This window comes from Gorilla gorilla, chromosome 2, assembly GCF_029281585.2.
Source record: "Gorilla gorilla gorilla isolate KB3781 chromosome 2, NHGRI_mGorGor1-v2.1_pri, whole genome shotgun sequence".
Classification (NCBI taxonomy): Eukaryota; Metazoa; Chordata; class Mammalia; order Primates; family Hominidae; genus Gorilla; species Gorilla gorilla.
This window is the reverse complement of record NC_086017.1, coordinates 54,113,485-54,235,380: the sequence shown is the minus strand read 5'-3', so window position 1 is coordinate 54,235,380 and position 121,896 is coordinate 54,113,485. Positions and strand designations below refer to the sequence as shown.

Genomic DNA, 121,896 nt, shown 5'->3' with positions numbered 1-121,896 from the left:
CGCAACTTATTACTCACCTTATTCACACTTTTTAAAATCTAAATAATTTTAAATTATGGTTTAAAGTATCAAAGATGAGGATTACCACCTTGGAGAATGTGATACAGATTGTGAATATGACTTCAGAAGAGTTTTAACTTCCTAAATTGGTTTGGAAGGAAGAATCCTTGTTTAGATAATTAAGTTTTGGGTATATTTGTGTCTTATCTAGTGTAATGCACATAGATTTTCAAAACTCATCTAGTATTCTAAGATACACTAAAGGAAAACTATTCAGAGGGTAATTTAAACTTTTTGGTATAATTCAGAAAGTATTCTGAATTTTTGTGTTCATTTTCAATATTGTTTTATTATTCTCGATTACAGATGTAGTACAGCTTTAGAGACTGGACTGAGTACACACTAAACCTATTTCATACCCCTAAATGTTTTCCTGAAAACTCCAGTTACCTGCTTGCATATTTTCCCTATTATGTCTCCCTCTTACTAAATGCTGCACAGTATTCAGTTTTGGATTTCAGAATAAAGTGGGATTTACCATGCTTAGTTTCTTTTAAAGTCAAAAAGTAATCTGAAAAGTCACTTTTCTGTGTGAATAAAATCAATGAAAATTACATATCAATAAAAATTTAGTGCTTTAAAACTATTAACTTGCTGTAAGTCAATAAAATCAAAGAGCTGAATATAGTGAAAACTGTCTATTTTTATTGCCTTTTATTTTCAACAATGATTACTTGAACTAAAAAAAAAAAAAGAGCAGACTTTATTAGCTAATGGTTACTGAAAAGCCAAACCTTTCCAGCCCACTTCATATTCTCTTTTAACCATTTCAGGGCAGAACAATGTTCCAAACTATAAACCTGTTCCTTATTAACATTGACAGTCATGTGTTTAACGAAAAGCTTTGGATCTGATATACGAGCAGCCATAATTAACCTTTCTACTGCAGCTTGATAATCATCACTGCTCCGAGACTGGTTGTCTTCACACCTATAAAATGAACACCTCATAAAGTCAGAAACTCTTAAAAAAGCTATATAGTTTCTTCAAAAGATAGTCATTTACATTTACTGGTACTAAGCTATGATAGTCTTCTCACCATGTTCTTCTAAAAGTGGCTTTCAAACTTTTTTGATCATGACCCACAGTAAGAAAGGCATTTTGGCCAGGCATAGTGGTATAACCCCAGCGCTTTGGAGGCTCAGGTTGGGGGGATTGCTTGAGGCCAGGAGCTCAAGATCAGCCTGAGCAACACAGTGAGACCTTCATCTCTACAAAAAATTTAAAAACTAGCTGGGTATGGTGATGTGCACCTGTAGTCCCAGCTGCTCAGGAGGCTGAGGTGGGAGGAGGCCTTGAGCCCAGGAAGTTGAGGCTGCAGTGAGCTATGATTGCACCACTGCACTCTAGCCTGAGTGATAGAGCAAGACTCTGTCCCAAAAAAAAGACATATTATGGCCCAGTATATACCTTCATACATAAAAAATAAATTTGACAAAACAAGACTTATACCCTGATGACAAAAACCCTGATTTTAAAAATAATACTGGTTGTAACACCCTAAATTGATTTCACCACACAAATAGTCTGCAACCCAGTTTGAAAAATACTGATTTAGAACACATCTAATTACATAAATCTTTGTATTTGGAAAATGAATAACTACAATTATTCATGAGAATGCATAAAATACTAAATGTAATCCAGTTTAGAATTAACATTCACATGTTAAGTTTTACTTTGATATTGACTATTTTTACTTATAAGCAAATACTTAATATGTAGCTAATATTTGGTAACAAGTTGTATAGCTATAGGGGCTTTATTATATTTCTGGTTATTTTCTTCAATACTGATTTAAGATGCTTCCTTAAGTGCCAGAATTAATTTTTCCAATAATTTTTCTACCAGCGCCATCTGCAATCAATTGTGACTGCATTGACCTGCATAAAATTCACACCTTATGTCAGTTTTTTCCTCTGGGGTAGGGAATGGGAACTATTTAAAATAGAGGTGTGGCTGTTACATTAAGTATCACCTTTTTCTTTGTGTTCACTGCTTCCTACTCTTGGTATCTACCGGGCCCAGCAGCAAGTTCTGAGTAGGAGCCTATCTGCATTAACATCACAGTGTGGTCTAGAGTGACAGGAGTGAGGACTTGCACTTGAAACAGGAACCAGTGGTCAGAGAGAGGAAAGACTGGTCAGGTACCTTCTAGTACATTCTAGCTTTGAAAGAGGTGCCCGGGAATCTGGTAGGTGGTGCAGATGCCAACTATGTGCAGTCTTAAAAAGTCTAAAGATGAATAAAATTCTGTCTCATAGAGAGAGGTAAATGTAACAAGGCAGGGCTTAGCATGATAATGACAATAGAGAAAATATATTGGTTTGGACAAAATCAAAGATTTAGGTATGTCACTAGTTATGCACTATGGTTACAAATACCTTCCAAATTCAATAAGTAAATAAAGAAGTTGCATGTGTGTGGGGAATAGAAAGCTATGAGAAAACCATGACCTCATTAGGATGATGGGGAGCCTAGATGCCTTATCCACCATAGTGCACAGTGGTAAATAAGGAAGCCCTCTGAAAAAAGGAACTATAAGAAAAAAGGTGAATTTTAGTGGGGTTTTTTGAAGGTGGAACTAAAATAATTTACTTCCTAATTCTCCTCCCCTTAAGTGTGGACTGGATCAAAAGACTCATCTACAAAAAAGGAGAACAGAAGTGACAGTATGTAACTTTGGATAGTAGGCTGTTGGACAACTCTCCATGGGTCTCTTGAGTTTGTGAAGTTTTGCAAGAGTCACTGCCTACCCTTTGTTCTAAATTACAAGGATTATATAGTGAACAACCTTGAAAGATAAAGATAGTTTCTTCTTCTGGAGCAAAGGGCATGTTTGCTCACAGTCTTAGATGATGGAGACAGTACCTCCCTGCAAAGCAAAGGGCAGGCATGCTTGTTATTCATAAAATATTTGGGTTTCCTAAGCTGGGTACTCCTCTCCTGTTACAGAACTCATGGCATATGTAGGTATCCATGTAGGCCCATCTATGGGACTTAGGAGCAAGAGGAAATGATGCAAATACGTAGATAATCATGCTGTTTGGTGTACCACAAATAATAAAGTCCTCTGTCTCCAACACAGGAGTCTTGTGTCTTATGCTACCATCTATGAAACTGTGGCAGGTTAGCTTGTAGCTTGCAATAGGGTAAAATCTCAGACTCTTCACAGTTCTTGCTTGATATAGGTCACAAAAGACCCTGCAGCTTCCTCCTTGCTTTTTCTTTCTTGGATCACTCATTCTGGGAGAAATTAGCTGTCAGTCACGTCATGAAGACACTTAACCAACCTATGGAGAGGCCCATGTGGTGAAATGAGGCTTCCACCCAACAGGTATTTGAGTGAGCCATCTAGGAAAAGGATCCTCTAGCTCCAGCAAGCTATCACGTAGGTGACTAAAGTTTCTGACAACATCTTGACTCCAACTATGTGGAAAAACTCTGAGTCACATGAAAATTCCCAAGCCAGGACCATCCAGCTAAACCTCTCTGAAATTTCTGACCCACAGATATTAAGATACTATTTGCTGTTTTAAGCCATTAGGTCCAGGGATAATTTATTCTATAGCAACAGATAACTAATGTAATATTCAACCAGAGGATGTGGTTTGTCACACCAGTAAACTGAAGCAAAATTCTTGTCAAGAAGCTCTAAAACAGGATTCCCAGGAGATCCTTATATTGCAAGTTTCCTGGATAAAGCTGACAAGAAATCGTATGGCATATCACGATTTAGGCACACCATCTACTGTATGCCTAAATTCTAGGATTCTAAACAAAATTACGTGAAAGGGTGTCACTCTGGTACAGTACCTACTTTATAATATTTATGCATATATAGCATTATAAAATATAGAAACTAGGCTGATGGCTTTATTTTCAATGGTATTCTTGGCTGAACCTAATAAATGATCACGTATTTCCCTTTTAGACCCTAGTCCTTTGATCTTTTGAGTTGACTAGAGATAAAGATTTTTATAGGTACTGATCTCTAAACACAAGAAAGGTTGGTACCTAAAGAGGATCCATCTCTTTGAACATCTAACTATATCTCTGAAGTTGCTAAAGTGTTTACCGAATGCTACTAACTTGTTTGGTTTTAAGCCTCAAACAGGTCTAATCCTTTCTTAGTTTAAATGATATCAGAGTTTGCAATATACACACATAAAGTACATATATATACATAAATATATATGTATGTATAAAAACACATAAAACATTTACATCCTAGGGTGGGTGTGGGGAGTCATGATCTACATTCAGAATGCAGTTAAAGTTATGTCAACCAACCTTTTCAAAACTATCTGCAGTATCTGTGTAGAAGTTCCAGGACTCTGAATACTACTAGCATTAGATACCATGAAGATTTCAATAGCTAAGAGCATTTCAATCTCAGATAAATAAGATGGAATTAGAAGAAGTTTTCGGTATAAATTTCCTTCCAATGGTGGGTAGCAACCCAAGGAAAGAGCACCTGAAAAATCAAATAATAGGTCAAACTTTACTAAAACCCAATAGGTAAAAACCTAGATTTCTGAAATACCTACAGGTGATAATTACTTACACAGAATAAGTCTTCACATTAGAAGTAGATTAACAAATTACATGATAGCTTATCCTAGTATATTTGGCATTATTCTTTGTAAAGTGCTTTTGAAACATTAAATAAAAAGTGAGAAGGGCTGGGTGTGGTGACTCACGCCTGTAATCCCAGCACTTTGGGAGGCTGAGGCGGGTGGATCTCTTGAGGTCAGTAGTTTGAGACCAGCCTGGCCAACATGGTGAAACCCCATCCCTACTAAAATACAAAAATTAGTTGGGTGTGGTGGCAGGCGCCTGTCGTCCCAGCAACTCGGGAGGCTGAGTCAGGAGAATCACTTGAACCTGGGAGGCAGAGGCTGCAGTGAGCCGAGATTGTGCCACTGTACTCCAGCCTAGGCGACAGTGTGAGACTCCATCTCAACAAAAACAAAAACAAACAAAAAAAGTGAGAAACATTAAAAAAAAAAACACTCTGAAAAATGACTTTTGGGCCTTATCATGGCAAATGACATTTATTTCAAGCCACAGTAAACACAAGACAATTTCAGAATAACTATTTTTGAGCACAGTTGTTTATAGTACCATTATAGTTTATGCAATATTTACTGTTGCTACTAAATGTCTGGCATTGTGCTAAGTACTAGGCATAAAATACATTTCCATCCTGTAGGTGATCTGTGTGTTGTAGCTACATTCACCAATTCATGTTTTTAAAACTTCACTTTTCAAGAGAAGAGATTTAACTTTTAAATTGTTTAGGTGCTTATTAGGAGGGATATATAGGGAAATACCTATAAAACTTCTAGAACATCCAAACTATATATAGGCAAATTTATATTATTACATTTTACTGAAACCAACTTAAATATGTATGTAAATTTTGCTTAGAATATTTTGTTTTGTTAGGATGAGTTTCTTCAAGAAATCTTTCTAATATGGGTAATGGCTAATCTTTGAAGACCTGCTATGTGCCATGTACATGTGCTAACAAACACATGGGTTTTACCTCATTTTAACTTGACAAAATGCTACCTTTGAAATTAGGTACAATTACTCCCATGTTATAGACAAGGGGCTTTTGGTAAGCACTCAGGCTCTCTAAGCTTGCATGGGGTGCCCACTTTCTGGCTCCAGATTTTGGATTCCTAACCACTAGGTATTCCCACCTCCCTAGGTCACTGCCAGGAGCAACAAACTGTTAACTCATTAACTTTACTAGTTTTTGGTAGGTATAATTTACATGCATTCTTATTTAACTTTTCTTACCAGAATTAAAAAGCAGAAAATAACAAATTAACTAGAAATCTACTAATATGATTTTTTTTTTCACTCAAAATGAAACGTGAGAAGAAAAATACTCACATTTGATTTTGGGGAGAAAGTAATGGAAAGATACACTAATAACATCTCTCTCTTGACTTCTCAGTTCTGAGAGAAAAGCAGTATTTTTAGGACAAGGGAGAACAAATCAGGAGTGTGAGAAAGGAAACTCTGCTGTCCCTGGACAACCTCCTCCTGATTAGTCTGGCATGAAAGCAAGGGAAAGCCATCAAGAAAGTAACAGAAAACTCACAGGATGGACAAAATATTTGTAATTCATATATCTGACAAGGGATTTGTATCCAGAGTGTATATAAATGCATATGTACATGTGTATGTATGTATGAATACTCTTGCAACCAAAAAAACCCAATCCAAAAAAAGGGCAAAAGATTTAATAGACATTCTCAAAAGAAAATATACGAATGACCAATAACTGTATGAAAAGGTCCTCAACATCATTAGTTATTAGGGATATGATATGAAAACCAAAACTGTAATGATACATTACTTAACACCCACTAGGAGGAAAGCTAAAATAAAAAACACAGTAACAAGTGTTGGTGAAGATATAAAGAAACAGGAAATCCCGTACATGGCTGGTGGGAATATAAATATAAAATGATGCAGCTTCTTCAGGAAACAGTTTGGCAGTTTGGCAAAAAGCTAAATATAGATTTACTGTATGAGTCAACAATTCTCCCAAGAGAAATGAATGCATATATACACATAAAAACTTATGTGAATATTCAAAGTAGCACTATTCACAATAGCCAAAAAGTGAAAACAACTCAAGTGTCCATCAACCAATGAATAAACAAATTCCATTTTATAGAATATTGTTTAGCAATAAAAAGGAACAAAGTATTGATACATGCTACAACACTGAAATTTGAAAACACTAGGCTAAGTATAAGAAGCCAGTCATGGCTGGGTGCAGTGGCTCACGCATGTAATTGCAGCATTTTGGGAGGCCGAGGTGGATGGATGACCTGAGGCTGGGAGTTCAAGACCAGCCTGGCTAACATGGTGAAACCCCATCTCTACTAAAAATACAAAATTAGCTGGGCATGGTGATATGCGCCTGTAATCCCAGCTACTCAGGAGGCTGAGGCAGGAGAATCACTTGAACCTGGGAGGCGGAGGTTGCAGTGAGCCGAGATTGCGCCACTGTACTCCAGCCTAGGTGACAGAGGGAGACTCCGTCTCCAAGAAAAAAAAAAAAAAGCCACTCACTAAAACACATGTATTGAATGATTCCATTTATGTGATCTGTCTAGAATGGGCAAATTCATGGAGACAGAGAATAAATTAGTTGTTGCCTAGGACTAGGGTGGAAGAGGAGACAACCAGGGAATGGAGAATAAATGCTAATGTGTACAAGGTTTCTTTTTCTGGAGGTGTTGAAGATGTTCTAAACTTAAATGGTGGTGATGGCTGCATGACTCTGTGACTATACCAAAAATGAATGTATTATATACTTTAAGTGAATTAATTTCATGATATGTGAAATTATCTCAATAAAGCCATAAAAATATTAAAACAAAAAAAGTTTAAAAAAAGTCAAAACAAAGGCACTGGCACCAAGTCTTAACAGTGCCTTGAAGAAAGTCAGCCTTAAGTCCCAAATAAAGTACTACTAGACACGATTATATACCATTGAAAGGCTCTTCTTGCAAGGGTTAAGCTATGTCTGAAAATAAATCCAAAAGGAGTTCCAATATAATTTTAATGTCAATGTTGTTAGAAAATGAGATGTTTTGAAGACTGATCAGTGGCTATAAATTACTCATTTGGCTGTAAATTACTCATTTTTATTCATGGTTTTATAATTCAAGTACATTCCTTAAAAAACAAAAATACTCTTTACCCCGTACCCTCACTTGCATAAGTCTCAGAAGTTACACTGCATATGAAATAAGGAACACGTGATTAGATAAAAGGAAAAGTTCCAATAACAAAGGCACTGTATTGTACACAGGCATTAATTGCTTTAACACACTGCTAAAAAAATCTTTAAAAGTAATTCTTACTAGGGCTGAATAGATTTGGAGGAATGAGGAGTGACTGCTAATGGATATGAGGTTTCTTTCTGGTATGAATAAAATATTCTAAAGTTGATTATGGTGATGGCTACACAACTCTGTAGATATAGTAAAACCACTGACTTGTATACTTTAAATGGGTGACTTGTATGGCATTTGAATTATACTTCTATAAAGTTGTTAAAAATTTTTAAAGTAAATGATTAAGTCTAGATGCTTTAATATAAAATTTTATTTCCAACTAAAAAATAGAAATATTTATAAAAATCTCATTTAAATGTCTGAGCTTATATTTGTTCCTGTGGCATATAAACACCTTTTGATGGCATCTCCCTCCAGTTGCACAGTTATATGAAATTATTCCCATTAACTCCAATTCTAGAAACTAAAATCACACACACACATATATGTGTGTGTGTATGGTTTCTAGAAGTCTGAAGGTAAATAGTATAAAGAGTTGAAACATAACCACACAATTGAAATTAGGTGTTATGAACAAACAATTCTATCTTTCCTCTAAATTTCTGATCACCCTTTTTAAGAAAACTCAGCTTTCAAAACTTCTTTTGATTACAACCTACAAGAAACACATTTTGCATAATGACCCAGTATACATACGTGCATACATGCAACTGAAATGAAAATTTTATCAAATAATTAAACTTACTACCTGTAATGTACCCTAGTATTTTCTTTCCCATTTTGTTGGGGAAAAAAAGTTACCACCTGCTACACTGATCACAGCTGGCCACCTGAAAAACACTTCCAGCTCAGGTAGTAGTGGCTAGGATATTTGACACATTTGGTACAGGGTGACACAGAGTAGGCACTCAAATATTTGTTATATACATGATAGTGGTAGAAATGGTAGTTGAAGACAAATTACTGCATGAAGGCAGAAAAAACAATTCTTTTCTAGATCTAGAACGTACATGGAATTACTTTCTAATTAAAATACCTGCGAGGTGGCTTGGACTAGAGAAAGCACTAGTTTTCCAGGTTTATTTGTTAGAGAACAACAGCTGTAAGTAGATTAACAAAGTTCTATTACTAAAAGCCATGTGAAAAACATATACTATGTTGCATTGTTATGACAGCCTTTATGCTTCTGATGTGACCTGCTATTGAATATTTTTAGTTATAACAATTAAGGATATAGCAGAGATAAATAAAAACAGATCTTCTTTAAACTTCATTCTACCCACTTGTTTTACGCTTGTATTATTTATAAGATATGCCAAACTGGTTCTATCCTGTCATTTGTTGCCTTTGCTCGCCCTCTAGCGGACAGGCTACTGTGCAAGAAATAAAGATTGGAAATTGCAAACACTGGAAATAAGGAAAGCAACTGGAAACAGAAGAGAAACAATAGGTTTCAAAAGAGAGCACAGATCTGTTGAGACCACTACATTTGAATATGTATTACTGCTCTTTTAATACATATAAATATCTAATCTTATATATTATAAATTCTGGGTTAGAGAATACAATTATAAACCAATATATTAAAACATTTTAAATGTAACTTACTTTTGTAGTGGGCTCTGGCTTTGAGCCATAAACAACTCCTTCCTAAAGAAGTAATTAATCTTCTGAGAAAGGAAAAATCAATAGGGATGCTCTTTGAAATCATGAATTCTGCCACAGAGGATGACATACCAAGACTACTGCTTTCTATACAGGAACCTAGAAGCTTATTAAAAAGAAGGCTATATTGTGAGACTTCCACAGTTTCTGGAATAAAAAAAATGATATAATAAAATTCATTTATCTTAAAGTGTCTCAAACCTCCATCTCATACTCCTTTTTCTTTCTCCTCCCCTTCACCCTTTCTTACCCATTATAGGACTCACAGTCACTAAAATGCAATCATTTTATATATTCTCTTTATTTTTCTTCTCCTTTTTTGAGACAGGGTCTCACTCTGTCAGCCAGGCTGGAGTGCAGTGGCATGATCTTGGCTCACTGCAACCTTCACCTCCTGGGCTCAAGTCAACCTCTCGCCTCAGCCTCCTAAGTAGCTTGGACTACAGGTCCACCAGGCCTGACTAATTTTTATGTTTTTTTGCAGAGGCAGGGTTTCACCATGTTGCCCAGACTAGTTTCGAATTCCTGGGCTCATCTATGGCCATACCACCCTGAACACGCCCATATCGTCTGATCTCAAATTCCTGGGCTCAAGTGAACTGCCTGCCTCAGCCTCCCAAAGTGCTGGGATTACAGGCATGAGCCACCGCGCCCAACCTATCTTACATATTCTCTAAGTCAGAAACGAAAAAGCATTTGACAAAAGAAAAACCATTAACTTCCTTTGCAATAGAGAAGATAAAAAGAAGCTTGACAAAAATTTCAGAGGATGCATTAAGACCTCTGTATTTGATTCCCACATGTAACTGTGTATCTGTAGTGTCTTGAATAATTTCTCAATTCTGTTTGTATTATATCTACAGTTCAGACCTTAGCCTTATATATCCCTTGACTAAAAACAAATCATCCCCTAATAAATATTTAATGCCAAATTTAAAACAATCCTTTAATGGGTTTTCTATTCCTTCAGTTATTCTTAGAAGAAAGAGAAGTCATCTTAGAGACTTCTCTTTTATTCCCTATATTCAGTCAGTTGGGTCTGTGAGCTAGACTGTAGTTCTTTACTGCTTTAGAATCTTTTAGTTATCCAGGCCTTATCAGGAAATTAATCTCTCTACTTTTAGTCTTTTCCTAAACACTACTGCCAGAGGAACTTTCCTGAAACACCAATTTCATTATATCACTCCCTAGACCCAAAACTCTAGTGATCCCTTTTTATACACAGAGAAGAAAATTCCTTTAGCCTGACATTTAGGGTCTTCCAAAATCTGGCACAACTATCTGTCCAATCTCCCTATTACTACTTTGTTTCATTACCAACTAATTGTATATTAAAAGATTGCTAGATAGCAGCCATTGGGCCAGGAATACCAAGGTAAAGAAAATAGTACCATCTTGATTGAGCTCACTTTGTATAAGGAGAAACAGATAAGAATGCTCATTACAATACAGGAGCACAGTGGAATTAAGTGGAAAAATGAAAATTTATAGATAGTATGATGAAAGTACTGAGGGGAGGCCCTCAGGTTAACGTTTTCGTCATCCTCTGAACCTATCACATAGCTCATTCTTGACCCAAAGCTTTTGCTCATGGACACCCAACATTCAAGAGTACTGACTACCATTTCCCACATTGGTGTTTGAACTTGGCATCTGTTTCACTTCCTCCATTTCTTTCAAGTTTACCTGTGTTCCTAGGTAACGTAAACTAAGTTCTGTATCTATTCAGTGATAAGAGAAAAAGCTTGCTCAGGGCATTTAAACATATTGTTTGCTGATGACTTGACAGAAGTAGGGAAAAGGGAATGATAAAAATGCTTGTCTTAGGAACTGCTGACAAACAACCCAAAGATAAGCATCTCAGATTTTTTTAAACCATCAGGAAAGTATATTCAATTTGCAGATAACACATTTTACAGAAAACTACTTCATTAAAAAATATGCTGGAATATAAAACTCAATCAAAACAGGTGGATAACTGTTTCTTATTAACAGTTAAACACCAGATGGGCAAGAGATAATTAAGATAGACTTTTAAAAAACATACCTTGGGAATTTTGAAAACCTGGTAGATTCTGCAAAACTTCAAATGTCTGTCTATAAAGGCTCTTGGCTAAGATTTCATGTGCAATTGTACAGAGTAAATTATGTCGATTAAGCACATCCAGTCTATCACAAGGCCACAGAGGCGTATTGATTATCCACTCTGACTCTTCCAAAAAGAAAAAAATATGAATAGTTTATACCATGAAAATGACACTTAACAGTATAATCACAACTAATGTTTCAATACATCTTTTGAAGAAACAGGCAAAACTTAAATATATGTACTCAGAGAAGATAACCACGGCTCAAATTTATTAGAAATAACTTATATAGTGATGATCATCATCTGAAGAAGATGCAAACAAATGGCCACTTTGTTATATTTATTTTTAATTAATTCTTCATCTAAGTGTACTAGTCAATTACTAATTTTAAATGTTTATTTTTATATAAAAAAGTTCAGATTATCACAAATATTTGCTTTAACATAAAATATTACTTATGTGGACAAGTTTAACAATTTCACAATAAATAATTTAATTAGTTTTTGGTATTACTGGGGAATAGCTTTTCTTTTCTTTTCTTTTCTTTTTTTTTTTTTTTGAGATGGAGTCTCACTCTGTCACCCAGGCTGGAGTGCAGTGCAGTGGCGCAATCTTGGCTCACTGCAACCTCTGCCTCCCGGGTTCAAGCGATTCCCCTGCCTCAGCCTCCTGAGTAGCTGGGACTACAGGCGCGTGCCACCACACCTGGCTAAATTTTTTGTATGTTAAGTAGAGATGGAGTTTCGCTGTGTCAGCCAGGACGGTCTCGATCTCTTGACCTCGTGATTGGCCCACCTTGGCCTCCCAAAGTGCTGGGATTACAGGCATGAGCCACCGCGCCCGGCCAGCGAATAGCTTTTCTTAACAATTTCTGTCTATTTTAAAAACAATTTCTATTATGAAATCGTTGTTGTATACAGAAGAATAATATATGTTATAAAAGCATAACAATAAAATTAACTCCTATGTACCCATCACACTCACCTACGACCCTCAAACCAACAGACCTCAGACCCTCTTTAAAAAAAGAGAATATTACCTATAATGCTGAAGTTCCTTAATTTCTGCTCTGATTTTCACATTGAGAAAAACAATGGGAGACTGTAGTACAGAACACTGAGGTACTAAAATGTTAGAAATGTCAATATTTTATCATTTACCTAATTTACTCAATCATTATACACATAGTGAAACATTACTATATGTAACATTCAAATCATATTTTGGTGCTCTTTTTCAACTGAACTAAATGTAGAAGTAATCCTTTTATTTTGTGGCCTTCCTAGCACAGTGAATATAAAAAGTATTGAAGAAAAAGTTGATAATTCAAATATATCATGACAAAAGAAAGCTTTTAGTATCCAGTATAAAGCTTTAAAAAGGAGCTTTTCAATTACTAGAGACCATGTGATTGACTGATTGGCCTAACAGAGTTATACTATGTGTTAGGAATGTTCTAAGTGCTTTAAGAATATTAACTCATTTAGACAGATACTTTCATTAATTTGCTTCTACATTTGCTGACATTTTAATATAGAGAGAAATGTAAATGAATTTAATATCTTCAAAGACTGTATGATCATCTGTTAAACATAATTCTCATTAAAAGTAAAACTGTTAGTTCACCATTCCTTATAAAGTGAATTTTACTTTGATTGAATAAGTTCAATTATTTTTTATCTGTTAGATATATCCCATGTACAAAAAGTATATTATATAAACCTTTTCTCATAAAAATTGCATCATTTTTCTTTATTTAATACTTATTCTTTATATTTAAGGTAGGGTAATGGTAACATTTTTTCGAAAGTGTATATGGTATTTTAAGAGATTCATTTAAAATTTTTATCAAACTGTTTAGGTATATAAAAAAATCTGACCTAGCATGCTCTCTCCCCACATCATCTCCCTGTCTGGGTTTTTGGGTTTTTCTGTGTTGCCATCTTTTTTAAAAACCTGTTCAGTGTTGCCAATCAACCAACGGTCTGTGAGGGGCAGCATGGGATCAGGCAGCAGGGTTCTTCCCCGCCTTGCCTTGGTTCCTTTGCAGGATTGAGCCACCTGGCCGTGGGGGAAGGGGTCAAGCTATATCCCGATACATGTAGGGTAATGGTCCCTGCTGGCACATCCAGGTTGTGGGCCGAGCTGTGCTGGGGAGAACAGACCTGGGCATGGAGGGGAACCGCTCCCCAAAGGTTTCCGGTTGCCTCTCCTCTTCCTACTTTTGTCAGCCGATCAGTTTGTGGTTTCTGTGCCCGCAAAGGCTTCAGGAAGCATTAACAAAAGAAAACTATATATATATATTTTTATATATAAAGGTATACATTTAATATAATTATATAAAATATATATTATATAAATAAAATATACATATTATATATATAAAATACATATATATATATTTTTTTTCCCGAGGAATGGGGCAGGGATAATGGAGATGGTGCTGGGAAATGAGTCTCCTGGGAGAGGGGGCCTGGCCACGATGCTGAAATATCTCAGGCTTCTGAATGGCTGGATTTCCCTAGGACCCTCAGAATAACAGACCTCAGATCCTCAGACCTGCCCTGGGGCCTGGTGGTGAAACTGAGGCCCGTACAAGGCAAGTCGAATTCTGAGTTGTTGGGACTAAGCCTGACCCCCTCTCTATGCAAACCCTCCCCCGCCCCACTCCCCCACCCCCCACCGTGGCCCTCAGTAGGGTTTTGTTTTGTTTTTTTGAGATGGAGTCTCAGTCTGTCACCCGGGCTGGAGTGCAGTAGCACAGTCCTGGTTCACTGCAACCTCCGCCTCCCGGGTTCAAGTGATTCTCCTGCCTCAGCCTCCTTAGTAGCTGGGACTACACGTGCCTGCCACCATGCCCAGCTAATTTTTGTATTTTTAGTAGAGACAGGGTTTCACCACGTTGGCCAGGATGGTCTCGAACTCCTGACCTCAGGTGATCAATCCACCCACTTCGGCCTCCCAAAGTGCTGGGATTACAGGCGTGAGCCACCATGCCCGCCCCTCAGTAGGTTTTAAGGAGCCCCCAGACCTTCTCCCCTTCCTGGCCTGACCAGCCATACTGCTTCATCACCCCTGGTCACAGGCCCTGTCAAGTACTGCACAGGGATTCCCACCCAGGGGCCCTGCACCATGAAATAATGTGAAATACTGACTGTGGACCAAACACAATCAAACCTCTGTTTTTAAGAAGAAAAAAAATCTGAGTAAGCTAATCATTCTATGTATCAAAGTCGACTGAAACTGATAAATGAGAAGTCACTTAGAAATTAATAGCTTTAAATTTAATCTAGCTAGTTCACAATTCTACCAACATAAATACTTTTATGAATATTTTATGAGAACTCATGAGAATTAAATTCCCAAGAATAAGAAACAGTTTACTAGTGGGCTTAATACTAGTTTTATAGCAGTAAAAGTTGTTATAGCATTCATCTTCATGTTTTTCTCTATTTCATATTTGGGAAATATTTTCTATTTGTCTAAAATCTCAGAATCAAAGGGAGAGCATATTTTCCATAATAGCCTGTCTTTATCCACTTACCTTCTGACATATGCACATTCAGTCATTACTCACACAAGATTTTGAATATACACACTGGGAACATAAAACTATTAAATGAATTTCCAAGCTAGTCAGTGAGACTATCAAACAAATAATTATCTTTTCCAACAGTGAATACTAAAATGGGGGAGTACCTAAAGATACCTATTTTTCCCCTAAGGTATACATTTATTTTTATTTATTTTTTTGAGACCGAGTCTTGCTCTCTTGCCCAGGCTGAAGTGCAGTGCCGCGATCTTGGCTCACTGCAACCTCTGCTTCCCGGGTTTAAGTGATTCTTGTGCCTCAGCCTCCCGAGTAGCTGGGATTACCAGAGCCTGCCACAATGCTAGGCTAATTTTTGTATTTTTCTTAGCGACAGGGTTTCACCACATTGGCCAGGCTGGTCTCGAACTCCTGACCTCAAGTGATCCACCGGCCTCGGCCTCCCAAAGTGCTGGGATTACAGGCGTGAGCCACCAAGCCCGGCCAAGGTATACATTTGATATAATCCCAATCAAATTTCCTACAGAACTGTATTAAAACCTGATTTAGTAATTCTGAAATTCATTCAAAGAATAAACAAGAATAGCAAAGAATAATTTAGAAGAGGAGTGAGAGTGGATAGACAAATGGAGACAAGTGGAGAGAGGATAGACAAATATCACATATTCTAAGATTATATTAAATAAAAAGAGCATCGTGCTAGCATAGAAACACAGAGATGCTTGGGAGAAAGGTGCAGAAACAGACCCAACAGATTCAAGATTCTAATATATGATAAAAATGGCATTTCAAGTAAGTGAGTAAAGGATGAAATGGGAAAACATTTTGGGGAAATAAATAAAATTAACTTCCCATCTAATACCAAAATTTAAAACTAACAACAAATGAAAAAATTGAAGAACATATGGATGAATATGTAACTTTGAGATGACTAAGGACTGCCTAAAAGCATGATACAAAACAAAAATTATTAAATATTTAAAAAGCAGCAGTTTATATTAAGTAGAAAAAATGTCAGTAGGCAAAAGAAAACAAAAAATGCAAAAAACATAATAAAGATAAAGAAAAATGAAAAGCTGGGAAAAATATTTGTAAATACCCAACAGATCAAGGACTAGTATCTTTAATATGTAAAACTACTGCAATATAAAAAGGACATTATTATACAGTGTGATATTTCCTAAGTGTGATATACACATCACTGATGGTACCTGAAAATTTTAGGTGTTACATTAGAATTTTAATAATTGTATTTTAAAAAATTATAAAGATCACATTAAATACAAAAATCACAGTAAATCTGTGATTTCACAAATATTTGGATGAGGCTAAGTTGCTTGATTTACTTTAAAAAAAGTTTACTTTATTTATTTTTTTTGAGACAGGGTCTCACTGTGTTGCCCAGGCTGGAGTGAAGTGGCATGATCACTGCTCAATGCAGACTCGACCTCTGGGGCTCAAGCAATCCTCCCACCTCAGCCTCCTGAGTAGCTGAGACTACAGGCATGTGCTACCATGCCTGGCTAATTAAAATTTTTTTTTTAAATTTCATAGAGACAGAGTCTCACTATGTTGCCCAGGCTGGTCTCAAACTCCTGAGCTCAAATGATCCAACTGCCTCGGCCTCCCAAAGTGCTGGGATTACAGGCATGAGTCACTGTGCCTGGCCTTAAATGTTTATTTTTAAAATATAAATGTTTACTATAAAAAACTCAAGCAAAACAGAAAAGTACAAAGAAGTATTTCAGAAATAATTAAAAATCCCATGACTGCAAATAACCAGGGTTCACATTTGGTGAAAATTATTTGAGAAAGAGGTGTTAATGACCTAAGTAGTAGGTCTTGATGAGTAGATATAAATGGAACTGTGTTATTCAATCAAAGACTAAAGATGGCCTGGGCTAACACAGCTTTGTGCTGGGAAGATCCAGCCACTGATTGAAAATGAAGATGCCGGGCGTGGTGTCTCACGCCTGTAATACCAGCACTTTGGGAGGCCAAGGTGGGCGGATCACCTGAGGTCAGCAGTTTGAGACCAGCCTGACCAACATGGAGAAACCCTGTCCTACTAAAAAAAACAAAAAAACAAAAAATAGCCAGACGTGGTGGCGCACACCTGTAATCCCAGCTACTTGGGAGGCTGAGGCAGAAGAATTGCTTGAACCCGGGAGGCAAAGGTTACAGTGAGCTGAGATCATGCCATTGCACTCCAGCCTGGGCAACAGAGCAAGATTCCATCTCAGAAAAAAAAAAGAGAAAGAAAATGAAGACAACATGTTTTTTCTGAAATGATTTTTCTTAAATATTAACATTGTTTATACGCTTATATTCGTACTGTAGTCACAGGCACTGGTCCACATGTGTGAGCTAAACTTTATGCTAAATTTCATAGTATAAACACACACACACACACACACACACACGTACACATGTTCTTTCAAAACCTGCAACCATTTCCTCTTTGGAAGGTATAAAGATACATAAATGAAGAAAATCCATCCATCCATCCATCCATCCATCCATCCATCCATCCACCTCGACTAATATTTACTAAATATTTACTCTGTGCCAGGTACCACCACAGGTGGAATACTCTAAGTGTAATTAACTTTCAAAGAAATAAAAATGGTAGTATTTATAGCAGTGGTTAAAGAATGCAGTGGGGGAGCGACTTGAGCGGGTATGGTTTAGGAACACAGGTAAGGTATGAGAAAACGTCACTATGTGAGAGTGGTGTAGCGCGGTGGTCTTCAAAGTGAGGTCCCCAGATCAGCAGAATCAACAACATCTAAAAACCTGACAGACATGCAAATTTTCAGGACCCACCCCAGACTTAATGAATCAGAAAATCTGTGGGTGGGTCCAGCAATATGTGTTTCAACAAGCCCTCTAGAGAATTCTGATAATCAAGGTTGAGAACCCCTGTCTTAGATTTACCAAAAACAAGCTCAATACCACCATTTTGCTCAGGAGGCTGACTATCTTAGGTTTGGATCTGTTTGTGTAGTTTGTGCTTCTGATCTAGTTGCAATTTTATGAAGTCTGTTTAGAGGAAAAACTAGGAAAACAATAGTACTGGTGTAGTAGTTAAAAATACAGACTTTGCAGTCAGATAGACCTGGATTGGAATTCCTGCTTTACACTTATTTGTTGTGTGATCTTCTCTGAACCTCAGCGTCCTCATATTGGGATACTATTACCTACGTTATGGGGTTAGTATTGATTAGATGAGATGACACAAATAATACACTTAGCACAATGCTTGGTAGATAGTGAATACTCACATTATTATGAAACCAATAATGAAGAGAAATGCTAAATTCAGAAAACAGACCAAGAACATAAACAGGCAATTCACAAAAAAGTAAGGTCCAGATGGGGAAAAAATTTCTTTAATAATTAAATGCAAAGTTGGCCGGGTGCAGTGGCTCAGGCCTGTAATCCCAGCACTTTGGGAGGCCAAGGTGGGCAGATCACGCGGTCAGGAGATCAAGACCATCCTAGCTAACACGGTGAAACCCTATCTCTACTAAAAATACAAAATATTAGCCGGGCGTGGGCGACAGACTGAGACTCCGTCTCAAAAAAAATAAATAATATAAAAATGCAAAGTAAAGCTGTGAATAACTTTTGCCCTATCAAACTAGCAGAGAGATAAGAAAAATAATAATACTAATTGTTGGCAAGGGTATTTCATAAGCTGCATCTTCATACACTGTTAAGTAGACTGTAATTACTACAATCTAACTGAAGGTGTAGAGGACTTTTATAGTCTCCTCACAGAGAAAAGACCTGGAATGGAATGTACTGAATAGCTAGATTAGGGTTTGCATAACCTGGAATGTACCAGTCTGCCTGTCTGATAACCAAAAAACATAGTATCAGGCACTAACATCTGGAATTCTTAACTAACGTCTGCACCTGTGATCCCTAAAAGGACATGTTCGTATAGAAGCTATATCTAAAGGAAATAACTCTCTAAGATTTTCTAATAAAGTTGGGGGCTTTTTTTTTTTTTTTTTTTGAGACAGAGTCTCGCTTTGTCGCCCCAGGCTGGAGTGCAGTGGCGTGATCTTGGCTCACTGCAAGCTCCGCCTCCCGGGTTCATGTCATTCTCCTGTCTCAGCCTCCAAAGTAGCTGGGACTACAGGTGTCCGCCACCATGCCCGGCTAATTTTTTTTTTTTATATTTTTAGTAGAGATGGGGTTTCACTGTGTTAGCCAGGATGGTCTCGATCTCCTGACCTCGTGATCCGCCCGCCTCGGCCTCCCAAAGTGCTGGGATTACAGGCATGAGCCACCGCACTTGGCCCGGGGGAGCTTTCTAATAAACCTGAAATAACATCTGCAAATCTGAATAGGGAAAATTTGTTGATATTTGCCAAAAAGCTTTAAAATGCCTTTACCCTTTAACACAGCAATTCCATCAGAATTTATCCTAAGGAAAAGTAAGATTTAGCGGTGACGTTTAGCAGGAATTATCGTTTACAACTGAAATCTGAAAAACAAGCTAGTTCAGTAAAAGTGGATTCATGGATCAAAAGACAGATCTATCCATCTGTCTATTTATAAGATAGAAAACCATGCAGCCTAGTAAGTGATGCTGTAGAAAAATTTTTCACTGAAAGGCTACTGCCTGAAAAAAATGCAAAGTATAAACGTGTCGGTATAACAACATTAAAGTGGATAATAGCAATTTCTGGGTGACCAAATGATATGGGATTTTTAACATTAGTTTTGCTTATCCAGCTTTTCATATTTATTAATATGTATTACTTATACAAAGGCAATAAGTTATTTCAAAATTCAAAGGCAGTTTCTCAATAAATGGCATAACTTTTTTACAAAATTTGATTATAGAGAACTAAGATACTTATTTTTCAGCCTCTGAACAAGGATTATAAAATGATAGTCTTAAAACCATTTTATACTTCAAGACTTTTTTATGTTGGTATTGGGAGATGGCATGGTAGCAATCTGTTGCTCATTTGCAGGATAAAAAGCACTAGTATGAGAAAGAGTTTGAAATGTCAAAGTGAAATGCCAAAACAATAGATTTGTTCTCGCCATCAAATCTGCCACTCACCAAACAAAAAAATGTGTGAGATATTCCGCATTTCTCAAACTTGAGTAATGTATGTAACTCCATCTTTTGCAAATTCAGTAGGTAATGAGAGCATATTTTTAAAAAGGAAAAATATATGTAAAAAGTTAATCTGCTACTCTGTCCTCCAAGCACTCAATTTCTCCTCCCAGAGGCAGAGTCAGCCACTATTACTAGTTTCTTGTGCATTCTTCTACACATATTTTAAGGGTATATAAGCAAATATGTATTTGTCCATTGTATTATTATTCTTATTCAGATGGTAGCAACTGCTCTGTACATTCCTGTTTTTTTTTTTTTTTTTTGGCTTTGCAATAGGTCTTGAAGATCATTCCAAATGAACACTTACAGATCTGCCTCATTCTGCTTTATCATATGGCTATAACACAGTTCAACTGGTATTCCCTTAATGAGCATTTAAGCTACCTGGAATTCTTTGTTACCATTGTTGGTGTAACAAAAGATTCCAGATAATTTAATATGCATACCTTTGTATACAGGTATAAATGTGTGTGCAGTACAAATTCTTAGAAATGGAATTAGTAAATGAAAAAAAAATGTGTTTTAAACTTTTGACATTTATTTTGCCAAAAAGCTCCTAAAGACAACCTCTGTGAATGTCTATTTCTCTATACCCTCACAAAAAGCATATCACCAAACTTTGATCTTTGATAGTCTAATGGGTTCAAAATGGTGTTTGTAATTGTAATGTATATTTCTCTTATTACAAGTGAGTATTAATCTCACTTATTATCAGTGAGATTGAGCCATTTGTATTTCCTTTCTTGGGAATGGCCTGTTCACTATAGAGCCCTTTTAAGAATTAAAAAATTCTAGGAACAACTGAGCATACTTCTGTGGCCTCTTCTTTTGTAGAGATAAAATTTTACTTATGAAAATTACTTTTAGTTGAAACTGTCACTGCAAAAAAAATACTGCTTATAATTGATAGAAGTTTAAAGTTAGTCTAAAACGGAAACATTGAAATTTAAAACAAAATCTCCAAAGATCACTCCACATCTCTCCCACAAACTCTCCCAGTTTCTAGTTTGAGAAAGACTGGTTTTGCCACAAACTTTCAGACAGGAGGTTCCTATCGTAAGGTGACCCAAGTTCATTTTTATAAACTATTTTCACCTTCCCATTTCTTGACACATCGCTTCTTTCTTCACAGAGCTTGTGAGCTCTGGCTTATATTTCACTAATTTCCATTTTTGTATTTTGGTACTCTTCCCACTTAGGAAACTTCACTGACTATGTTTAAGTTGAAGAATACCTTTACAAACGAGCTTTTGAATGAAGCCTACTCACAACCTCTGTATTAAACCCTCAGCACTGAACATATACAAGATATTTTATATACATATATTTCCCATATATGAATCACATGTATATGAATATATATATGTGCTAGTGTTTGTGTGTTAGTGTTTTACAGTTCTCAATTTGCTTTATTTATTGATTCCATCTTCCCACCTAAACTCCTGAGATCCTTGAGGTTTTTTTGTTCTTATCCCACTTTATCAAATAAAATCTGCCTGATGGTCCAAATAGCCAGCGCTATCATTAGCTTCATTAGTATCGTAACACTATTGTGCTCTTTTTAATTTTTCTCATGCCAAACTAACCTTATTTGTTCCTGCTGGCTTAATTTCACTGTAATTTCTGCTTAGAAGAATTGCCTTATCAAGGAAAGTAAGCTCTACTCATCTTGGTTTGAAGTCATGTTTGCCCATACATATGAAGATAGAGTTTACGCACACTGCAATCAGGATTTCCATTTTACACAGCGGCTGAAGCCTGGGCTCTGAAGCTGGATTGTCTGGATTTGAATTTGGCCTCCATTCCCTACTTGTTATGTCATTTCGGGCAAGTTGGTTAATATCTCTGACAGCATTTTCTTATCAATAAAATGGGGATTTTAATAGTTCCAAATTCAGGGTTCTATGAAGATTATTGGGGATAATTCAGGGAAAGCATTAATACGGAGCCTAGGCCATAGCAAGAACTAGGTTTTGCTTTTTTTTTTTGAGATGGAGTCTCGTTCTGTTGCCCAGGCTGGACTGCAATGGCGCGATCTCAGCTCACTGCAACCTCCGCCTCCCGGGTTCAAGCGATTCTCCTGCCTCAGCCTCCTGAGTAGTTGGGATTACAGGCGCCCACCACCATGCCTGGCTAATTTTTGTACTTTTAGTAGAGACAGGGTTTCGTCATGTTGGTCAGGCTGGTCTCAAACTCCTGACCTCAGGTGATCTGCTGCCTTGGCCTCCCAAAGTGCTGGGATTACAGGCATGAGTCACCACACCCGGCCCAACAAGAACTAGTTTTCAAATGAACAAAGGTTTATATAATTTCTTCTTTAAGGCTAAGTTAACTTTCCCCTTTCAGTTTACATGACAACCTTTCCTACCCACATGTTCACTAGGGTTTAGACCAAACTATTAACCACAGTTCAATATCAACTTAAGGTAATTACATAGACAAAAATGCATGACAAGTATAACAAATTATTTTATGCTTGCATATATCAGGACTTACCCCTCATTACCCAAATGGCACCATCTAGGCTTCCACTTTTTAGAAAAATTTCTGCTGCAACATTCACAATTTGACATCTTGATGCTAACTTCTCAGGCCCTATAAGTCCTTTTAAACTTGTAAAGTGTATTTTTAATTCATATAGTTTCTCTAAGACCTTCCTTCCCTAGAATAAAAATAAAGAACACTAATTGGGTATCAATCATTTACAAACACACAAAGCCATTGATAATTATTCACAAGCCAAGTATCCAGTTTGAATCATCATCCTAGACTGCTAGCTGTTAAGCTGCTCCAAGACTCTTTCCTTAAGCCCCTTCCTGTTCAGCCATACAGATGAAAGCGAAAGAGGAACAAGCAAGGCTCTGCCTCATATTAACCACCTCTTCCCACCAATACCACCAGACCCCCTTTATCAGAAGCCTTCTTTTTATTTGTTTTATACACTGTACTTCTCCTTAAGATTTCATGTGATGAAAGGCTTCCATGATTTAGCATAGAAAACTACTGATTATATGTTTTTGCTCCTCTTCTGTTGGTCAATCTGGGATCCAGGAGGGAGAGACAGTAAAAATGAAAATAATTTGTTATCAAATTTAAACATACTCAGGAGGAGGCTGAGATGGGATGATCACTAGAACCCAGAAGTTTGAGATCAGCCTGGGGAGTGTGGTGAAACCCCTGCCCTACCTTCCAAAAAATTCAGACAAAGAATGATAGTGAAAAAAAGGATAAACTTGTTAGCTAAAATTCTTAATTCAGTAGACTAATTATTTCATGTATTCTACATGAAAATTACCTTTGGTTTGGACATCAGAAATTGGACATATATCATTATTTTATACCATGAGCCAGCAAGCTTTTCCTGTAAATGGCCAGATAGTAAGTAGCTTAGGCTTTGCAGGCCACATTTAGTCTGTCGTACATTCTTTTTGATTGTTGTTTTTTAAATTTGTAACTCTTTAAAAATGTGAAAAAGTCTTAGCTTGAGGGCTGTACAAAAACAGGCTTTGGGTGAGTTCTGGACCATATGGGCCTTAGTGTACAGACCCTTGTTTTATATTCTATAATATTTGAATTAGATGCTTATTATGATGTCAAGCTACCTTCAAGATGACTGTATAAAAGAGTGCATTTTTAAAGGGATATGTTTAGTTTACTGTCAATGATTTTATTTTTACATTCAAAAAGGAATAGGTTTCATTAAAAAATTCATACTAAGTAATAAAATAATTTTCTAAAGTAGTTAAAAATTTTAATTAAAATAGATAAAATTCACCAATCTACCAATGTCTCAAATAATAACCAAATAAAATTAAAATATACTCTAAAATTTCAGCAAAATCAGTCTGAGTTTCTCTTTTATTAAATTTGAGATGCAGTCTATAAAGACACATGCATATGTATGTTTATTGCGGCACTATTCACAATAGCAAAGACTTGGAATCAACCCAAATGTCCATCAGTGATAGACTGGATTAAAAAAATGTGGCACATATACACCATGGAATACTATGCAGCCATAAAAAAGGATGAGTTCATATCCTTTTTAGGGACATAGATGAAGCTGGAAACCATCATTCTGAGCAAACTATCACAAGGATAGAAAACCAAACACCGCATGTTCCCACTCATAGGTGGGAATTGAACAATGAGAACACTTGGACACAGGGTGGGGAACATCACACACTGGGGCCTGTCATGGGGTTGGGGGAGGGGGGAGGGATGGCATTAAGAGATGGAGTCTTGTTCTGTCACCCAGGCTGGAGGGCAGTGGCGCGATCTCGGCTCACTGCAACCTCCGCCTCCCGGGTTCAAGCAATTCTCCTGCCTCAGCCTCCCGATTAGCGCCATCACCCCCTGCTAATTTTTGTACTTTTTAGTAGAGATGGGGTTTCACCATGTTGGCTGGGCTGGTCTTGAACTCTGGACCTCAAGTGATGCCCCCGCCTCAGCCTCCCAAAGTGCTGGGATTGCAGGTGTGAGCCACTGCTCCCGGCCCAGTCTGAATTTTTATAAAGGATCTTCTTGTTAGATAGTCCTCAAATTCCCAAGCACTAAATAGTCAATAAATTAATGCTACGACCAACTTTAAGCTCGATTGTGAGAGCAAACACAAGGTACACCTTGCCTACTCCAGGCCTACCACACAATAAGAGCTAAGCCTCCTGAAGACTTATGAGCCTGGAGACCTACTATACAACCATTCTAGGTTAAAAATTTTTTTCTTTTTAATTCATGAATTTTGTAGGTATACAGGTGACCATGTACTTAAATGTTATTGAACATATATATTCAATTGTGAAATAACCTCTTTATAAAAGCAGCAAGTAACAAAAGATAAACTTTAATAGTTAATTCAATAGTGACCACACTCTCTACTCCACTCTCTATATAACTCCATCCCTCAGCACTTCCTCCCTATTTTGGATTTCCTGTCCTCTACTTGAACTTTATTGAGTCTATAACTCCACCTGCCACCTCAGAAATATGTGAAGAATGGTAATACAACATGGTCTTGAGTCACTAAACCATCTCTATGGTAAGCTAAGCCTCAAAGTTAGACATCAAGATATATGGTATATAGTGTTCCAAGGTATTCTAAGAGGTGATTTTTAAGAAGTTCTGTTAATTGTGAGTATTCTGAGTTCATCTTAAGAAATGTGTCTTGGCTGGGTGTGGTGGCTCACACCTGTAATCCCAGCACTTTGGGAGGCTGAGGCGCATGGATCAACCGAGACTGGGAGTTCAAGACCAGCCTGACCAACATGGAGAAACCCTGTCTCTACTAAAAATACAAAATTAGCCAGGCATGGTGATACATGCCTGTAATCCCAGCTACTTGGGAGGCTGAGGCAGGAGAATTGCTTGCACCTGGGAGGCGGAGGCTGTGGTGAGCCAAGATTGCAGTATTGCACTCCAGCCTGGGCAACAAGAGCGAAACTCCATCACAAAAACAAACAAACAAAAAAACCCCACAAACAAAGAAATGTGTCTTGGACTCTTCTAAAATTACAAACAACTGATACTCAGGTGTTGGCAAAATAGTATGAATTGAAAGTTACTTCAAATAAATATGACATTTAGCATGGATTCTTAACCCATTTATACCTAGTGTTACATTATTGGAACACTAAACTTATGGGAGTTATTTATATCCTACTGCTCAAGGTCATCACCAAGGTCTGATTTTTCACAAAAAACATTTGCAATCTCTGGCATAAATGGGTTAAGTGTTCTCTATACTGAGATTTTATTTGTTTTTATAATAAAAATTATTTTTTAAAGATGGGAATCTGTCCACATTGCCCAGGCTGGCCTCGAACTCAGCTTCCTGAGTAGCTGGGACTATAGGTACATGCCACTGTATCCAGTTTGAGATTTTGAATAGTAGCCATTTGCTTAATATACCATCTAATAAATCACTCACTAGTCTGGGTCCCACTTTATCAATTGTAATGATTATTAGCAAACTCCTAATTTACAGGGTTAACTTATATTCTGTTCATAATTTTAAAACTAGTAGTCTCTATACCAAGCCAAGACAAAAACTTAATGAAGTACCTTGGACCACTGCAACAGCTTGTGATAGAAGCACATAGCACTGATTCCAATTCTTCCCAGTACACCTTTATCTACTTTACTGTTTTGTGGATCTTTGCTAACTGAAACACAAATAGGCATACAAAAGAAAATAAAATAGTCACTTAAAATGATGGAAGAGGCAAACTAATACAGAATTATTGATACTACCATAAAGACCAGGTGTTGGCAAACTGTGCCCCGTTTTTGTATAGCCTAGGAGCCAACAATGGTTTTCCTGTTTTCAAAGCATCGTTTAAAAAGAAAATAAAACTATGTGATAGAGATCACATGTGGTGTGTTCGAAGCCTAAAATATTTACTATCCGGCTTTTTACAGAAAGTTTGCCAACCCCTGATAAAGGCTACAGTAGTAAAGAGCTCAGGTCAAAAACAAAACAAATTCAAAACTATATAAACTCTGTTGACTTGTAATAGTAAAGAGAGTAACAACTTAAATAATTCAAAAATTCAGGTGCTCCACTATAATTTGTTAGCAATAGTTTTACCAATCTGAGTGAAAAGAAAAATAAGAATGTGAAACGTTTGATACTAAAACACCAATTCTTGACCTTTTACCATAATCTAACAATAAATAGATGGAAAAATTCAGAAAGAGAAGGAAGAGTATCTAAAGCCTGCATTAATTTATCCACAACATGGAAAATATTCAAGGGTTTTACATTCTTTTTTTTTTTTAATTTTTTTTTTAGTTTTACATTCTTGTTAAGAACACTGCCACTGGCCAAGCTGTGACTTATGTCTGTAATACCAGTGCTTTGAGAGGCTGAGGTGGGAGGATCCCTTGAGCACAAGAGTTCGAGACTAGCCTGGGCAATGAAGCAAGATTCTGTGTCTACAAAAAATAAAAAAATTAGCTGGGTGTAGTGATATGTGCCTGTAGTCCCAGCTACTTGGGAGGCTGAGGCAGTAGAAGTGCTTGAGCCCAGGAGTTCGAGGCTGCGGTGAGCTATGACCGCACCCCTGTACTCCAGCCTGGGTAACAAAGGAAGACCCTGTCTCTAAAAAACAAAAAAGAAAACTGCACCATCCTCATACACAATATTCAGGCCAATAGTTACATTTTACCTGTTTCAGCAAATTCACAAAAGGGAATATCTGGTCTTTCATCTTCATAGTTTTTTGTGAGTGTTTCAGCAATGCAAGCACAAAATGTCTGGAAATCTGCAAATTTTTCACAGCCCATTTTTACGTTAATGTATAATTTTCCCAATTTGGTCCAGTCACCTTTTTCTTTACAATGCTATCAAAATTATTAAAAACAAAACAAAAAAGAAAAAGAATGAAAACTATGTCATTTATGCAAACATGTCTTTAGGGCAAAGCATGTTTAGGCATTAGATATACATAGATTAATAAGACAAAATCTGCACATCTTATAAGCTTACCAACAAGTATCACATCAACAACACACTATTGTAACTTTGCCTTTCTGGCTATAGTAAAGCCTCTATAAATTTCAAATAACAATGCACATTTGTTTTAATTATCCAGGTCTTAAAGTATTTAACTGTATGCACCCCCAAAACTGAACCTGACGGTGGAGATGGATTTTACGGAAAACATGATGAGCAGCATAATTTGAACTGTCTCCATGGCAATGCATTATTTTACTACTTTTAGAAAGTACATTTTAATGTTATCTGGCCATTTATAATTTGGGCCCACATATCGTTTTGGACACTACGTTCTACAAAAGTGGCCACAAAGTAAATTTCAGTCAACTTATTATCTTTCTACAATTTCTGTTATAAACTAAAGAAGTTGTTCACATCAAGAAAAAAAGTTGTCTTAAGAATATAAAAGTACTAATTAAAACCAGAGCAACAATTACTACATGAATACAAAAACGATATTAAATTTAAAAGTAAAAATCATCCTGAAGGTCCTCATTTCTTATACTCTAAATGGCTGGAGAGTTCAGTGTGACCTGGGCTTTCTCCCACCATTTCACGTACTGTAGCCATCCATGACAAGTACCTCAGCTTTCTTATGCACTGAGCGAGTCTGCCCAGTCTCAAAACTTAAAGACTAAGCTTCGAATTATTATTTTACTTTAATATAATTTTGAAACTGAACAATTTTTAGAATTATTTTTAGTACAGTCCACAACTCTAGAAATTAAAATGTTTGCCTTTCAAAATATTAACTTGTAAGAAAAACAAAACTTTCTTTCCTTGAGCATTTTCTCTGTATAACAGCCACATTTCTAAAACTTTTCATAAAATGGGGTTATTATTCAAACCTTTTTTGTTGCTATTGATTTTCAGAGATCCCAGCAATGTATCTAAAATAATAAATGTCATACCTCTAATTTATTCAAGGCTGAATGTAAATCACACTTCCAGTTCTTTTTAAATTGTCTCATCTGTAACCTTTAACAAAAGAAAAGAGTTAATTATACTATATTCACCCCTTAAAAGTCACTGCTGCTTCTAATTAATCTGTCCTATGGTTTATAAGAAACCAGAAGAAAAAATGAATGTATATAATATGCTATAAACATTCTTCAGAGCTGAAAAAAAGGCAGCTATATAGACACCTACTTTATACTATTTCCTCCCCAAAACAATAAGAAGGAAAAAGCAAATTCCACATGAAATCATACCTTCAGCCTAACTTGTAGACAGAGGATGTCAAAACTTCAAAAATAACTGTGACTAAAAGGAGAAAAAAAATACCAAATCCTGGCACATGATCTCTACTGCTCCTGCCCTACCCTTACTGCTCCACAGGATTTCTGGCAATCAAAGACCAAAACAAAAACAGAGCAAGTAAACACACAAAACCTGATGGGGAGAATGGAAGAGGGAAACTAGCAGAAAGAGCTAGCACTGATTTAAAAATACTGCTACAAAGACTAAGCCCACATTAAGTTTGAAAATGCTAACAAAAAAAAAAAAAAAAAAAGCAAGCAAGCGTCTGGGTAGGTCAGAACCACAAGGAAGGATCTTAAAAGCCTGTGATTTAAACAAGGCAATTTTTGAAATGCATAGTTTTTGGAAAAGAAAAAAAGACAAAAATGAAAGAAACACCCTTTGGCAATTAGAAGAAAATTAAAAAAAAGGCAGCTGGAATAAGAAGGTGTCATTGAACTAGTATTATGTAATACCTAACTATGAGTTCACCAATTTTGGTAATTCATCTAGAGCATTAAGAAGGAAGAACATACTGTCACATTTGGGATTAAGAAAAAAAAACAATTTTCTAACTCCTTTTATGAAGCAAGTATAACTGATATTTAAACTAGATAGACAGCCTGTGTGAGGTGGCTCACACCAGAAATTTCAGCACTCTGGAAGGCCAAGGTGGGCAGATCCATTGACCTCAGGAGTTTGAGACCAGCCTGGTTAATATGGTGAATCCTACCTCTGCAAAAATTAGCTGGGTGTGGTGGCATGCACCTGTAGTACCAGCTACGTGGGAGACTGAGGTGGGAGGATCACCTGAGCCCAGGAGGTCCAGGCCGCAGTGAGCTGTAATTGCACTACTGCACCCCAGCCCGGGAAACAGAGCAAGATCCTGTCTCAATCCATCAACACACAAACAAAAAACAATAGCTTTTATAAATACAAAAAAACCACATAATAATACAGAAAACCTCATTCACAATAGCACCCAAAATATTAAGTACTTATACAAAGAAAATTATAAAACACTCCTGAAAGACACGTTACTACTACATGGAGTTAGGAAGTTGATACTAAATATATGGAGAAGCGTACATCCAAGAAGATCCAGGAAAACACTGAAAAACTATGAAAAAGAATTATCCCTACCAAATATTAAAACATACTATTAAAGCTTCTGTAGTTACTATAGTGTGGTTCCAGTGCAGGAATAGGTAAACAGTCCAGTGGAATAAAATACAAAGTCAAGAAACAGACCCCATTGTATATGAAATTTAGTATATGATGAAGGTGGCATCTCAAATCACTGGAGGTAAAGATGGGCATTTTATTTTACCATTATTATTTTCTGAGATGGAGTCTTGCTCTGTCACCCAGGCTGGAGTGCAGTGGTGCTATCTCGGCTCACTGCAAGCTCCGCCTTCTGGGTTCACGCCATTCTCCTACCTCAGCCTCCCGAGAAGCTGGGACTACAGGCGCCCGCCACCACGCACGGCTAGTTTTTTGTATTTTTAGTAGAGATGGGGCTTCACCATGTTAGCCAGAATGGTCTCTATCTCCTGACCTCGTGATCTGCCCACCTCGGCCTCCCAAAGTGCTGGGATTACAGGTGTGAGCCACCACGTCCAGCCAAGATGGACATTTTAATACATGTTGTTGGAAAAGTTGGATAATCATTTGGAAAAGATAAAACTGAATACATTTCACATAACATACCTAAGAGAAAAAACTCCACGTAGATTAAAAACCTAACTGTAAAGATGAAGTCACACAAATAGTAAAAGAAAACGTGCCAGTTTGCCTAAAACCTTCATGTAGAGAAATGATGACTCAAAACCACATGCAATAAAACATAACCTTGACTCAAAACTTAGAAAAAAGATTGAAATATAAGGTTGCATAAAAATAAAACTTTTTGCATGGTAAAAAACACCAGAAGGTCAAAAGACAACTGACAAACTGGAAGAAAAATTGCAATATATACTAATATATACTACAAAGGCCTAATACCTGTAATATATCAAGAACTCTAAAAGTTTAAGAACCAAAGAACCAAAACCTAATAGAAAAAGGGGAAAAAGAGTGAAGAGTTCACATAAAACTTGTAAAAATAGCCCTCAAATATATGAACAGAAAATGCTCAAATTCATTCATGAGAGAAATGCAAACTAAAACACCATTTGTCATCTAATAGATTAGCAAACATTGAAAAACATTCTAACACATTATGTTAGAAAGCTAGGCTGAAATAGGCAGTCTCATATTTCTGATGGGAACACAAATGGGTACAAGTATTCTGGAGGAAAATTTGGCAATACCTAACAAAAGTTACATATACTTATCTTTAAAAGTTATGTTATATACTTATCTTCACAATTTTTTGACTTTTAAATAAGCTCACAGGAATTTCCAAAAATAGTACACTGTGCACTCTTCACCCAGCTTTTTCCAATAGTGACATCTTATATACCACCAGGAAACTGACACTGGTACAATATTGTTAACTACAGGCCTTATTCAGTTTTTATCAATTTTTACATGTATTTGTGTGTGTGTATGCAACTGCAACTGTTCCATTTCTACAAAGGAACTTTCTCATGATACCCTTTTATACTCATCCCCTCTCCACTGTCCCTGTCCCCTGGCAACCACTAATCAGTTCTCCATTTCTTAGTTTTGTTATCTCGGGGATATTACATAAATGATACGTATGCACTGTGTAGCATGTAGCCTTTTGAGATTAGCTTTTAAAATTCAACATAATTCCCTTGAGATCAATCCAATTTGTTGCACATTTCATAGTTTCTCCCTCTTTTTCCTGAATAGTATGCCATGGTATGTACCACAGTTTAACTATAACTACTCATTCACCTATTGAAGGGTATCTGAGTTTTGTTTTTTTTTCCAGTTTCTGATTATTACAATTAAAGCTGCTAAGAACATTTACGTGTAAGTTTTTATGTGACCAAAAGTTTGCATTTCTCTAGGATAAATGCCCAGGAGTTCAACAGCTGCCTTTGGGATGTGCATGTTTAGTTTGTAGAGAAACTGTCAAACTGCTTTTCAGAGTGGCTGTACCATTTTATATTCTCACTAACAGCATATGATCCAGTTTATCCACACTCTCCCCAGCATTTGGTGTTAACAATATTTTAAAAAAAATTCTGTTATTCTGATAGGTGTGTGGTGATATCTCATATAGTTTTATTTTACATTTCTCTTATGGCTAACAATGTTGAACTTATTTTCATGTGCTTAGTTGCCATCTGCATATCCTCATTGGTGAAACATGTTTATGTCTTTAGCCCATTTTCTTTTCTTTTTTTTTTTTTTTTTTTTTTTTAAGACGTCTCACTCTGTTGCCCAAGCTGGAGTGCAGTGGCACGATCTCAGTTCACTACAACCTCCGCCTCCTGGGTTCAAGTGATTCTCTTGGAGCCTCAGCCTCCTGAGTAGCTGGGACTACAGGCATGTACCACCATGCCTGGGTAATTTTTGTTATTTTTAGTAGAGATGGGGTTTTACCATGTTGGCCAGGCTGGTCTCAAATTCCTGACCTCAAGTGATCTGCCCACCTCGGCCTCCCAAAGTGCTGGGATTACAGATGTAAGCCATGGCGCCCAGCTCTCATTTTCTTTTTTTTAATTATTTATTTATTTATTTTATTATTATTATACTTTAAGTTTTAGGGTACATGTGCACAATGTGCAGGTTAGTTACATATGTATACATGTGCCATGCTGGTGTGCTGCACCCATTAACTCGTCATTTAGCATTAGGTATATCTCCTAAAGCTATCGCTCCCCCCTCACCCCACCCCACAACAGTCCCCAGAGTGTGATGTTCCCCTTCCTGTGTCCATGTGTTCTCATTGTTCAATTCCCACCTATGAGTGAGAATATGCAGTGTTTGGTTTTTTGTTCTTGCGATAGTTTACTGAGAATGATGATTTCCAATTTCATCCATGTCCCTACAAAGGACATGAACTCATCATTTTTTATGGCTGCATAATATTCCATGGTGTATATGTGCCACATTTTCTTAATCCAGTCTATCATTGTTGGACATTTGGGTTGGTTCCAAGTCTTTGCTATTGTGAATAGTGCCGCAATAAACATACGTGTGTGTGTGTCTTTATAGCAGCATGATTTGTAGTCCTTTCGGTATATACCCAGTAATGGGATGGCTGGGTCAAATGGTATTTCTAGTTCTAGATCCCTGACGAATTGCCACACTGACTTCCACAATGGTTGAACTAGTTTACAGTCCCACCAACAGTGCAAAAGTGTTCCTATTTCTCCACATCCTCTCCAGCACCTGTTGTTTCCTGACTTTTTAATGACTGCCATTCTAACTGGTGTGAGATGATATCTCATTGTGGTTTTGATTTGCATTTCTCTGAAAGCCAGTGATGGTGAGCATTTTTTCATGTGTTTTTTGGCTGCATAAATGTCTTCTTTTGAGAAGTGTCTGTTCATGTCCAGCTCCCATTTTCTAACAGTATCATTTGTTTGTTTACTGTTGAATTTTGAGACTTTCAAAATATATTCTCAGCTGGGCACGGTGGCTCATGCCTGTAATCTCAGCACTTTGGGAGGCCGAGGTGGGTGAATCACGAGGTCAGGAGTTTGAGATCAGCCTGGCCAACATGGTGAAACCCAGTCTCTACTAAAAATACAAAAATCAGCCAGGCATGGTGGCACGCATCTGTAATCCCAGCTACTTGGGAGGCTGAGGCAGGAGAATCACTTGAACCCAGGAGGTGGAGGTTGCAGTGAGCTGAGATTGTGCCACTGCACTCCAGCCTGTGTGACAGAGCAAGACTCCGTCTCAGGGGGAAAAAAAAAATTATATATATATATATATATATATATATATATATAAAAATATATATATATACATACTATATATAATATATACAAATATATTATATAATATATATAAACATATATATATAGGTTTCCAAATTTTCCCCTATTTTTTCCTAAAAGTTTTTTGTTTAAATTCATGATTCATTTTGAATTAATTTTTGTATAAGGTGTCGGGTTTGGGTCAAAGTTTTTGTTTTTTACTATGGCTGTTCAATTGCTCCAGCATCATTTGTTTAAAAACTAGCTTTCTTCCATAAAATTGCTTTTGTACCTTATAAAATCAATTGAACATATTAGTAGTGGTTTATTTCTGGATTCCCTCTGTTCCTTTGACCTATGTCTCTCTCCCTCCATCCAATAACATACTTTCTTAATTACTTGATTACTGTTAGTAAGTCTTAACATTAAGTACAGTGAATCCTTTTACTTTACCCTATTCTTTTTTTCTTTTTTGAGACAGGGTCTCTATCTGTCACCCAGGCTGGAGTGCAGTGGTGCAATCACGGCTCATTGCAGCCTCTACCTCTGGGGCTCAAGTGATCCTCCCACAGCTACAAGTCCCAGTTAGCTGGGACTACAGGTGCGTGACATCATGCCCAGCTAATTTTTTGTAGAGATGGGGTTTCACCACGTTGCCCAGGCTGGCCTCAAATCCTGGGCTTAAGTAATCTGCCTGCCTCGCCCTCCCAAAGTATTGTGATTACAGGTGTGAGCCACTGCACCCAGCCTATTCTTTTTTAAAAGTTGTCTTAGCTATTCTAGTCCTTTTACCTTTGCACATAAATTTTAGAATATACGTTTTTATACCTACAAAAAAATCTTGCCAGAGGGATTCTGATAGGAATTGAGTTAAACCAATGGATGAAATTTTGAAGAATTGACACCTTTATTAAGTCTCCCAATCCATGAATGTAGTATCTCTATTTATTTAATCTTTCAATTTCTTTTATCAGCATTTTGTAACTTCCAACATACCAGTTTAGCATGTGTTCAGTCAGATTTTTACTAATTTTTGTTTTTAGCCATTGTAAATTATATTGTTTTAAATGCTGGTTTCCCCAGTTCGTTTTCAGTATATAGAAATATGGTTGATTTTTGTGTTGATTTTTATGCTGCAACCTTGCTGCACTCCTTAGTTCTAGGAGAGTGTTTTTTTTTTTTTTAAATTTTGGTACATTCCTTGGCATATATGCAGAAAATGTCATCTGCAAATACGGACAGTTTTATTTCTTCACTTCCAATCTGTATGCTAGCTATTTCCATTTCTTGCCTTACACTGGCTAAGATTTATCATAGTATGTTGAATAAGAGTGGTATCAGTGAACATCCTTGCCATGTTCCCAATCTTAGGAAGAAGCATCCAGTCTTTCATCTAAATATAATATTTGCTGTAGGTTTCTTACAGATACTATTTGTGAAGTTAAAGAATTTCTTCCTTTATTCATAATTTGCTGACTTTTAAAAATAATGCATGGATATTGAATTTTGTCAAATGCTTTTCTGTATTAATTGAATAATCATGTGGTTTTTCTTCTTATGTTGTAGATATGATGAATTACATTGATTTTCAAATATTGAACCATCTCTGCATTCTTGGAATAAACCCTGTTTGATAATGGTGTATAATTATTTTTACAAATTCCTGGATTCAATATGGTAGTATTTTATTGAGAATTTCTGCATCAAAGCTCAGGAGAGATAATACTAATTTGTAATTTTCTTTTCTTTTTTCTTTTTTTTTTTTTGAGACAGACTTTCACTTTTGTTGTCCAGGCTGGAGTGCAATGGTTCAATCTCAGCTCACTGTAACCTCCACCTCCTGGGTTCAAGTGATTCTTCTGCCTTAGCCTATCAAGTAGCTGGGATTACAGGCATGTGCCACCATGCCCAGCTAATTTTGTATTTTTAGTAGAGACGGGGTTTCACCATGTTAGTCAGGTTGGTCTTAAACTCCTGACCTCAGGTGATCCACCCACCTCGGCCTCTCAAAGTGCTGGGATTACAGGTGTAAGCCACCATGCCCGGCCGTAATTTGCTTTTCTTTTCTTTTCTTTTTTTTTTTTTTTTTTGGTATTCTCTGTGTCTGGTTTTGGAGTCTGGGTAACACTGGTATCAAAATATGCTGGTAAATGTTCCCTCACGTTTTCTGCAAGAGATCGTGTAAATCCATGCTGATTCTTCTTTGAATGACTGGTAGAATCGTCCAATGAAACTATCTGGCCCTTGAAATGTCTTTTTTGGAAGCTTTTAAATGATGGATTAAATTTCTTCCATAGTTGTAACACTATTTAGATGACCTAGTTCATATTGCATCAACTTTGTTTTTTTTTTGTGGTTTTTAAGGACTTGCTCCATTTCATCTATGTTGCTGAGTTTATGTCAAGTTGTTCAAGGCAATCCCTTATGATCGCTTTAATGGCTGCAGTAACTGTACTGATAACCCTGGTCTCATTCCTGGTATCGATAATTCATGTCTTCATGTCTGCTTTTTTTTTTTTAGTCTTGCTAGAGGCTTGTTAATTTTATTGATCTTTTCAAACAAACAGCTTTTTGTTTCATTGATTTACTTTTTGTTTTCAGCTTCATTGATTCATATTCTTAGCTTTATTGCCTTTCTTATGCTTACTTTGAGTTTATTTTGCTCTTATCTTTCCTTGCTTTGTGAGGTGGGAGCTTAGAATATTGTGTAATGGATTTTCCTCTCAGGATTGCTTTAACTGCATCCCCAAGTTGTGACATATTTTCATTTTTATTCAGTTCTAACAGTTCACTTAGTTTTGAAACTTTCTCTTCACATGTGGATTATAGAGAAATGTGTTGTTTAATTTCCAAGTGTTTGGAGATTTTCCTATTATACCTCCATTGTTGATTTCCAGTTTGATTCCATTACAGTCAAATAATGTACTCTGTATAGTTTTAATTGTTTTAAATTTTTTGAGGTTTATGATCCAGGATATGGTCTACCTTGGTGAATATTCCATAGATGCTTGAAAAGAATATGTATTCTGCTGTTTTGGGGTACAGTGTTCTATAAATGTCTATTAAACCCTGTTGATTGATGGAGGTGTTTAGTTCTATATCCTTGCTGATTTCCCAGTATTTCTATCAATTATTGAGAGAGGGATATTGAAGTCCCCAACTATAATTATAGAATTGTCCATTTCTCCTTTCAATTCAATAATTTTGTTTCATGTATTCTGAAGCTGTTTTTTGGTGCATATACTTTATAATTGCTATGTCTTCTTGGCATATTGATCATCTTATTATGTAGTGTCCCTCTTTGTACCTGTAGTTTTCCTTGCTCTAAAGTCTATTTAATTCGTTATTCATATAATCACTCATGCTCCTTTTAAAACTAATGTTTGCATGGCATATTGTTTCAACTACCTATATCCTTACAATGAAAGTTAATTTCTTGTCAGGGGCATATAGTTATACTTTTATATATATTCTGCCAACTGCAATCCTTTAATTAGTGTATTTATAACATTTACACAAACAGTATATCTTGGATATCACTCTAAATAAATTCATAGAGAAATTCTTCATTTTTTAATGGCTGCAAAGTACTTCATTGTGTGAATATACTATATTATTCATCTACTGTATTGGTATTTAGATTGTTCCTAATATTTTGCAAGTATAAACAATGCTGCAATGAATAACCTTGGGTGTGCATATGTTTGTATTGATAGAGGTGTGTTTTCAGGGTACATTTGTAGAATTGGGATTGCTGAGTCAAAAGGTAAGTGCACTAGAGCAACAACTAAAAAATATATATATATACAAAGAGACATACTCAAAAACTACAGTTAATCAGAATGGAATTCTAAAAAACGTTCAAGTAATCCCCACAGGAATATAGAAAAAGGTAAACAGGAGATAAACAAAAAGTAACTAATAAAGTTGCAGACTTAAGCTCCAACATTTCAATACCCACTTTAAATGTGAAAGTTTTAAAATAATCACTGAATGTTAAGAAATTTCCTAAGTTATAGGCACATATAAATTGTCACTAATGTCCTGAATATAAATGTTAAAATTCTTTCTAGCAGCCTTATCTTTTGTGAAAGTCTTTCAAATGAACTGTAAACTAGCTAATTAAAAATATAATCAAAATCAAAATATAAATGTGCATTAAAATTCATTTGACTATTTTGGGATGCTGAAGCAGGCAGATCACTTGAGCCCAGGAGTTTGAGACCAGCCTGGGCAACATGTTGAAATCCTACCTCTGAAAAAAATACAAAAAAATATAGCTAGGGCACAATGGCACATGCCTGTAGTCCTAGAGAGTTGGGAGGCTAAGGTAGGAGAATTTCTTGAGCCCAAGAGGTTGAGGCTGCAGTGAGCCATGAGCCATGATTGCACCACTGCACTCCAGCTTGGGAGACAGAGGGAGATACTGTCTCAAAGAAAAAAAAATAATTGCCTAGTGCAGAATAGGGTGATTATTTCAAAGAGTCAAGAAAATTCAAGTATAAAATAACATACTACTTTTTTTCCTTTTGCCTTGGAGCTGGGTTCACATGCTCAGTTATGATCTAAACTCCTTAACTATCCAGTTATTATCCTACTCTCTCAAAACTCTCTCCATCATCAAATAGGTCACCAATGTTAGTACCTCTTAAAGAATACTATATAGTCATGCGTCGTTTGATGGCTATATGTCTTTTTTTTTTTTTTGAGACAGAGTCTTGCTCTGTTGTCCAGGATGGAGTGCAGTGGCACGATCTTGGCTCACTGCCACCTCTGCTTTCCAGATTCAAGCAATTCTCCCACCTCAGCCTCCTGAGTAGCTGGGATTACAGGCGTGCACCACTACGCCTGGCTGATTTTTCTATTTTTTGTAGAGATGAGGTTTCACATGTTGGCCAGGCTAGTCTCAAACTCCCAACCTCAGGTGATCCACCTGCCTCAGCCTCCCAAAGTGCTGGGATTTCAGGCATGAGCCACTGTACCCGGCTGGGGATATGTTCTCAGAAATGTGTCTTTATCTTTGTGTAATCATCATAAGGGTGTACTTACACAAACCTAGATGGTACAGCCTACTATTCACCTAGGCTATATGATATAGCTTATTGTTCCTAGGCTACCAACCTGCAAAGCATGTTATTGTACTGAATACTGTAGGCAACTGTAACACAAACTGTAGACTTTACAAATACTATATACTTAGGCTACACTTAATTTAGAAAAAAAGTTTCTCTTTCTTCAATATTAATTTTAACTTACTGTAACTTTACAAACTTTTTGACTCTTTTGTAACAACACCCAGCTTAAAACAGAAACACACTGTATATCTGCACAAAAGCATGTTCTCTATATCCTTATTCTATAAACTTTTTTCTATTTTTGAAAATTTTTATTTTTATCTTTTTACTTTGTAAACTGTTTTGTTAAAAACTAAGACACAAATACATGCATTAGCCTAGGCCTACAGAGAACAAGGATGATCAATATCACTGTCTTCCACCTCCACATCTTGTCTCCCTGGAAGGTCTATGGGTCAATCACATGTATGGAGCTGTCATCTCCTATGACAATAATGCCTACTACTGGAATACCTTCTGGAGGACCTGCCTGAATCTGTTTTACACTTAACTTTAAAAAAATATAAGTAGGAGTACACTCTAAAATAATAATAAAGTACAGTAAATACATAGACCAGTAACACTAATTTATTATCATTATCAAATGTTATGTACTGTACATAGCTGTATGTGCTATACTTTTATGACTGGCAGTGCAGTAAGTTTGTTTACACTAGTATCACCACAAACATATGAGTAGTGCATTGTGCTCTGACATTATAACAGCTAAGATGTCACTAGGAGATAGGAATTTTTCAGCTCCATTATAATTTTATGGGATCACCATGGTATATGTGGTCCATCATTAACCAAAACATCATTATGGGGCACATAACTGTAATGGTTTGAAGTGGGAGCACAGAAAGGGGCAGAGGGTATAAAGATACAGTTTTCAAAGTTATATACTGTAAAATAGACTAAGAATATTCATGATTGTGTTGCTTGTGTTTGAAAGCACAATAGGGCAACTACAGTTAACAGAAATGTATAGCATATTTCAAATAACCAGAAGAGAAGCTCTGGAATGTCCCTAATACAAAGAAATGATAAATGTTTGAGGTGATGAATATCCCAGTTACCCTGATTTGATCATTATACATCGTATACATGTATCGTTAAAACTCATGTACTCTGTAAACATATACAACTATTACACATCAATAAAAAAAGTGAAAAGCTGGATTGTTCTGGGGTCTTCCTATATACTAACAGGGTCTGCTGTCAATCATTGCATGAAGGGTGAAGTTCAGTAGCTATTCAGGGCACCAGATGCTGCTATTCTCTTGAGCCTTGATGCATACACTTTCCCTGTGCTAACTGCTACTGAATCTGGTGCGAGATTAACATCTGTTAGTCATGTGAGCTCTCTGCCATAGCTGCCACTGCCCAAAATGGGAAAAGTTTTTCACATATCGCTCTGGGGAAGAATGAACTCAATGATTGGAAGACAACATCAATGCACCCTACTTAAAAACAAATTAGACTCCAGAACTATATGCTGGATGAATTATACTTTCCTTACAAAAAATCTGTTTCCTAGGTAGTCCCCAAAATCTATTTAGCCTAAACAGTGTTACAATTTTCATGGAAAACATGAATATTGTTAATTATCAGTAATTAAATTAAAAAATCATAGAACTTGGAAAACTCAAATTAATTTCAATGTTAGTGATTGAAGGGAAGTAGTACTACTTAGAGCTGCAATTCTTTTAACTGCACCGAGGCATCTAGGGCACAATGGCAAACTCCCCAGGACACCATAGGTTAGTTTAAGCTTGTTAAATAAGCCTATGTTAAGGCTGACATCTGTCAGACACTGAACAAATTACTACTATTAACTTGTTTGGACCTAACTAGTTAATAAATGGGACAGTTAACATCTTTCTTTTGGCCTAGGGACACAGAACCAAGAAAGTTTGGGAACCTCTGCATTAGAGGATAATGAGAAATGAGATAAAAATAGCAATGGAAGCTCCATATTGGAGATTTCTGGGCATTCTGAAGGATTTCAGTAGTTGATTTGCTCTTTATCAAATCTAATTACATTTAAAAAGTTATGATTCATTTAAACACATAATTTATATCTTTTTTTTCTATGTATGTTATACTTTGATTTTTTTTTTTTTAAGTCATGGCTTTCCTTTTTCTTGGTGTAAGTATATTATGGTACTACTTGTATAATTGTGAGAGTTTTTTTTTCAGTTTTTATTTATTTATTTATTTATTTTTGAGACGGAGTCTCGCTCTGTCGCCCAGGTAGTGGTGCGATCTCGGCTCACTGCAACCTCTGCCTCCCAGATTCAAGTGATTCTCCTGCCTCAGTCTCCTGAGTAACTGGGATTACAGGCACGCGCTACCATACTCAGCTAATTTTTGTATTTTTAGTAGAGATGGGGTTTCACCATGTTGGTCAGGATGGTCTTGAACTCCTGACCTTGTGATCCGCCTGCCTCGGCCTTGCAAAGTGCTGGGATTACAGGCGTGAGCCACAGCGCCAAGCTTTTTTTTTTTTAAAGGTCTTTGGAGGCCCACAAGCTGAATAGAGAAAGTAAATAAGGGAGGGGCACTAAAGTATTTTATTAAGCTAACAACAAAAAATGAGTCAAATAGAAAAAAGAATTAAGGTAATTTGTACACATATAAGAGAGTACATTAGGTGTAATTAAGTGGTGAAACAGAAGATAAAAGACACTCTTTTTACACTTGATGAGCAGGACATTGAGAGGAAATGAAGTACTAAGAAAAATAAGGTGAGGCTGGCCACAGGCAGCTTGACTAAAGTAGGGCACAGCCAAGAGACAGGAGAAGGGTTTATGACAGGCCACTATCTAAATGTTTGGGCACACAAACAGTTATTAGAGCTTTGCCTTCAGCTTTTATAAGTCCCCACCAGGACACATATATTTTGGCTTAAATAATAATGATTTTTCTCACCTGGATTTCATTTCCAGAACTGCAGTTATTTCTTGTTTGGAAGCTTGTACTTGGTATAAAAGCTTAACAATATAGTTAAAGTGCTCTGGGTCAAGCACCATCCCGGCTTCAACAAGCTGTAGAAGAGAAAAGAAAGAGTGGTTATTCTTACAAAAATGGGACAGAATTGAGGAGCCAATGTGTGTGAAACAACTAAGACACTGATGGAAGAAGTGAAACATGGAGACAAGTGGAATAAAACTCATTTAAAAAAATTGAGGCACAGAACCACAAAAAGATATCCTAAGAATTTAAAGCAAAAATGAAAATATTAAGTTTTTGGATTTTCTTCCTGCTCTCTAAGTTATCTCAACCACTTTAACATATATACCTCTTATTTAGTACTCAGTCTGTCTTCTAGTCTAGGACTGGTATTCATACCTCATCCCTGATTATAAACTTCCTGAGAAGTATTGTTCCTGTGCCTCACATAGGGCCATGGCCAGAGAAAAATCAGTGATTCCTTGATAAATTAATCACTCAGGTGGACCAACTGCCCACATGTAACATAGCACGTAATTAAAAAAATACCAATTCAAAGGCTTTATCCGTCATTCACATATGACTCATTTCCTGTCTTCTTCATGACCCTCAACTCTAATGAAGAGAACCCACAAGGGAATATCTGGACACTTCTAGTGTGAGAATAGATGAATGAGAGGCAGGCCTTTTCTGACAGCTCTTCTACATGACATCATCCTGGAAACGTGGGAAGATACAAGGTTGTGAGCTGGCAGTCTTATTAGTTGCCCCAGATCAAATGATCCTCTTGACCTTGGTTCAAAGGTATAATGACTAGGTCCTCCAATACCTCCATAATACCTCAAAGGTATTATGACTAGCTACCCTGGACAAGGATTTAGAGAGTTAGGAATGACTCAACTGAGTGGTGTTTGAAATTCTCTGAGCAATATTTTTGCTGAGAATTTTATATGGTTCTATTCTGGTTTTCAGAAAAATTCCCCTTTTAAGAAATTACTTAAATATCAAAATATATTTTGAATGTTTGGGAGAATGTATGCTTTGTCTCCAGTATAGATCTGAAGGGAGTACTAGGAAATAAGAATTTGGGGTAGGATAACAAAACAATACCAGGGGTAAGTGGAGAAGCTACCTGTTTCAAGGTATAATGTGAGATGCTGTAATTTGGCTGTTAGAACTCACAATTATATATTTTGAGATAGAATTTCTTTTAGTGAAGGACAATAGTAACAAGCTGCTGAGAGATTTTCCCCACCTTTGAACTCCAAGGAAAATTGTCTCAAATTTAGTGGTACTCGGCCCCCTTTGAATGGGTCCTAGAAATGCTACCCTAAGACATGTTATTCAACAACTTTAACTAAAAATAGTTTTGGTAAAAAAAATCCTGTAAAAATGACTGTTTAAAGCCTGTTCTAAAGATTAGGCTCTAATCCTTAAGCTCTATTAGCTCCTCTAGATTCAAAGCATGCTCAATTTTATTTTAAAAGAGGAAAACAGCTCCTCTCCTAAACCTGCCAATCCACTACCTTAACAAATAGTTTTCCAAACATCATGAAGTAAAGGACTGGACATCATGATTTTTTTACTGTTACGCTCTACAACATTTGAAAGGGTCACTGGTGGTCTAACTGTATTCACTGACCTTGCAACGACTTTTGACTAAATGAACAAGGCCAACTATAAACAAATCTGCAAGAGAACAAATCAGTTATCTGGTAACTGACATGCCTTAAAAACTCTGCCCTTTAACACTGCTCAAAGACCAGGGTAAATATAAATTGTAACAGACTAGGTAACAATCTAAGGCAGGACAAAAATGTTAATTATCTTTTCTCAGTGATATTTTTGTTAAATACATGGAGTATGGTGCACTGCTAGAATAAAGAGGAGGAAAAGCATCTTTCTCCATGATGATATTATGGTGTTATTACTGAACCCTGAAATAGTCTTAACAGGGAAATTGGCACTGGTTTTAAACAACTTCCAGAAATGATGGCTCCATATTAGCCATGCAAAAATGAAAATCATTGTCTTTGTTAGATATTCTCCACTAAGGGTAATTTTATTTAGACAGTCACTGCGGGGTACATTTTGCAGAAAGCCAAGTTATTCAGTATCAGACAATTTATGGAATCCTTACTGAGATTTTCTACAACCTCTATGGGTTATCAGTAACTTTTTATTTTTTGAGATGGAGTTTTGCCCTGTTGCCTACGTTATGGCACAATCTTGGCTCACTGCAACCTCCGCCTCCCAGGTTCAAGCAATTCTCCTGACTCAGCCTCCTGAGTAACTGGGATTACAGGAGTGCACCACCATGCCCGGCTAATTTTTTGTGTGTTTTTAGTAGAGATGGGGTTTCACCATGTTGGTCAGGCTGGTCTTGAACTCCTGACCCTGTGATCTGCCTGCCTCAGCCTCCCAAAGTGTTAGGATTACAGGCGTGAGCCACCACGCCTGGCAATCAGTAACTTTTGATTCCAAACATCTCTAGGCAAGCAATTGTCAAGTTTTGTAATGTGAAATCTGAGGTATTCACTCACATATCTGTTCTTCTGCTTGAGTTCTTCCAATGTTGCTTCTGAAAGAAAACTGGCAGTTTTCCTATCAGGCCTATTCTGAAGTAGACGATTGAGTAGTATCAAATACTAGGAAGTATTTAACAAAAGTTGAATTTCATATTTTTGTAAGTCTTTTTTGGTTTGTTTATTTCTGTTGTAAATGATCTCGAGTCTTTTAGAGAAAGAAAATTTTATTTAATCATCCTTACGGAGTAGAGACGAAGACAATTCATACATCAAAAAGCAATAATCTGAGTGTCTGAAACTATTTAAGAGGAAGGCTTATCAGCCACTGGATTCTTTTTTTATAAACCCTATTTCAAGAGAAAAAGAATACTTCTGGAAATAGAATTCTTTGGCATCCAGAATGTGAATAAAAGGCAGCTCAAGGGTACCCCCCATGGAAACAATTATTTTCTTGGTTACTCGCCATCAGAGAATAAAAGAGAAAATAAAACCATACCTTGCAAAAGATATCAATTAAAGCAGGTACAGCATTCCTTAATTTCATAGTTGCCACATACTCAAATATGTTTAGTAATATTTTCAGAGAAGGCTGGATAAAACAAAAAAATTACACTCATTTTCAGATCTTCTTTTAGTACACCTTAAATTTCTCAAATTCATTTATGTTGAAAAACACAAGTGGTTTCTAGGAAGTATTCAACAAATACAGAAATTCAACTGCTAAGTTCAAACAATGAATATGACAGAGAAATTAACATAAAATATTAAAATAACATATATTTTCAGGCTACTTACCAGCATTTTAACCATTATGCTGAGGTTCACTATCTGAAATACTTCTTTCAACAAACAATGTTTGAGTAAAGAATTTAGAAGGTCATTTAGCACTTGTAAATCAAAGTATACACCTGGGGGAAACTTTCTGTAGTACTCCATAAATATGTTTACTGAAAATGAAAATATATATACTAAAGTCATTTGCTGCTTCAGATATCTGTATTTCTTAAATTTGATAATTTTTCTATATATAAAGATAAAATAATATGAATTCAATGTAAATTCTTGAAAGGTACAGTTCTAGTATTAGAAATAGTGGATGAAAATTAAAGCAAAAGTCAAAATGGCAATAATATTTGAAGTCAACCAAGCATGTTCAGCATGAAGTAACCCATGTGCTACCTGCAAAGAATAGGTCCAAACTGCCATTCCCATACATCATAGCGTCAATATGAACTCCTACAGAGTCAAGCTCCCAGGCAGTCTTGAGGCAGTAGCCTTGGTACATATGCGAGGTTATATAGTTTGGTGATGGATGCAGACTGTTTTGACACATACCCATTCTTGTTGCTTTAAACCCACCAAGATGTTGACATTATTTTTAACTTCTCCCTGCCTTGTCATGGATGGGGATATTTTTTATTTCAGTTTGTGATTGTGGAACATTCTACTAAAAATTACAACAATGCTGATTAGTTTTCTTTGAGAAAGTACTTCCTTCATGCCCATCCAAATCCTTAATTTTCTATGTAACATGATGTTTCCAATTTTTCCCCATTAATTTTACTAAAATTATTGACATTGGGATTCTTTCATTGATCATTTTTTTCTTCATTCCAAAATTTCCCAGGTTAAAATCTGTACACCTTAACTGCCTTAGTAAAAATACTTTTGGTTTTATTTTGTGTTAATTATTTCTATTAGAAATATTTATTACTAGCTGGATTACCTGGTATTGTTTAGGAAAGCCGGTAGCTACTGACAAAGTTCAGTGGCACAAATGAAAAATTAATGTTAAAGTTTTAATAATTTTTAAAACTTTAATAATATGGTATAACAATATTCAAATTTCTTGTAAAGCTTTTTATATACTACAATTATTTTCCCTGGACACATACAGATAAATTCTTGCTGCTATACTTTTGGCAGTATTTATATAGTCGCCTATACAGAAGCTGATCAACTGATAAAACGGTAAACTCAGTGTTATTATAGCTTATTAATAAAACTGAAATTGCAGACATTCAAAAAGGTGCAGTTAATCTATGTTAGCCAGTGTGTAAATAGTCCACTAATTGACATGCAACCTTCCTCCTTTTTGTCATTAAGTTATTTATTTTTTTGAGACAGAGTATCGCTCTGTCACCCAGGCTGGAGTGCAGTGGCATGATCTCAGCTCACTGCAACCTCTGCCTTCCAGGTTCAAATGACTCTCTTGCCTCAGTCTCCCGAGTAGCTGGGATTACAAGCATGCACCACCAAACCTGGTTAGGTTTTTTTTTGCATTTTTAGTAGAGACGGCGTTTCACCATGTGGGCCAGGCTGGTCTTGAACTTCTGACCTCAGGTGATCTGCCCGCCTTGGCCTCCCAAAGTGCTGGAATTATAGGCATGAGCCACCGCACCTGGCCTCATTAAGTTATTTTTAAACTGTTAATATATTATCTGCATTGAAAATAATGATCCTCTCGGCCAGGCGTGGTGGCTCGCGCCTGTAATTCCCGCACTTTGGGAGGCTGAGGTGGGCGGATCATCTGAGGTCAAGAGTCCGAGACCAGCCTGGCCAACATGGTGAGACCTTGTCTCTGCTAAAAATACAAAAATTAGCCAGGCATGGTGGCACAGGCCTGTAGTCACAGCTACTCAGGGAGACTGAGGCAGGAGAATCGCTTGAACCCAGGAGGCGGAGGTTGCAGTGAGCCAAGATCGTGCCACTGCACTCCAGCCTGGGTGACAGGGGAAGACTCCGTCTCAAAAAATCAAAAACAAATAATGATACCTTCTTGTTAAACTGTTGGGTGGAAACTGTCTGAACATTTTAATACATTTTGACACAAACTACTGTATTGTCTTTTATTTTATTTATTTATTTTTGAGACACGGTCTTGCTCTGTCACCCAGGGCTGGAGTGCAGTGTTGTGATCTCGGCTCACTGCAACCTCTGCCTCCTGGGCTTGAGCGATCTTCCCACCTCAGCCTCCCAAGCAGTTGGGACTATAGGTGTGCTCCACCATGCCTGGCTAATTTTTTAAATTTATTTTTATAGAGATGGGGTTTCGCCATTTTGCCCAGGCTGGTCTAAACTCCTGGGCTCAAGCAATCCACCCACCTCAGGCTCCCAGAGTGCTGAGATTACAGGTGTGAGCCACTGCACCCGGCCTACATTGCTTTTTAAAAAGGTTTGTCAATTCATAACGCTACTTTACCAATTACTCACCAGAATCAGGTATTTTTACTCCTTTCTTTGGTTAGGAATGCATAATTCTAGTGAATCATTAACCACTGGATTTTCCTCTTGAAATGTTTCTAATTTTCACAAGAAGAAACAATATTCATGTCTTTCTAAATAGCTGATTGGACTCATTATTCTTATATATTGGAATATTTTTGTATATTACCAGTGGTAAATCTAAAATATTGAAGATAATAGCTTTTTAGTTCAAATTTATGTGATCATATTTATATCTTTTATACTCCCTTTGATTACTTTAAACCACAGAAATTGTCATCTTTCTAAAAATCTGATTTAAAAGAAAAGACTTTTTTCTACTGAATTGCTAATTGCTATACTTCATTGATTCATTCTGGTATATGCTAAATAGCAGTTGTTTTAAAATGTTTTGGGCCATAAAACTTCTGGAAAGGGAAATTTTATGTGGAAATTCAAATATAAAACAGATAAAACAGGACCTATAGTTTTACTCTTAGGTATATACCCGAAAGAACTGAAAGCAAGGACTCAAGTAGATACTTGTATGTCAAAGTTCATGGCAACATTACTCTAATACCCAAAAGGAGAAAACAACCCAAGCGTCCATCAACAGATGAATATATAAACAAAATGTGGTATGTACATACAACAGGATATTATTCAGCCTTTAAAAGGAAGGAAATTCTGATACACGTTACAATATGGATAAACCTTGAGTACATTATGCTAAGTGAAATAATCCAGACACAAAAGGACAAATATTGTATAATTTTACTTATATGAAATACCTAGAATAGACAAATTCATAGAGCCAGAAAGTAGATTAGAGGTTGTCAAGGGCTGAGAATGAGGGTAATGAGGAGTTATTGTTTAATGCGTACGGCATTTCTGTTTGGAATGAGAAAGTTCTGGGAATGGATAATGGTGATGGTTACACAACATTGAATGTACTTAATATGCCAGTGAATCGTACACTTAAAAATGCTTAAAATGGTAAATTTTATGTATATTTTATCACATACATACTCCCAAAATGTCCGAGACAGACGGTGGAAATGTTCTAGATTAAAGGAGGCTAAAGAATCATGACAACTAAATGCACACCTGATCCTGGACTGGATCCTAAACTAGAGGGAAAAATGCTATAAAAGGCCATAATTGGGTCAAGTGACAAAATTTGAATATAAATAATAAATTAGACAAAACTACTGTACTCATGTTAAATTTACTAATGTGGATAAATGTACTATGGTTATATAAAAGGATAGCCTGTTTTTCGGAAATATGCATTAAACTATTTGGTGGTAAAAGGCCATGATGCGCGCAACTTAACTTCAAGTGGTTCAGGGAAAAATGTGTGTGTATGGCCATGCACATATGTGCACACGTGTGTGTACACACACATATATGGAAGGAAGGAGAGAGAGAACAAATGAAAATGATAAAGGATATGCCTCTTGTTTGTATTATTTCCATTTTCACAGATTTTTGTAAATTTAAAATTTCTAAATAAAAACTTAAAATTTAAAAACTTCTCAAAAGAATTTTATGTGGAAATTCAAATATAAAATAGATAAACAAGAAACTATGGTTAAACAGGGGGTGGGGGAGTCCACTGACTCAGCTCCCTCCCCCTGTGCACCAAAATGGTTCCTGAGGCCTCTCTGTAGAGCCTGAGTAGCTAAATCCATGACTTATTTATACCAGTGGTATTCAGAGCCTCTTTAAGTTGCTATCTAGTTATCTTATCATTCTTAAAGTGATTCCTCTTGTCTCAAATCCTATGGTCTTTCTAAACACTAAACCCCTCACATGTATCAGGTCTATTCTGAGCTATCTATTATTTCCCACTGATCTAAGTTTTTATTTTTACACCAAAAAATTTCCACAGGTTCTTGACAACTTTCTACATTTATTCTACAGGTGCTACATTTATGCTACAGGTGCTTATTTTTGTTCTGCATTCATTGTTTTAAAGCAAAATTCAGAAGTATTTTTCCTGTGGCCATATTGGATCTTTATACAGTCAGACTTATATTTTTGGGAGTTTTGCATCTTTTTCATGACATCCTCTTTCCTTCCACATCTCATGTTATGGAATTATTTCTGGAATTTAAAAGTTCATCCATATCTAACCTATATAGTTCCTCCTCCTTGGCTATCAAAATCCCTCAGGTCACAAGTATACTCCCATATAGGTATCTATTACTTCACCTTAACTACTACTTCTTTGTTATAGTTATATTAAGTTCAGACTAGCAATTCCATTAGGTGTTTCCTTTAATCCTTGGGGAGAATGATATTACCAGCAAAACAAAACAATAAACCTGTCAGAGACTTTTTTTTAGCAGAATGAGATCTCAAGCAGAAATATATGAAGTGAAAGTGCTCTATTACCACATCTACTATGTGGCTTTGGTGGTTGTGTCAGGGTGACAAATATAAATAAATTAAGCATGGTGTCTGTCCTCTTGCAGCTCACTATTAGTATGGGGAGAAGGTGGCAAAGAATGGGATGGGGTTGTGGAATCAGATAAGGGCCTAATAGAGGAGGTAATCCTATTTCCTATGACCTAGCCTTGAAGGCCGAATAGCCTTTCTTTTGCCATAAGGAAATGGGATGGAACCAGAGGCATCTCTGACAGAGAGAAGTGGTAATAGTAGCCTTGAAGTTTGAACACAGCCTGGCATGTATAGGGAACTGCACAGAACTTACTGGATGGTACACTGGCTACAAGAGGTAAATGTAAAAAGAGAAGAAGGATGAAGAAGTAGGAAAGAGTCAGCTTCTGAAAAATCCCTTTAGATAGAGTTAAAGACTAATTAACAATACCATTTTCTCCATCTTACACTTATAAATAAAATTTGTAAGTCATGAAAACATTAATGTGTAAGGGAATGACAGTGTTAGGTAGATTATCTTTTTTTATTAACCAAAATATCTCATTTATTTTCAATCCTTTCTTAGGCCAACAGAGCTACTCTTGGGTAAGGCATTCAGTTTTCAAACTTACAAATTATTGAATTTACTTTTAAACTATTTTCATACAACACATTAATAGCTTCATACTAATTATTTGTCTCATACCTGCACGCTGTAGCAAACACAGTTCATTGATATTTATATATTTCTTAAACACATCCATGCAAACCTGCAAAAGTCACGAAAAATGTAAAATTACCTTTTTTAAATATTCTGTAAGAACTATACACATTTCAATCCTATCTTTTTGCTTATATTGAAATTTTTAAATGATCTCAAAGGATTGGAATAAAGAAGCTGATGTTTGGTTAACTCACAGATTTGAAGTACATATTGAATTCATTATAAAAATCTTATGTTATTTTTTAAATAACCATTTGCTGGTGCAAGGATAAACACATTGACCAATGTATTGGAACAGAGATCCCAGAAACAGACCCCCTCATATACAGTCAGCTGATTTATAACATGGTATCACTGTAGTGTAGTGGGGAAAAGATGGTCTTTTTGATAAATGGTAATGTGTCACCTGAAGATCCACATGGGAAAAAATTGTATCTTGATTCTCTTCTTACATCATAAACAAAAATCAATTCTAGCTGATTTGATTCTGCAAAAGGTAAAACAAACTTTTAAAGGAAAAACATAGAACGTCTTCATGATCTTGGCAAAGATCTTCAACAGGATGCAAAAAGTCAATATTACAAAAGAAAATGAAATATTGGACTAGAAAAATGAAGAAATTCTATTTCTCAAACGATACTTTTAAGAGGGTGAAAAGGGGTTTCTGACTACCATAGCATTGCAGTGGGTATTAAATGCCTGAAGACCTGGCCTTGGACCAGCCACTTCAGTGGAGAAGTGATGGCATGGTGAGCCAAATGGATGAATGCAGTTCAGTGGGATTTTGCTAGAAAGTAGAAGAAAATGCATTTGCTTAGTTTGCTTGTCTTATACACAGAAAGAATCTCATCAGGATTAAAACCTACTAGTGGAGTTAGAGAGGCTCCCTAATACAGGGAAAGCGTAAATGAGAGACCCCCAGTGGTCCACACTCCGGCTGCAGACTCCTATAATCCTAGCCATGACAGAGTCCCTTGGCCCTTGTGGGTCCTGAGACTAACGTAGGGGGTTGCCTGGAAAAGCACTGTTCCAGAGAGGAAGAGCTCATGCTCAGTCCCACAAACTCCTCAGTCCTAAGTAGCTGCTAAAAAAGCTGCTAATTAACAACACCCTGGTGCCATTTTGGGAGCCCAGCCCCAACAGATTGTAACCCTGCCCTGGGGCCCAGTGGAAAATCCCTGGAGCCCCACTGACATTCCTGGCCTGCAGCTGCTGCTGCCAGGGCTATGGTGGGAGCCAATGGCAGTGACTCAGCGCCCCCACCAGAACCAGAAAGATGGCTACACATTTTCACATGCCAGAAGGACAAATTTTACTATTTGCAACCATCACTGCTGTGGGCTGCTAAAATAACTTTTGAAAAAGAAGAACAGGCTGGGTACAGTAGCTCATGCCTGTAATCCCAGCACCCACCAAGGCGGGTGGATTGCTTGAGTCTAGGAGTTCGAGACCAGCCTGGGCAACATGGTGAAATCTCAACTCTACTAAAAATAGAAAAATTAACTGGACATGGTGACATGCCTGTAGTCCCAGCTACTTGGGAGGCTGAGGTGGGAGGATCACGTGAGCCCAGGAGGCAGAAGCTGCAGCGAGCTGAGATCACACCACCGCACTCCAGCCTGGGCAACAGAGAAAGACCCAGTCTCAAAAAAATAAAAGAAGAAAAAGAAAAGAAAAGAAAGAAAAGGAAAGGAAAGGAAAAAAAAAAAAGAAAGGAAAGGAAAGAAAAGGAAAGGAAAGGAAAAAAAAAAAAAGCATCTAGTCACTTATAAAGAAATCTCCATCAGACTAACAGTGGATTTCTCAGCAGAAACCTTACAGACCAGGAGAGAATAGGATGATGTATCTAAAGTGTGCTAAAAGAAAATATGGATATTATACTCAGCAAAGTTTGCCTTCATAAATAAAGAGAAATAAAGTCTTTCCCAGACAAGCAAAAGCTGAGGGAGTTCATCACCACTACGCCAGCCCTACAAGAAATGCTTAAGGGAATCCTACACCTAGAAGTGAAAAGAACGATATCTACCATGATGTAAATATAAACACTACTGATAAAGCAGAGCATACAAACAAGAAAGAGAAAAGAATCAAATGTTAGCACTACAGATAGGCAATAAGAGAGAAAGAAAGGAACAAAGGATATACAAAACAACCAGTTATCAATTAATAAGATGACAGGAATAAGCCCTCACACATCAATAATAACCTTGAATGTAAAGGAGTTAAACTTTCCACTTAAAAGATATAGATTGGCTACATGGATTAAACAAACATGATCCAATGATATGCTACTTACCAGAAACTCATCTCACCTGTAAAGACACATATAGATTGAAAGTAAAGGGATGGAAAAAGATATTCCATGCAAACAAAAGCCAAAAGCAAGCAGGAGCAGCTATACTTATCAGATAAAACAGACTTTAAGTAAAAAAATAACAAAAAAGATAAAGTCATTATTTAAAGACAAATGGATCAATTCAGCAACAGGATATAACAACTTAAAACACATGCATCTATCAATGCAGCACTAAGACACATAAAGCATATATTATTACATCTAAAGGGAGGGAAAGACTCCAATACAATAATAGTTGGAGATTTAAACACCCTACTCTCAGCATTAGACAGAACATCTAGACAGAAAATTAACAAACAAACATTAGATTTAAACTGCACACTAAATCAAAGGACCTAACAGACATTTACAGAACATTTCATCCAACAGCTACAGAACACACATTCTTCTCATCAGCACATGGAACATTTTTTAGACCATATGTTAGAATACAAAACGAACCAGCAATTAAAAAAATCAAAATCATATCAAGTATCTTCTCAGATACAATAAAATAGAACTAGAAATCAATAACATGAGGAACTCTGGAAACTATGCAAATACATGGAAACTAAACAACCTGCTCCTGAATGACCATCGGGTCAAGAAAGAAATTAAGAAGAAAATGCAAAAATTTCTTGAAGCAAATGAGAAAACAAAATACCAAAATATATGCGATATAGCAACAACTATTCTAAAAGGGAAGTTCATAGCATTAAATGCCTATGTTAAAAAAGTAGAAAGATTTCAAATAATCACTCTAACAATGCATCTCAAGAAACTAGAAAAGCAAGAACAAACCAAACCCAAAACTAGTAGAAGGAAAGAAATAAGATCAGAGTGGGGCTGAACAAAATAGAGACAAAAAAAAAAAAAGGAGGATCAACACAATGAAAAGTTGGTTTCTCAAAATGATACACAAAATTGATAAACTGCTAGCTAAACTAACCAAGAAAAAGAAAAGACCCAAATAAAATCTGAAATGAAAAAGCAGACTTTACAATGGATACTATGAAAATATAAAAAGATCATCAGAGACGATTATGAACAACTAACTATACATGAAAAAGTAGAAAATCTAGAGGAAATGGAATAAATTCCTGGACACATACAGCCTACTGAGATTGAATTAGGAAGAAACAGAAAACTTGAACAGACCAAAAACAAGTAATGAGATTGCATCAGGACCAGATGGCTTCATTGCTGAATTCCAAACTTTCGAAGAAGAACTAATACCAATTTTCCTCAAACTATTCCAAAAAATGGAAGAGAAAGGAATTGTCCCTAACTCATTCTGTGATGCCAGCATTATCCTGATAACAAAACCAGACAAGGCTACAACAACAGTAAAAACTATAGGTCAATACCCCTGATAAACTCAGACTCAAAAATTCTCAACAAAATATTAGCAAACCGAATCTAGCAGCACATAAAAAAAATACATCATGATCAAGTGGGATTTATTCTAGGAATGTAAGTTTGGCACAACACACACAAATAAATAAACATGATATATCACATTAACAGAATGAAGGACAAAAACCATATGATCATCTCAATAAATGCAGACAAAGCATTTAATAAAATTCACTATCCCTTCATGATAAAAATCTCAATAAACTAGGCACAGGAGGAATACACCTCAATATAGTAAAGGCCATTGTATTATTAGGTCATTCTTGCATTGCTATAAAGAAATATCTGAGACTGGGTAATTTATAAAGAAAAGATGTTTAATTGGCCCATGGTTCTGCAGGCTTTACAGGAAGCATGGTGCTGGCATCTGCTCAGCTTCTAGGGAGGCCTGAGGAAGTTTACAATCATGGCAGAAGGTGAAGGTGGAGCAGGCACATCACATGGTGAAAGCAGGAACAAGAGAGCAAGAGAGAGTGGAGCAGAAGGTGCCACACACTTTTATATGACCAGATCTCATGAGAACTCACTCACTATAGTGAAAAAAGCACCATGCCATGAAGGATCCACCCCCAACACCCAAACACCTTCCACCAGGCCCCACCTTTAGGACTGCAGATTACAATTCAATGTGAGACATGGGCAGGGACAAATATCCAAACTCTATCAGCCATATAAGGCAAACCTGCAGCTAACATCATACTGAATGACCAAGACAAGGATGCCTACTTTCACCACTCCTATTCAACATAGTACCAGAAGTCCTGGCCAGAGCAAGCAGGCAAGAGAAAGAAATAAAAGGCATCCAAGTTGGAGAAGTCAAATTGTCACTCTTTGCTAATTATATGATTTTATATTTAAAAATAACCAAAGAATACACCAGAAAACTCTTAGATGTGATGAATAAATCAGTAAAGTTGCAGGATACAAAATCAAAACACAAAAATTAATAGTGTTTCTATACACCAATAATGAACTAGCTGAGAGAGAAATCAAGAAGGTATTCCCATTTATAAAAGTTACAAAAAAATACTTAGGAATAAATTTACCCAATGAGGTAAAAGATCTCTACAAGGAAAACCACAAGGCACTGATGAAAGAGACTGAAGAGGACACAAACAAATGGAAAGACATCCCAAGCTTATAAATTAGAAGGATTAATGTCATTAAAATGACCATACTGGGCCAGGTGTGGTGGCTCATGCCTGTAATCCCAGCACTTTGGGAGGCTGAGGCAGGCAGATCACGAAGTCAGGAGAGCGAGACCATCCTGGCCAACATGGTGAAATCCCGTCTCTACTGAAAATACAAAAAAATTAGCCAGGCGTGGTGGCATGTGGCTGTAGTCCCAGCTACTCAGGAGGCTGAGGCAGGAGAATCGCTTGAACCCAGGAAGCGGAGGGTGCAGTGAGCTGAGATCTCGCCACTGTCCTCCAGCCTGGCGACAGAGCGAGACTCCGTCTAAAAAAAAACAAAAAAACTGCCCAAAGCAATCTACAGATTCAATGTAATCTCTATTAAAATACCAATGTCATTTTTCACAGACATAGAAAAACAACCCTAAAATTCACATGGAACCAAAAAAGAGCCAGAATAGGCCAAGCAATTCTGAAAAAAAAAAAAAAAAAAAGAACAAAGCTGGAGGCATTAAACTACCTCACTTCAAAATACATTATAAGGATACAGTAAACAAAAAAGTATGGTATTGATATAAAAACAGACCTATAGACCAATGGAATAGAACAGAGAATCCAGAAGTAAATTTACCTATTTACAGCCAAATGATTTTTGACAAAGGCGCCAAGAACATACATTACGGAAAGGACCCTCTTCAATAAGTGGTGCTGGGAAAATTAAGATATCCATATTCAGAAGAATGAAACTGGACCCCTATCTCTCACCATACACAAAATCAACTCAAGATGGATTAAAACTTAACACCTAAAACCATAGGAGAAAACAAAGGGGAGATACTATAGGACATTGGTCTAGGCAAAGATTTTATGGCAAAAACTGCAAAAGCACAGCCAACAAAACAAAAAATAAGACAAATGGGACTATATTAAACCAAAAAGCTTCTGCACAGCAAACACAGTGAAGAGAACCTGTTGAATGAAAGAAAATATTTGCAAACTATTCATGTGACAAAGGACTAATATCCAGAATATACAAGGAACTCAAACAATTCAACAGCAAAAAAAGCAAATAATCTCATTAAAAAGTGGGCAAAGGACATGAACAGACATTTCTCAAGAGAAGACATACAAATGGCTAACAGGTATATGAAAGAATGCTCAACATTACTACGTATCAGGGAAATGCAAATCTAAACCACAGTAAGGTATCATCTTACCCCAGTTAGAGTGCCTATCACTAAGAAGACAGAAAATAACAAATGTTGGTGAGGATGCAGAGAAAAAAGAACTTTTATACATTGTTGGTGGGAATGTAAATTAGCGCAGCCTCTGTGGAAAACAGTATGGAGATTTCTTAAAAAACTAAAAGTAAAACTACCATATGATTTAGCAATCCCACTACTGGGTATTTATCCAAAGAAAAAAAAATTAGTAAATTAAAGGGATACCTGTACTCACATGTTTATTCCAGCACTATTCACAATAGCAAAGATATGGAATCAACCCAAGAGTCCATCAATAGATCAATGAATAAAGAAAATGTGGTATATATACACAATGGAATATTATTTGGTCATAAAAAAGAATGAAATCATGTAGTCTGCAGCAATATGGATGAACTGGAGGTCAGTATGTTAAGTGGTAACAAGGAGGCACAAAGACACATATACCATATTCTCACTCTTACGTGGGAGCTAAAGAAGTTGATTTCATTGAGGTAGATAGTAGAATGATAGATACAGAGGCTGGGAAGAATGTGTAGGTAGGAGGGGGAAAAAGAGTGGTTGGTCAAATAGTATAAACATACAGTTGGAAGGTATAAGTTCTAATGTTTGATAGCAGTGTAGGATGACTATAGTTAGCAACAATGTATTGTGTATTTCAAAGTAGCTAGAAGAATTTGAAATGTTCCCAACTCATAGAAATGTTAAACACTCAAGGTGATGGATACACCAAATACCCTGACTTGATTGATCATTATGATCTTGATTCACAATATTTTACATATTTATGGGGTATATGTGATATTTTGTTACATCTATGCACGTAAACTGTGTGGATGTATAATAATAAATTTTATGTATTTATGGGGTATGGGATATTTCGCCACATGCATAGATGTACAAAATATCACACACATACATGTAACAAAATATCACATATACCCCATAAATATGTAAAATATTATGAATCAAGAGCAATTAAAAAAAAACCTACCAGTGGAGGTACAAAATAAGAACTGTCATCTCTCACTTAAAAGAATTAAAGGCGGCCGGGTGCGGTGGCTCTGTAATCCCAGCACTTTGGGAGGCTGAGGCAGGCAGATCACCTGAGGTCGGGAGTTCAAGACCAGCCTGACCAACATGAGGAAACCCTGTCTCTACTAAAAATACAAAATTAGCCGGGTGTGTTGGCGCACGCCTGTAATCCCAGCTACTTGGGAGGCTGAGGCAGGAGAATCGCTTGAACCCGGGAGGTGGAGGTTACAGTGAGCTGAGATTGTGCCATTGCTCTCTAGCCTGGGCAACAAGAAATCCATCTCAAAAAAAAAAAAATTTAAGGCTTTACTTCCATTTTGTGCCTTTTCAGTGCTTAGCATTGTGCCTGGCATGTTGTAAATATTCAATAAATGGTAGTTATTATTATTATGTTTCTTTTACTTAAACTCTTTTTGGCTCTCATTTTCTTTTCTTTTCTTTTTTTTTTTTTTTGAGAGGGAGTCTTGCTCTGTCACCCAGGCTGGAGTGCAATGGCTCAGTCTCGCCTCACTGCAACCTCCACCTCCTGGGTTCAAGTGATACTCCTACCTCAGCCTACCAAGTAGCTGGGTGCCCACCACCATGCCCAGCTAATTTTTGTAATTTAGTAGAGATGGGGTTTCACTTTGTAGGTCAAGCTGGTCTTGAACTCCTGACCTCAAATGATCTGCCCGCCTCACCCTCCCAAAGTGCTGGGATTACAGGCCTGAGCCACTGTGCCTTGCCAAAAAAAAAAAAAGAGACAGGGTTTCACAATGTTGGCCAGGCTGATCTTGAACTCCTGACCTCAGGTGATCTACCCGCCTGGGCCTCCCGAAGTGCAGGGATTACAGGCATGAGCCACCGCGCTGGGCCTCTCATTTTCATCATCAAAGAAAATGGGGATTAAATCAGTTAATATACGTAAAGCACTTGAAACAGAATCTGACATATATGGTAAGTCACTCATGAATACATATTTTTTCTATGAAGCTTCTTCTGATCTTACTTGTTTGAATTAATAATTTGCCTATCTATATTCTGCTCATATTTTACAACACATCCTTTATATTAAATAACATTGATTTGTTTGCTTGTGTGTCTCTCTGCCAAATGGGATTCTTGATAGCTGGGACCTACCTTACTTATCTTAGTGGTCTTAGTGCATAGTCTTTTCTTGCCACATATTATTGTGGCTTTGAGCTGGGTTTTAAAGGATGAAGAGGATGGTGTGATTGGAGCATGGGGGGTGGTACATCAGTGGGAAGTGAAATTTGACAAATACACTGACAAGTGATTGTAAGTTGATGAATGCCAAACTAAATAATTTGAATTTATTTTGTATACAGAAGGGAGACTTTTTTATTATTGACCAGATTAATTCCATATTTTAGGAAGATAATTCTGAATGCGGAGTACAGAATATAGTGTAAAGAGGAAAAGAGATTGAAAACAAAAAGAAGATGTAAGAAACTCTGGCTCTTGCTATATTAGAGAGTTCTTATTTTAGCAGAGGTCTTCTAGAATATAGCCTTTTACCACCATGTAACCTTTTAAGCCTTATCACAGAAAGGCTTCAGTGTGTCCCTGCTAACTTTGTTTTGACTTCTGTTAAAAGAAAAACTTCAGAAAAAATAAATTTAATAGAGTTTATTTGAGCATTAAAAGATTCACGAATGAGGAAGCACCCCAAACTAGAGAGGTTCAGAGAGCTCTGTTTCAACAGTGTGAACAGTGGGATTTCTTATAGACTGAATGTGGAAACAAAGTAGAGAAATTACTTGAATGGCTATAGCTAGGTGTTTGCCTTATCTGGGCACAATCTGGTGGTAAGTCCCTCATTAGAGGATAGTTGTTGGTTTGGTTAAGATTGAGTTTTGACAACCTATAGGTTGGGAGAAATATTTGCAAGCCATACATTTGATAAGGGGTTAGTATCTAAAATATATAAAGAATTCAAATAACTTTATAGAAAGAATACAAGTAATCCAATTTAAAAATGGGCAAGGGAGGCTGCATGCAGTGGCTCATGCCTGTCATCCCAGCACTTTGGGAGGCCGAGGCAGGCAGATTACGAGGTCAGGAGATGGGGACCATCCTGGCCAACATGGTGAAACTGTGTCTCTACTAAAAATACAAAAATTAGCCGGGCTTGGTGGCACAGGCCTGTAGTCCCAGCTACTAAGGAGGTGGAGGCAGAAGAATCGCTTGAACCAGGAGGTGGAGGCTGCAGTGAGCCAAGATTGTGCCACTGTACTCCAGCCTGGGCAACAGAGCAAGACTCTGCCTCAAAAAAAAGGGCAAGAGAGCTGAACAAACATTCCTCAAAAGAAGACATATGAATGGCAAATGTACGAAAAAAGGCTCAACATCATGAATCAGAGAAATGCAAATTATAAACCTCAGTGAGATATTACCTGACATCTGTCAGAATGGCTATTATCAAAAAGACAAACAATAACAAGTGCTGGTGAAGATGTGCAGAAAAGGGAATCTTTGCATACTGTTGGTGGCAATGTAAATTAGTATAGCCATTACAGAAAACTGTATGGTCATTCCTCAAAAAACTAAAAATAGAACTACCATATGATCCAGCAATCTCACTTCTGTGTATTTACCCAAAAGATTTGAAATCAGTATGTTGAAGAGATGTCTGCACGTCTATGTTCATTGCAGCACTATTCACAATAGCCAAGGTATGGAATCAACCTAAGTGTCCATCAATGGATGAATGGATTAAGCAAATGTGGTATATATACACAATGAAATACTATTCAGCCTTATAAAAAGAAAGAAGTTTTGTCACCATAACATAGATAGACTGGAGAACATGCTAACTGAAATAAGCCAAGTACAGAAAGACAAATGCCATATATGTTCTCATTTACATATGGAATCTAAAACTCAAAGAAGCAGAGAGTAGAACAGTAGTTACCAGAGGACAGGGGTGGAGGGTGGTTAGGGGAATGGGGAGATGATGGTCAAATAGTACAAAACCTCAATTAAACAGGAAGAAAAAGTTTTTTTTTCTTTGATATCTATTGTATGGAGTGGTGACTATGGCAAATAATAATGCACATTTCATAATTGCTAAGAGTAAATTTCAAATATTCTTGCCACAAAAAAAGATAGTATCTTAGGTGACAGATATGTTAATTAGCTTGATTTAATTATTCCATATCATATTCATAAATCAAAACATCACACGGTACCCCATAAATAAACTATAGTTTTCAATTTGTAATTTAAAAATAAAAATTAAAACAAAATACAAAAGGTAAAAAGGCAACTTCTAAAGTAATAAATGATTTTATATATATAGATATACATACACACATACAACCAAGAACTTGTATACAGATTATATGATTAATTATTGTAGACTGAGAAGAAAAAGAATCCCATAGAATATAGGGAAAATATCTGTATATTTCCAAATAGAGCATATCCCATTAATGCCCAATAAACATTGAAAAGTGCTCAACTTCATCAATCATCAGGGAAGGTATCACTACCCACCCACCAGAATGGCTATATGCAAAAGGCTAATAATATCAAGAGCTGGTAAGGATGTGAAATAACCAGAATTCTCAGACATTGCTGGTAAGAGTGTAATTTGGTAAAACCCCTCTGGAAACCTATTTGGCTGTTATCTACTAGGGCTGAATATATGCAGACCCTATGACACAGCCGTTCCAGTTTTAAGTATAACCTATCAGAACGTACACATATGTTCACCAAAAGACATGGGGAACACTGACAGCATCACAATTGTAATATCCAAATCTGCTCCACCCAATATTCCATTTTGATACACTCATAAAATGGAATATTAACTATTATAGGACAATGAGAAACATCTACAATAGGTGTTTGCTCAAAAATATTGAGCAAAAGAAGACAGACTAAAGAATATACATATGATTCCATTTATATAAAGAACAAAAGCAGGCAAAACTCACATCTATGCTATTAGGAGTCAATGAAAATTTAAACTAAAATGCATGACTGAGACAGTTATTAAAACAATCTCTACTTTAAATACTTTATATGTTTTACCTTTTCATCCCCTTGTTCAGGCACATGAGCAAACTTGCACAGTGGTCGCTCACAGCCACGTAATGTATTAAAATGAAATTTGCAATATTTATAGGGTATCATCAACCCTAGGGACTTCTGGAACACCTAGAAAATTAGAAGGATTCACTTTCTGTATTAACTGTAAAGCACTTACTATAGTTACGCAAGACAGCATTTGAAGCAACACAAATAACATATATTCCAAAGAGTATCAAGATAACTTGTTTGCTAATTTAATAAGAAAAAATAAAACTTCAAACAATTTATATTTTCAAAAATAATTAAAAAATCATTTCAGAGTGATTTGTCTGGATTTTAAAAAATTTATCTTTGTGTAAAATATTCCATCAAGGTTATTCTCTTTTATGTCTCATTTTTTAAGACTGTTTTTTCTGGAGCAGGTACAGGTTCACAGAAAAACTAAGGAACAGAAATATCCCATGGACTCCCTGCCCCCACATACTTTACATATTTAAAAAAAGTACACATTCCTCTTCCATGTACCTGTCTCTGCTTTTACAAAAAGTTAATTCTATTATAATATGCACTATATTTCAGATGCATTTATTAGAACCACAATTCTCCTTAGTTTTTCTGATTAATAGAACAAGGCAAATGACAGAGTTAAAGCTTTTTACAACAAACTTTCCCCATAAACTGCTTTATATCAGCAGCTTTCTCTTTCATCACAGAAAACTATTCAGCCTTTTTTTTCTGTTTTGGATGTTCTCCCTCTGCTGTTTTCAACCTCTTACACTATTTGTGAATATCCTCTAACTCACTACTTATTTTCTACCTCTTACCACAAACCTCCATTCAAAATCCATATAATATCTGGAACTGCTTAAAAAATGATGATAGGCTGGGCACAGTGGCTCACGCCTGTAATCCTTTGGGAGCCCAAGGAAGGAGGATCACGAGGCCAGGAGTTCGAGACCAGCCTGGCCAACATGGTGAAACCCCATCTCTACTAAAAATACAAAACTTAGCCGGGCGTGGTGGTGGGCACCTGTAATCCCAGCTACTCAGGAGGCTGAGGCAGGAGAATCTTGAGGCTGAGGCTCAAACCCAGGAGGCAGAGGTTGCAGTGAGCCAAGATCATGCCATTGTACTCCAGCCTAGATGACAAGAGCAAGACTCCGTCTCAAAAAAAAAAAAAAAAAAAAAAAAAAAGGATAGGGAAATACAACCAAAGTATTGGTTTTATGAAATTATTTTTTTTTAAGGGGCAGTGAGCCGAGATCATGCCATTGTATTCTAGCCTGGACGACAAGAGCAAGACTCCGTCTCAAAAAAAAAAAAAAAAAAAGAAGATGATAGGGAAATACAATCAAAAGGTCCAAAGTATTGGTTTATAAAATTATTTTTTTAAGGGGAGGGTAAAAGAGGGAGTGGAGGAAAGTGAGGAAGAGGAGGGAGGAGAAGGAGGAGGAGGGGGAAGAGAAAGAGACATATTATTATTATTTTTTAAAGTAGACTTACCCCCACATTTCTTTCCCTCTTGAATATTTCACAAGTTTCAGGATTCTGCAGCTTTAGGACAGAATGTTTTCCCAGAAATCTGAAATCTAGAAATGATTTAGAGTGGCATTACACACCAATATGTTACAACTTATTTTCTTCATAACAATGAAATAGATGATCACTACTATCTGCCTTAAAGTTTCACTTTGAAATATTCATGTTCAATTCACAGACTGTGCTGCCATGTGTGTTCCTGTGAAATATAGTATGATATACATCTTAGGTACCCTCAAGTATTTCTAGACCTGAATTTAAAATTTTAAACTCACTATAAGCTGCAGACAACTTTCTTAAAAACCTCACATAGCAGCATTGGGCACTGTATTCAAATGATATGTCTCTAAGTTAAATAGACAAATATTATACACAATAAACATTTCTAAGGGAAGAAAACTAGTGACAAATCCAGGTGCGATGGACTGAACTGTGTCCCCACAAAATTAACATGTTGAAGCCCTAACCCTCAATATGACTATATTTGGAGATAGGGTGTTTATAGAAGTTAGTCAGGTTAAATGAGGTCAAAGAGGTGGGGTCCTGAATCAATGGAATTAATGTCCTTATATGAATAGGCACCAGCCTGGTGCGGTGGCTCACACCTGTAATCTCAGCACTTTGGGAGGCCCACGTGGGCAGATTGCCTGAGGTCAGGAGTTTGAGACCATTGAGACCAGCCTGGCCAACATGGTGAAACCTCATCTCTACTAAAAATACAAAAATTAGCCAGGCATGGTGGTGCGTGCCTGTAATCCCAGCTACTCGAGAAGCTGAGGCAGGAGAATCGCTTGAACCCGGGAGGGGGAGGTTGTAGTGAGCCAAGATCACATCACTGCACTCCAGCCTGGGCTACAGAGTGAGACTCTGTCTTAAAAAAAAAAAAAAAAAAAAAAAAAGAATAGGCACCACAGAGCTTACACTCTTTCCTTGCACACACCAAGGAAAAGTTATGTGAGGACTTAGCAAGAAGGTAGCCATCTGCAAGCCAGAAAGAGAGCCCTCATCAGAAAATGAACCCTTCTAGAACCTTAGCCTTGAACTTCTAGCACTGTGCAAAATAAATTTCTGTTGTTTGAGCCCTTTAATCTGTGGCATTTTATTATGGCAGCCCAAGCAAACTAATACACCAGGCATCATATCCCTTAATGTTGGTCTTTTAAAAAGAGAACTAGGGCATTTAAAAATGTTCTTTTCTAAAGATAAAAATAACAAATAAAAATAAAAGTATTTTTAATTTTAAATCATTTATTTTTTACTTTGGCAGCATCCAGCTATAATCTGAAACAAGCTGAAGTTTTTGCTGCATAACTTCACAGTAATTTGCATTATGAAAACTGTAAGACTTTTAAGATAAAACACATGACCATCATGGGCTTGCTGTTATAGTATACAACACGAGGCAGCATGAAGTCAGTACTGGGTAGGTATAGAAAAGTTAGGTGTGTGCTATACAATGTGATTTTACAGATTCTAAATTCATCCTTTAATGTAGTCTATTTTGTTCAAAATATTGTTAATTATCAAAAAACTGACCCAAGTTCTAAAATACATATACACACTCCATCAAAATATATTTTAGATATAACCTGTAATTTACTCGTACTACCACTATCACATAAATACAGATATTTCACACGTTGTTCCATCAAAAGTACTAAGTAGGCTGGGCGCGGTAGCTTACACCTGTAATTTCAGCACTTTGGGAGGCTGAGGTGGACAGATTACGAGGTCAGGAGTTCAAGACCAGCCTGGCCAACACTTTTAAACCCAGTCTCTACTAAAAATACAAAAAAATTAGCCGGGCATGGTGGCAGGTGCCTGTAATCCCAGCTACTCAGGAGACTGAGGCAGGAGAATCGCTTGAACCTAGGAAGGTGCAGGTTGCAGTGCGCTGAGATCGTGCCACTGCACTCCAGCCTAGGCGACAGTGTGAGACTCTGTCTCAAAAAAAAAAAAAAAAAAAAGTACTAAGTAAAGGTGCACAAACCTTCTAATTTTAACATATTCTACATGATTCCATTTTTCTTTTTTAATCGTTTTTTGTTTCTGGTAGAAAAATCTCCTAGTTTCTATATTACCAAAAGCCAACAGGATTTCATTAAGAAAACAAATAGTACCATTCATCCAGGTATTCAGTATTGTGTCTTCTTGACGACCACTTAGATTCAAAGGAGGTACTAATAAACACAGAGGTTTCGGGACTGGTACTGCAAATTGACATTCGCCAACCATAATGTCTGCATTTCTAGAATCTTTGCTGTGTGAAAGGAAAAATTAACATCAGAATTTAAATGTATTTTTAAACATTAAAGTAATGCTTTGCAGATATCAGATATTTCTTTTTTTAAAAATTTTTTATTTTTATTTTTTTACAAATTGAAGGACTGTGGCAACCCTGAGTCGAGCAAGTCTAATTGGTGCCATTTTTCTAACAGCACGTGCTCACTTACGTCTCTGTGTCACATTTTGGTAATTCTCACAATATTTCAAATTTTTTCATTATTATTTTATCTGTTATGGTGCTCTATGATCAGTGATCAGTGTTACTACTGATATTGTTTCAGGGCACCATGAAAACTAAGCCCCTATAAGAGGGTACACTTAATCAATGAATGATGTGTGTGGTTCTGACTGCTCCACCAACTGGCTGTTCCCCCATCTCTCTCCCTCTCCTTAGGCTTCCCTATTTCCTGAGACAAAACAATATTGAAATTAGACCAGTTTATGACCCTACTATGTCCTCTAAGCAGTCAAGTGAAAGGAGGAGTATCACATCTATCACTTTAAATCAAAAGCTAGAAATGATTAAGCTTAGTGAGGAAGGCATGTTGACGGATAAGATAGGCCAAAAGGTAGGCCTCTTGTACCAAATAGTTAACCAAGCTGTCAATGCAAAGGAAAAGTTCTTCAAGGAAATTAAAAGTGTTACTCCAGTGAACATACGAATGAAAAGAAAGTGAAACAGTCTTACTGCGGAAATGGAGAAAGTTTGAGTGATCTAGATGGAAGATCAAACCAGTCACAACATTCCCTTAAGCCAAAGCCTAATACAGAGCAAGGCCCTAACTCTCTTCAATTCCGTGAGGGCTGAGAGTGATAAGAAAGCTACAGAAGTATGAAGCTAGCAAAATTGGTTCATGAGGTTTCACGAAACAAATCATCTCTGTAACATAGAAGTGCAAGGTCAAACAGGAAGTGCTAATGGAAAAGTTGCAGCAAGTTATCCAGAAGATCTAGCTAAGATAACTGATGAAGGAAGCTACAACAAACTGATTTTCAATGTAGACAAAACTGCCTTATACCGGAAGAAGATACCATCTAGGACTTTCATAGCTAGAGAAAAGTTAATGCCTGGCTACAAAGATTCAACGAATAGACTGGCTCTCTCTTGTTAAGGGATAATGTAGCTGGCAACTTTAGCCATTCCAAAAATCCTAGGGCCCTTAAGAATTATGCTAAATCTATTCTTTCTGTGCCCTATAAATGAAACATCAAAGCCTGCAAGACAACACATCTGTTTAAAGCATGGTTTACTGAATATTCTAAGCCCACTGTTGAGAGCTATTGCTCAAAAAGATTCCTTTCAAAATACCACTGCTCATTGACAATGTATCTTGTCACCCAAGAACTCTGCTGGACATGCTCAAGGAGAAGAATATTTTGGTTTTTTTCTGTGTTTGTTTTTTGAGATGGAGTCTTGCTCTGTCGCCCAGGCTGGAGTGCAGTGGTGCGATCTCAGCTCACTACAACCTCCCCCTCCTGGGTTCAAGCAATTCTCTGCCTCAGCTTCCTGAGTAGCTAGGATTACAAGTGCCTGCCACCACGCCTGGCTAATTTTGGCATTTTTAGTAGAGGCGGGGTTTCACCATCTTGGCCATGCTGGTGAACTCCTGACCTCGTGATCCACCCACCTTGGCCTCCCGAAGTGCTGGGATTACAGGCGTGAGCCACCATGCCCAGTCTGAATGTTGTTTTTATGCCTGCTAACACAACATCTATTCTGCAATCTATGAATCAAGAAGTAATTTTGACTTTCAAGACTTATTATTTAAGAAATACATTTAATTAGGCTCTATCTGCCATGGATAGTGATTTCTCTGATGGATCTTGACAAAGTAAATTGAAAACCTAGAAAGAATTCACCATTCTAGGTGCCATTGAAAACATTTGTGATTTATAAGAGAAGGTCAACATATCAACGTTAGCAGTCTGGAGGAAGTTGATTCCAACCCTCATAGATGACTTTCAGGGGTTAGACACTTTAGTTGTGGAAGTCACTGCAAATGTGGAGGACATAGCAAGAAAACTAGAAGTAGAAGTGGAGCCTAAAGTTGTAACTGAATTGCTGCAATCTCATGATAAAACTTGAATGGATTAAGAGTTGCTTCTTATGGATGAGCAAAGAAAGTGGTTTCTTGAGATGAAATCTACTCCTGATGAAGAAGCCATTAACATTGTTTAAGTGACAAAGTATTCAGAATATCACACAATCTAGTTGATAAAGCAGAGGTAGAGTTTGAGAGGATTGAGTCTGATTTTGAAAGAAGTTCTACTGTTGGTAAAATGCTATCAAACAGCATCACATGCTACAGAGAAATCTTTTGTGAAAAGAAGTGTCAACTGATGCAGCAAACTTCATTGTTGTCTTATTTTAAGAAATTGCCACAGCCACCTCAACCTTCAACCTTCACCCCAATCTTCAACCACCCTATTCAGTAAGCAGCCATCAACATCCAGGCAAATATGACTCACTGAAGGCTCAGATGATGTAAGAACGTTCTGGCAATAAAGTATTTTTAAATGAAGGTGTGTACATTTTTTAAAGACATAATGCTATTGCACACTTAATAGACTAAAGTACAGTGTAAGCATAACTTTTATACGCACTAGGAAACAAAAAAATTCATATGACTCATTTTATTTGCTTTACAGCAGTAGTCTGAACTCAAACCTGCAATACCTCCAAGGTATACCTGTATATACTACAATTCTTCAGCATCTCCAATAGGTTGTTCCTGCCTTCTTAACTAGAAAACCAGCACTTCTTAAGTGGTTGGAGTAGAGGAAGGAATGGGGTGGTGTGGTTAAGATTAGAGCAAAATATTTTTGACTATGCTAAACAAAAGGTCTGAGGAGGAGTTAGGTTAGTGTTCTAATCAGAAAAGGTCATTAAATTATTCTACTGATAATGCAGTTAAATGAATTATAAATTAGTCTTCAGGAAAAGTATACACAATAAGCCTATAAAGGTATTTGAGTGCTTTCTCCGGGGAAAAGGTATTAAAAATGTTATTGTTCCAGGGTGGCTGATTTAAACAGCTTTAATTGTATTCTAATATGTGAGATCCTACATAACCAATTTTACAAAAATTTAATTTGGACACTACTTATCTAGAAAAATAATTCAAGTAAGGGGAGAGAGAGAAGTACTTCAGAGCTGATTAGTAAATACAAATGCATTTACTTTTTAGGAGAGAGGTTTACACCAACATTCAGATACTATAATCTTTACCTTAAAAATAATTCTAATAAGTTTTTTCAGCTTGTGTTTTCTGCTCCAGAGGAGAGTAAAAATAGGAAGAAGAGGGACCCATATTTATAAGAGTTGAAATTTAGTATCATTGATAGAATTAAAGATTTTCACACAAAATAAAGATATTCACTTCTCTCCCCAACTTGGGATGTCACTTACTATGTATTATCAGTATGTGCTCCACAAATAAAACAAAAGCGGCAACATAAACAAAGAAATAGAAATTATGAATTTTTATAGATGGAAGAGATGATCTATTTTTTATTTTTGATCAGATGACTGAAGCCCATGGTGATGTAATGACTTAACCGATCAATGTCAACTGGTGATCGCTATGCTAGAGTCAAGTTGATAAACCTTTGCAGTCTGCAATTACACTATGTTAGTTTGTAAGCAAAATGATTTCAACAGAAAAAAAAGTTAATCTTATTGCTTTTTCTTTAGTATCTTCCTTTTTCTTTAGTATCTCCAAATGGTCATGAACCAAACTAAACCTTCTATGCCAATTTAATTCTTGCCCAGTCTTTCCCTTAACACAGTTCTCAAACTTGAGCATGCATCAAAATCAGCTGGTGGTCTTGTTAAAAACAGATTGATAGGCCCATCCCCAAAGTTTGATTCAGTAGGTCTGAGATGGGACTCAATAATTTCAATTTCTGACAAGTTCCTACATGATGATGCTTCTCCAAGGATCACACTTTGAAAATTACTGCCTTAACATTAAAAGCCTCAAATGTATCCATCACCTGTCCTGGGTGAGCCTTGCCTCACATGCAAAATGAGGGTGGTGGAGGATGGATCAGATGGTCTTTAAGGTGTCCTCCAATTCCAAATGTGGTGGTTTTATATGTTCCAGTGGGTGTGCTATAACTTTTAGTATGAATTGCTGCATCTATGTAAGATCCTTGCAAACTGCAATGTGAATCTGATTTCAGCCACTCTTATCTTCATAAAAGTCAAACATACATCATTTTTTCTTTTTATCACTACTCCTTATCTTTCCTCAAAAAATATCTTAATGGCTCAAAAAACTTAGTGACAACTTTAAGGTAATTTACAATACCCCTTACACCTGAGTACATCTGACACATTAATTAAATTATACCTATATATGGCTTATGGCATATAGCCCAAGCATATAAACAGCAGAGAATAAAAAACATACTCAAGATATAAATTAGATGAGTAACTATTTTAAGTTATGTAATTAAGAATTATGTTACAGACCTTTTGCAAACTTCATAAATATTTTCTTTTTCTTCTTTGGTAATCACTTTGTCTGTAAATCTATGCTGTGAAGAGATTATGGTTAAATAAGTACAAGTGAAGGTCTCTGTATTACATACTAAGCTATGAGGCTTACTGGATTTATTATAATGTATTAGATGTTAATTAAATAACTAGTTTATGGCCAATCCCTAAAAACAATTCTACTCTACATAACTTAAAATACTGAATACTGACTTTAAAATTTCCACTGCTGCTTAAGAGAAAAATTAATATAAGTCAAAATATTTGTCCAGGTTTTGATATCCCCTTTAATTACCCAAGTTGCTATTTCAAATTATCAGGTAAAACTAAAGTTGAGTTTCTTTTTATTCAGAAAAAAGCTTGAGCTTTGAGTTATTTTAAAGTGGTATTTATGAACATAAAATTTATATTTCATAAGAAATATTTAAATGTGTTTTAAATATAACTATACTTACATTTCACAAGTAGCTGTTTTGAAATCATGATTTTTCAGTCATAAGAAGGTTATACATGTTCAAATATTAAACTTTTGAAAAAACAGGCATCCACTAAAAGAATAAAATACCTAGGAATACAGCTAACCAGGGAAGTGAAAGATCTCTATAATGAGAATTACAAAACACTGCTCAAAGAAAGCAGAGACGACATCAACTAATGGAAAAACATTCCATGATCATGGATAGGAGAGACCAATATCATTAAAATGGCCATACTGCCCAGAGTAATTTATGGATTCAATGTTATTCCTATTAAACTACCAATGACATTGTTCACAGAACTAGAAAAAACTATTTTAAAATTCATATGAAACTCAAAAAGAGTGCGAATAGACAAGGCAATCCTAAGCAAAAAGAACAAAGCTGGAGGCATCATGTTACTGACTTCAAACTACGCTACAGGGCTATAGTAACCAAAACTGCATGGTACTTGTACAAAAACAGATACACGGACCAATAGAACAGAATAGACAGCCCAGGAATAAGGCTGCACACCTACAACCATCTGATCTTCAACAAAGCTGACAAAAACAAGCAATGGGGAAAGGACCTCTATTCAATAAATGGTGCTGGGTAACTGGCTAGCCATATGCAGAAGACTGAAACTGGATCCTTCTTTTCCCATATGCAAAAATCAACTTGAGATGGTTAAAAACTTAAATGTAAAACCCAAAACTATAAAAGCTTTGGAAGACAACCTAGAACTCTTAGAAAACTACAAAAATCAACTGAGAAACATAAAACATAACAAACCAAGGACCTACCATGTTCCTGGATGAGAATACTAGAGTTAAAGATGCTAATTCTCCCCAAATTAATTTATACATTAAAAAAACTACAATGTGAGTTTAAAGCACTCTTTAAAAAAATACATGAGAGAGAACCACCAAAAAATATTTTACCATTTAATATTTTACTTACTATTTTTCAAAAAATTGACAGTATGCTATTGGTGTAAGGACTAGCAATCAATGAAACAAAAGAAAAGAAACAGATCTATACATAAAACTTTGAAAATATTAAATATGGCACTTGAAATTTAGGAGGAAATGATTCAATAAATGGTAGAACAACTGGCTAGTTAATTGGAGGGAAAATAAGTGTGCTCCTAACTCACCATGTGCCAAAATACCTTTTAGGTTCATTAAAGATTTCATTAAGTTAAAAATAAATTCTAAAAGTAGCAAAAGAAAATAAAATAGCAAAACAAATCAAATATATAAATGAGTATATAATTTGGAGGGTTGGGAAAGCCTAAGCGTGACACCAAAGGCAGAAACCATGAAGTAAGATATCAATGGTTTGACTATAAATATTTTAAATATTTTCATATGTTAAGAGAATAAAGAGTACAAAATGCCATCTGCTAAAATAAGGAAAAGTTACATTGTTTCTATATTCCTTCCCCTAAGATAAATTTTAGTTTGATAAAAAATTTAAACATAATAAGTAACACAAAAAAACCCTAAAAGAAAATATGGGAGAAAATTTTAAATGTTGAGATGGGGAAGCGTTTCTCTAAATGTGACTTGTAGCTCCTATTATAAAAGAAAACTGACATATTTGATTAAATAAAAATAAAAGGCTTTTACAAGATGAAAAGCTCCTAAATGAAGTCAAAACAAATGAAATCCAGGAAAAGGTATAGCCACATATGACAAGAATAGATATGTTTATTTCATGAAAAGTTCCTACAAGTAAAAAAGATAAAATCCAGAAGAAAATGGGCAAATGGGCATGTATTAGTCCGTTTTCATGCTACTATAAAGAACTGCCCAAGACTGGGTAATTTATAAAGGAAAGAGGTTTAATTGACTCGCAGTTCAGCACGGCTGGGGAGACCTCAGGAAACTTACACAAGGTGAAGGGGAAGCAAGGCACCTTCTTCACAAGGTGGCAGGAAGGAGAATGAATGCAGGAGGAACTACCAAACGCTAATAAAACCATCAGATATCATGAGAACTCACTATCATAAAACAATATGGGGGAACTGCCCCAATGATTCAATTACCTCTACCTGGTCTCTCCCTTGACATGCAGGGATTGTGGGGATTATGTGGATTCAAGGTGAGATTTTGGGTGGGACCACGGCCAAACCATATCAGGACATAAACAGCAAGCTCATAGAAAACAATATAAATGGCTTCTAAAGATGTTTAACTAGACTCATAAGAGAAATGCATATTAAAACTAAAATGAAGTCATTTATAAAAATAAGCAGATGGACAAAAAATTAATAATGAATTAGTGTGTGGGGAGAAAATGGCATTCTCACACAATATTGTTGAAAGTATAAATCAAAGCAATCTCTATGAAGGACAATTTGACAACTCCACTTCTAGGAATTAATCCAAAAATGCTTGCACATATGCAAAATGCCTTATGCTCAAGGATGCATAATGCAGCAATATTTAAATAGCAAAAAAATGGAAACAAACCAAGTGTCCATCAATAGTGGGACTTGTTAGATTATATTCATATAGTAGGTAATTATACAACTATAAAAACAAGACATCATTACATACATTGAAAGGAAAAACATCTTAAGCAAGGTAAAGAACAGTACGCTACCATCTGGATGAAATTCAAAAGAATTCACAATGGGTGTACTTTGAGAAATGGCAGAGAATCTCCTATTGGGGTAACTCTTCTGCAGATAACAACCATAAACCCTGGATAAAATATTTTTAAACTACCTGAAAAGCCTGGAGAGATATGAAAAGCAGGCAGAACCTAGAGGGAACTCTACACTCAAAAAGATGGAATGCCACTGGGTAAATGTCTTGCTTTTATGGCTGTATACCCAAGGGCAGGCCCTAGTTGGAACCACTTGGGGAAGACAACAATTTGCCCTACTAACAAAGAACCAGAAGAACAGAGTTTGGGGTAAAATCAGAAACTGGAAAGTGAGGCTAGGAATCTGGGAGAAAGCCTAACAGACAAAGCCCCCAAATCTACTTATAACTTGGCCCAAATCTCTAGCTGATCTCTGAACTATATGTATGTAACATGGATTCCAAAGAGCCCAGCTAAGGCTCAAAGAACTGAACAAACATTTCAACTGACTCCAACCGCAGGGGAGTAATCTGGAGGATGAGTTCACCCAAGTCAAAACCTAACATGCGACTACTATATAGCTCAGCAGTTACAACCCATTTATCCCAGAGAAATTAAAACACATAGATACACAAAAACCTGTACATGAATGTTTATAGATAGAAGCTTTATCCTGTAAGAGTCCCAAACTGGAAACAATCTAGATATCCATCAATGAGCAAACAGCTAAACAAACTATGGTACACTCATACCATGGAGTATTACCAAACAGTAAAAATGAATGAACTACCGATATATGCAATGACTTGGTTGAATATCCACAGGATTATCCAGGTGGAAAAAAAAGAAACCAATCTGAAGAGGTAACATACTGTATGATTCCATTTATATAATACTCTTGAAATGACTGAATTATAGAAATGCAGAACAGATATGTGGTTGTCCAGGGTTAAGGAATGGGCGATGGAGGAAAGAGAGAAGAAAGTAGGTGTGCACTATCAAAGGGCAACATGAGGGATCCACGTGGTGACGGAAATGTTCTGTAATATCTTGATCGTATTAATGCCAATATTCTGGTTGTGATATTGTACTATGGTTTTGCAATATATTACAATTGGGAGAAACTAGGTAAAGGGTACATAGATATCTATGTATTATTTCTTATAACTGCATGTGAATCCACAATTTATCTCAACTAAAAGTGGGATGCTGCTGAAACAGTATTTATGGATACATTTATAGCACTAAATGCCTCTATTAGAAAATAATAATGGTTTCAAATCAATGACCTCGGCTGCAACTTTAGGAAGCTACAAAAAGAACAACAAATTAATCCAAACTAAGTAGAAGGAGGAAATAACCAAAGCAGAAATCAGTGAAACTGAAAACAAAAAAGCAACATAGGAAAAAAAATCAGTAAAACTAAAGCTGTTTTTTTTAGAATTATCAATTAATAATCCTCTAGCCAAGCTCTTATGAATCTTCATTTTAAAATGCCAAAACTATAGAAATTATTGGGGGAGGGAGACAGGTATGACTGTTAAGAGGTAGCATAAGGGATATCTTTGTGGTGATGGAATAGCTCTTTGACTGCAGTGGTGGTCACATAAATCTGCATATTTGATAAAATACACTGAACTACACAAACTTATTTTATCAATATCAAATTCCTGCTTCTTATACTTTAAGATGTAATTATAGGGGAAAACTAGGTAAAGGCAACATGGGTCTTCTCTGTACTACCTTTGTAACTTCCTGTGAATCTCTATTTCAAAATAAGAAGTTAAAAAAAGTACACTAGTACTTTATCAGGAGCCCAACAGTAGAATCATCAAGTAATTACTACCATGGTAAACCTAAAAATTGACAAGTGATACACAGGAGAAAAGAAAAGGCCTCTGGAAAAGAATCATTCACACACACACACACACACACACACACACAACATATATATATATATAAAATAGATACACACACATTTTATATATATATATATATAAATATATAAAATAGATACACACACACACACACACACCTACGTTTTCTTTTTTGAGACAGGTCTTGCTTTGTTGCCCAGGCTGGAGTGCAGTGGCCCGAACATGGCTCACTGCAGACTTGACCTCCCAGGCTCAAGTCATCCTCCCACCTCCACCCCGCCAAGTAGCTGGGACTACAGGTGGATGCCAGCACGCCTTGCTAATTAAAAAAAAATTTTTTTTTGTAGAGACAAGGTCTCACTATGTTGCTCAAGCTGGTCTCAAATTCCTGGCCTCAAGTAGTCCTCCCACCTCAGCCTCCCAAAGTCCTGAGATAACAGGCCTGAGTCACTGCACCTGGCATATTGATCTTTTATTTCCCACTATACACGTATGTACTTGTACATACATACATACTTGTACATACATACACATATAGTGGAAGTAAAAGATCAATAAGGAAGCATTTCTAAAAATTTACAGCCAGCCATATATAAAAGCAGAAAAGAAGTAGGCCAGGCATATGTCCCGTAAGTCAATCTACTTAGCCTCTAATGTTCCTAAAATGTAAGGTAAGAGAGAGACAAAAACAAGTTTGTTAATTCCCAAATTTGGGGGCCAGATATCTTAAGAGCAAATATTACTGACTAATATTTGTATTACTGACTAATTTTGTAAAGGGTTAGTACTTTGAAGCCTACCATGGTATTAGAAGGATAAATATATAATCCCCCTTCCCTCAAACAAAACAAAGAAATCATCCCATACTAGGAAGCATGGCCCTCAGGTACTATGCTACCTGAAAATTAAGGAAGATCAAACGATTTTCAGTACTTAGTGTTTTCTGAGGCAGAAAAATATGTAATATTTTATTTAGAAAGACTTCCATAGGTTTGTGACAAACTTCAGATACTAAAAAGCTAACTACAGTATGTAATTAAACAGTACATCCCATTTTCCCAGGCAAGGAAGATCTTTTTTATACTATACTTACACCAAGTATCAAGGGATACATCCCATGGCTAGAGTGACGTGATTCTTTTATTCAATAAAGGGAGTTACACTTGCCACCCGATAAGATGGATTTATGCATTACCACTATTTAAGACCAAGAAATAAAAAAACACAAAAGATCCCCTAGTACCTTTTCATCCAAGTCTGAACCTTTTATTTGTTCACTGAAGTCTCCCAGTGTTTCATTTTCAGAGGTCTCATTAGCAACTTCTCCTAAGGAAGTGTTTACATCTTTGGGATCATGTTTTATTTCACTTTCTGAAAAGAAATAATATTCAACTATAGAAACTTTAAAGACAAAATAACTGAGTTATTCAAAGGCTGTTCTAAAAAATGACTCAGAGGCTCTTTTAAGGTCTAATGTGACAAATAGGAAGCAGAGTTTTCAGCAAATTATACAATAATTCCTCTCTATCAAAATAACTCCATTATATTATATAAAAAGAAACAGATATTTAAGAATTTTTCTTGATCATCTCAAGAATTTTAAATTTTAAATACACTTATTTTAAATATACTTATAAAATATACTTTTAAATATACTTATAAAATAAAATGTATTTTAAATATACTTATAAAACTTGAAAGTCAAAGTAAAATTAACTTTCATACTAAGTTATGCCCTGTGAAATAAACATTCAGGTATTTAAACTTTTGACTAGCTGTTAACCATATATATATATATATATTTTTGTTTGTTTGTTTTTTTTGAGATGGAGTCTCGCACTGTTGCCCAGGCTGGAGTGCAGCGGCGTGATCTTGGCTCACTGCAAGCTCCGCCTCCCGGGTTCACACCATTCTCCTGCCTCAGCCTCCCAAGTAGCTGGGACTACAGGTGCCTGCCACCACGCCCGGCTAATTTTTTGTACTTTTAGTAGAGATCGGGTTTCACCATGTTGGCCAGGATGGTCTCGATCTCCTGACCTCGTGATCCACCCACCGCGGACTCCCAAAGTGCTGGGATTACAGGCCTGAGGCACCACCCCTAGCCAACTATAAAATTTTTTTAAGCAACTGAGATTTAAAATGTGATAAAGCTTAAATACATATTTCATTTTCAAAATAAGATGACAAAAACTGCTGAGGTCAATTACCTATCTTTTGTAGATAAAGCCTAACAAAGTTATTTATTAAATAATCAAACAGAAAATATCTGATCTTCCAACCAGTCAATTAAAACAGGAAAATTGACAAACTATAAAACATACGGTCAACAGACCCTAAAATGAAAAGCTTCTTGTTCTAGTGAATTCATCTTGACTAGGCCTGAATGGAGATATAAAGAGATGCTTCAATATTGCATATTCTGAAAATGTCAACTTTTACCTGCTGAGTTGGAAGCACAGATGTCTGGCTTTATCCATCCACAGTCCAGTACAGGAAGTTCTCTATTATAAAGCAAACAGAGCTTAAACATTATAATAGATTCTAAGCAGAACTATCCGCTTCTCTAAACATTAATAATAGTCACTTTAGCTGCTGGTGAACATTAGCTCAAGTCCTCCAGGGCAGAGTACTTACTATAACGAGACACAGAACCCAGTGCACCTGAGTGGATTTTTTGTTTGGCTCTTTAATCACATATGCCTCAACTGTTAGGGGGTGCTGCCACTCAAACTTTGTTACTGAGAGCTTGACAAGACATACAAAGCATGTAAAATTCAAAAAAGTATTACACCAATACGAGATAGTGTTTAACTTCTACTCTTTTTTTTTTTTTTTTTTTTTTGAGACGGAGTTTCGCTCTTGTTGCCCAGGCTGGAGTGCAATGGCGCGATCTTGGCTCATTGCAACCCCTGCCTCATGAGTTCAAGTGATTCTACTGCCTCAGCCTCCTGAGTAGCTGGGATTACAGGCATGCACCACGACGCCCAGCTAATTTTGTATTTTTAGTAGAGACGGGGTTTTGCTATGTTGGTTAGGCTGGTCTCAAACTCCTGACCTCAGGTGATCCATTGGCCTTGGACTCCCAAAGTGCCGGGATTACAGGCGTGAGTCACTGTGCCTGGCCAACTTCTACTGTTAAGCATATATATGTATGTCATACGGTCAATGTCAAAGGAAGACAGCTTGAAAGCAGCTCAATTTTTTTTGGTAGTCCCTAAAGACAACTTACAGTCTAAAGATTAAGAATATGTAGAACAGAGTTAGACCAGTCTGGGTTCAAACACTGTTCTGCTACTTGCTGTGTAAACTGTGGCAAAACTACTTAACTTCTTTAAGTTTAACCATATCTGTAAAATGAGAATACCACCTAACCACAAGTTATTGTGAGGATTAAATGAGATAAGATGTCCTTAAAGCCAACAGCATAGGCCCAACAGATGAAAACTACATTTATAGGAGCCACTCAAATACAAATGGCCAAACACTATTCCATTTTTAATCACTTAGACAAAAATTTAAAACATATCAAAGTACACAGAATAAAATAAACACTCATAATCCCACCATTTGTTCATTTAACAAGTGGATAAGCATATCCTTCAGCACTGCGACTGCTCCTGGTTCAGAATTACTTCCTAGCCAAGAAAGATGAAAACTAAACAAAACATTTTGTATTTACCGTTCTTTGAAGTTTAAAAAACAAAGTATTTTTTCCCAACATAAACCCTAGAAACAATGAGAAGTATAGTTTAAAGGATGGGGAAATAATACAAACAGAAAACATACACAAATGCACATCTTTCTCTAACCTGGACCTTTCTAGATTCATATCTAGCTATCTACTAGAATATTTCCATCTCAGTATCTCAAAGGCCTCTTCAACTCAAAATGTCTAAATTTCACCTCCCCAATACAGCTTTTTTGCATGGGAGATGGATGGTAATGTTCTTCTCTAAGAGATAAACCAGGTATCAACCTTAACACCTCCCTCTGCCTCACCCCCATCTGATGAACCAATATTCACTTCTTAAACCTCCCTCAAATTCACTCCCACTTCTGTGTAAAGTCACCACGTTCTTTCGGCTTATTACAATAGCTCCCTGCCAGTTTATCCTCCACACCAGAGCTATAATGATTTTTAAAAGTAAATGTGATCAAATTATCTCTCTTATTTAAAAGTCTTTCCATGAATTCCTATATGCTTAGCATAAACTTCACACTCACCATAAATTCTAGTTTGCCTAGGAAGGTCTGTTTACGCCTGTTGTCCTGGCATATTATTAACAGCTCCTCATGTCCTTTTCAAAAGCTTTGCAATCCAGAAGGTAAATTCTATGGTCATTTTACTCTCACAGCCCTTCATGACAGCTTTTGCACATTCTGTAGCTTCATTTCTTGCCATTTGAACACCAAGCCATGAGACATTATTTTGGTGTCTCAATTTTCCTCAACAATTAGCTAATTCCTACTTATCCTTTAGTGATCATTTTAAATGCCACTTTCACCAGGAGGCGTTTAACATCTTGCACTTCTCCTATCATTTTATGGTACATGCTTATTTGCCTCCCTAAAAGCACTGTGAGGACAAGGCTTATATATGTCTAGTTGTTCTCCACACATGCAGCACCTAACATATTCCAAGCTAAGGAGACCCAAATGAAGACGCCTCCCTCCTTTCTAGCAATTCCAGTACAAGGTGAGGCTCACATACAAGCAGACATAATATACTGAGATATGTGCCAAGAGAACTACTGGAACAAATCCCTGGAATAATATCTCAGATGTGATTGACGGATAACTGAATGCAAAGAAAGGGACTTTCAGATAAACATATGCAAAAGGCCTAAAGTACATGGTGCATTGTAGAAACAGTGAGCTGCTTGCTATGTTTATCTTTCATTATTAGCCTTTCACCCCACTTTCCTCCCTCCAATACCATAGTTGCCAAACAGGAAATGGATACAGATCCACTAAAGAGCCTTAAAAAGCCATGCCAAGCAATTTAGACTACCCCCACGTGGCTGAAAGCCAGTGAAACACTCTCAACGGTTACCGGCAGATCAATTTCTATTTCGAATATCACTATGACAAAAGATATATTAAGAGAGTTTAGGAAGATTAACCAGGAGCTCATTACAATAATCTAGGAGAAAAATAAGAACATAGAATTTAGAGGAAGGAACAGCCATGAGAGATATTGAGGTAATAACATGAACAGAAATAAGTGACTCAATAGAGAACTGAGGGATGCTTCTGTGGCCTCTAATTATCCCGAAAGTTCCATTCATAAATAGGTACAACAAGTATATTAGCTTAATTTCCAAGTATTAAGATAGTATTTATAATACTGCTAGTATAATTTATATAGGTATGGGAAACTTTTTACTATGAAAATAGCTAACTTACAAGGAAGGTAAAATTACACATGCAAACTCTTGCAAGAAACAGTTTATTTTTGTTTGGAATTTGAGAGACAAAAAGTTAAATTCACCTGGGTGAAAAAAAATCATAAAGTGAGAAAAATTATACAAATATTATTATTATACAAAAAAACTTATACAAATATTTTACAGTTTTGCATTGGTGGAGTGTAGTCACAGTTCTGAATTGGTGAAATAGAAAAGGGAAAAATGAAGGGAAGAACAACGAAAGGAGATAAAAGAGATTTGGATGAGGCTACAGAAATACAGATAAGCAAAGAGAAGATCTGAGTAAAAAGGAGAGGAGAGAGTAACACAGGTTTAAGCCAAATCTGAAGAGCCATACAGATTACCTCAAGCTTATTCTCTACCAGAGCACTTTTCATGTGGATAATGAAATCTATTTAGTGGGTCCCAACCAAGAAATTTTTTAATGAAATTGAATATGAAATATGAGACTATATCTGTTGTAGTAAGGAAAATAATTGTTTTCGTAAACCTATAATTTCCTATCTTTATAAATATGTACCAGATTGTAATATAAAACAGATCTTTATTGTGGGTAATTGGCAAAATAGCTGGAAGATGATTGCTTTAGAATAATTACTATCAGAAAATGTTTGAAAACTATTGCCCAAGGAAAAAGTTTAGGGCTTAGCATAGTGGCTCACACCTATAATCCCCACAATTTGGGAGGCTGATGTGGGAGGATTGCTTGAGTCCAGGAATTCAAGACCAGGTTGGGCAACACAGTGAGATTCAGTCTCTACAAAAAGAGAAAAACATTAGCCAGGTGTGCTGGCATGCACCTGTAGCCCCAGCTACTTGGAAGGCTGAGGTGTGAGCATCGTTTGAGCCTGGTAGGTAGAGGCTGCAGTGAGCCATGATGGCATCACTGCACTCCAGCCTGGGCAACAAAGCAAGACCCTCTCTCTCTCAAAGAAAAAAAAAAAAAGAGAAAAAAATTCAGAATGTCACTGCCTCCTTTTGAGATGCTAATTGTGGTCAGTATTCATTTATTTACAAATACCCATATTCTGTTTCTGGATAGGACTGCTACAAATTTACTGGGGCAATTATTATGCAAGTAGTAGTGGCCCTAGGCAGAGAAATATTATGGTATCCAATTCATCAAGGCAGGGGTTCCCTAGCCTGATGCCACACTATACTGTTAGGTCTCCTGATATTACAAATGTTCAATCACGTACAATACTGTTTATTCCAGCAAAGACACAGGCTAGTTTACGTGGCCTGAAAGAGAAAAGAAAAAAAATCAGAATAATGTTTCTTCATAGTCCCCACGTGCTACTTTAAAGAGGAAGCAGAGATGAGAAGAAAGGGACCTAAAGTGAAATAATGTTCTGCGGTAGTTTGCAGAGTAATTGAATTAAATATATAGGAAGAACCAAAATGCCGCTCTTCCAGTGTGCTGTTTTGCAGAGCAGGGACAGACTTTGGAGCAGGTTGTCTTGAGTTCAGATGTCAGCTCTGATACTTGCAAGCTGGGTCCTTTAGAAAGTTAATCATTTTGATTTAAGTATAAAAATAGGGTGAGTTTCAACCTCAGAATTTTTTCACTAAATAAAATAAGTAATGTATCTAGCACAGGGTAGACATTAAATATCAGTTCTTATGATTAAAATTTAATAAAAATTTAATAATTTTTATACAAATTTAATAAAAATCTGCAGTAAAGTTAGAGCACATTAGATTCTCAGCGGAATGGGACAATAAAGAAAAGTAAGTTTCTTAAAAGACAATGAATCTCAATATATAAGGGAGAGAAAAAATGATCTTTATTTTTGGTGGAAACCTGTTTTTTTTTTTTTTTTTTGTCATTTCATGGTAAAACTGGTAATAAGACTACTCTACTCTAGAAGTCCTCTCTTGGGGAACAAACTGGGATTAAGTCAGACTCTGAGAAAGTAAGTTACTTGAGACAGGATATAATTTGCCCGGCATAGATCCAGTCTATGCATGGGTCTAATGAGACTCAAATGCCTGGGCAAAAGTGGTAGGCTTTTATTTTCTGTGGATTGATATCAGATATTTATCCCTCAGAAGTTATTATTTACTGGCTCCAGAATCTACAATGGCTGCCTATGGATTTGAGACCAAGTTGTGAAGGTGGTAAATAACTGATCCCCACTGATCACCAACATCAATTCCATACTGAATTCAAATTTTTGTGCCTAACTTTCCAACCTCCTTAATCTAGCATCACCCTACTTATAAAATCTTATTTCCCACTATTGTTCAATGTCTACTTGCTTAAGAAAGAAAGGATTCACTGTCTCCATTTACATGTAATCTAATTCAAGTGCTTCAGAAATGGCCTGCGATATTCTCAAATAGGAATTGAAACCTTAATTCTCTTTCCCATCTCAATATATGAGGGACTGGACTTGCAAATGAAGGTAAATAAGACATGGACATTTCTTACCCTTAAGAAATCCAACAGTTTAGCAAGTGAGAGATTAAATTATTCCACCATGAAATCAATGCCACAACTGAGGTAGCATAAGGTGCTATGGGAATGCATAAGGGATTCTACCTCTGCCTGATGGAGTCAGGAAAACCTTTAACCTTCTGTACACAATCATGTTTAGATGTACTTTTACCTTTCTGCCCACATATTCCTCATTATTTCTCCTTCCCGACCAAACTTCTTTCCTTCTTCTTTGTTAATCTAAAATCCAAACTTCAAGGATCAATACAAATTTTTGCTTTTCCAAGATTTCTTTCATTCTTCTCTTTTCTAAACTCCTACTACTCTTAGTACTTCAGTTTATATACTTTTGTTTAAAACACATTAGTCCCCCACTCCTCCCCCTTCCCCCCAACTATATAGTAATTCCCCTGAATTTTTGGCAGACTCTTAAAATCTCAACAATCCACTGTATGGTATCATTCAACTGATATTTTAGCATATAATAATCCTATGTTCTAGTACAGATTAACTGTCCAGCACTGACTATTATGGACATCCTCAGATCATTTCCAATGATACAGGCTATTTCAAACGTTTTACCAATTTCAGCCATTACACATTTCCAAGCACACCAGTTCAAGTTTTAGTGAATGAGCTCTAGTATGCTTCTAATGTTTTAGATTTTAATATGGACTTTCCCCACGGTGGAGACTAAAAACAAATAAGCATTCTATCATGACTTAGACACCTTCCAAATTCTCCCCAATCTGGTCTGAGAATACTTTCCCCAGTGATTAAGTCAGCTCAAGTTTGTCTACTTGTTTTACCAAAAGGGGCAGTCCAGAGTTTCTGACAATATATGGGCCTCACCCTTTCATCTTCTACTTTTATTCCTGTAAAATAAAAACTCATTCCAGCAGGCTTCAGCCTCTCAGTGCCTTAGAAGGGAGAAAATAGAGCATAAGAACTAGTAACTGACTGGTAAAAGGGACATAGCTGAAATTTTAAATTATATTTTAAGCTTCATTTAGTTCTAGAACCATTAACAAGTTTCTGTGCAACTACTGATAGATTCTCTGGTTATCAGGTCTTCATTTTTCCCTGTTAAGGTTTATCCTAGCACTGTGGATGACAACAAAACTAGTATTTCCAGTGCAGAACAAATATAAAAATATTAAAATAATACTAAGAAAATGTTTAAGTTTGTTTAAAAACAGAAACTTTAGAAGTAGATAAAAGGCAAAGAAGAGCCAATAAAAGTATAACTGGTGCTTTTGAAGTGAAGAAAAATGAAATTCAAAGATAGTAACAAAAAAGCTATCTGAAATAAACACTTGATACTGCACACCAAAATGGCTAACGTTGTCTCAGGAAAAAGTGATATATAATTACCATTCCCAAGGTGGAAAACAAGAAGAAAAAATAAAGGCAGCTTAAAGTGGAGCAGTGGGAGTATTAGTTTGGCCTCAAAGTTTTTTACTACAACACATAATGTCAGAAAGCAGGAGAGCAATGTCTATATAATTGTGAGGGGGAAATATGTAAACTAAGAATTTTACACACAGACAACCTGCTCTTAGACAAATGATTCTCATGCACCCAAGATTTTAGGGAACACAGTAATCGTGAACTCTCTTAAAAATTTCTTTGCTCTGAAATCTAGCCAACTAAGCGATGAATCAAAATAGTCAAGATTATGCCAGGCACGGTGGCTCATGCCTGTAATCCCAGCACTTTGGGAGGCCAAGGCAGGCAGATCACTTGACGTCAGGAGTTGGAGACCAGCCTGGCCAACATGGTGAAACCCCGTCTACTAAAAGTACAAAAAAAATTAGCCAGGAGTGGTGGCATGTGCCTGTAATCCCTGCTACTCAGGAGGCCAGGGCAGGAGAATTGCTTGAACCTGGGAGGCATAGGTTGCAGTGAGCCGAGATCCGCCACTGCACTCCAGCCTGGGCGGCAGAGCAAGACTCCCTCTCAAAAAAATAACAAAAATAGTCAAGATTAGAGGAAAGTAAATAGGACTGGTGGTAGGGACTGAACCAATTTAAATAGAGTACTAATAATGAGAATCATTGGAGTTCAGGTTATTGAAGGAATGTACATGGCACAAGGCTTAGTAATATAAAATAAACTTTAAACAAAAATGTGGGGTAGGCAATATTAGGAGAAAAAGTATGTAGAAATATGTTCATCTTTCATATTAAGAAAGCAAACACTGCTGTCTAAAGTTGGAAAACAATTTTTATAAGTGAAGCTAAAACTCAAACTTTTAGACAAGTTTCCTTATTAACTTGAGAGAGAACTTCAAGAAACGAATTTCTTGTGGTAAAGAAATATATTAATTCAGCAATCCATTTCATTCCACTTTGATTTCTCTGCCTCTTCTGGTTAAGTGTAAATGAAATTTTCTTTAGCATTTTTACTAAAAAATGGCATGATCCAATTTTTCTAATATTATATCCACTTATATGTATAGATAAATGTCTGAAATGATGCATACAAATAGCAATTAATTTGTTATTTGGGTGGTGGAATTTCCCCCCCAACACCGCTTTTTACTTTAATGAACATGTATCATGTTTTAAAATCAGCCATTATTCTTTAAAAAAAGAATAAAGAACAAAGGTCCTGCACTTTAATTCACAACATTTATCTCTTTCTAAATTTGGCTTAGCTCACTGTCAACATCTTGTCACTCAACAGAGAAGTTTGCTGTTGAATGCAGAATTTACTCTGATTTTCCTTTGTATTCCTCCAAGGAAGTATGGTGTAACAGTTAAAAATGCCCAAACCTTTTCTACTCATTATTTAATTTCATCCTCACAACCCTGAGGCAAGTACTTTCCCTTTTTACAGAAAGATGAAATAATTTGCCTAAAAGGTCACATAGTTGTTAGGTTGTAACAAGAAGATTCAAAAACCAAGGTCAGACTACAAAGACAATCACTAGGTTTAGACTAAGACAGGGCTAGGTTCAAATCCAGATTCTGTTACTAGGAGTGTGATCTTGGGCAAGTGACAAATTTGTCTTCATTTTTTTCCATCTTCAAAACAGGCAGATTACCAGGCTACCTCATTACATGGTTAAAAAAATCAATAAAACTCTTGGTTCCCCATTTGGCACATAGACGGCATTATATTTGGTGATAAGTTTCAAGTTCTTATAACAATAAGACCATCAAGAAGAGTATGATACCACAAAGGTAACTGCAAATAAATGGCAGAGAAACTTAAGTCATGTACCACTGAATCTTAATGAAAAGTGTTTTCATTTTTCTTTGAGTCTATTCACAAAATATTATGATATTCAGGTATTATATAAATAACGGCTTCAGGAATTATAAAATTAAGTAAAATATGACATAATATTAAATCAATTTGGGGCCAAACAGAATAGATTAAGTTCCTGAGCATGAAGGTTACTACTTGGCCCCATTTAAAGTTGCATTGGGCAAACTAGTCCTATCTGAGGGAAAAAATCATCATTTAAAACCATTACCTTAAAAGTAAGACCACGAATAAATTTTATGCTGTTTATCTCTGAAAATCAGTTTAACTTTTGACTCTACTTTCAAGCCCTAATTACTTCAAATAAAAATTTCCAAGGCGTCTCTGTCCCCTGAAAAATGAACTTTTTATCGAACAAGGAGGCTATAGAAAATGGATTAAAATAGATAGCACTGATCTTAATAAGTAACCTGGCTGAAGTAAAAGTTTATCTGCGTATTTATAATAATTAAAGAACATTTGAAAATAAACTTAACTTTTGAAAGAAGCAATCTCCATCACTTAAAAAGCCACTCTATGGGCTGGGTGTGGTGGCTCACGCCTGTAATCCCAGCACTTTGGGAGGCTGAGGCAGGTGGATCACGAGGTCAGGAGATCAAGACCATCCTGGCTAACACAGTGAAACCCCGTGTCTACTAAAAATACAAAAAAAAATTAGCCGGGCGTGGTGGTGGGTGCCTGTAGTCCCAGCTACCTGGGAGGCTGAGGCGGGAGAATGGCGTGAACCTGGGAGGCAGAGCTTGCAGTGAGCTGAGATTGCGCCACTGCACTCCAGCCTGGGTGACAGAGTGAGACTCCGTAAAAAAAAAAAAAAAAAAAAAAAAAAAAAGCCACTCTATGAACCATAAATTCTGAACAGCTAATCTTTTCTATCTTCCAAGATACATATAATTCATTATTTTGACTCTAAGTTTTAGCATAATGACATTTCCAGGTATCAGCAGTAATAATGGTACATAACATTTAATAAATAACTGGCTTAAAAAATAATGGAGCTTCAATATCACCAAATACATTAGTGAAACTTAAGAGACTGCTTTTCTAACCCCCAACAATCTGCACTAAAAGGCATACTTGAACATGCATACCTTAAGTCATCACTTGGTTCTTTTTTTACTGGAGTTTCCATGTACTTGGAGTCTGTTGATTGGTGCTCTCCAGCAACATTGGGCTCCTCCTGGCTTATCTTTGGGACCTCAGAAGTAAATGAGAGCTCCCCTTCATTGGAGACTCCAAAGAGGTCTGGGTCATCTTGAATTACATCAATTAAGAGGATGTCATCTTCATATGCTTTAAGAATATCTGGAAACCCTACCTCTGAAAAATTCTTAGTTATTTTTCTACCCCTAACTTCACTGGACACTGGTCGGAATGTTTCTTGTTCATTACAGCAGAAGGAAGGACTTTTCTCTACATACCCAGGATCACAAGAAAAAGCATTATTTTCAACTGTGAGAGAAGCAACTTCTTTATTAGAAACAATATTGCCTGGTTCAGAGACGTGATTAGATGGTTTGCTATTGTTACCTTGCTTTGTAAAGCTTGGAGAAATACTATAGGATTTCTTATTGTAGAATGAGTCAGAACTAGCTTGCACTGGAGTTACACTATTTCGTATGCTCAAAGTTTGAGGTCCTAACATCGTCATGGAGACATTTTCTTTACTCCTGTTCTGTCTTATGTCTGCTCCAGATAAATTGTCCAGAAGTTCTAGAGGACTGTAAGCTTCTCTCTCTGATGACTTGGCATTTACTTCTTTTCTTTTTTCTGTTTTATTCTTAAGTAAAGGAATTTTAAAATTAGTCAGCCGTCCTGTGTTCAATATTTTAACCAAGTCTGGAACTATAAATGTTTGTTGAGCAATGCATGCTTTTCGATGAATAGTTTTGCCTGCAGAGTTATTTGCTTCCTGACCATCTTTGGAAGTCGCTGTCAAATTAAGTTTCATTAAATTTCCTCTAGCTTTTTTTTTATTTCCCGTTAAGCTTTGAGTCTCACTGGTTAATTGAGTATCTTCAGTAGTGTTAGAAATTACCTCTGACCCACTTCTGCTCAGTTCCTCTGATTTTATCTTTTTATCATCCTTGATTATAGGTTCCTTTATAACCATTAAAGTAGGTTCTACTGCAGAAACTGAAGACAAACAATTAGAATTAGAATCTAATTTTTCTTTACTTGAAGATTCAGTGTTTGTTTCTGTTAAGGAACTTTGTAATAATAATTTGGAGTCAGTTAAGTGGGTCTGGTTTGTTTGGTGTTTAGGGACATCAACTTGCCTATAACTTTCCTGAGACCCAGGAAAAAAGTAACTTGATTCTGGCAAGGAAGCCTTTTTCCAACACCAGGCAGATATTCTAGCACATGAATAACAGGGCCAGGTTCTTTTACCAGTCATAGGTATTGTTCTCTGACAGCTTAAGTTCAATTCTTCAGATGCACTTCTTAAGTCTTCCCGTGAAGATCTCCTTTCAATATGGTACTCATTAGGTGATTTCCCTATGAAGCTTTTCATCGATTTAAAATCCTCTTTCGATGCCATGCTTTCATATCCTAATGGCTCTGAAGTACTCTCTGTTTCTTCTTTCAAAAGTGGTTCAATGGTTTTCTGAAACACAGCATTTACATGATGTTCAGAACTTGTTTCTTTTTCTACTGTTTCTGGGACACTTAATAAATGATCCATCAAAGAGACTGTATTATGGCTTACTTTTCTCAAAACATTTAAAGGACTTTTAGTCTCTGCTTCTTTACCATCAGCAATCATTTGATTTTCTTGCAACATCAACTCAGACTTGTTATACTCATTAGAGAAGTTCATCTCAGTAACTGTTTCATCTGCTTTTTCAGACAACTTCATCCTTTTCCTGGGTTTTCGCCCAACACTGCTCTCCTCTATTGAATATTTATTTTTTTCATGTTGAAGGCAGGAAAGCAAGCCATTGGTTTTACTTTGGTATAAATCACTCTCTTCTGGTAGTAACTTATTTACTTCCATTACATTTTCTTCTGTTTGTAAGAGCTGAGGAATACTATTTGTATCACTCTTCTCTGCAAGACTCCTAAGGTTTTCTTTCTTTGAGAAATTTTCTGCTACATGCATACATCCACCATCAGGTTTATATGGCAGGTTGTTTTCATCATTACAACCCTTGGAATGGGGGAAACAATTGCAATCACGTAATTTTAAAACGGAATTATTTTCTACTTCAGGTGACAAGATGTTACAAGAATATTTTGGAGTATTCTTGTACAGTTCATCTTGGAATTCAACCTTAATATTTTGTGTAGCCTCATTTTCGGTTATTTTGAGAGGTGGGTTTTCTAAGCTTTTAAGTTTTTTATTTCGAATTCTTCTTTTAATACCTTCTATTATACTTTCCTTACCCAGAGACTGCAAGCATTCCACTGTTTGGAAAGATTCCGAACTGGTTAATGATTCCTTTCTTACCAAGTCAAGCCCTGGCTGTGGATCATCACTTGAGGCTTCAGTAACTTTTCTTTTTTCCTTGGCTGATCAAAACAACAAAATACATCAGAAAAGATTTTATATTGAGGAGGAAAATGCAATTATTATTGAAATTAAAAATTGTGAGGCTATCATTTTTATTTCCCTGAACAGCTGTATGTAAATACACATTTGTTTTTAAATGAAAGCCTTAATTTCTGTTAAGGAATTACATATAAACCTGTATAAAGTCTAAAGCAACTGAATAACCCTTATAACATCGTCATCTCATACTAGCCAAAATGGACCACAAGTAGGAATTCCTCCTATCATAATTCTGACCAAGGACTCCTAACAGCGAACACCCCTTTTAAGGAAATCCATTTTTCCCATCTCCTGGTCAACTATGTGCATCAGAAATAACCATGCAGGTTCAAGTTAAAGACTAGTGGTAAAACAAAGATGGAGCACGCTGAGGTACAAGGGCTAAAGGTAAGTGATCGTGGATGCTTTCTTACTGTGTCTTTCCGTTTGCAAGGGGAGTTCAGCCTCCTTTGCTGCTTCTAGGCCTCGCGGGTCTGACGAGTCTGACGGGCTCACCTGGCCCCTGCGCCCCTCCACCCGACGCCTTGCGGCCTTTCCAGCCCCTGATGCTGCAACCGACTTATCACTTTCCACCTCGCCTCTCCCAGGGGTGGCCCGGGCCACCATTCTCCTCTTTTGCTTATTTTCCCGGCGCCCCCCGGCCTCAGGGCCGCAGCCTCCCGCCGCGCCTGGCCCTGGCGCCTGCCGCTTCTGCAGGTTTCGCACATTGCCTTCAGGCCCTGAGGCCGTCGTGGGGCCCAGGGGTGGAGGTCGTCGCATGTGCCCCGGGGCCGGCCCGCCGGGGCCCCTCTGCACCAGCTCGCAGGAACCCACCGCGGTTCAAACGCTGCTCCCGCCTGGAGGTACCTACTGCCCTCTGACCCACCCCACACCGCCAGTCACCACAGCCCGGGGCCGGAAGCGGAAGTGGGGCGCGTAAGCGGAAGTGGGGCCTCGTGTCTGGGGCCCCGACTGGTGCTTCGGGATCCAACGGGCAGGAGAGCCGCGAGTTCCGTGCCAGCGTCTTTTTGGAGGGCCTCTCGCGGAGCTCCGAGGGAGGCAGTGGCCGCGCCCGATTGCATTGCAAGGGACTGTAGTGGAGCTCATCACATCACAGGCCTCCGTTGGCCCTTCCACTAGGCTGAGCTTCCTGGAACCGTTCAGGGCTCATTCTCCCAGCTGCTGCTCTTCGCGCCTTGGCTGCTCGCAAAGGCCACTGTCAGTGGCTTGTAACTCCACACCAAGTCTCCTAGAAGCCCCTGTCTAACTGTCTTCCTGATATATTCACCTGGATATTCCATATTCCACAGGCACCTCACACTCAGATGGGCAAACCAGCTCATCGCTCCTCACAAGCTTGCTGCTTTCACATAGGTGGATTCGCCACCATGCGCCTAATTGTTTAAGCCAGAAACCTAGAAACCATCAGAGACAACCTTCTTTCTACTTCATCCCTCACATCCACTTTCACTAGATCTACTTGACTGTATTTTGTTTGTCAGCCACTCTCCCATTTGCCATTACCGTGGCTCTGGCCCTCAGACTTTCTTGACTGACCTACTGCATCAAGCCTCTGAATCCATCCTTGAGCTATTCCAGTCAAACGTCCACCTCCTTGCCAGGCCATGCCTCTCCGATGACAGGAGATCCTAGCACTTCTCAGTTTGACCCTTCATGAACTTCTTTTGCTCAAAGACTAAAACTAACAGAAATCCAAACTCTGGTGTGGTATCTGCGACCCTATCTGATGTGGCCTCTGAAAAATTAACTAGTTTTCTCTTACTGCCACTGTAGGGTAAAAGTTGTGCTTTGATGGAAAACTACATAGAAGTCACCCTTCTGAATTATCTGATTCTGATTCTATGGGAGTTATTTTACAACTCTGTAAATTATAGATAAGCGATAGCAACACAAAATAACGGTCTATAGAAATCCAAATTCTGTCCAATAGAAGTTTAATTGACTTCCCATTTTCACTGTGGAAGAAGCTAGTTTTGCCTCCATTTCCACATTCATTTCATTCCTGGTCTAGAATGTTTGTTGTTTGGACTTATCCTTTGAACCAATGTTTATAAAATCTGCCTGATGGGAGAATATAATCTAATACGTGTTCATCCATGACAGCCATTATTTTCTCTTTTTTGAAAATTATGTCTTATCACCACACATAGCCTGCCCATAAGCCACGTTGGACTGCTACCTGAAGTTCCCCAGATTTCATATACTTTTGTTATGCTTGTGCTTCTGTACCTGACAGTCCTGGAAAGTCTTCCTTTGCTTGTCTGCCTGGTGAACTACGTATTTCCCCTTCAAGATTCATGCAAGGATCACCCATCAAGGAAGCCTTCCTGCAACTGTTCTTGCACTTTGAGGGGTAAAGTGTTCCTTCCTGTCTGCGAACACACAGTTCAACTATTTACTTGTGTGTCTCCCTTAGTAGCTTCCTTCCAACCAAGTGCAGATACCTTCCATTAATCTTTGCTTTCTGTGTGTTTAAAGAAGGACCTGGTGAATTTGAATACAATGCATTAAAGAATGGTAGGTATGATGCATAGAGTGTGACTAATATGGCAGTTTGGATGAGCAGCTCAGGTCAAGTATTCTGAGGAGCTTTTATAAAATAGAATTTAAGTAAAAGAGGTGTAAAAGATACAGAAATTATCCTTGTTTCTTTCTCTTTGTAAATACCCTTAGTAAAAGGAAAATCAGTTTAAGACTAGCAGAATTTATAAAAAGTTATCATAAGCACTTCAGGCTCATTCCACATTCACTTTATGCCTCACTTTATATATCAGTTTCCTCATCTGTAAAATGAAGTAGTATGTCCTCAGAGTTCTCATGAGAATTAAATGTGCCAATATTTGTAAAGCAGTTAGAATAATGCCTAGTTGATTGTAAACATTAAATAGATTTGTTAAGTAAAAACAACACACACACACACACACACACACACACACACACACACTCTCTGAGTCAGAGTCTCACTCTGTCACCCAGGCAGGAGTGCAGTGGTGTGAACACAGCTCACTGCAGCCTTGACCTCCTGGGCCCAAGTGATGCTCCCACCGTAGCCTCAGGAGTAGCTGGGACTACAGGTGTGCATCACCACACCCAGCTCATTTTTTTTTTTAATAGAGATAGAGTCTCCCTATGTTGCCCAAGCAGGCCTTGAATTCCTGGCCTACAGTGATTCTCCCACCTCAGCCTTCCAAAGTGCAGGGATTATAGGTGTGAGCCACCAGACCTGGCCTCAATATATATTAAAAGGTAGACTCTATAGAATTATGACATTTACTACCTTCAAAATAAACATTGCTACTAGGATGTTAGTAAAATAAAGATAAAAATTCAAGAGTCCGGCCTCTGGTCTGAACCTGGAGCCCACTGGCAGGCACCCACTGCCTTCGGCCCACTTTAAGGACAGATGGTGTTAAAGTTGGTTATAGGCCCAGGAATTTGAAACTTTTATGACCCATAACTGTTGAACAATTTGTAGAACAGGAATGAGAAGAACTTAGTAGCATAGGAAATTCCAAAATCAAGTGCAGTCGTCCCTCCCTATCTGTGGGTTTTGCATCTGCAGATTCAACCAACTGTATAACAAAAATATTTGGGAAAAAAATGAATAAAAATACAAAATTAAAAAACAATGTAACAATTATTTACATTGTATGAGGTATTGTAAGTAATGTAGAGATGATTTAAAGTATACAGAAGGATGTGGGTAGGTTATATGTAAATACTATGACATTTTATGTAAGGAACTGAATCACAGATTTTAGTATTGAGAGAGGTCCTGGAATCAACCCTCTGTGGACATTGAGGAAGGACTGTATACTTAGGGTTCTGCATAGTAAAATTTTAGTCTTTATTACAGCTTTTAAAATCCTCATACCAAACTGCTTTCAAATGGAAAACTTGAGGTTAGATGTCTTTATAAAAAGTTTCCATTGGATCTTCTGTTCTCTTCTGTGAAATGATTATCATAATTTTACTTATTATGCATGGCAATATCTGGAGAGGGAAGGCATTATCATTTATCAAAAAAGACTGTCTTCCTAGTGGGAGACCTCACATACTTGGGAAACCAGAACATGGAGCAGAATATTTACTCATAGCTATTGGGTTGCATCTCAGTCCACACTGAGATGACCTTCTATGGGTGCCTAAGAGTCCCTTCTCTTCTAGTCCTTTCCCTTTTCCTTTTCTACCCATGTGCTCTTGTCCCTGAATCCTGGCTGACAATATTGCCCAGCCCTTGAAGTCAACTTCAGGGTCACCACTTCTCCAATGTCCTAGTTCTATCCAGAAAAGAGGACAGCAGAGCTACATTCTCTGCATTCCACAACTCTAAGTTGTAGATTATTGATCCTCTGGACTAGCTACATAATTTATGGGCCCCAGTACAAAATGAAAACTCACACAGCCCTTTGTTCAAAAATTAAAAAGTTTCCCCATTTCTTTGGGTCTTCATTTCTAAAGGCTTCTGTGTCATGTAAAACTTAAGGAAGTTTGTGAGTTTTCGGCCAGGCGTGGTGGCTCACACCTGCAATCCCAGCACTTTGGGAGGCTGAAGCAGGAGGATCACTTGAGCCTAGGTGTTCAAGACAAGCCTGGGCAACACAGTGAGACCCTGTCTCAAAAAAGAAAAAAAAATTAAAAACTTTCAAGACAGTGACAGCAGAACATTAAACCAAGTATGGAACCCCGTGCAGCTACACAGGCCATGTCCCCATAAAGCTGACCTTGTAGATTCATGTTCTATTTATACAAACATATATAAGACTAACAGTCCTCTCTATTGCTAATATTTGTCAACTCTAACATCATAACTTCTATCCTTTACTATGCCAGTCCTTGGCCAGTTTGCAGTTAGAGCAATTCCATACCCTTTTTCTGCCCTGCTATGACTTGCAGGGGCCAGCTCCTGAATCTGCATTTTCCACATTCCTGGGTCAGCTGGCTTTGGGTGAGACTCGACCAATAGAGAACCCTGGCAGAATAAAGAAGGGAGAGTTTTCCCACATTGCTTTCTGCCTTGAACTGCCTAGCAGACCACTGGTGCATCTCCCCTGGGGCTCCATTTCTTGCTGGAGGGGCTCTCTGTGGGGGCAGCTTCGGCTATGTGCCTTGAGGTCCCTTTGCCGCTCCAGCCTAGAAGTGGTAGTTGCTTTCTGCTGTTATTAATATCTGGGCGCCACAAACCTCATTTGATTTCTCAGTTCTTCTATCCCATTCTCTGAAGTACATGCCTGTTTTGTTGGGAGTGATGAGGTTCAGAGCATGCTACCCCAAAATATGGCACCTTGGCATTTGAGAAAACAGCAGAAGCAAGGTCACTTTCACCCTCCCCTGCCCTTTTGCCCTGAAACAGGCCATAAAATCTAGCTGACTTTTTCCTGAAGTAGGCCATAGACCCTCATTCCAGAGGTGCCCTTCCTATTCCTGGAAGAAAGCAATATCCTTATCTCTGAAGACACAGGGACACCGAGAAGAACGTGAACAAACAAGTGTTGCTAAGCTCTCCCCAGTTTATTACCATTAGATCACACCCCCTTTGTCCAATTATACTTCTGTACAACTGTCCACTCTTTAAGCATAAAAATACACAAGTTTCACCATTTCTTTGAGTCTTCATTTCTGAAGGCTCCTGTGTCATGTAAAACTTAAGTTTGTGAGCTTTTCTCTTGTTAGTATGTTTTTATTATAGGTGCCTCAGTCATGTACCTAGTGATGATTATGAAAATAATTATCTTCTCCCCTATGGAAGGAAATATTTTTTCCTCCTTCGATTTGGGTCCAGTGTTTGGGGGTCTGCAAATTAACTGACAGTAGACATATTAATAGGAGAAAAGACAAAATTTGTGTAGTCACTCTGGATCCTTTAGATGAAACGGCTACTCAATCAGCCAAAGATAGTTTATATATCCACTGAATAAGGAGAAAGGAGGGGGAGAAAGGGCTTCTATGGAAGAACGAGTGGAAAGTTTGGTTCAGATAAAGTTTAAGCAATTACTAATTCCAGTGATAATAGTCTTTTTTTCCAGCTGTAAATCATTCAGAGAGGGAATTATGGTGGCTGGTATTTTCTGGGAGGTCCTGCTTAACTCAGCAAAAGAAGTTTAGATAAGGTCCGCCCGCCTCCTGCTCTCATGGCTGCTGTTTGTTCAGATGGTTTTAGCTTAAAATAATCTTTATGCCACTGAGGGACATTTTAGATTCCTACAGTTTAAAATACTTAATTTCTTTTTTCCTGGTAAGAGAGCCCCCTCTGTAACTAAAGGAAGCTGGAAGAAACAGTATGAAAGCAAAGACTTGTTCAGTCACAGTGGCAGAAGATGTTCTTTCACTGTCTTGAAATTGGCGTTTAAATAATGCAAGAATAAATTTTGTGTTCTCCCAAAACATGGTCGCTTATCTTTTCCGCTAAACATTCCCCACATTTTCTCCAAGTTTGGCTTCTTATTCAATTTCTGATTGTAAATCATCTGCCTAGGAATATTATCCCATCCAATGTTCATCAGACAATAACATATCGGTATCTCTCAAATGTTAAAAAAAATTAATGATCCTATTTTACCTTGGAGAAAAATGAAAGGTTTCAAAACCTGCCACTTGTCTCAATTTTACGTCTTGAAGTCCAGACTTCGGAATCTCAATTAACTTTGTATCCACTAGAGGGCCCCAGATCAGAGCCGCCAACGATGACTCACCCTCTTTCCTCAGGCTGCAGGAACTCCAGGCTCTTTAATCTTAAGAGCCTCTCTGATTGTGTCACTGAGTCGGAAGAACTCAATTACTCAATGTAATAAGTCCAAATGGAACACAATAGGAATCTGTGAGCAGAACAGGACCTTGAAATAATCTAGTCTAACCTCTCCGTTTTGCTCCTGAGAGGCAAGAGCAGCTAAGTAATTTAAAAACGCGGTGAATTAATCATTTCCTAAGCGTTTCCTCTTGGTTGCTGCCTAGCCGCCTGTGCTTCCAAACTGACCATTCTCCAGGAGGCAAGAACCTCTGGTCTGAAAGAGAGATGGAAGCAAGCTTATTCTACTGCTTCTGCACCCGCCCCACACCTAAGAATGCCTAAGGTGGATGTGCCCATACTCTGGCATCTCTGGAAAGGATCTTGTAATATTTATCCCTCTCAAATTTTCAAGTTGGGGCCGGGTATGGCGGCTCAGGCTTGTAATCCCAGTACTTTGGGAGGCTAAGACGGGTAAATCACCTGAGGTCAAAAGTTCCAGACCAGCTTGGCCAACATGGTGAAACCCCATCTCTACTAAAAATATGAAAATTAGGCCGAGTGTGGTGGCTCACTCCTATAATCCCAGCACTTTGGGAGGCTGAGGCAGGTGGATCACTTGAGGTCAGGAGTTCGAGACCAGCCTGGCCAACATGGTGAAACCCCACCTCTATTAAAAATACAAAAATTAGCTGGGCATGGTGGTGCACGCCTGTAGTCCCAGCTACTAGGAAGGCTGAGGCAGGAGAATAGCTTGAATCTGGGAGACGGAGGTTGCAGTGAGCCGAGATGGCGCCACTGCACTCTAGCCTGGGCGACAGGGCCAGACTCCATCTCAAAAAAAAAAAAAAAAAAAAATTCAAGTTGGATTAGGGCCATCATTTCAGTGTATTATTTTGTTTGTTTGTGGAGGAGTAAATAAAGCTAGAAAAGATGAGGTATGGGGTAGTGGGGTGTTCCAAAGAGTGGCGTGTTCCAAAGAGTGGTGTGTTCCAACAGGAGATCACAGAATGTTTGACCCTGAGGCCAGCCTCTTCTCAGGAGGGGCTGTATATTGAGCCAAAGATCAGGGACCTGGAGGAAGGAGAGAAGCTGAACCAAAGTGTGAAACATGCATTTTGTTCCAATCGGTCAGTGGGGACAAGTAGTTCAGCTAATGATTTATGAAGCAGAGTAAGATCGGTGTCTGGCCTCGTCATAGATAATTAAGGTGAGTATCTGTGAGTCTTATCTCAGTTACATGGGGAAAGGTGGTTCTTTGCAGTAAGCTGTTTCTTGGAACATAAGGGCAGGGAGATATCTTATCCTTCCCTTTTCCAGGGTCACAGGGCACAAGTAAAATTCAATATTGCTACCACTCTACAATGGAAGTTCCCTCCCATGCACTTTTCCGGTTTGATTTTCCTCACGACAGTGCCATATAGTGTACTTGCTCATTTTTAGTCTTCCCCAACCCTTAGCTAGAACAGGGCCTTTTTTCATGCCCTGCTATATCTCTATTAATGAAAACAGTGCCTGGCACACAGGTGCCAAGTAAACATTTGTTGGCTGCGTGGGGCCTGTAATTTTTTTGGAGGGGTTGTGGAATAGCAGGACTGTCAGGGTCATGGCTCAGGAAGCTGATCTGGAAGGAATGTGCAGCATTGTAGGAGGAAACCAACTTCCTTGGGGAACCCTCTCCACAGTCCACGTGGGAAGGATGAGGACTGTGACAGAGTGAAACACTGACAAATGAGGTTACAGATTCAAGGGATCCTTAGGAAGAAAAATTTGTCTTTGAGAGCCAAGATAGTCTTATTTCAATCTCTTAAAAATTGATAAATAATAATTGTACGTACTTATGGGGTACAATGTGATGTTTTGACATATGTATACATTGCAGAATGATTAAGTTAAATCAAGCTAATGAACATATCCATCGCCTGATATATTTCTTTTTGTGGTATGAAATCTACTCTTAGCAATTTTGAAATATACATTATTACTAACTATAGTCACCATGCAGTGCAAAAGATCTAAAAAACTTGCTCCTCTTAACTAAAACTTGGCACTCTTTGACCAGCATCTCTCCATCACCAACCCCCTAGCCCGCCATTCTAATCTTTGCTTCTGTGAGTTTGACTTAAAAAAAAAAAAAGATTCCACATATAAATGAGATCGTGTGGTATTTGTCTTTCAAGAGTGTCATATTGATCTCTCTTCTCTCAGCACCTAGCATGATGCCTTGCCACTGGTCAGTCCTTAAAAATAAATGTCATGATGTCTCCATGGATATTCAGAGGAGTGTTGGGAAGAGTTTGTATATATCTATATTGAAGAACATCAAGACTGAAAACAAGAGCAAATGTGCATCTTAAAAAGGGTATAAAAAGGAAAGAATTCCCAGCCCTGGCATTGTCTTCAATACTTACTTTCCTTTGAAGGAGAACTGTATTGACAGAAGAACATCACATATTTGGTGGCACCAAAGAGCTAGATTGCTTTCTTCTGTTTCTCTAAGATCTATCTTTCAATAGCCACTGCCCATGTAGCCACCCCTTACCCCCACAGCCTGGTCAAAAGCACTGACACTATCAGGCAACTTATAGTCCTAGGCCTCATTTGTCACCCCTCAGGATATATGCCTTCAACAGTAATGGTTGTCTTAGACTTGGCACACATGGAAGCAGTGTAGACCGTGGGCTCTGGTGCCAAACAGCCTGGGTTCAAATTCTGGCTCCAGCATTTACCAGCCCTGTGACCTTGGGCTAGGTATATAATCTTTATGCCCTAGTTTCCTCCTCAGTAATAGTAATACTTACCTCATCCAATTGTCCTGAAGATTAAATGTCAATGTAATAATGCTTGGCATGAAGAAAGCACTAAATGAAGCGTTAGCTTTAGGAAATCCTCTTTTAATAATTGTACTGTGTATCTCCAGTTTACTAGTGAAGTTCTATTTATATTCAACACTCTGATCCATGTCCATGCCAAGAGATTCAGCAAAGGGCTGAGAGAAAACACTGTCTTGTATGCATTAGTTTCTAAGATTTTACATGATATGCCAGCATTCATATCTTGACACACTGTAGAATGCATACCTGCACCCCCGACCCCAGCCCCCAACAACATTCCCTGGTCCTTTTCTCTTATCTAATTCACAGTCTCTGGTATGGACTTTTTGCATGAAACACAAGGCGTAAGTCAATGGATGCTGACTTGGTGGGAGGGGGAGCTTCCTATTTCTCAACGCTTAAAACCTGGAACACCCAGTGATGTCAGAAATTTGTCCTTTCAGTCAACATATACTTATGAAGCAGCTATTATGTTCTACATCCTGTGCCCAACCTAACCCTTAATGCAACATAGTTCAGTAAAGAAAACAGATGACAAATAACTTCACGAGGTTCCATTCCACATAGAGTTGAAAAGAGGGCTTGCAGGCTGATCCAGCACTTTTTCTCACATACTGCCTGGCACCTATTGATATAATGTGGCTTTGGTTTATCCAGGAAGTGGCTAAGCCAGCATTAGGTTGAAAAGGGTTACATGTTCATGAGGCAATTCAAACTGTACAGAGGCACATAAATTAAATTAAAAAGTGAAAGTCTTTCCTCCAATAGCTTTTCCCAGAGGTAACCACTCTTAGGTTGGGTGTCCACTTCTCCAGATTTTCTATAGATGTACAATTAACATATATATATGAAACATGTACAATATTTTGTTTGGATATAAACTTTCCTCAAAACAAAGCAGTTTCCATTGTTGCTCAACTTGTCTGAATTTATTTTTCCCCCAATATATTTTGTGGTTTTTTTTTTCAGATATTGATTTACAAAGTTTTCATAGAAATTGTAGCCCTCTGTTCCATGACCCAAGCAAATACTATGTGGAATAGTGCTATGTAAATAAAGATTTTTGATAACCAAGGGAATGGAAGGAGCAGGGAAGATATACAACATTTTTACTATTTTTCTCATTGCAGGGACGACTAATTAAAAAGTTAGAAATAAAATTAAAATATGATTAAGTTTGAATTCATACTTAATGATTGTGTTCCTGTGTTCCTGATAGTTCAATTTTCAGTTTTATCCATTTTTATTATTAATTGTTTAGGATTCCTATATCTTCCTAAGAATTTGCCATTTTATCTTTATGAAACATCCCTCTATTTCTGGCAATACTCTCTGCCTCGATACTACTTAGATTCTTTTTTTTTTTTTTGAGGTGCAGTCTCGCCCTGTCACCCAGGCTGGAGTGCAATGGCACAATCTCGGCTCACTGCAACCTCTGCGTCCCAGGTTCAAACGATTCTCCTGCCTCAGCCTCCCTAGTAGCTGGGATTACAGGCGTGTGCCACCATGTCCAACTAATTTTTGTATTTTTTAGTAAAGATGGGGTTTCACCATGTTGGCCAGGCTGGTCTCGAACTCCTGACCTCGTGATCTGCCCGCCTTGGCCTCCCAAAGTACTGGGATTACAGGCATGAGCCATCTACTTAGATTCTTAAAAATAGCCCCATGGCATTCTTATGGTTAGTGTTGGTATATAGTTTATCTTTTGTTATATTTGTTTCTGTCATTTCCCTTTAACCTGTCTGTAGGCCTCATGTAATAACATATAGTTGGGTGTTGCTATTTTTTTTACCTAGTTTGACATTTTCTTAATTTAATCTCTTGAGGATTTAGGCTTTAGGCTTTATTTATTTATTTATTTTTAGATGGAGTCTTGCTCTGTCATCCAGGCTGGAGTGCAGTTGCCCAGTCTCAGCTCACTGCAACCTCTGCCTTCCGAGTTGAAGCAATTCTCCTGTCTCAGCCTCCAGAGTAGCTGGGATTACAGGCATGTGCCACCATGCCCAGCTAATTTTTGTATTTTTAGTAGAGACAGGGTTTCACCATGTTGGCCAGGCTGGTCTTGAACTCCTGACCTCAAATGATCCGCCCACCTCAGCCTCCCAAAGTGCTGGGATTACAGGTGTGAGCCACTGTGCCCGGCCTTAGCCATTAATATTTAAAGTAATTACTGATATGGTTGGATTAAATCTACTGTCTTGCTGTTTGCTTTCTGTTTTTCCCATCTGTTCTTTTGTCTCCCTTTCCTGACTTAAAATTTTTTTTTTAGGAATTTAGATATATTTTATTATTTTATATCCTTTTTGCCGGCAGTGGTGGAGGGGTTAAACAGTAACCTGTTGTTTTTAGTAACTAGAAATTATATGTATCCTTAACTCATTACATCTGCCTTAAATTGGTACTTTACCATTTCCTGAATCATAGAAGAACCTTTAACAATGTAATTCCGCTTACCATCTCTTGCTCTTTATGACATTGTCATATTTTACTTATACATGTTATAATCCCTTAGAATGCATTGTTGTTATTGTTGCTGTAAATAGTTAGCAATCTTTTATAACATTTTAAACAGTCATTTATATTTGCCCATTTGTATTTCTTAACATTTCTTGCAGTGAGAGTACATGGGGGGAGAAATTCTTGTTGTTTTATTTGTTGAAGAATGTCTTTATTCCACTTTGTTTTATAGAATATGCTTTCATTGGGGATAGAATTACAGGCTAGCTTTTATTTTATTTCTTTCCCCCTTAGGCACTTTAAAGAAATAGTTCCATTGTCTCTGGCTTCCATTTTTTTGTCGTTGTTGTTGAAAAGTCACTGTTATTCTTATTGCTGTTCCCCTGAATGTAATGTGTCTTTTTTTCTGACAGTTTGAGATTTTCCCATTATTTTGGATGTACAGTAGTTTAACTATGTGTAATTTTCTTTATATTTGTCTGCTTGGGGTTCACTGAGCATCTTGAATGTAGGAAGGGCTTGTTCCCTTCTCTGGTATTTCCTCTAGATTTCTTCTCTTTTGCCTTTAAAAATATTTAAAAATTTTTTGGTTATTATGATAAGAGCAGTGATTTCTTGCAACTCCCTAGGATGAAAGCTGAGTGCTCTGCCTCTGATATTTAATTCATCTATTCACAAGATAACTTAATGGGTAGTCAACTAAGCTTCTTTTACTGTATTGATTCAAACCTATCAAAGTAAAACAATGCTCCTTCACCTGAATCAATAGCACACACGCACATACACACATATACACACACTAACCTTTTCAGTTCTAGGGTATGTAGCTGGTTATTTGCTTCTTTGCAGATTTTATTATCATTTTTTGAGACAGGGTCTCTTACTCTTTTGCCCAGGCTGGAGTGCAGCAGTGTGATCATGGCTCACTGTACCCTCCAACTCCCAGGCTCAAGTGATCTTCCCACCTTAGCCTCCTGAGTAACTGGGGCTACAGTAACTGCACTACCATGCCTGGCTAATTTTTTAAAATTTTTCATAGAGGCGAGGTCTCACTATGTTGCCCAGGCTGGTTTTAAACTCCTAGCCTCAAGCAGTTTTTCCACCTCAGCCCCACAAAGTGCTGGGATTACAGGCGTGAGCCACTGTGCCCAACCTTCTTTGCAGACTTTAAAATGTCGCTTTTTGTTTCAGGAACCTGACTGAAATTTGTTTGGCTTTAATCTGCATGAGCATAGGTGTTTGTACATTCATCTGGTAATTCTACTATCTGTAGCAGTTGTGGGTCTGTCTCTGTACTTGTTTCTTTCATCTGTGCTGGGTCTTGGTCACATTTCTTAGCTTCTTGTGTACCTGGTTATATTTGACTATATTGATTGTTTATGAACATACTTGAAAAAATTCTTTATAGATTTATAGAAATATGTAGGATTATATTATCTTCCTCCAGAGAAGATTTTTCAATTGTTTGCTTCAGGCACCCAGCAGCACTAGCAATGTGGGACCACCTGTATCCAGCATTAACACAAGATTTTCCTGGCCCCCAAATGAGTCTTGGAGTTTATGCAAGGGGCGATTTACTTATAGTTCACTTGCATTTCTAGGGTTCAGCCTGTTAGGCTTACAATACTAAGTGAGGAATTTTTTGCTGCTGCTTCCCTCTCTTGATCAGCTCTCAACTTCACATTTAACCCCTTAGCCTTGAGAGGCTGTCAGAGGTATGACTCAGTCTCTCAGTTCCTCCACTTATGCTTTCTAGATTTGGCAAATAAAAATGCAGAACACCTAGTTAAATTTGAATTTTAGATTATCAAAAAATAATTTTTTAGTACAGATATATCTCCTACAATATTTGGAACATACTTATACTAAAATTATTGATTGTTGGCTGGGAGCAGTGGCTCACACCTGTAATCCCAGCACTTTGGGAGGCTGAGGTGGGAGCCTGAGCCCAGGAGTTCGAGACCAGCCTGGGCAACATGGTGAGACCCTATCTCTACAAAAAATACAAAAATTTAGCCGAGCATGGTGGTGCACGCCTGTAGTCCCAGCTACTCGGGAGGGTGAGGCGGGAGGATCACTTGAGCCTGGGAGGTAGAGGCTGCAGTGAGCCAAGATCACACCACTGCCACTCCAGCCTGGGAAACAGAGGAAGACCCTGCCTCAAAAACAAACGAAAAATTACGTAATTGAGATTGTTTATGGCTAAAAGCCATGGAGGAATTATCTGTGAGTGACTAGAAGATTCTTTAGCTTGCCCAAGTCTTCATCTAGGATCAGGAGATTATTCCTTACTACAGAAAATTTACAGGGCTAGAGGAAGACAAAAATAAAGTTTAGTTTTGGTCAGGTTATGCATTTGTTAAAACAAAAAAACCTACTATTCATATTTGAGTGTGTTCTATAAGAGACATGGCATTTAGGCCTCCTACCAGCTCTATGAGGATGGGCTTGTTGCCAGGACACTCAGTTAGGGACACTGAGACTCAGAGGAGTGTCCTCCTCCAGCAAATTGGAGCGGGGTGGACATTTACACCCATTTGCCCAACTCCTTGGCCTGCGAAGTTCCTCACTGCACTACAGTGCCTCCCATGAGTGTATTTCTCTAGTGCTTCCTGGGGATTAAAGCATCAGTATATTTTATTTATCCTTCTGGTAATGCCATGAAGTGGGCCAGTGGGTGGTGATAGCCCCAGTTTTACAAAGGAAAATTGTAGAGATTCCAAGCCTTGCTCATGGCTACTGGTTCTGTGGCCTGTTTTTGGATTCTTGCTCTGTTGGTCTTTCTCTATTTCTCTAGGGTGCCTTTCAGAAACTAACTTTGCTGAACCTGAGGGTTAGGCTTAGAGAAATTTTCTACTGACTAACTTTTGAAAAGTTGTGAAATACACACCCACAGAAAAATATGCAGAACACGCGTTTGGCTTAAGCAAAGGTCTTTGTAGACACGAGCAGCTCAAGAAGCAGTATGTCAGCACCCCAGAAACGCCATGTGCCCTGACCACAATCCTGCCTCTTCAAAGGTAGTGCTGTGTCTTTCATGGCCTTTCTTGCCTTGCTTTATAGTTTTACCAGCTACATGTACTTGTATGTCTCTCAACACTATAGTACAGTATTGTTTTCAAGCTTTATATAAACTGAGTTGTATTGGTGTACTATTTTGTGTTGAACTTTTTTTACTCAACATTGTTTTAAAGGTTCACCTATATTGCTATACATAGCTCCAGCTTGCTTTTATTACTGTATAATAAATTTCACTGTATGAACATACCAAAGGAATGTATTTATTTACTATTGGATAATAGGATTGTTTCATGTTTTGGCTGATTGTAGACAATATAATGTTTCTGTATGTGCAATATGAAGACATTCCTGTAGGGTGGCATGGAATTTCTGGATCACTGGGTGTGGCCACGGTAGTATGTGTGCTGGAGCTTCCTCAGGCTGTCCCCCAAGAGCCACTTGTTAAATTTTCTGAAATTTTATGAGCAAATTGTTAACACAGCTATTAATAGTTGAATTATATAAACTTATAATTAAAAATTATGTTAAAAATAAAGGTGACACATATTGAAGACTCATCACTTTCTAGTTATTTTACAACATTTATATTATTATCTATATTTTTGAGATTCCTTCTGTTTATTGTATCTATATGGTGGAAACACTATATAATGGTGTACTATGGTGCATCTTTTCTCAATTCTGCATTCGGTAATGTCACTTTGGTAGCTTGAAATCAGTCATAGTGGGAGTATTTACACAATGGAAATAAGAAAACACTACAAGGCTTTCCCTCTGGAGAGCTGGTTGTTAAAACATTTGGCAGCCCACCACTGGATTGTGTCGTCAAATTTATCAGAAAATTCCAAACTGTTTTCCCAAGTTGTACCAATTTGCATCCCTACCAGCAATTTCAGAGTTCCTGTAGATCCTTGCCAACACTTACATTTGATTCTGCTGGGCAAGTAGCAGTATCTAATTGTGGTTTTCATTTGCATTTCCCTTCAGCACTTGTGTTGTTTATTGGCTATTTGGATTTCCTCTTTCTGTGAAGTGCTTCTTCAAGTCTTCTGCTCATTTTTCTATTATGTTGGCTGTCTTTCTTATTATTTTATAGGAGATCTTTTCTCTTACAAAGGTTATGGACCCTTTGTTGATTAGGTACATTGCAAATATCTCTTGTGACATTTCATTTTTTCCTTTCTTGTTGTAAAACAGGCACAAAAAACCACATAAAATGTAGCTTAATAGGTTGGTATAAAACAAATCCCTTGCAATCACTACCCAGGCTGAAAAATAGACCTTTGCTGACCACTTCGGAGGTAGTGCCTCTGTGCCAATCACAGCCTTTCTCTCCTCCCTAAAAAGACTATCCAGATGTTGACAATCATCATTTCCTCACTTTTCTTTGCAGTTCTAGCTACAAATGAGCATCCTTATGTGCAATAGTCTAGTTTTGCTTTTTTAAAGATAAATATCTTAGAAGTCTCTTAATTTATAGGTTCTCTCCTCTCTTTCTTTTTGCAATTTGAAGACATCAAGTCATTTGCCCTGTAAAGTTTCCCATAGACTGGATTTTGATGATTGAATCCCTATAACGTAAGCTATCATTTTCTAATATCTTCTGAAGTTTCTGAGCTTTTATCCTATTCAGGTTTTTTTTTCCCCAAGGTAACTTTGTAGATGGCAATGTGTTTTTGCACTGGGAGGCACTTAATGTCTGTTCCTCTCTCCTTCTGTGATATTACTAGCCCCTGATGTTCAACACCTACATTCATGAATTCATTAGGGAGTGCAAAGTGGGGAGATTCTAAATCTATTATTCTGTCATATATTTGTTCAGTTTACTTTTTTGAAAGAGTTTGTTCTCTGTCCTGATCCAGAAGTGATTTTTTTCTTTTAGTAACATTTCGTGATGCATTTACTTATGACCTATGTATTTGAGTATCTGTCTACCACCCTTATCTTTTTATGGCTGTGCACATTCTCTCATCTCTGGTTGTGGGAGCCTCATGAAGAAACACTACCCTATTAGTCTTTGATAGCATCCCTGTTTTCTGATATGAAAAGATGTTACAGGCTCATCTTGGTCATTTCCTATTCTGGCCCTGGAATAATTCATTTCTCCAAGGAGCCCTAGTTTCTTTTAATAGGAAATGGTGTTTCAAGACCATAGTTTGGGTGCCAGGGTGCTCATTGTTCACAGGATGCTCATTGTTTCTACGTCTCTTCAGCAGACAGTGCTAGGAAGCTAAATGAAAATAATGTGAGTTCATGCTGACACTTCTATTTCATATTCATGACCACAGGATTTTTACTTCTTTCACCTTATCTCTATTATTTCTATCCTTCCACATAGAAGATCTTGGTTCTCAAGGATACAGGGGATAATAGATTAGACTATCCATAATTACACATTTGCTCTCCTCCATCATACACACACTACACTCCCAGAGCTGCAAAACCAGTGACAACCACAGAAGTTACTGAAGACAGCTACCTTGTCCACACTCTGTCTATTCTCTTTGTCTTTTTAAATTGTGTGCTATATCTGTATTGCCAGAGTGAATAGCAATTACATATTATATTTCCTCCCTTATACTCTCAATTCCTCATAAGCAGGAGTTTATACAGGGATGCTTAGGCAAAACTGACACTTGCAGCACATCTTTACATATTTAAAGGAGCAGATTTTAAACAAAAGAGAAGTATACTTGATCAAGGTCACATATTATATATCTTCATATGTGAACATGTACACTCTTCCCTCCTTTTAACTGATGTTTTGGGTTATGCAATTAATTCTAGCAATCTCACTAGATGATCTTTTAGCATAAAGAATGGCTGTTTCCAGATTTACGGGCATAGAAATAACAGATATACAAAAAGTTTCTGGCATTTGAAGGATTACAAAAGAAGGGCAATTCTTGCTGAAAGTACACAAAGTTTTATTTTCAAAACTTTCTTTTCAAAGTTAGTATCTGTATCTTTCTGGAAAAAAATACATGACTTTGTTAAAAACTTCATCAATATAGAAACATATTTTAAAAGCCACCTTTAAAAAAAATCACTAAAACTCACATTACCCACAGGGAGTTCCAAAGTTGGAATTCCATATTGTCAATTAAAACTTTAGTTCTGATTATGTTACTTATCATAACTTCTGCCAGAACTTCCAACATTCTCAAAGTCACTTTAGATAAAGGGAAGAAACAAACAAGCTATACTTAGAATCATGAAAATGCAACTCAAATGTTTTGATAAATATAGTAGTACATCCCATAAGTTGAAGTTGTCAGGATATTACTGGTGTATTGTAAGTTGTACAATTGTGGTCATTAACTGCAAACTCAACCTGTAGAGTTGCAAAGCAGCAATTGCCCCACAATATACTTGGCTATGCAGGTGTAAGTGGTAGGAAAGCAGGTAATCAGGTTAAGGAAATGAGATTAATCATGCACGACTTCTCTATTTACCTAAGATATATTCAGCTCCATGGTGCTGACCTACGTACTTCAATTAGATCATTAACACACTAATTAGACAAAGCAAACACCAGCTTAGTGGCTCTTATTTTTAAAGACTAGCTACAATGTCTTAAGTACCTGCTCTGGCTTTCCCAAAAAGTTGTTTATCTAAAAGCTCAGCAATTCTAGTTGGAGGTTAATAAAGAACTTCTAACTTAAAGCAGACACAATCTCAACTTTCATCCAATGCATTCACAATGAGGTTACAACACAATTGGTTTACCTCTAGAGAACTAGATCTTTGTTAAACCTAAAGTCATCTACCTATTGTGAAGGAGTGGATTCAGGCAATGTAATGGTCTTCACAGGCCCTAAAAATTGGTAAGAAACCTCTATTTGCTTGCAGCCCTACCTAAAGCATTTCCTAAACTACTGCCCCTTCCTATGCACGGTATTTCTGCCAGGGAGAAACATCTAGAAACATCCCTGACCTACAACATCAATTTCCCAAGACAACTTATTAGAAAGGCAAATTCTTGGGCCCCACCCTAGACCTCCTGAATCAGAAATTGGTGTGGGGCCTTATAGTCTGTTTTAACAAGCCCTCTAGGGAATTCTGATCCAAGTTCATGTTTGAGAACTGTGGTCTAAGATCTGAGTGACAAATCACTTTCTGTGTGCTTTGTGAAATTAAATAAGTCACGATTCTTTGTGATGCTTGGCATAAAATATGTTCCATAAGCATTTGTTTACCTCTCTGAGCAGCATCCAGGGAGAGTTTTTTAACTACTGCATTGGGATAAGATAATTCACACTTTGTGGGTCTGTGGTTTTTTTCCTGAGATCGGCTTGGACCCCAATCACTGCCACCCACCGCCCTATGATTCAGCTTGAAGTCAGCTGAGTCATGACTATAGGAAAACACAAATCAACCCTAAATCATTTAGCAGCTGCCCCCCTTTTCATAGCTTACCCACACAGACAGGAGACCCCTGCTAAACTGTGTAACCCGGTTTCTCCCACGGCCACTGCAACCAGTCACATCCCTCAGTGACTGTCTGCCACCTGATACAGCTGCCCCTAAAGCCCTGACCAAATCAGCATAACATGTCCAAGCCTCCAGCTTCAAGTAGTGAGACAAGGAGCTTTCTAAGTTTGGGGGAACACTAATTACTGCCAGAGAGATGAATTTAATGAGAAACCAGCAGAGGAGCACCTGGTCTTACTGCTCTTCATGCTCCGTTCATGAGCTACATCAGATGCTGTCCCTGAGCTCACCAGCTGTACCATCTCCCTGACCAGTTTTGCTTCTGGGCCACTTCACGTGGGAAGCAGACTCAGTAGGGAAGCAACTGCAAAGTTGTTATAAACTGTGTACTTTTCTTCCTAGCTCCTGTAATTCCCAAGAAGTTACCCTAAAGTTACTTTTATTGCCCTCTTTATCTTGCCAATAAGAGAATGGTAAAAATTTGGTGGAGGGCAGAGATGCATGGGAAGCTAGGAAGCTTTGTGACCTGAATACATTAGCGTTAAGTACATGTTCCTACACGTCAACATCAAGTTTTACATCCCAGTTTTCCAGCCTATACCTGCTGTCTGTCCTTTCCACGGTCATCTGCCTTGTAGTCCTCTCACTCTTCATAAGCACCTCCCAAAGAATGACAAGTTAGGATCAAAATGGGAATAACTTTGAGGTGCTCAGTTGCTTACATTTTTCCTTCCTCTCCTTAGAAAACCTTAGAAGTGGTCTCTTTTTGCCAGTTTTGCCCTTTGGACCGCTGGGCTAGACTAGAGTTCACTCATGGAGCAACTGGCTGCTTGAGGAGGGGAATCACTCCTTGGTTCACTGTCTCCACCTGCCATTCTGCCTCACCTCCTTACCCCGCCCCTACAGGTCCCGAACAGCTAGATTTCTTAGCCTCTGATTCAGCATAGCTAAAGAGTACAACATTTCAGGTAGCCCTTTACTTCTTTCTCCCTGGAAATCCCTGAATTAAGACAGACTTCTCACTAAGAATTGCCTTTTTCTCGCCCAGAAAAATGAAAGAAGAGTTCAGACCTGTGGCTGTTTTGTGAAGGGAAGATTTTGTGAAGGAAAACATTTTAGGAAAAAATATAGTTAAAAAATATTGGCAGTTATATTTATAAGCTTGGCAAATCTTACTTCCAACGATCTGATGAGGATCTAAAATCTCCATGACTTCCTCCGACTCCATCGCTTTTGAGAATGTCCCCCTCTAATGAGGTGAGAGACCATCGTATGAAGGCAGTAAGCGGCCGGGAGCGGTGGCTCACGCCTGTAATCCCAGCACTTTGGGAGGCCGAGGCGGGCGGATTAGGAGGTCAGGAGATCGAGATCATCCTGGCTAACACGGTGAAACCCCGTCTATACTAAAAAATACAAAAAAATTAGACGGGCGTGGTGGCGGGCGCCTGTAGTCCCAGCTACTCGGGGTACTGAGCCAGGAGAATGACGTCAACCCGGGAGGCGGAGCTTGCAGTGAGCCGAGATTGCGCCACTGCACTCCAGCCTGGGCGACAGAGCCAGACTCCGTCTCAAAAAAAAAAAAAAAAAAAAGGCAGTAAGCACAGAAGGGTAAAAATGGGACCTTGTCTACACCCATCACTGTCCAGGTACCCTTTTGAGAGAAGGTGAAGATCTTTAAGTCAAAAGGAACAATCAGTACTTTTAGAGCAAGAACATACTGTAAGTGGGAGATAGAGCAGAAGGCGGCCTAGAGAAATGATTGCCTGTGGTGCATAGAGCACTAGAGAAGTCTGAAAGGTAAGTCCTCACACTAGTGTTAGCTCTCCATTCAAGATAACTTGGTAAAGAGATGGCAAATTCTTAAGCCCAATAGATTGCCAATCCCCAGATCAAAATCGAGATTGATTTATTTTTGCTCATAAACTTTTGACCATTTTCTAGGGTTTTTAATAGACATCATCTGGGTCACTGACCACTCTTGGAGGAATAAGAGAAGTCTCAGACTACAAAGAGCAAAGTCCATTAAAAGAAAGAAGTATTATTTATATCATAATATCCCAACCAAGAAAACAGCTGGACGTTGTGAGCACTGATTGAAGTGACTAAGAATGACGGGAGTAGGGGCTCTGTACCCAACCCCTTAGCACACAAAGAGCCTTGCAGTATAGCTAGGATCTCTTTAGAGCCACTAGGTTTCACCTAATGCACCACACTCTTTGTAAGGCTGCAGCCCCTTTCCCGTGCAGGCACTGAGAAGTCTCCTAATTTCTGGACTCAAGCTTTCCGGCCCCTCTCCCCGGGCCTGACCACACTACATGAACCTGTTCAAAGAACTTAGCTTCTTGACAGTCCCACCTACCTACACCTCCAGACTCTTGGGCTCAGCCTTCCTCTTATATCACCTTCCTGCTTGTTAGCTGAATCAGATCACCTGGGTAGGTAGCAGCATGGCACCTGTTAGCAATCTGGTGTCACCTGAATTCTGAGCCCATGTCTTGTTTTCCCCTCCTCCTGCCCTCAGTGTTAATTACCCACAAAATTGAATTTTGTTCCATTGCTTAATATTGACATTCTCATAAAGGTAGAAGGACTGATTTCCACTTGTAATAAACAATTTCATGTAAACACCTAAAAGTAAATCTCATCAACTAGTTTAGAATACAAAGGAGAACCAAATTTGTATTTAAAAAATTTTAATAGTTTTTAACTGTAGGCTGGGCATGGTGGCTCACACCTGTGATCCCAGCACTTTTAGGAGGCCAAACCAAGTGGATCACTTGAGGCCAGGAGTTCGAGACCAACCTGGCCAACATGGCGAAAGTCTGTCTCTACTACAAGTACGAAAATTAGCTGAGGTGGTGGCAGACGCCTGTAATCCAAGCTATTCAGGAGGCTGAGACGCGAGAATTGCTTGAGCCTGGGAGGTGGAGGTTGCAGTGAGCTGAGATCGCACCCTTGCACTGCAGCCTCGGCAACAGAGTGAGACTCTGTCTCAAAAAAAAAAAAAGTTTTTAATTGTAAAATATAGAATTCATAGATAAAGCAAATATTTTCATACTTGATATTTAAAGCCAACATCTGTGTGGTCATGACCACATGCCAAGAAATGGAACATTGCCTGATTATGAGATGCTTCCCAACTTCCATCCCTTCCTGCCTCTTGTGATAACCATTTCTTGTTCTTCTTTGTAGTTTTACTACTTATACATCTAACCCTAAATGACCTAGTAAAGTTTTGGTTCTTTTGAGCTTTATTTAAATGGATCATACTGTAGGAATTTTTAAAAAATCTTTCTGTTTTTGAGCTTCTGCACAGCAAAAGAAACTATCAACAGAGAGAAAAGACAAGCTACAGAATGGGAGAAAATATCTGCAAACTGCATCTGACAAAGATCTAATATCCAGCATCTATAAGGAACTTAAACAAATTTACAAGAAAAAAATGACCCCATTAAAAAGCGGGCAAAGGACATGAACCGACGCTTTTCAAAAGAAGATATACATATGGCCAACAAGCATATGAAAAAGAGCTCAACATAGCTGATTATTACAGAAATGCAGATCAAAACCACAAGGAGATATCATCTCACACCAAGTCTGAATGGCTATTAATAAAAGTCAAAAAATAACAAAAGCTGGCAAGGTTGCGGAATAAAAGGAATGCTATGCACTGTTGGTGGGAGTGTAAATTACTTCAACCATTGTGGAAGACAGTGCAATGATTTCTCAAAGAGCTAAAAGCAGAACTACCATTTTACCAGCAATCCCATGACTGGGTATATACTCAGAGAAATATAAGTCATTCTATCATAAAGACACACATGCACATGTATGTTCATTGTAGCACTATTCACAATAGCAAAGACATGAAATCAACTTAAATATCTGTTAGTGGTAGGCTGGATAAAGAAAATGTGGTACATATACATCATGGAATGCTATGCAGCCATAAAAAAACAAGATCATTTCCTTTGCAAGAACATGGATGGAGCTGGAAGCCGTTATCTTTAGTAAACTAATGGGGGAACAAACAACTAAATACTGCATGTTCTCACTTATAAGTGGGAGCTAAATGACGAAAACATATGGACACATGGAGCGGAACAACACACACTGGGGCCTACTTGAGGGTGTAGGTCGGGAGGAGGAAGAGGATCAGGAAAACTAACCAATGGGTACTAAGCTTAGTACCTGGGTGATTAATCTGTACAACAAACCTCCATGACACAAGTTTTCCTATATAACAAACTTGGACAGGTACACTTGAACTTAAAATAAAAGTTAAAAAAATTCAAATCCAGACACATATTTAAAAAATCGATCTCTTTTTTATTTTGCTATTATTATCTATTTTCCTGCTCAAGCTTGGTCGTTTTCACTGCTGCATAATATTTCATTATAATGTATCCCAAGTTATTAATTTTTATTGTTGATTAGCATTTGCATATAGTTTTAGGTTATTATAAATAATGTTTTTATGAACATTCTTTTATGTGTATGATGGTGCACATATCTACAAATTTCTTTAGGATCTAGGAGTGGAATTTCTGGGTCATCAGGTTTATACATCTTCCGGATTATCAGATAAAGCCAAACTTTCAGTGGTTGTAAACTGAACAAAGTGGTTATGCCAATTTAAACTCCCACTTGAAGAATATGAGTTTCCATGATAACACATGTTCAGCAACATTTAGGATTGTAAGACTTCCCATGTTTTGCCAATCTGATGGGTTTACAGTAGCATCTCATTAAGGATTTAGTTTATATTTCCCTGATTATTAATGAAGTTAGGCACTCTTTTCTATTCATGAGTCAGGCACTTTTTTCTATTTATTCGCTATTTGAATATCTTCTTCTGCATGTGCTTGTTTAAGTCTTTTAGCCATTTTTACCTTATTGGTTTGTAGGACTTGATGTATTCTGAGGTTGAGTTTGATGGCTTACCTTTTCATTCTCTTTATGGTGTTTTTTGATAAACAAAGTTGTCAAATTTAATGTAGTAAATTTACTAAGCCTTTCCTTAAAAGTCACTGTACTTTGTATTGTTTGATAGATATTTTCCCTTCCCCAAGGTCAGGACAATATTCTACATTATCTTCTGAAAACTTAGGTTTGCTTTTCACATTTGGGTTTATAATATAGAGGTTTCAGCATTAGTTTTTCCATATGGGCACTAAGTTGTTTTTAGCAGCATTTATTTCAAAACTCATCCTTTCCCCAGTACTCTGTGATACACTTTCATTATAAAGTGTCCTCATTTTTGAGACCCTGTTTCTGAGATCTTAATTCTTTCCATTAGTTTATTTGTCTAGTCCTTGTATCAATACTAAAAGTATGACAGCTTTGTATAAATAATTGATATCTGGTAAAACAAGTCCTCCCAACACGTGCTTCTGCTTTAAGTCTGTCTTATATCTTTACGGTATTTACATTTTCATACATTTTATAAGATCATTTATCAAATGCTTCTTTACATCTATTGAAATGATTACATTTTTCTTCTTTAATCTATTAATGTGATCAGTTAAATTAATTGATTTTCAAATATTGAAATACACTTACATTCCTGGGATAAACCCAACTTGGGCATGAGGTAGTGTCATTTTCATATATTCTTTAATTTGTTTTACTTGTAGTTTATTTGAGATTTTTGTATCTGTGTTTCACAAATGACTTGCAATTTTCCTCTTCCTTTCTTATATAGGCCTTGCCAAGTTTTTTTTTTTTTTTTTTTTTTTTTTGAAATAGAGTCTCGCTCTGTCGCCCAGGCTGGAGTGCAGTGGCGCGATCTCGGCTCACTGCAAGCTCCGCCTCCTGGGTTGACGCCATTCTCCTGCCTCAGCCTCCCAAGCAGCTGGGACTACGGGCGCCCGCCACCGCGCCTGGCTAATTTTTTTGTATTTTTAGTATAGACGGGGTTTCACGGTGTTAGCCAGGATGGTCTAGATCTCCTGACCTCGTGATCCGCCTGCCTTGGCCTCCCAAAGTGCTGGGATTACAGCCGTGAGCCACTGCGCCCGGCCCACGCCCTGCCAAGTTTTGCTGTCAAGTTTATGCTTGCCTTACGAAGTGAGTTAGTCACTTTCTTCTTTTTTCTATGCACTGGAATAATTAGGGCTAGATTATAATGATTTCTTCCATAAGATTAACAAAATTTCATGGGTACATAGAAGGTGTATATATTTGTGGGCTACATGAGTCACTTTGATATAGGTATACAATGCATAATAATAACATCAGGGTAAATGGGGTATCTATCACCTCAATCATTTATCCTTCCTACTACAAATAATCCAATTATATTGTTTCAGTTCTTTTGAAATTATAATAAATTATTTTGAATATAGTCACCCTGCCGTGCTATCAAATACTAGATCTTATTTTTGTACCCATTAACCACTCCCACTTTTCCTCCACCCCTCACTATTCTTCACAGCCTCTGTAATCATCATTCTACTGTCTATCTTCATGAGTTCAATTGCTTTAAATTTTAGCTCCTACCAACAAGTGAGAACATATGAAGTTTGTCTTTCTGTGCCTGGCTTATTGCACTTAACATAATGACGTCCAGGTCCATCCATGTTGTTGCAAATGAATAGGAGCTCATTCTTTTTTGATGGAATAGTACTACATTGTGTGTGTGTACCACATTTTAGAAAATCCATTCATCTGTTGATGAACACTTAGGTTGCTTTTAAACCTTGGCTATTGTGATGCTGCAATAAACGTGGGAGTGCAGATATCTTTTTGGTATACTGATTTGCTTTCTTTTGGGTATAAACCTAGCAGTGGGATTTCTAGATTATATAGTAGTTCCATTTTTAGTTTTTTTGAGGAACCTCCAAACTGTTCTCCATAGTGGTTTTACTAATTTACATTCTCACCAACAGTGTATGACGGTTCCCTTTTCTCCACATCCTCACCAGCATTTGCTATTGCCAGTCTTTTGGATAAAAGCTATTTTAACTGGGGTGGGATGATATCTCATCGTAGTTTTTATTTGCATTTATCTGATGATCAGTGATATTGAGCACCTTTTCATAAGTCTGTTTGCTATTTGTATGCTTTCTTTTGAGAAATGTCTATTTAGATCTTTTGCCCATTTTAAAATCAAATTATTAGATTTTTTCTTACTGGATAGTTTGAGCTCTTTATATATTCTGGTTATTAATCCCTTGTCAGATGGATAGTTTGCAAATATTTTCTCTCATTCTGTAGGTTGTCTCTTCACCTTGTTGATTGTTTCTTTTGCTGTGCAGAAGCTTTTTAACTTGATATGATCTCATTTACCCATTTTTGCTTTGGTTGCCTGTGCTTGTGGGGTATTACTCAAGAAATCTTTGCCAAGAGCAATGGCCTAGAGAGTTTCTTCAATGTTTTCGTGTAGCAGTTTCATAGTTTGAGGTCTTAGATTTAAGTCGTTAATCCATTTTGATTTGATTTTTGCATATGGCGAGAGATAGTGTTGTAGTTTCATACTTTTATGGATATCCAGTCTTCCCAGTAACATTTATTGAAGAGTCTATCCTTTCCCTAATACATGTTCTTGGTCCCTTTGTTGAAAATAAGTTCACTGTAGATGTATGGGTTTGTTTCTGGGTTCTTCATTCTGCTCCATTAATCAATATGTCTGTTTTTATGCCAGTACCATGCTGTTTTGGTTACTGTAGCTCTGTAGTATAATTTGAAGTCTGGTAATATTGTTACCTGGCTTCAGGTAACAATATTTTTGCTAACAATATTTTAACCAGTTTTTTTTCTTTTTGCTCAAGATAGCTTTGAGCTAGTCTGTGTCTTCTGTGGTTCCATGTAAATTTTAGGATTTTTTTTCTATTTCTGTGAAGAATGCCATTGGTATTGTGACAGGGATTGCATTAAATCTGTAGATTCCCTTGGGTAGTATGGACATTTTCACGCTATTGATTCTTCCAATCCATGAACATGGAATATCCTCTTCAATTTCTTGGTGTCCTCTTCAATTTCTTGCATCAATGTTTTATAGTTTTCATTGTAGAGATCTTTCTTTGGTTAAGTTTATTCCTAGGTATTTTACCTTATTTGTAGCAATTGCAAATGGGATTACTTTCTTGATTTATTTTTCAGGTGGTTTGCTATTGACATATAGAAATGCTGCTGATTTTTGTTTTTTGGTTTTGTATCCTGTAACTTTACTGAATTTGTTTATCAGTTCAATTAGTTTTTTGGTGGAATCTTTAGATTTTTTCTTCCACAAATTTTTGGTAAAACTTGGTGAAGTTATTTGAGCCTGGAATTTTTGTGTGTGAGGAAGGAAGATTTTTTTTTAACCACTGAGTCAATTTATTTAATGGTCATAGTACTATTCAAGTTTTCTATTTATTCTTCAGTAGGTAAATTTCTGGAAATTTGTTCATTTAATTCAGATGATTTGAAGCTGGGCTGCATATCCATGTGGTGGCTGGTTCATTCTTACTCTTAGGGTGTAGATTATTTATATCAGTGTTTACAAAAAGTTTTGGAAGCACAAACATGAAGATAATTGGTTGGGATCTTGTAGATTCTAGGATTTTATTCTTTTTATGACTGAACACTATTCCATTGTGTATATATACTGCATTTTCTTTCTTTTTTAAGACAGCATCTCACTCTGTTGCCCAAGTAGGAGTGCAGTGGCATGATCATGGCTCACTTCATCCTCAACTTCCTTGGCTTAAGTGATCCTTCTGCCTCAGCCTCCCAAGTAGCTGGGACTACAGGCGAGTGCCACCATGTGAGCTATGTGTTTTTTTGTTTTGTTTTGTTTTGTTTTACTTTTTGTAGAGATGGAGCCTTGCTATGTTGCCCAGGCTGGTCTCAAATGCCTTGCCTCAAGCCATCCTCCTGCCTTGGCCTCCTGAAGTGTTGGGATTATAGGTGTGATCCACTGCAACTGGCCCCACATTTTCTTTATTTAGTCATCTGTTGATGGATGCTTAGCTTGATTCTGTATCTTGGCTACTGTGAATAGTGCTACAATAAACATGAGAGTACAGATCTCTCTCTCTCTCTCTTAAATAGAGACAAAGTCTTGCTCTGGCACCCAGGCTGGAGTGCAATGGCATGATTATAGCTCACTGCAGTCTTGACCTCCTGGGATCAAATGATTCTTCCGCCTCAGCCTCTGGAGGAGCTAGGATTAGCCACAATACCTGGCTACTTTTTTTTGTAGAGACAGGGTCTCACTATGTTGCCCAGGCTGGTCTCAAACTCATGGGCTCAAGCAGTCCCACTGCCTTAGCCTCCTGAAGCATTGGAATTACAGGTGTGAGCTTCCATGCCTGGCCCAGATATCTCTTTGACATACTAATTTCATTTCATTTGGATATGTATCCAAGAGCTGGATTGCTGGATCATATGGTGGTTTTATTTTTAATGTTTTGAGGACCCCCATACTGTTTTTCATAATAGCTGTACTAATTTACATCCCCACCAACCATGTATGAGTTCCCCTTTCTTAACATCTGTGACAGCATTTGTTAGTTTTTGTCTTGTTGATAATAGCCATTTTAATTGGGGTGAAGTGATACTGTGATTTTGATTTGCATTTCCCTGATGATTAGAGATGTTGAACAATTTTTCATATGCCTATTGGCTATTTGTATGTCTTCTTTTGAGAAATATCTACTCAGGTCTTTTGCCCATTTAAAAATTATTATTATTATTATTATTATTATTGCTATTGAGTTGTTTGAGTGCTTTATGTGTTCTGGATGTTAACCTTTTGTCAGATGCATAGCTTGCAATTATTTTCTCCCATCCTGTAGGTTGTCTTTTCACTCTGTTGATTTTTACCTTTGCTGTGCAGAAGCTTTTTAGTTTGATATAATCCCATTTGTCTATTTTTGCTTCTGTTGCATATGCTTTTGGGGTTCTATCCATAAAATTTTTACCCAGACCAATGCCATGAAATGTTTCCCCTATCTTTTCTTCTAGTAGTTTTATCATTTCAGGTAATGAAATGTAAATTTTTTTATTTCTGTGATTTCACTTTTTTTGGTAATTTTTTTGGGGGGTCTCTGGCTGAATGTTCTTCTTCCCTTTTCTGCCTATATTATTTCAGCTCAGTCTTACATGTTCTGCTCAAATGCTACACCTTCTTGAGACTGTTTCCTGCTGGGATCCTTCTCTGATTTCCCAAATCTCTTTCATAAACCTACTTCACTCTGCTTTGTATTCAGTTGGTTGCTGGTATGTTGATCTCTGTCTCACTCTAGACTATATTTTAGGTGAGTTTTTATTCATTTTGGTATCCACTATACTGTCTGGCACTTTGATTTGTCTCTAGTAGCACTTGATAAATATTGATTGAATAAATGAATAAATAAGCTCATGAAAAGATTTTCAAATTTCCTTTGTTTTAATGGGGATGGATATTAAAATTCTATGTACTTAGTGTTATTGTTAATATTTTTATTTTTTTATCTTCTGATAGGCAAAAATAGCATATTCTAGATCTAACTTGTACTTCATTGAATATTTTTGAAGTCCAGTATACTTCTGTGTATTTATTATTTGTGTTTTTTTCTGTGCATTTGTGTTTACATCCTTTGCCAATTTTGCGGCAGGGTTATCCTTTTTCTATGGATTGTAGGCACTCTATATTATGAATATTATCTTCCTGATTATATACATGACTAATATTTTCTCCCATTGTCTTTTAATTCTGTCATATCTTTCATTAAACAAAAGATTTGGATTCTTACATGTTCAGTCTGTCAGTGTTTTCCTTTCCACATTTGGTTTTAATAAGAGCCCCAGTTCTACAAGAAGCATGGTCTTGAGGAAAGAGATCCCCCTTCTAAGAGATAACCATTTTGTAGCTAATAAAGAGACCCTTTAGTAGATTGGCGACATCTTCTTCTATATTTTAATTCAGAGGTCCAAATTCTCATATGCATGCTACAGACACACAATAGCATATCAAGATTAATTTTTTTATGTTTCTATGCATGATTTTAAAAATCATTGCCTGATATTAGCATTCACCATGTGGTTTTTCTATGCACTGAATTTTTTAGATGGTTTAATAATTTCTATCTGAATCAGTAAGAACTTCAGAAGTAACCCCTTGAGGGTGTATAGTCTATCAAATTCTCTCTGATCCTTCAACTTTCAATATACCCAAACTAATCAATATTTACAGAGAAATATATAGGGATTCGTGATTATACTGCAGTAGGACTGGGAGTCCTACAATAGGGTGGGCTTTCATATGGACTGTTGTCATTCAATTTTTACAGATAGAAATCATTGTTCCCAGGACCTGACAGCATAATACCATGATGTTTTTAAAAATAATCTTGCTGTCAAGCTTACTTTTCTGCTGTCTCCCCAGTGGCCTTGTAGGTCAGGAATAGCCCAGCAGGACTTGAGCTCACAGCTCTGGTCCTTATGGACTGCATCTTAGTGATGCTCATCTTAACCACGGTATGAATAGGTTATTGGGAAGCACTAATGGGAAAAACAGTAATCAGTGAGCTGTTCTAAAAGTGTGATTAATTGCTCTGTCATCAACTATAGTATTCCCTATACATTCCTAACAAGTTTATTGCCATACTGGGAAGGGCACAAATTATGTTCTTGTCCTTTGAGTGCATGGATCATTTATGTGTTTCTGAAATCTGAATTTGCATAAAGATATAACCACTTTGAATAATACCTGTTAGCTGTTTTCCTTTGTACTTAACTTGTTTAAATATTTAACGTGAAATGGATACTGGGCTTTGAACTTAGGAAGTATCCTAAGGATTCTTCTCCAGTGATGAAGTCTGCCTTGGCATAAGAGGGTGTGTCTAGCTTGTAGTTGATTATCACCTTCCATTTGAGCTCTTTTTTTTCCCTTCTGCACCAATCCAGAGGAATAAGGAATTCTGATCATAAAACCAGCAATAGCTTTCGTATTTTGAATCTAACTTAATAATATTAGCAAATGCTTATGCAGTGCGTACCATGTACCAAACTCTAAGACTTTATATGTAATAACTCACTTAATTTTCACAACAACTCTCTAAGGTCACTACTACTATCATCCCCACTTAACAGATGGTGAAACTGAGGCTCAGAGACCTTATAGGGTAATAACTGAACCAAGTTTAAGATCTAGATGACTAGCTCCAGAATCAGGTTCTTAACCACTATATTATGCTGTTCAATTATTATTTATTTAGAAAAATTAGAGTATGACTTTCATCAGGGTAAGGGGAGACCCATAAGCTGGTGGCCAACACACTGGAGTGAATCCCTCTAAAATTTGTTCAAAGTAAAATCTAGGATGTGCTATAAAATCATAATAGTAATAGTAGCAAACACTATAACAGCTAAATATGAGCTAGTGTTCTAAAGCTCTTAACATATATTAATTATTTTAATCCTCATGCCAACTTCATAAAAAAGGCACTTCCATTATTCTTACTTTACAAATGGATGAACTGAGGTGCAGACAGGTGAAG

General features: G+C 37.3%; 1 protein-coding gene across 1 annotated transcript; it reads right to left on the bottom strand.

Moving 5' to 3' along the window:
- Window positions 1-683: 683 nt before the first annotated feature.
- On the bottom strand, window positions 684-96,333 carry TOPAZ1 (testis and ovary specific TOPAZ 1). Its single transcript, XM_031009542.3, has 20 exons — window positions 90,373-96,333; window positions 87,498-89,919; window positions 77,707-77,768; window positions 76,511-76,638; window positions 70,314-70,378; window positions 65,671-65,810; window positions 63,515-63,600; window positions 62,012-62,137; window positions 50,814-50,877; window positions 45,314-45,465; window positions 45,015-45,107; window positions 41,970-42,085; window positions 28,750-28,816; window positions 27,510-27,684; window positions 26,404-26,504; window positions 22,840-23,005; window positions 11,605-11,769; window positions 9,501-9,704; window positions 4,354-4,537; window positions 684-990 (listed from the first exon to the last, which is right to left on the bottom strand). Exons 1-20 carry the CDS (start codon window positions 90,716-90,718, stop codon window positions 771-773), a joined length of 5,082 nt encoding a protein of 1,693 aa, XP_030865402.2. The 5' UTR covers window positions 90,719-96,333; the 3' UTR covers window positions 684-770.
- Between the last annotated feature and the right edge of the window lie 25,563 nt (window positions 96,334-121,896).

Bases quoted from the DNA above. Each gene is read 5' to 3' on its own strand.
- TOPAZ1 (XM_031009542.3), bottom strand. From the start codon at position 90,718: ATGCGACGACCTCCACCCCTGGGCCCCACGACGGCCTCAGGGCCTGAA. The intron at 50,878-62,011 runs GTAAAACATATA...TGACTTTTGCAG, and splicing joins CTGAACAAGGGGATGAAAAG to GTTTGCATGGATGTGTTTAA. The intron at 42,086-45,014 runs GTATGGTTTTAT...TCTCTTCTACAG, and splicing joins TAATTGATATCTTTTGCAAG to CTTGTTGAAGCCGGGATGGT.